Raw genomic sequence first — 144,179 nt, forward strand, 5'->3', positions numbered from 1 at the left:
CCACAAATTTCTAGTGAGAGTTTTGCATCAGGAAACGTTGAAGATTTCCACATGGGTGCTAAACAAATGTGTGGGATGGCCGATGTGACCGAACTACAGGTCAAAGATGGCCCAATAGGTTCTGTGATTGTGAGTAGCGAAGTGTAAGGTAAGTATGCAATGGCATACAGCAAATGTAAGTATGCAGTGGCATACTGTGAAGTGGGCCAAGATGACTGTTAAATGTGTAAAACCCTTTCCCAAGGTTGGTAGTTTTGATCCAGAGGTATTGAGTACATTTAGAGAAAAAAATGTTTCTGAAAACTGAGAATTAAACTGACTGTTTAAAACTGTGGCAACAGAAGGGGAGCATGTGGCAGGATAGTGCGTGCGCAGCGGAGAGCAGCATTGCGAAGCAAAAAGAAGCAAGCGCAAAGCGTGGCCCTGCTGCCATGCGGGCAGGGGGGGAGAGCATAAACCGAATTAAAAATTTATAAAAATAACAAATGTAATGATATAGTCTGTATTAAGTGTGTATCTGGACTCCTGGCCACATCCTACGGGCCTACTTCGTCCATGGACGAGTTAGGGCCATAGCTTCCAGAGCGTATCTTCCAGGACTAGCTGAGGCAGCACATGGTCTGACTCATCTGGGTAGAGAAGGTATATGCAAGCTGGTAAATGCATACTGGTGTGCACCAGACTTTTCTTCTCAAACTAGTAGGTAGGCAATGTCCTGTCTTACTTGATTAAGGAGAAATGTTGGAAAGACAATACCAATAAAGCCATCCCATACCCCTCCTACAGATGGACTTTTTCCAGGTAAAACAAATCCACTTCATCCAATTGCCAACTCGCAGAATTTTCAAGTATATACTGGTGTACTGATGTAATTTATATCTGAGTAAAGGTTCATTCAAATGTTTCTAATATTGCTGTGTCATACTCAGGATTCTTGTTAGTAGATGTGGTATCCCTAGAGTTATAGAAAGTGATAGGGGTATTCATTTTCCTGGTAATAACTTTTAGATAATGAGTACAGTGTGAAAATAGAGTAAATGCTACTATCTAGAATGAATTGAATAGAGGGATAGTTGAAACTAGATTGGAGTAGCCGGAAGCTTTTGCCACTAGTCCTCCCCGCTATCAGAACCACTCCTAAACCGCCTCTTAACCTGTCACCTTTTGAAATATTTTTGACAAGCAACCTCACTTGATGTTAGATTCCCGCAATGAGTTTATAATAGAGAGACTGTTGAAAATCTGACATCATAATGAAGAAACTGTTCACAATCTTGTAAAGAAAAGCAAATAGTAATACAGCAACAAAGGACATTCAAAACACTGTCTCCTGATATGTTACACTAACTGTCATGATGTTGGACTGGGAGAATATGTTATGGACTGTTATTTCCTATGCTCAAGTTGTTTGACAGACTGCTACCAAGTGTTGACAACCAGCACCACTTCCCTAGGAGTAGCAGACAGAGACACTTGGACCCATTCCACCCACTGCAGAGGAGTCAACAGCCCAGAGAAGTTTCAAATTACAGCCGAGAATGACACTCGTGAATTTGTGCCGGGAGACCCAAGATCGCAGTTAATAACACCTAAGCAAAGAACTTTGCAAAGACTGCTAGTCTATAATGGAGCAGTGGATTTCCTGTTTTTCCCTTTCCAGTGTTTTTCTTATCCTTATTCACTTTCCAGGACAGTTACTTTTTTCATTGGTGATCAGGTGATGAAGAATGGTTCAGGTAGTGAAACTGAGGATGTGGGGTTTGAAGGAGAAGTTAGTAGCACAATCAATCCAGCCAATTACACTATTCAATGTGGGGGTAAAGAAAGTTTTGCTAACCTTGGAGCTCAGAGACAGTGTGAGGGAAACTATTTCTCTGACACATGGTTGTGCTTCAGCAGCTGTTCAATGCTAATATAGTTGATGAGGTTGAAAAAAAAGACACCAGTCCACCAAGTTCAACCTATTTGGATCTCCTGCAATCCCTCTCTTACATTTAATTGTAATCCAGATAAAGCACTCGCCAATTTGTTTCAATTGGGAAAAATCCCTTCTGACCCAATATTGCCTTCCTATTTCTCCCGGGATCCACTACTGTCTTTCATTTTAAGTAATGGTCCTAGCCCTGGATACTCTTTTCAGCTAAAACATTTGTCTAACCCTTTCTTAAACATATGAATTGAAGCTGCCATCACAACCTTCCCTGGGAGTGAATTCCATATCTTGACTGCCCTTACTGTAAATAACCCCTTCCTTTGCTGGTTGTGAAGCTTCCTCTCTGCTAAACTTAGGAGGTGGCCGCGTATCCTAAGTACAGTCCTTGGCGTAAAAAGTTCTCAAGAAAGTTCTCTGTGTTGGCCCTTTATTTCTTTGTACATAGTAATCATGCCCCCTCTTTGAAGCCTTTTTTCTAAAGTAAACATAAATTAATTGGCTAACCTTTTTTCATAACTTAATGACTTCATGCTCTTTATCAATTTTGTTGCTCTTCTCTGAACCCTTTCTAGTTCCAAAATGTTTTTTTTATGAAGTGGTGCCCAGAACTGTATTCAAGATGAGGTCTTACCAATGATTTATATAGTAGCAAAATTACACTGTCTTCTCTTGCATCTATGCCCCTTTTTATGCATGCCAATACTTTATTGGCCCTTGCAGCTGCTGCTTGACATTGGACACTATTGCTAAGTCTACTGTCTATGAGCACTCCCAAATCCTTTTCCATTTTAGATACCCCTTAACGTGTCCAATTTAATTTACAGATTGCGTGGTGGTTTTTGATCCCTTAGTTGTTACGAGCCGTGGCAGTGCCCAGCCGCTGCGACTCTCCTACCTCCGTCCTGGCCGTCGCTATGGCGACCGGGACGTCACTTCCGGGGGCTCGCCGACTGTTACCGTAGCAACTGCCAGACGCTCTTCTGTCCAGCGCCGCGTCCCGGCACTACAAGACAGCCAGGCGCGTGCGCAACAGCGGGGCAAGCCTGCAGGCTAATTGGGACAGCCTGTGTGCAATTGGAGAGCTGGGCTCTCATTAGTCTGCTTCAGTATTTAAGGCAATGAGGTCTGCTGCCTCATTGCCGGTTATAGCTTCTGTTAGCCAGTCTTCTGACCTGCTCTGTGCCTTGTTCCTGTCTGTTGGAAATTCTACTGATTACCCGTGTATGACCCCTTGCCTGGATTTGGACACTGCCTGTGTTTCTCGTGACCTTGACCTCTGGCTTGAATACCGACCTCCCTGTCTGCTCGTGACCCCTGACCTCGGCTTGTTTATCAGATCTGCTATCTGCTGCCGGCCCTTGACCTCTGCTTGGACTCCACTCCGCTTGCCTAGGTTCTCCCCAGCTGGTACACACTTCACGACCCTCTGTCAGTCTGCAGCCCAGCCTGTCCCCACCATCAGGGGCTCCAGTGAACACCTGACTGGCAGAGTAGACCCCGGGTTGTGTTGTGCCGGCTGGAGGGGTTTCTAACATTAGTGCCTTACATTTATCTATGTTAAACTTAATTTTCCATCTGTCTGCCTAATTTATTTAAGTCCATCTGCAGAGAAACTACTACTGTTCATTAGCAAGGGTTAGTATCTCATTATGGGGGTCACTGTGGAAAATAACTTTTTACTCTTCATATCAGGAATTAGCCAGACAGGGGTGGGTCAGAGAGTTCCATGCAGAATGTGCTCAAATGCAAAAATTAGATTTTGTTTGGCCAAACAAGATATTCTAATGAACTTAAAGGAGTGTAAACAATGCAATCCTGGATTAGCGGGTCCTGCTGGGCACTTTAGTTGATTTGGGCTTACTTACGAGGTGCTGAGGACTGGGTGCTGGTCAATGCTTTCAACTGAAAGCCTTTTGCACCATCTATGCAGGGCTATCTTAACAGCATTATAGGCCCCCGGGGTAAGCAGGTTTATTATTTGGTTTAGGTTAACCCTAAAACAAATAACTCTATTAGTATGTAGGGTGAAGCAAAAACATCAGGTTTTTAAAGCAAACAGGATTCTGCATTTTGATAAATCCCATTATAATCAGCCAGGTATGTTTAAAAAAAACAAGTGGTATTGGAGAAGGAACATATAAAATAAAATGCAATATAAATGGAGGTTTGTTTTTTTGTTGCAGTTTATTTTTCTTATTTAACATTTATTATTTATAAAGTATTGGTGGATTAAGCAACACTAAAATAGGCTCTTTATATTGATAGATATATATTGTACCGATAAACACCCTTTAAGGATGGGCTGTTACTTATGGACTAGTGCTATGTGCTTGCCCCCAGGGCTAATATCTGGCAACCAACCCGAGTGTTTAGTACCAGTGGTGGAGCTACTGCCACCGCAGGGGGTACGGAAGCTATGGGGACCTTCGGTTAGGGCAGAGTGGAGGCCTCACCAGGGTTGACCAGCATCTGAGGTCTCTCCTGTACATTTTGCTATGGGACCCAGCTAAGTCTCATGGTTAACACATAATAAAGAAATTATTTGGACTTAAGTATAACAGCCGCTATTCACAACGCATTACTTTGAGGGCAGGTTTTTCAGCAGTGAAAGGTTACCCATAACATTTCCAAATTATGATGTGAACCAATATTTGTTTAGCTGCTTTTAGGTCACATCCGACTGCTCCCAGGTAGTGCTGCTGTATTTACATACACAGTATAAGGTATGCGCGATGTGACTAGGGAGCGTCAGTCTAGCTGCTGTTAGGTCACATCCGACTGCTCACAGGTAATACTGCTGTATTTACATACGCAGTAGAAGGTATGCGCGATGTGACTGGGAAGTGTCGGTCTAGCTTCTGTTAGGTCACATCCGACTGCTCACAGGTAATGCTGCTGTATTTACATACGCAGTATAAGGTATGCGCGATGTGACTGGGAAGCGTCGGTCTAGCTTCTGTTAGGTCACATCCGACTGCTCACAGGTAATGCTGCTGTATTTACATACACAGTATAAGGTATGCGCGATGTGACTGGGGAGCATCGGTCTAGCTGCTGTTAGGTCACATCCGACTGCTCACAGGTAATGCTGCTGTATTTACATACACAGTATAAGGTGTGCGCGATGTGATTGGGGAGCGTCGGTCTAGCTGCTGAGCAGGTCTTATTCCTTCCCAGTTATGGAGACAGCGAACCTATCCTCTGTCAGTGACCCCCAATAGGAAGCGAGCGAGACGTCACGTGTATTATTAATGACTGAGCGAGGGGAACCTCCTTTGTTATGATGATCATGGAGATGTGATATAAACCGTGGGTTACGGGGGCGGGGCTCCGTGTATGATGGGCGGGACAGTGCAGCTTGTAGGTTGGCGCTGACACACTAGCTCCGCCCAATCTACAGTTCACCCTGCTCTGCATGCATGTTATTATACTCTCCCTCCACCCTCCAGTCACAACATGGCGGCTCTTCCGGAGGCGGCCGGAGGGTAGGGGTGGGTCAGACTGCAAAGCTACCGGAGGCCGCGGATATACGGGGCCAGGCAGGGTCCTGATCTATGGGCGAGGGCTTCTTCATGTAGTTATAATGCTGTGCGGATAAACGAGTAGCCCGGCCGGAGATAACCATGATCCCAAAGGTAAGATGCGAACCTGGGGGCAGAAGCACCTGGAGGGGAAGCTTGGCAGGGAGCCATGCTGGGGTCTCGCAAAAACAAAAACCTGTAGACTCGAGAGATAGGTGACGGGCAGCAATAAGTGGAGGAAGACGGCAGCTGACTGGACAGTGACAGCAGTATGTGGTGATAGGTGACAGCAATATGAGGCGCAGACAATAGGAGGACAGAGCCAGCTGCAGCTTAATGAAGTAACTGCATAATGGGCTATGGAGTGATAATTGACAGCAGTATGTGGGACAGACAGCTGCAGACTGGATGGGGACAAGTGACAGCACTATGTGACAGACGGGACAAGTGACAGCACAATGTGACAGCTGCTGACTGGATGGGGACAAGTGACAGCACTATGTAACAGACAGCTGCTGACTGGATGGGGACAAGTGACAGCAGTATATGTGACAGACAGCTGCTGACTGGACAGAGGCAAGTGACAGCACTATGTGGGACAGACATCAGAAGACTGGGAAGGAGACAAGTGACAGCAGTATGTTGGACATACATCAGCAGACTGGACAAGTGACAGACTGCTGCAGACTGGATGGGGACAAGTGACAACACTATGTGACAAACAGCAGCAGACTGGACATGAGACAAGTGACAGAACTATGTGACAGACAGCTGCTGACTGGATGGGGACAAGTGACAGCACAATGTGGGACAGACAGTTGCAGACTGGATGGGGACAAGTGACAGCACAATGTGGGACAGACAGTTGCAGACTGGATGGGGACAAGTGACAGCACTATGTGGGACAGACAGTTGGTGACTGGATGGGGACAAGTGACAGCACTATGTGGGACAGACAGTTGCTGACTGGATAGGGACAAGTGACAGCACTATGTGGGACAGACAGTTGCAGACTGGATGGGGACAAGTGACAGCACTATGTGGGACAGACAGTTGCAGACTGGATGGGGACAAGTGACAGCACTATGTGGGACAGACAGTTGCTGACTGGATGGGGACAAGTGACAGCACTATGTGGGACAGACAGTTGCAGATTGGACGGGAACAAGTGACAGCACTATGTGGGACAGACATCTGAAGACTAGGCAGAAGACCGTAGTCTATGGGCCTCTTGTTATAAGTTACAGTAATGTGGGGGACAGATAGTAATAAGAGGTGGGAGACAGTAGCAATCTTGCCAGGTAACCTCAGTATGTGGTCATATTACAGCAGTATAGGGGGCATAAAGTAATAAGGCTGTGAGACAGCAATATATGAAACAGTCCGTAGTAAGGTGGGGAGACAGGAGCACACAGGATAGGTGAACGCAGTGTGGTGTACTGGGGTTGACAGATGACTAGACATTTCTAAGCAGAGAGACAGCAGCAGACTGGACAAGTGACAGCAGTATATGTGTGTGGGAGTTGGGTGAAGTAGTAGATGACATCGGTTTTGGAGTGGATTGTATTCGAGTCATAGGTGAATAAATCTAGTAACGATTTGTAATAATGGAAGGGTAATAGAGGCAGATTGGACCGGTGACACAACAGCACTCTGGAGGGTGACAGCGGACTGCAGTATTGGGGATTTATTGTAATAAGAAGGTAGATAGCAACAGACTGAACACATGACAGGAGTGTGGCTCTACAAACACAGCAAGGTAGATGGCTATGTAAAAGGGATGCAGTCTACAAAAATAGTGGTAGTCACCATAAATCTACAAACATGATAGGAATGATGAGAACTGTAGAGACTGCAAGTGGTGACACGCAACAGGTGGCATATAATAGTGAGACTTTTAACTGTACATCTAACATTGAATTGTGCAGAAAGACGGACATTAGCCAAGACTATCTGAGTTTAAATGCAGAACTTGTGAGTATCCATTTTTACATGGGATGTGGTGTAGTAATTTAGCTTAAGTAGTAAAAATATACAGAAGTTCACCTTTCATCTACTTGTGCATCTGTTGACCTGTTTTGACCGTTTCATTTAAGTGCTGTCTGTTGTATTCTTGGTTATGAACTGAAATATTGGTACAGAATAAAAAGTGTGCAGTGGATACTTTTTTCCTTTTTAACAATCTGCCTTCTATTGTGACTCAGGCGTATATTTACTAAACTGCAGGTTTGAAAAAGTGGTGATGTTGCCTATAGCAACCAATCAGATTCAAGCTATTTGTAGAATGTACTAAATAAATGATAACTAGAATCTGATTGGTTGCTATAGGCAACACCTTCACTTTTTCAAACCCGAAATTTAGTAAATATACCCTTCAATGTTTCATTGGCTGTATAATTATCTATTTTTATGTATTTGTAGAAGCACGATCATTTTTACAAACGGTTGTCTGTCTGTACTAAGAATGTATCTTTGCTTCTGAATAACAGACATGCTTGTATTAGATTTGTATGGCAGCCGATCAATATCCATGGTGGAATTCATTTTACATTATCGGGCAGCTTTATTTGTCTGGTCTGTCATGAGTTTGCTGTATAAAATGCCTTTTAATTTGATTGAAAAAAAGATACGCGGAAATGGTATCTATGCTTTTACACTGACTATGCACATTTAATATTTGTCCATATGTTGTTGCTGTAGACTCCATTACAAGAACATAAGACATTTTTTTCATGCATTTCTAAGATGTATTTATATTTTAGAAAGTTAGAATCTTTTAGAAATTGCACTTAGATGTGTGAAACTTAACCACACAGTTTTCAGTGTTTGGTTAGTCATTTGATAGTGCTGTGATCACTATGATTTGTAGAAGGATGTTGCTACCAGAATCATGTCTGATTGAACAGCATTGTGTTGTAAAATAAGCTCAGATAGTCCCTCGGGAGATCAGTGTTTCTGTTTGTTGTTATTTCTGTGATCAATACAGCCAGACAGCAATACAGACCCTCCAAGCCTGATTGAAAGGCAGGCACAGCAATATTGCCTGCTTGGACAGTCAGTCTAATAACCTTAATGAAGAGCGGAAAACTGCTTTTGTTCAACAAAGAGTCTTTCTACTGATGGTAAAAAATGAACACAGTCACCTTAATTTGGTAGGTATATTCTTGCTACTGACTGTCTTGGGTATAGTTTTATGCAACAATTCCATGGACCAGAAAACTAGAACACCTTAGAATTGTAGAGAAATCTCAAAGTTAGAAAATAATACCCATATGTATTTGGCAGTTACATGTTTTTAGTAGTGTGTTGATTTTTATTTTTTATTACGCTAGTAGAATCATGTAATACGTTGGTGTGCAGGAACAACTTTTTTTTTTAATCATCATTTATTTATGAAACTTAGTTTACCATGTTGATATTGTTTAAAGTTATACTCAGAGGTAAGCATCAGCTTAATCAAATAATTTTACTATATAGGATCCTCTTAAAATAAATGGAGTGGAGATTGGGACAGCTGTGATGGTGTATTAGTGTGAATAGTATTTTCATCGGGGATAAGGGAAGCTCTAATAAAAGAGATGGGTTTTCGGAGAGTGTATAAAGAGATTTGAAGGCTGTGGGAAAGCCTGATTTTTGCTGCTGTGCTGTGAAAAACGTGATACTCAAAAGACAACATTCACGTACCAAACTGAGATATATCACAAACATGTCAGTAAGGAGATAAATCCAGAAGTAATTTAAAGTGGACTGGTAGTTACCACATAGCATAATACCCACACTGGTATCTAATAGTGTGTATATTATATTTTGAGATTGTATAGATATAGGAGAAGTCTTGTAGGCAGGAGTGCGAGGTGGTTACCAGAGATGAGACAAGGCACACGTCAGAGGTAGAAATAAGAGGGCGGGAGGGAGAGTATTTTGATATGAGTTTTGAGATGTATGAAGGGAATTCTTTAGGGATTCAGTATAGGAATTTACAAAATGCTGCAGCAGATGTAGATTTGTGAGAGAGGAAGATCAGTATATCGGCAGCATTTAGGATGGCTTGAAGAGGGATCATTGTTCCCTATGCATCTTCCCTATGCATCTTCTATGTATCTTCATCATAATCATCATCATCCGCAGCTATTTTTTATAGTGCCACTAATTCTGCTGCGCTGTACAGAAAACTCCCTTACTTCAGTCCCTGCCCCATTTGAGCTTACAGTCTAAATCCCCCCCCCCCCCATCCCCACACACACACTCATTAGTCAGCTTTGTAGACATTTTTTTTTCTATAGATATAACGGATATAAGTTGTTTCCTAGCGTAGACAATTGGTTAGAGACACTAATCTGAATCTTGCTGTAATTCATGTGTTCTCTTCATAGGATATACATAGTGAGCAGACATACATACATGTCTACCTCCACATCGCCATTGTGATGCCTGCAGGTTTGAATTCCACAAAATCAACCTGATCTGTTACACTTATTCCCTGTTAAAGTCCAACACAACAGGGAAGCTTCATGCAGACATGTAAAGGATGAATATAGGCTGTAACAAATAAGGAGGGTATCTTTAGTGTAACCGCCTGTAGTCTTAAGTGAATACACTCAAGTTATATAGATGGACTGCATGTCCCCATCTTTATAATACCACTCTTGCTATAATGCCTATGTTCTAAGCTGTGGTATAAAGAGTGAGCAGCGTGCGTTCGATAATAATTCCCAGTTTTCCTGCTTGTGTGTGTGTGTGTGTGTGTGTGTATATATATATATATATATATATATATATATATATATATATATATATATATATATATATATATATATATATATATATATATATATATATATATATCTCGCTCTCTCTTCCCCCCTTCTAAGGTAAAATATTTGATTCTAAAAAAAAACATAATTAGGTGTCCCTGTGAGACTAAAACACTTGCATTTTTGTCATTCGAGATAGTTGCATATGGCTGAAAATATTTCTTAACAAAATGTAAACCGGTTACTATATTAGAAAGTGTGAACTTGTGAGGATGAGTAAAATCTCTTGTCTGGTGTAGTTTTCAGTGTATGGATTTGTATCTTGTGTTTAAATATTTTTTTCAGCATTTAGGACTGTGTAACCATAGCGATGTTTGTTGCAGAGAACCCCCATGCAGTTACAGTATATGTTGTTGTTACACCTTGTTAAAGTAACCTGCTCATACCAGTAAATAATTAGTAAAGAGGTCATGTAGTAATAGTTTTCTCTAACTTCTAAATAGTACAGTTGTGAGCAGAAATCATTTTAATAATAACTTAAATTTGCTGTCACAAGCTTTACAAGTAATAATGGATTGTGAGTTTTAAAAAAAAAAAAAACTTTTATAACTGCAACTAATATTTGGCTATGGCAGCAGCACAGTCCTCACCACAGTGATGTAGCCTTACTTAGCAATTGACTGTAAGAGTTTATTTTACTGATGTATCAGCTAAGCACTGGATGCAAGAATTAATTTGATCGGTCTATCAACATGTAACCCGAAGCTGAACAAATCCCACATAGCCAATGTGCCTTAAAAAGAACTGATGACTCCTAACTTTTTTTTTATTAATTTCAGTTAATATAGTGCACACTAACTTAACATGCCCTCCACTTAGCCCTTGGGTGGGATGGGGTGTATGGAAGCGGTTGATATCGGCTTGTGATTTATCCTCACACATTCCCTGTATTATCACATGCAGCCGTCTTCCCTGAGAGTCTGGCTAGTCAGAAGGACCAGTTTGTAGCCATTTTGGTGTCAGAGATTTGGGGAAGCCTAAGGTAACAAGCCATTTTACAAGCTATACTGATATAAACTGGTGACATGCATACCTGACTAGAAGTAGATCTCTAAGGAAACGCTTGCTGGAAATTGACATATGCAACAAAAAATAAACTATTGTCCATGTTCAGAGTATGGCAAAAGTAGCCACCAAAAGTCTTTGACCATCCAAATCATATAGATTTGAAACTACGCACCCTAGAAAATTCAGAAGTGATTTTAGGGTTAATGCTGTCATTTTGTTGGGAAAAGCTGTAATTTTGAGAATATCTACAGAAACATTATTTGTGTGGGAATAACTCACACAAACACTATATACCAAATGTTAAACACAAAATAAAAAAAAATTACAGAACTCCTGTATCCCACATATTTGTGTCTCTGATGTAAAAAAAAGGAACTAATGTATGATACTGAATAGAATATAGTGAAACAACCTTGGAGTTCTGTGGTCTGTTTATGGCTACACAGGTTACATTGGCACTCAATTATTTGGCTGCAAGTGTAAGATTCTTTAACATGAGACGGAAACAATCGTAGCATGTTTCTGACTGTCACGGGATAGTGTGACACATGTGTAGCAAGTACCATGTTCGGCCTGATGTTACACATTTCATGGCAGTGGGAATGTGCTTTTAACATGTGAGTGTGTGCTGAATTTGACATGTGATGACACAAAGTCCCCATAGGCTTGATGTACTTGGCCTGCATGTTCAGGTCTTTTATATGGTCACATGACTCCACTGTGACTTTTAATATCCTTGTAATTTGCCATACCATTGATATTATAGATGCAATGCTTATTAATAAAGGATTCTATAGTTATATTGCACAAGTGAATGTAATATGCATACATGTCTGTATTGGACACATTTAACACAATATCCTTGTAATTAATTCTAGCAAGTAGCTCATATTTATCTAAATATGTTAAATAATTAAACTGTTTTGGTGTACAACCCCTTTAAGCATGGATGTCTGCTAAATTGAAAGCTCAAGAGACCTTGAGAAATAATATCCTGTTTTGAACTTTCTTTACCGCTTACAACAACTTTTTTTTTTTTTCCAGCAGCTACTGAGACAGAATGTGCTCTATTGTGGCCAGTCTGAATAGTTTGAATGAGTAATCAGGCTTGACGATATGTGTGTATCAGTTTTACGGCACATAGTATCCTTGATTCACTTAGGCTTGTATGCACTGGTGAAAAACTTAGAAAACCTTGTAGGTTGTCCTTGTAGCCTCCCTGCAGCATTGTGTACTATTACCTTAATAAGTTCTACTATAGAACTCCATTATTTTGTATTGTGGGTGACACTGCTAGCACTGTTAAAGCTATGAAAAGCCAAGCAAACGCTTGTCAGTGAGTCTTAAGTAAAAGTCAATTTGCTTATATTTTTTTGACCATCGGCTTTAAAGCCCCTTTGCTAGGTTTTAAAACACACGTCGAATGTGGAATATTAACCCTGTGTGCACAAGCCCTTTTAGAGAGACTTCGTAACAACATAATTCTAGACTAAGGGCTAGATTTACTAAGCTGCGGGTTTGAAAAAGTGGGGATGTTGCCTATAGCAACCAATCCGATTCTAGCTGTCATTTATTTAGTACTTTCTGCAAAATGACAGCTAGAATATGGTTGCTATAGGCAACATCCCCACTTTTTCAAACTCGCAGCTTAGTAAATCTAGCCCCAAGTCTCTATAAAAGCGCTCCATGGGTGCCTCAATTTTTGTTGTACCGGTTACTGATCCTTGGCATGGCTAGATTACCAAAGATTATAGTTTGTTACCTTCAGTTTCTCCCCCTAAAATAGATGCATTAGCGGTTTCTTGTGCATATAGTCCCTCTGCAAGCTTCCAATTTTCTGTCTGTTTGCAAAGCAAGGTACTTGACTTGTTAAACTAAAAATATTTGTAGTCTCATCTATTGTGTAGTTTGGCTCGGATCACCCAAAATGTGTTTTATGCAAAAGTGCAGACTTATTAGTGCTAGACTACACGTAACAGTTTTGTGGCATGGCAAATTGAGTCAAACAAGTGGCATGACCTGTAAGCAATGGATGGTTTTGGACCAGCTGCTCTTACAATTGTTGATCCTACAGTCTGACACAGTTGCAATATGCTACAGCTTTATTAAGTTGCACCTACTGCATACACAACATTGTATCAAGTCACCTGTTGTCTTGTTGCACGTTATTGAGTGAGAAATTTTCGACTGAAGGCGGAAGAATGTAAAAAAAAAAAAAAGCTGCAAGTGATGCAAGAAATTTTATGTGAGGAAAGTGCTAGTGTGGCAATATAAATTAACTTATAGTGCTATGTTGTGTTCTTCACTGGTCACATTTACTGTGTCAAAGCCTCTTTCAGAACCCCTTTCTTTCAGAATTGTATTCTGCACATTAATGAAAGAAATTTATTAGTTGATATCAATTTGTCAATGATTACAAAAATCCTTTGGGAGAGAATAAAAATAGTACATGAGAGACCAAAGTTATCCATTAACACTGTAAGAGCAATACAGCAACGCCAGTAATAAATGTAAGACTCTGCCATGCCATTTACTTGTATTAGCATACACTTGGATTCCAGGTCATATATTGAATCAATCAGCCATTTCCATCTTTATTTGCTTACATAACTTGGTTATTTATATATATATATATATATAATATATATAATTATGAGAGAGACCAACCGACCGTGCTTTGTAGTGGCAGCCATACTTCTCTGTCCTGCACACAGGTTTTGCAAAGGGAATACTGAGCTGTAGCAGGACATTCTTACTTTTTGTGTTTAAGCAGCATGTGTGATTCCAACTTCAGATTAACAAGGTATTCAAAATTAGCTTCTTCTTTAAAATAACCTACAGACCTTGTTAACAATATTAAGTTTCCTTAATTAACAAATAAAAAAATGATAGTGTTTAGCTTTGAAAAAATACATGAGTACAGGTATAGGTAAATAGTCTTACCCATAAATAGATTATTTTAGTCTCTTAATCTTTTGGCAGAAACGAACCACATGTTTTATTGTTTTCAATATTAATTGTACACTTAGCCAGAAAAGTAGATACAATGTATGTCGTAAGACCTTTGTTCATTGACCCCTCATATGTATGCCTCTCTTCACATATTTTGTAATATCACGACCCCTGAAATAGGCCCTGTCAGCTCCTAGCATTTCTTCAGATCTGTGTCGCGCATCAGCTCATAGAATTAAGAGATTCTTACTTTATCTTTAGCAAACTTCTACAGTGCGGAAAGTCTACCTACATCTTGGTAATCAATCATACATGATTTAATATAATCCCATAGTTTCTTAATCTAGTAAAACATTTTCTTGGTATTCTGATTTTCTGGAAGTCTAATTATATCAGCAAGTGACTTGAAACCCAAATCCCACCAATAGGGAGAAAAAAAACCCTGAAAGTGTGGATTACCTTTCATAACAGGTTAATTTTACTGTTACATTGAAACGTATGGGCCAAGAAGCAATGTTATAATAAAGAGTTTTTTAAATTTGTTTTATCCTGCACCCAGTGCCACATTCTGCACAGTAGGTCTGTGTCTAGGCGTAGCAAGGCTGAAGGATGGCTCTTTTCCTTCACAGTGTAGTGTGTTTGTTACATTTGAACTGAGGGGATAGTGCCATTATATCCGCTCTATGCAGGGCCGCCAAGAGGAATTTTGTACAGCAACTTTGTGGGCCCCCCCTATAGGTGACTGGTATGTAAACTCATGCACAGCCACTGAAGGTGTGACCATACCATTGGGGGCGTGTCTGTGCATCACTTGGGGCATGTCTATCTTTGCTCACACGCGCCCCCCCTCTGCCTAGCAGCTTTGCTCACAGTTCTTTAAGCACACATGACCCCCCCTCTACCCACATTCTTTAAGCACACGTGCCTCCCCCCCTCTACCCACATTCTTTAAGCACACGTGCCTCCCCCCCTCTACCCACCTTCTTTAAGCACACGTGCCTCCCCCCCTCTACCCACCTTCTTTAAGCACACGTGCCTCCCCCCCTCTACCCACCTTCTTTAAGCACACGTGCCTCCCCCCCTCTACCCACCTTCTTTAAGCACACGTGCCTCCCCCCTCTACCCACCTTTTTTAAGCACAGGTGTCCCCCCCCCCCCCCCGCCCCTCCCCCTCTTCCCACATTCTTTAAGTACATGTGCCCCCCCCCCCCCCTCGGTCCGCATTCTTTAAGCACACATGCCACCTCCCCAAAACGTCACCCTTTCTTCTTACCTTTTTCTCCACTGCACAAGAACAGTAAGGTTTCCAGCAGCCTCCAAGACTGCGTACCAGGTGACTGCTGCAGCCACATGACCTGGTGATGTCACAGGATGAACGGGATATAGCCACAACAGAGATGCCATGCAATCTATGCGGTCTGTGCATAGGCAGCTACATCCCATACTACTCATTGCAGGGGTATTTATTCTTAAACTATTGTACTACAAGCTGTAGTACAATATTCTATGAATGAATGATGAGGCTGCAGTGAGTGGTATGGGATGTGGCCGCATAGGCTGCACGGCATTCCCACTGGACCACCAGACGACCAATTACCGGCCCAACAACCCTTCCCCCTTGCAGGGAAACAAAAAAAAAAAATATAACAAAAAATGTAAAAAGAATAAAAAAAAAGAATTGATGGTCTACAGTGCGGGCCTGGCATGTCCGGGCCCTGATAATTAGTATCCCTCCCCCACTCTCCCCACCACCTTCACTCGGCAACGCTGGCTCTATGATTGGATTTCAGAAGATAGAGAATGTTTCGTGTAAAAGTGTATGGGACAGGGCTACAGGCTATAAAGATGTTAAGACCTCAGTCCATTTATGGGGTGCTGTACTGTACCATTACAAATTTGGTGCTGCCAAGCTCACACTACCTGTCTTCAAACACAATACTGATCTCAAATTGTATTTTGTGTTTTTTCTTCTTCACACCATGAATGCGTCTCTCAGGTGGATTATGGAATCCTTCAGATATGTTTAATTACTGGTCTATTTGTGATAAGAGATGAACAACCTTTAAAAACCTTTAATACAGGATTTTGTGCCTTTAGATTTTCACCACTATGCAGTAAACTATACCAAAGTCAGATGTGAGCAGAATTCAAGGGTTTTGCAGGAAACCTGACCTTGGACAGCCTAGAACTTCTGTTATATAACATTTACAACACCCTTTTCTACAAGAAATTTAGTGAATTTGGAGTTTCCTCCAATCGTTTCAACCACCTCCCATTAAGCTGTGGCCTTGCCCCCAGTTCTATAAGCCATGCACCTTCGGCCACTGCAAACTTTAGTGTGTTTGTTGGATATGTTATCCCTTTATTACATACAGGTTATGTCAGCCTCTTGAATATGGTGCATATACCATATCTGCAGGAGGTTAGTATAGTTACATGTAAGTTTCCATGATTTGTCTTTTCAATTATTATATCCAGGACTTTTGTTACCTTTTATATTGATTTGCTGCTAATCGAAGTAGAGATGAAGTTATAGACATACTTATTGTACCACTGGCACGATCTATAACCTGCTACTTTGCCCAGATGCCTATTTAATATATTATTTCTTTTTATAATCTGCATAATGTCGAGTAAACAACTTCTATGTTAATTACACTTGAAGACTCAGACAAAGCATATTGCTATTTGAAAACCACATTAATGTTTATATTCTTATCAAAAGCACTTAAAGGACAACTAATTCCCCAATTAAAATTTTCATAATAAACAATAAAGGCATAATACATTTTTTAATGTTAACCTGACATTCCACTATAGCTGTGTTAGAAAATAAAGTATTCTCTTCCCACTCCATTAGACCACTGCAATGCCTCCCACATTTTTAGCACATTGTACGGATGGAATGTTATACAGGTGAAAAATAGCTAAAATTGAGTTACTCTGTTATCACTTGCTTTGTCTCAGTGTATGAATCAACCAATCCGCAATGTACATATCTCCAAATTAAGTCTACCTAGATGTCAGCCACTCCTAGTTTTGTTAGGGAAGCACCTACATCTTAACATAGCAACCTGCTGTAGAGTAGTGACGGAGCATAGTGGATATATTTAGATAAGTATAAACACATCAGGCGACTCATGTATATTCAACTTGCAATACACAGCCGTTTTCAGAACTTCATTTAGTGCATAAAAATAGATAGAGAACCCGATAAATCAATTAACAAACAGAAGAATATAATTTTTCATTCATTTATTTGTCAAACTGGTTCAACATTACATTTCTTTGCTGGATAGTTAGTAAGGAGTGTTAATCAATTGGATGGAAATCCAGATTTTGGGTGGCCCTGTCCTATTTAAAAAAACTTAAACCTGCGTGTTCTATACCAAAGACTTCACAGCACAGTCTTCACCACACAGGTTTGTGTACGCATGCCATGCTACAATCAAAGAAGATTTCAGAGGACCTCAGAAAAAAGTGTTGTCGATACTCATCGGGCTGGGAAAAGTTACAAAAACTATTACTAAAGACTTTGGACTTCATCAATCCATGTTTAATAGAGGCACAGAGTCTAACAAATCTTCTGGTATTCACTAGAGACCCAACGTCCCTTTGATCTAATCGAACCCCTTGGTGTGACGAGCTGGCCATTTTTTAAGAGAAAGAGGGTTATTCGATTGTCACTGGTAATTGGAAGTTATCATGAATGGGCCCAATACTCCCAGATCTTGAAGACTGATTTTGCCAATTTATTTATTATGTCATATATTCCATACGGTATGTTCCAGATTCTTTGAATAACAACAACATAAGAGGGGAGGAGGAGGGGATATCCAATTCCAATATGCCATGGTTTGGAAGTTTGGTTTCCAATGAGTTGTGTGCGTTTATTCACACAAACCAATGCTAAGTGACAGCAGTAATCAACTATATGACTCTGATCTTATTGCATTTAGGGCTCACACTAGCTTGTATTTTTGATGCATTTCATTTAATGTACAAGAAAAATAACCTTTCATGTTTTGACCCAACTGGGCTGAATACCGTAAGTGGATGCATTTCCCCCACCACAAAATGTAGAAATCAAATGCATGAAATTTGGGTGAAAAGTCAGTGGTGGTGAGTGAATTCCCTTGAATGGGTTTTGCTTTCACTTGTACAATTTACTAAATTAAATCACCACTATGATCATGAGATATCGTAACGAGAAAAAAGCAAAACTGCAACAGTAACTGTCGGGGAGTAACCACAAATATATAAAATAAAGAGATGACTGTAAATAAATGATTTCCCCTTTGATAAATTGCTTTAGACTGTGGTAGTAATCCCAAGGGCGAAGGTACTTCGGAGGGCACACATGGTATCAAGAAGCCAGTTTAGCACATGTCGTAGACCAGGCAGAGTTACCAAGTCTGTGATTTCTGAAAACCCAATTTCATTCCTGCCATAAATTTAGGATAACTATATAAATCAAGGTTCTTGTAAAGATGGGGGCATATTTTTGTTTAAAGTTGTTAGTCTTGTCAATTAGCAAGGTAGTGTGGGGAGTAGGGCTCTTGGAGCTTAAAAGAAAAGATGTGTAAGCTTTGGTTAGCTTAGGAAATGACGTCCTCTCTGTGAAATCACAGAATGTGGATTTTAAAAACCCTTGTAAAACTATCCTGGATGTCCCGTCTTTTGGGGTTCAGTCTAATTGAAAGCTATTTTACTTCTGCTGTTCCCCTGGCATACAGAATATACAATCCTATGTAACACTTCTATTTTCTGTAACTTTTATCCCTTTTTATTTTTCCGAACGGTTGTTGCATTTATTTTGTATGTCGTTTGATATGTTTTTATTGTATCCAAAGCCCTGTGTCTTTATTTTATATTAAATCTAAAATGTAATAAGTTTATCCTTACTCTAACGAATCCATAAGCTTTTTAAGAACAGAAATATTGCTTGGTGTGTTAACTCCTTTTAAATGCTAGTGTTAACCAGAGAGGGTAGCGTGTACCAGCATGTACATTTATTTAACAAACATTTGGGGTCTTATTGCACTAATATAATTGGTTTAAGTGGTGCATGGATGCAAAAGAACTGTTTTCTGGTGCGATTCAGCTGGATTTGTAATCTGTTTGATAGACGTGTTCAAGATTGAGTTCTAGAACCCTATCTAGCTCCTTAAAGTAATGTTCAAGTTATGGCTGCACTCTTTGCCTTTGTGACAGCGATTCTGACCAGGGGCCTATCTGTGAGTAGTTTGTATGTTCTCCCCTGGTTTGCGTGGGTTTCCTCTGGGTGCTCTGGTTCCCTCCTACAATCCAAAGATGCACGTTTAGGTTAATTGGCTTTTGACAAATTAAACCTATTATTGTGTGTCTCCATGTGGTGAGGTACATTGATTCATGGATTGTAAACTCTACTGGGGACATGGGTTGATTTGAATGACTAAATATTCTCTGTAAAGCACTGTGTAATATGTAAGCACTATATAACAATTGTTAATAAATTAATTCAGAAAATTTCTGCACAGAAAATGTATTGTTTTTTTGTTGGCTTTTAATTATACTCTTATTAATTTAGCAATTGATCTGAAAATTATTTAACAAGTACTTGGGTACACTTGTAGTAGGTACAGTAATCACTAAATAAGAAGACACTCCTTAGCTGCTGATATGGGCATATCCTATAGGATCTGATTTATCAATCCACATTTGGTCACACACAATAACTATGATAAAATATAATCTAACTTTTATTATGTATCTTTAATAAAGGATTTCATTCCTTGAAAGCGAAATATTTCAATGAGGTGAGCAAATGGGAGATATTCAATATGTAGTATGTGGCTTTCCCCCTGTAATTAATGATTGGGGTATCATATATCGAGCTTTGAACGACCAGAATCCGTCCGACTTATTAGTATAGATGTCAATTATATTGAACTCCACAAGCCTGATAATAAGTGGACTGAGAGATTCTCGATGCAGAGTAATACTGTTTTAGTCACAATTATTTTCCACATGGCTTATTCTGTTCCTTTGTTTAGTTCAACTAGGTGTGTAAATTCATGTTGGTACAATGCAGTATTATTCGCTAGTTAAATCTATGTGAATAAAACAGTTACTCTGAGTTTAGACAATGATTAAGCATGTTTACTACTCTCCCGGAATGTCCGAGATGAATTTCAGGGAGTCCTCCTAGAGTTCCGGAAGAGCAGCCACCCTCCGGGATCCCAGGGTAGGCTTGGCTTCATGATGAGATTTGCATCATCAGGCCTCGCCACCTCTGTGCAGTGCCGTCAGTCTGGCAATACATAGCAATGGTTGGGGCCGTGGTAATGCGATCACATCACCACACCCCTCCTGCTCTTGCCGCCTGAGGTAATAAACGTTGGCAAGTATGCTATTGAGCATTTGATTAATATATATACTATTGCATAATTGTCCATTTCCCCACCTATCCTTCCATCCTGTTGTAGTATCTTGGTATAGAGGTGGGTTTGGGGCCTGCGCTTCCTTTGGGTATGTGGAGGTGATAGGCTGCCTCGAGAGGATTGAGTGGTAGGCTTCCACCCTCTAAGTAACGTATTGGGATATGCTGAAGATTCTCGTGGCGCCAAAAATAACAAATAGAGTATAGGTGTAGCAAACCACTTTATTAGTACAAGTGGGTTGGAAAGTCCAGTGCCACAAATAGCAGACAGTGTTATAAATATAAAAGCAATCGGGTACTGCTATTCAGCTGGATGGCGATAGTAATCTTATACCAATGATATGACAGATAAGTACATAAATAAACTCTGATAGTAGAAAGAGTTCAATTGCCACAAAGTATCACTGAAGTCAAAATAAACAACGATGAATGCAAAGTGCATGTGAGTGGTCAATAGCAAGATAACAGACTGTAATTCAGTATGCAAAGTAAACAGGGTGCAAATATATACCTGTTGACTGGCATAGATCAGACGTTAATGCTGGTGCCAATAGATATAGATCAGTATGCGGTCTCTAATAGTAAAGAGTTCAATCGTCACATATGATAAAAATATGATGTATTTTGGACATCAATCTGTATAAAGATATGAGGTCCCAATAGGGAGGAGTCGATGTTCACAGTTTATTGGATCGGTAAGTATTATTCCATATGGGCCTTGTGTCTATGCACAGTGTAGTCCCTGGTAGGTATAGATATTGCTGTGATCGACAAACTTGTCCAAACTGTAGTTGAATGCAAAGTATAAATGATCTTATATTGAAGTACTGTACAGGCAGTAATGTCAGTGTAAACAGTGAGGCAATCTTACATCTGTTTTAAAATTCACTGCGTGTGGTAACCATAGGTACATCCTGCATAGACTGACCCAAATGTTATTAGCGAGGACATGGTGTACTGCACTGATGCAGTTGTCGTTAGACTCCAAATGGAATAGTTTTCCACTTCCAATGAATGCCGGATGAGAGGGGACTTACCCGATCCCGGGTGAAGTGATGGACTCTCTCCTGTCTTGAATGTCCCGCGGTGATGAGATACTCCCGGTGAGGCGATCGTGTGTCGGCGGAAGTGATGTCAAGCCGCGGCCGCAGCTGGGTAAACTTCCAATGTCAATCCGCGCATGCGGCTAAATGAAGAGAGTGTACTCTCCGCTCTGATGTGACAGCCTATAAAGTCAAGAATATGACTGTGCTGGTATCCGTGACAGCATGTGAAGTCAAAAGTATGACTGTGCTGGTATCCTACGCGTTTCGCCAATAATGGCTTCCTCAGGGATAGTTAGATCGCCTATGGGGAAGTATCCCTATATAGCAGTCAGTGGGCGTGTATGTCAAACGTGATTGGTCCCATAGCGGTGGGCTGGAATCTATCCACCAATCGTAGCTAAGGATAGTTAAAATTATAATTATCCTGTATTCAATATCATCGCTAATACACCTTTCTAATCAAGTGCCTTATACTAACACACATGGCACAACAACAGTTTTAACTATCCTTAGCTACGTACTTATCTGTCATATCATTGGTATAAGATTACTATCGCCATCCAGCTGAATAGCAGTACCCGATTGCTTTTATATTTATAACACTGCTATTTGTGGCACTGGACTTTCCAACCCACTTGTACTAATAAAGTGGTTTGCTACACCTATACTCTGTTGTAATATCTCCCTAACCATTTTTGCTTTCTGTACCCTAAAACGCTTGAAAATGTAAATTATCACTATTGATGGCAAAATAATAACAAGTTTATCAAGAAGCATGCAAGTATTGGATATACTTACATTTCCTTGGTGTCGGAAAAGGTTAAATAATTGCTTACTTGTCAAGTCTTCCTTTTAATCTACACTTTGACACCTCTATAACATTTTGACCAGTAAGCACATTGTAAGTGTGAAAAGATATTTCTGGAAGGTGGTTTGTCACTTGATTTATCAAGTCATACTGTATGCATTTAGAAAGTACAACTTATATAATTGCTTCCACTGACACAGACAAGAAAGTGCCAGCAAGCTGTTTTATCTGGTGTTGATGTTCAGTTCCTCTTTCTTTCCTTTCCATCATGAAAAAAATAAATACATTTTGCATACTGTGCTGTTTGGCGTGTATATATCAGACTATAACTCGCTCTCCCCCATGATGGCCCCACCGCAATTCCACCCCCTACCCCCTTCTGTCTAGTTCATGCCCCGGCTTTGTTTTACATCAAGTTAAAACAAGAGTTGGTTATTACAAGTGAGATGGCTCAAACCACATGCAGTTTGAGCTATCCTGCCTGATAGAATGTAAAAAATAAATAAACAAAATAAAAAAGGGAAAACAAATGATTGGGCTCCACACCTAGGGCTGCCCGACCCAATGTTGAATATTACTGGGTCCCTCCGGGTACCTCTGGCTGGTGGGTTCTGGGGTAATAGTAATCAAATCAATAGTGGTCCCACTCCAAATAAGTAGTGTCCCAATTCCTAAATTAAAATAAATAGTGCCCCCTTAATTAGTTAAATAATTAGGTCCCTATAAAAAAAATGAAAAGAAAGCACCCATAATAAATACCTTTTATCTTCTGTTGAACCAACGTTATCTATTGGGAAAGGGAAAAAAACAGATGAGACTGATGCAAACTGAATTAACTAAGCAGCAGCCTGATGTTAATAGCTGGGCAGCCAATCGGGACCAGCCCCTTCCCCTAGAGGACTGACACGATGCGGAGTAGCTCGAAGCTTTTATAGATGGAGGGGTGAAATTAGATGCTTTTCATCTGGTTTGGCCTGAACCGCATGTGATTTAGGGGTTTTGAAACGGCACACTTTGCCAGTGGTTTGGGTTTTCACCCTACAAACTGCAGGATAGTAAATCCTGCGGTTTGGAATTGAAAAGCGCCGCAAAATAACTGAATCATTAGTAATTTTTTTTGTCCTTTGTGCCAATTAGGTATACATGGGTCTGAAAATCCCCAGCCAGCACCAGAGCCTAACTTGCTGCACATTGGTCCACAAGTATCCATAACATTTAAGCATGTGCACAAATGTGCTGGTAACCTAACTTTCTGGACTGTATAAAGCTTTTTTTAACCTTTTATGTTCAAATCGCACCTAAAGTGCAGTGGCATAGGAACAAGGTACTGATAAATTTTTTATTTATTTTCATCTACCGGTACTCTGTTTCAAAGAGGCAAGGTGGCATCCAATTGCTATCTGTCTTGCTCATGCAGCCACCCCATTGTTGTCCTCTTTTATGACTTCTCTCATCCAGGGAAACAATTCTAGTGGTCATTTGATGCCGTATTTACTAAAAGCAGCCCTAGCTAGACTAGGGAAGTTCAGCATTACTTTAGAGCGCGTCCTAAACTCCTAACTCCTAACTCTCACTCTTGACAATAGTATCCAGCATTTCCATAAATTCTCTCACAACCAAGCCCAATGCGTTGAATCATGATTGCACTTTCGATATCTTTGTTTGTTACTTTACTTTGGGCAGCACAGTGGCCTAGTGGTTAGCACTTCTGCCTCACAGCGCTGGGGTCATGAGTCTGATTCCCGACCATGGCATTATCTGTGTGGAGTTTGTATGTTCTCCCCGTGTTTTCGTGGGTTTCCTCCGGGTGCTCCGGTTTCCTCCCACAATCCAAAAACATACTGGTAGGTTAATTGGCTGATATTAAATTGACCTTAGTCCCTCTCTGTCTGTCTCCTTCTCTGCCTGTCTGTCTGTGAGCGTGTGTCTATATTAGGGAATTTAGACTGTAAGCTCCAATGGGGCAGGGACTGATGTAAGTGAGTACAGCGCTGCGGAATTAGTGGCGCTATATAAATGATGATGATGCGTTTTGTATTTTTGTGATGTATTGTTTTTCCTCGGTTCTATCTAACACAATTGATTTTCATTTTCACCGTGTACCATTTGAAAAGTTATGTGAGTGAGTGAGTCCTGGTTGGAATTATATTTGTGTGATATCTTTGATAGCCTTCATATTATTTTTCATTTATTTATTTATTTATTTTATTTTATTTTTTGCCTATTTTACTTCTCTTTCAGTTTGACTAATATGTGTATTTACTGGGGTTCTGCAAAAAATAAAACCCTTATGAATTGAATTGTGAGACATTTTAGGGTCACATTTAAAGTGTCAATGAGGTTCTGATGTTCATCTATAAGCTAAACTTACATAGAATAACACTTTTCATCAAATAGAGGTTTCATCTAAAGCAAACAATGTAATGCTAACACCAGGCACAATACATTGGAGCCAACCATAATTTTATTGGCTGCTATGCCTTTGATCTACATGAAAAGCACATGATTAGCACAGTTGTTAGACAGCCTATGACAAAAATACCCCAAGCATATAATAAATCTATTAATGGTATCTAGGAGGGAAGTGTTTTTGTTAGCTTGACACACCTAATGTTATAATGAAATTGTTGTAGCGTATTGGGTGTGATCATTTTAGAAATAACCGCCCACTGTCACACAGGTTGACGTTAAGATCTTTCTATTGTTTTATTGTGCAGCACACATTGTGTATTGCTCAGAGCTCATAGGAATAGTTAGTAACCATGGGAACTTACAGAATGTAAATCTAATGTAGTATGATGATACTTCAACTGAGAAATAGTCATTTGTGTTTATGAACATGTTGGACATAATTGTTTCGAACTTTGCTATATTTTTCAGTAGGATAAGTTCAAGTTATTTTGAATTACATTTTGGTTTGTTTTACATACCGGAGTTCGCCTTTCTAGCCTTTTGAGATGGAGAGCAAAGCATGTTCCTCCTATCAGCTGGTCTAAGTGGGAAATCATATAGTCAGGACTTCTAGACCTGAGTTTTCCTCTTAAGCCAGTACAGGAGGGTTGTACATTCCTCAAAGAAAAAGTTGGGGTTTTCTTTTTGTTTTCTTTAAAAAAATATATGGTATTTTTTCAGACTCTCCCTTTTTCTGAAGTATGTTTTTTATTAATGGAAATAGTTTGTTTGTAAATTATTATACAATTAAAAGTAAATCAAGCACATTGTTTTTCACTTTCTAAGTTCAGTTTATTACTCTGTATATGTGTATATATATATATATATATATATATATATATATATATATATATATATATATATATATATATATATATATATATATATATATATAGGTATACTAATGTGTATGTTTATTTAATGTCTTAACTGTTTTATAGGTTAAATATGCTCTTTTTCCTATTGATCTTGGTTTTGTTGACTTTAGTCTTCACTGATTCCCCCTCCCCCCCCCCCCCTCCCCCTCAGTTTTACACACAACTGTACATAGATTTTATTTTTTTCAGTCTGTTTCCTTGCCCATTGAAGCTTACCGTGTGTTCTTAGTGCTTAGGATATAGGTCAGTCACGTGACCTATGTTTAGGAATATGTAATACAATGACCATTTTTAGTACATGCAGTGGCAGAACTATTGTGGGTGCACAGGGTGTGGCTGCTGCAAATCCCAGATGTGAGTTGGAAATACGGGTTCCTCCCCCTCCGGGGCCCCCATATTACACTTCAAGGCTATCAACTATACTTTGAAAAAAGCAGAGTCCTCCACTCAGCACGTCCCTGCTAAGCATGCTCAGAAGAGGCCCAGGGAGTTACAAGTGCATCACTGAGCCCTTATCAAAATTTGCCCTGGGTCAGGCAATGCAGAGATCCATCCCTGAGAACAAACATGATTTGTTTAGGTAGAATCTATGGGCATGAGTGGCCGTGTTTCCTGCCTTGTGTCTATACTTGGTTCTTAACGTTCTCTGCTCTCCACTCTTGATCTCCTCCCCAGATTATTCTCTCACACTCGCCTTTTACACTCACTTTATACTTTCATACATACCAGTCATATATACTTCACATACAAACATCAGTTACCACTTTTCACATTAGCAACAGGCAGCTTCCCAGGTTATAATTTTTTTATACCATGCAGGTGTACGAGGACACCCCAGCAATCAGGGGAGGGCTGACATATTTTAGCCCGGTGTCAAGACTCAACTCGGCAGCCTATTTTAAAGAGAAAAAAATGCAGGTTTCCCAGTGATCCAGCCCAAGGACTGGCATGGGGGGCTCCCCCTGCCCCCAGCCTGCCTCTGCCAGCAATGTATAATTCTGCAAAAAAATCTTGGTCCCTATGGTTTCAGTGATTTTCTAGAGCTCGTCTCATCCGATCCCAGATGTTGGATGTTTACTCACTTCAGGGTATATTCTGATGATCATTGATTTGAGTCAACACGGAAGGACTAAAATTGAAAGGGACATTACCCAGAAATGTTATTCTAAACAAAACGTACTTTTGTAGCATACTTCTCATTACAGTGCTTCCTTGTCTGAGAGCAGTTTAAAATCGCAATCATTTTACAATATTCAAATTATTTTACAGATTAGTGAAGAACTCGCCTGAGTTGATGAAATCTTGCAACATGGTTTGTTAATAACGGCAAATATGAATATTTATACTAAATGGTTTATGCTCATGTACATTACCAGAGTGCTATGGAAAAATAAGGTGAAATAAACCCTTTTTATACAGAAGATATATACATTTCCCTTTAAAGTCACACATGGTCAGTTCTTTACATTAGGTAGACTGACTGGGACTGATTAATATGGATTCACGTGTTACGATATACATGGTTTTAAAAGCTAACGTGAGTTTCCCACACTGTTTTGTAGATAACATTGACCTTGTACTCTTGCTGGGCTATTTGTATTGATTTAACTAGCTGTAATATTTAAAAAGTGTTTTGATTCTTTTCTGCAAGGTATACAAGTTGTCTTTTATGGCCAAAAGTTCCATAGTTTTTAAAGCAACCTAGCCTGCTTTACTTTCCATGCATGCATCCAAGGTTCACATGTAAAAATGATGACATTAAAGCAGCAATCTCATGATTTATTTATTTTTTGTAGATTTTCTTTTAACATAAATCACTGTGGAAGGCTGTAAGAAGCATTATGGTATTTACCATGTTTTCTCAACCTGCTATTAATGATTTATAACTCTGCACAGTGTAATGGACTACCATACCAACCACTGTCACATGATGTTGAGTGCAGAGAGGCTTTGGAATGTGCCTCTGAGCTCTGTCTACTCTGTGTACAGTAAAACGCTCACCATTCAAAGACTGTGAGCTTCTGCTTGAAAATTCTTTATTCTGAAAGCTCTTAGCTGGAGTTAGGGGGAAACATAAAGGGCAGCTGCTATGAAATCTTAATGACTGTGATTTGTTTGTGAATGATTTACAGTCCTCTGTATTTCTGCATTTGTGTGACCTACATATGATTAGAGCTTTATGTAATACCGGACACTAAATGAAGATAATCTTATTAAAGAGCACCTTTTGGCCTATAGAAAGACTGACGTGCACTTTGTGTGAACCAGTATATGTAAGATTCTAGCATAGCACAATAGGAAACAGTGCCTTGTTAATACTAGTCATATTTTATGAACATTGCTTATGAAGTGACTCGGTCATGTTTCCTTTATTTCATTTATGTGACTGAGCTCCTCCAGCCTTGCTAGTTATTATCTGAGGTTCACTTTCTTTGGTCAGTAAAGTGGCTTTGATTTTGCTAAGACTGTATGACATTTTTACAGACTTAGAAAACCTACAAGTCCATTCTGATTGTTGTTGTGCTACATGACCCACATTCAGTGAACTCTGGAGTTTCTGCTGTGCAGTTCTCTCCTAGAATTCTTTCCTAAATGACACTCAGTTCCTGGGGCGTTTTCTTTCTGGAAGGGATGATTGTGGATTTAGACTCGTCTTGCACACCTCTGGCGACTTATCAGCGACTGCGAGGTTGTCCTGTAAGAGAACCATGACCTCAGAAACGTTGACAGAAGTTTGCAAGCATGACACCGTTCCATGCCAATGCATTTAGAAGAAAAACAAATACCGGTACTTGTGGATGAGGAGGTTGTATGATCTAGAAAAACAAGTTGGGAGGATTTTCGCTAAAACATTTTTAATAATGAATCTTTTCAGAAAGACAAACAGAAAGGTAAATCATTTTTTGACATTGTCAGCTTTTTAGTGCCAGAGTTTTTTTAAAATATTTTCTAACGAATACATTTTCTAGGTTTGGATATACTTTAGTATAGTATAGATATACAGAAGAACAATGTGTCTGCACAGCAGCTGTGGCGCACAGTTAGAGCATTAAATGTATGAAACAAAACAGGCTCCTAACAGACTTTTATTCTTTACCAACAAATAATGTGTTGCTCATACGGTGCATAGTATTTGTTTCAGTCCGACTTTAGGACCTTTGTCAAGACATAAAGTCCTTTATGTCTCAGAACCTCTTAAATACCCTCCCTCCGAGTGTGAGTGGGATGCTAAAGACAGCTGTTACCTGTATCAACAGTGGGCAGAGCCAAGGTGAAATGCAAGTCCATATAATGTGCACATAATTAGTAAACTAAAGTGTATTGAAAATCCTGGACAAACCTGTAAAATAGGAGGCAAACCCGGAATTATATCACTGACCAAACTTACCGGTGTGGTGTATTATAAAGTATGCAGTGCAAATCAATATACAAATAGATTATAGTTTTAGGAGAAGTTCCGCTTTCCTTTCGTTTGTATAGAAATGTCGCTTTTGATGGGGAAATTTGTTCCAGTGTGACCCACCCATCTCCTGGCCGCGACTGGCGGCTGCCACCTTGTACAGCTGTAGGCCCCATGATACAAATCATCTGTATTGTTAAAGGAAATCGCGGTGATGCTACCATGTGACGCCATTAGGTATTTTGTCCTGGTGACCGGGCATCTGAATTGCTGAATCATCTATCCAATGCATGACATTACTATAAGATCCATACTGACGGGGATATTGTATAGTAACTGCTCCTAGATGTGGTGCTTTGGAAAAGTAATGAAAGCCAATGTAATGAAAGGTATAAATGAGCTCTAAACTATATATGACTTTAGACACTAGTATGAAAAGAGCTCTGAGAATTTTGGTTGGTTGGTGGCCAGCGCAAGGCACATATAATTGGATGATCTGCTAGTTTGATTGGTCAAGATGGAGGAACAACAGGAATGTCACCAATACAGATAAGATACCTTCTAGTTGAACCTAAATTAAAAAGTCCTTCTGTGACAGTGCCCTCCCAGATGAAACATGAACTGACCTAGCTGAAGCCCCTCATTAATATTAAATGTTGTGTGAGGCTGTTTATTCATTAATACATATAGAATTTTATGTAGCAGATCTTGTATACCTGTAAAAAATAATGTTACATTACAAGCTGCACAGACAGTTGCGTGCTATGCATGTAGTCCCATGCAGACCCTGCACCCGGGTCTCTGGGGAGGGAGGGGAGGTTTAGGGGGGTGGCTGTCTGTAGGGTTGGCAGAGTCCCTGCACCTGTGTTTCAGGGGGGAGGTGTGTAGGGTTGGGAGAATCCCTGCACCTGTGTTTCAGGGGGGAGGTGTGTAGGGTTGGCAGAGTCCCTGCACCTGTGTTTCAGGGGGGAGGTGTGTAGGGTTGGCAGAGTCCCTGCACCTGTGTTTCAGGGGGGAGGTGTGTAGGGTTGGCAGAGTCCCTGCACCTGTGTTTCAGGGGGGAGGTGTGTAGGGTTGGCAGAGTCCCTGCACCTGTGTTTCAGGGGGGAGGTGTGTAGGGTTGGCAGAGTCCCTGCACCTGTGTTTCAGGGGGGAGGTGTGTAGGGTTGGCAGAGTCCCTGCACCTGTGTTTCAGGGGGGAGGTGTGTAGGGTTGGCAGAGTCCCTGCACCTGTGTTTCAGGGGGGAGGTGTGTAGGGTTGGCAGAGTCCCTGCACCTGTGTTTCAGGGGGGAGGTGTGTAGGGTTGGCAGAGTCCCTGCACCTGTGTTTCAGGGGAGGTGTGTAGGGTTGGGAGAGTGCCTGCACCTGTGTTTCAGGGGAGGTGTGTAGGGTTGGGAGAGTGCCTGCACCTGTGTTTCAGGGGGGAGGAGAATTCCTGGGTAGGTGAATTCTCGGGAAGGTGTAGGGAGGGGGCGGGGGTGGAGAGCACCTGCACCTGGGTCTCGGGTGGGGACTGTGCAAATTATAGAGGAAATATGAATGAGACACACGGCTAAATGTTTCTAAAAACTGGTACAGAGGTACCTGTCCACTCTATTTACTTATTTTTATTGTAAGTGAATGTACAGGGGTCAGAGTGTTCTCCATAATACTCTGTCTGTGCAGCCTGCAACACTTCTTCTCTCCACATGTCAAGCAATCATGGCATTTAATGGGACGCCAGTGGATGAGCATCTTAAATGAATAGATGTGTATTTTTTTTTTATACAAGAGAGAAAAGTTTAGTCTAATTATCTAGTTCAGTTATGTTATTCTCCAATAAAACCTTCTGCAACTGACTAGTAATAAAAAAATGTTAACTTTAACGTGCAATAACTTATGTATAAGATTTTTAAAAGCATATTGATTTTTATTACATCTTTTACTGTAGCTGATGTGTATTACTGTTTCATAATGTTTTAAACATCCAGGCATATAAATGAATAACCATTAAAAAGGTTGAGGCACACCTGTATATGCGTATACAGTTTTATTTAGCTTCGCACAACAGTGTCCGGATACATTTGGTTGTCCACAGAAAGGAAGTTTTGATCCAGCTTTTGTATCAGTTCCTTTAACTCATGACTGTCACTGTTTAATTTGCACATAACATTCAGAGAGATTCAGTGACAGTGTACTGATGCTAAAAGCTGAATTGTGATTACGCATTTGTTGTACTTGGTAAAATACGTTGCATAAAGGGCTTTTAAAAATAGATAATCGCTTTTTCATTTCTTCATTTTCTGTGCAAAAATAGCTATTCTATTTCTATGAGATCTTGTGTAACTAAAGTTTTTAAATATAGCGCATTCAGATATTCTTCGCTCTTGTAACAAAATGGGATTTTGTTAAGCTATTAGGCAGCCTAATGTTCTTTTTAAATTAGCATTCTTGAATTCTAATGGAATACGTCTAATGAGTTTGGTTTAGCAACAAAAGGCTTTAACATTCGTAATTGGTATGATCTTTGTGCAGACCTAATTGAAAGGACATGTAAAACTATGATTTTGCAACTGATTTCTCTCTAAATGTTTCAATATAGCAAGGGGGTAAATTCTGAAGCACACTAGCTGCATTACATCATTCCCTCATATGTTCTCAGTTTCAAAACACTGATCACAAATAAGCTATATTAAAAATACAAGCATTTGTGCTGTGTATGTGTGTGTATGTATAAGTATATACGTATGTGTGTGTGTATGTATATGTATATATATATATATATATATATATATATATATATATATATATATATATATATATATATATATATATATAATTTTGGGGCAGCACGGTGGCTAAGTGGTTAGCACTTCTGCCTTACAGCACTGGGGTCATGAGTTTAATTCCTGACCATGGCCTTATCTGTGAGGAGTTTGTATGTTCTCCCTGTGTTTGCGTGGGTTTCCTCCGGGTGCTCCGGTTTCCTCCCACACTCCGAAAACATACTGGTAGGTTAATTGGCTGCTAACAAAGTGACCCTAGTCTGTGTGTGTCTGTGTGTGTGTGTGCATGTGTTAGGGAATTTAGACTGTAAACCCCAATGGGGCAGGGACTGATGTGAGTGAGCTCTATGTACAGCGCTGCGGAATTAGTGGCGCTATGTAAATTGATGATGATGAGAAAATAAAATAATATATATATATTTTATTATTATTATTATTATTAATAATATTCCTTTGATTCCTTTGTTGAGCCTCTAATGTGACCCCCTTGTAAATAATCAATGATGAAATCCATGTGGCAGAGTTCAGAAGGAATCCCTGTGATGCCATCACCAGGACCTTCCTGCAAATAGCTCTATGCGTTCAAAAATAAGCTTAGATGTCACACTACATTTAAGCTTATTGTAGGCCTTGCTAGTATGTAGTCGTTTCATTTATTTTTTTTAATTTTTTATTAAACACACACACACATTGAAGACCGAACCATTGATGTAGTACATGGTATATGTAAATTGGTACCTTTTTTATAAAAGCCAAATAGATTTAGTAGAATATATTCATGCGAGATCAAATCCTTTTGAGATAAACTTGGCTAACCTTATTTTATTATATTTTTATAATTTATTTTTTATATACATTTTTTTTATAGATTTATTTTTATATAATTGGTAATCTTCTTCTTGTATAATTTTTGCTTCCCACAGCGCTGTTTACTCTGTGTATGGTCTAACAAGAGGGAAGGCTCCAACTGCAGCATTCTAAACCGCTGCAGTTGGAGGTAGCAATTTTATGTGTTATCCATTTATTTTTATTGTATATAATTTTTTATCAAGTCTGTGTATTGGTGCAAGAGATATTTTCCTTTTTAGAAAGGTTTTTTGCGGGTGCCTATAAACATCAAATGTATAGTCTATTCAAAATTGTTGCCAAAAGAAAGATGTTTTTCCCATAAAACAATATGTAATTCACTAGGATTGACTTCCCACTGAAGCTACTAGTACTTAGTGCACTATTGTCATAACCCTGTCACAAAGCGGTTAATGCTATCTATAAATGCCATTAACTCATTGTCTCGTCTCACTGTGTAGATAGCTGAGATTATTCTGTTGAAGATATTTATTAAGCAGAACCACTGTTCACATTTATTAAACTTATTATATAATTTATTTCTTAATAATGTATGGCTAATTATGTGTATTCTTTCTCTCCAGGCCAGCCGTTCCATATGGGGATGGGGAAGTCTTGTCGGCGTGCTCTTCCTGATAACATTTGGACCTTTTGCTATAATTTATTTAGCCTTTTACATCCTCTGCTTTGTGGGTGGGTAAGTACTCTAACCTGCATGTGCGTGCGGATAATGCTGAACATTACTGCTAATGCCTGTCTATGGGAGACTGTAGGAACAGTGACTAGTGGTATGCAAATACAGGTTTACATAGATTTGTCCTTGGAAAGCGCATCATGTTTATTTGTGTGGAGTGAATAAAATGAGAATCACATTCTAAAAGGGTATCTGCATCCAAACCTCCTTTTATTTTAGAATTGATATCCCCAGTTGATAAGAGGATTTGCATATTTTGTGTTGCTGGATGTGGTACATACAGCACTTACAAAGGCAAATGTAACATTCTTGCTGTCGTTAGCCGTGAAGTTTAAAGTTATTCCAGTCTAACAAGTTATTGGCGCTTGCACTTTATTATTTATTTTTTGTGTACATAGAATGTAACATTTATACAACACGTCAATAAACAGTGCAGTCTGCATTATACATTCATGCATTTAACCTGCAGTGTTATTATGTTTCTTATAATGCACTTTAATATGAATATGATTAAAGTTATCACCACATTATGTTTATAAAGAAATGATGCATTTGACAGTCTTATCTTTCTGATGGGCTGTATGTCTTATAATTTTAAATTCTCAAGTATAGATTGTAGTCAAGTGTAATACGCAGGTTGTTCTTATTAACTGGCAAAAATCTTGTTTAACTTTTCAACAGTATCCATAGCAATGGATGACCATTGTCATTAAATAAACTGTTTAGTAATGCTTTGATATGTCTTTGTATGCCATTGTGGTGCTACATGTAGATTGTTAATGTGGCTGTCTCTTCAGTTGGCAGTAATCAAGCTATGGTACTTATCACAAAATCTAATTGACAGTAATGGAAAAGTATATTTTCTCTCATCTTTGGACCTCTCCACCTTTCCGTTCTTTAAAATGCACTTAAAATAAAAGTCTATAGAGTCCAGTATGCTACAGAAAGATAATTGCTATACCTCTCTAGCAGTCCCCAATAGATGATAATGCCCATACGCGCAAATTTGTATTTGCTGCAAGATTAAATTCAATAAAATGTTCTAGTTACTACTTGTGGCTCCCAAACAAAGAAAAAAAAATAGGAGATCTAATCCAAAGTATTGGTCAGAAATGTGATCATCTAAGTTTGACAATTTTACTTGCAAATAGATTATATATTTATCGGGTGTGTTCAAACTGTTATTGCTCATGGGTTCCCAGCTGTTGGAAAATGTACTTACTGCCAAAGTCATATTTGACCAGTCTGTAAAAACCAGATCAACTCCTGATTGTATATCACTTTTGTGTGTGCACAAATTGTTCAGTGAAAAGATTTCAGTATTTTAGTTTCTTGTGTTACAATTCATAATTATTTTTTTTTGTGTCGTCAGTTTCGGATGGTTTGCGACTAGAGATGCTCAGGCTCGGTTCCTCGAGAACTGAACACACCCGAACTTAGGGGATCCGAGTAACGAGTTGAGTCGGCTCGGTACTGTCACGCGCCCTCGAAATTGCAAACGAGGCAAAACATCATTGTGACGTTGTCTGATCTCGCGAGTTTTGAATTCCTTTTTATGATCCAACATAGCGAGGGGTGGGAGGGAGAGCGGACCCCCATTTTTTTTTTCTGCCAGTGCTGTGTGCCAATGTGTCCTAGATGTGCTATGAACTGCCGTGTGTTTGTGTCATTGCTCTGTCATTTACCATCCAGCCAGGTCGCTTCAGTATTTGTCCGAAAGTGTATGAAAATAATATTGGGATCTGTAGAGTGGTCTAAATTGACTGCAAATGATTTGAAATTAGTGTTATTGAGGTTAATAATAATGTAGGAACAAAAAAAAGCAAAATTATGTGATTTTAGGATTTTTTCTAAAAAATCCAAAACAGACGAGGGTGGTTTTGCCAAAACCAAAACACGAAGCTAATCCAGATCTAAAACCACTTCACGTGGGTCAGTGATCATCTCTATATGCGACTAATCTTTATTTTTTGTTTTCTTGCTTCCTTCAAGAGGACATAAAACACAAGAAAGCTATTTTAACACCTCTACCAGACTGTAGAAGAATCCAGCCTACTTTTCTTTTTCTTTATGTAGTAAATTTGAAAACACAGTAATGGAGCTGTCACAAACTCTCCCACCAACCCACCCGCTTCCCTAGATCTGACTCATGGATTGCAGCAGATCTTTGTGGCCCTTATTACACTGTGGCACTTCTGGGAAAACTCTGCTTGTGTGTTGTCTTTCTCCATAAGGCAGCAGAAACATTCCTACCAATGTCCTCTCTCTACAACCTCTCCCTCACTACTGCCCTTGATGCTGTTGCCCCGGCCTCCTCTATCCCTCAACGCCGCCTCATTCCCCAACCCTGGCACTCCAACCTCACCCGCTTCCTCCAAAAATGCTCTCGCACTGCTGAACGCCTCTGGAGGAAATCTCGTTCCCTGGCTGACTTCCTTCACTTTAAATTTATCCTCACCTCATTCTGCTCCGCCCTCTCCCTTGCCAAACAATCCTTCTTTAAGTCCCTCATTTCTTCTCAGTCCTCCAATCCCCGCCGCCTCTTTGCCACCTTCAACTCCCTCCTCTCTCCACCCTACCTCCCATCCCACCTTCCCTTTCCGCCTCTGACTTCGCCACCTTTTTCTCTTCCAAAATTGAGGCCATCAGACTTAACATCTTCTCCTCCCTTCCCTCTCTTTCCCCCCTTTTCCCTTCACCTCCCCCCACCAACCAACTCTGGTGCTCCTTCTGCCCCACCTCGGGTGATGAAGTTCGCTCACTTATTCTATCCTCTCCACCCTCCACCTGTCCTCTCGATCCTATCCCCTCTCGCTTCCTTCGCTCTCTCTCCTCCACGGCCTGCTCTTACCTCGCTCACCTCTTTAACCTCTCACTCTCCTCTGGCATGGTCCCCTCTTCTTTTAAACACGCTCTTATCTCTCCCATCCTCAAGAAACCTAATCTTGACCCTACCTCTCCTGCTAACTATCGCCCTATCTCTCTTCTCCCCTATGCTTCCAAATTACTTGAGAGGATTGTCTACAACCGCCTCACCAGACACCTCTCGGACTACTCCCTCCTTGACCCTCTCCAATCGGGCTTCCGCCCCCTCCACTCCACCGAAACTGCCCTGGCCAAAGTTACCAATGACCTCCTACTAGCCAAATACAAGGGTCACTTCTCCCTACTCATCCTACTCGACCCCTCTGCGGCCTTTGATACCGTTGATCACCCCCTCCTGCTACAAACTCTTCTCTCTCTTGGCCTATCGGGTTCTGTCCTCGCCTGGTTCACCTCTTGCCTCGCTAACCGCTCCTTCTCGGTATCCACCTCTGGCTCTTCCTCAACCCCCTCCCCTCTCCCTGTTGGAGTCCCTCAAGGCTTTGTTCTTGGCCCTCTACTCGTTTCACTCTATACCTCCTCCCTTGGCGCTCTCATCTCCTCCTTCGGTCTTCAGTATCACCTCTACGCTGACGACATTCAACTCTACATCTCCTCGCCTGACCTCTCCCCCACCCTTCTCTCTCGTGTATCCGACTGCCTCTCTGCCATCTCCTGGATGTCCTTGCGATTTCTCAAGATCAACATCTCCAAAATGGAGCTCATTGTCTTTCCTCCCCCCAGGCTCCCCTCCCACCATGACCTCTCTATCATGGTTAATAGCACCTCCATCTCTTCTGTCGCCCAACTTCGCTGCCTAGGCATTACCTTCGACTCTTCTCTCTCCTTCACCCCCCACATTCAATCCCTTGCCCAAGGCTGTCGCTTCCAACTTCGCAACATTGCCCGCATCCGACCTTTCCTCTCTCAGGATGCCACCAAAACTATCATCCATGCACTCATTATCTCCCGCCTGGACTACTGCAACCTCCTCCTCTCTGGCCTCCCCCTCTCCCATCTCGCCCCCCTCCGCTCTATTCTTAACGCGGCTGCTAGACTCATCTTCCTATCTCGCCGCTCCTCCTCCGCATCCCCTCTCTGCCTTGCCCTACACTGGCTCCCCATACCCTACAGAATCCTTTTCAACTCCTGACCACAACGTACAAGGCGCTCTCCCGGTCCACTGCCCCCTATATCACTGACCTCCTCTCCATTCACACTCCTGCTTGCTCCCTGCGCTCGGCCAATGACCGTCGCCTCTCCTCCACTCTGATTGCCTCTTCCCACTCCAGAATCCAAGACTTCTCCCGCGCTGCCCCCCTTCACTGGAATGACCTGCCTCGCTCCATCCGTCTCTCTCCCACTCTTAGCTCCTTCAAACAGGCACTAAAAACCCACCTGTTCCTTAAAGCCTACCCACCTTCCACCTAAACTCTCCTCCCCTCCTTTATATGCCAACTCACTCCCTCTGTACCTGAGTTTTGTTCACCCTCCCTTAGGATGTAAGCTCATTGAGCAGGGCGCTGCTCCCTCTTGTGTCCTTACCAGCTCTACTGCTCCATCTCTACTGCATTAGCCTGCTTGGAGCTCCTGAAGTGTCAGTATTTTTTTGTTTACTGTTCAGTAATGTAATACCCTGTACTGTCTACTGTTTGTGCATTGTACGGCGCTGCGGAACTCTTGTGGCGCCTAACAAATAAATGATAATAATAATAATGATTCCTGAATTCTCTTTTTCATTTGGGGTTTGGAAGTGAAAAATGGGTGACTGCCCCCTTTTAAATTGGAAATTAAACCGCTCTGTCCATGTAGGATTGTATGGAAATTAAACCATTCCTTACAAAAGCGCTTATTTCAGCCTGTTTTATATTTGGAGCTTTTAGTTCTTAAAATATATAGTTAAAAAGGAAAAGTAGAAATGAATGGCCTCAAAGCCATTACACGCTGCTTAGTGTTTAGCAAGGCTAATTGTTTAGATAGGAACAGGATTGTGTGAGCAGTTTTCACAGTGGCCATTTCTATTATGCTGCTTACCCTAATTAAGAGGCATAGCTGTGTCTTCAGCCTATATAACTGTAGACAATAAAGCTTCATTTATGTAGCACTGGAGTCTAATGACTGACTAATCTCATGTTGTCTTTTTCTTCTGGGTGTAATGCCATTTGAAAATATAATTATATACCGTTCTATTAAATTAAACTTTTGTTTGCTGCATTTTCACTTTCCTGTTTAATTAAGTAAAACCTATTTACCCATTATTTGGCAAAAATAACTAGTACCTTCCTGTAGACTGCAGCAGATCATACAGGACATTGTCCAGATGTGTTGTCCAGTTTTATCAAAGAGTAAAAGTTACACTGCAGCAAAATGCGTTTTGGCCAGCGGTCAGTTTCTAGTTTTCCCATCTTAACAATGTTACGGATACAGTACAGCAGTTGTAGCTATACGAATATGCGCTGCGGAAACCTTGTGGCGCCTAACAAATAAATGATAATAATAATAATTATTCCATATTCCCACTTGACGGCTAATTATTTTGCGTCCCCCAGCGTGGTTTTAACAAGCCAATTGTGTCCAATTGCATGGAGGTAACTTGGGAGCTTTCCAGACCTGGAGGTGGTTAAGATATTTCATCTCTTCATCAGCAGTTTTAGTCCACTTACTCTTAGATGGTTTTTTGAATTTCCCTCCACGACACCAATTCGGATTGTAGTGCTATTCGGTTCGTTGTGGGGTAGGCATTTGCTGCAATGCTCTTGTTCCAAATTATGAAAGGTGTAGGTGGTATTACTCTCCTTCAGTAGCTGGGTCACCGTCCTAATTATATTCAATGTCCATTTGCTTTGTCCCTTGTGTTTCTATAGTATCTAACAGAAGTGTACTAGGGGATAGCTACATTATTAAACCAAATGTATTATTTATATTCTTTAAAATCGATTTCCGTTTGGCAAACAATTTAAAGGTAAGAAAAATATTTTATAATATAGATAAGTGATTTAAAATATGGTCGAGTAACACGCTGTTTGCATTATACTTTTATTGTACTCCTATATTTTATTATAAAGTTTACATAGTTGCCCTATTAAGTGCTCAAACTTCTAATCAATAAAGTGAATAATACTGTGCTTCTTCAGTGTGTTTGTTATTCCATAATATAACGCTCTCTTTCATATTGTCCTAAGGGAGTATGATAAATGTACTTTTTTTTTTTTTTTCTCTCTAATAAATTCCAAAGTAAGCTGTATTGGGCTGATACAAAGTGAGTGCTGCACCAGCGTATATTGCTTGAAATCGCTCTGGACATACCCAGAAAAGTGGACACCTGCATATGTGCCTATGCTGTCACAGATCTTTTAATATGACACAATGGTAACAGTGGTCAGTCTGTGTTAATAACACACAATCCTCACTTGGAAAACCCTTAATCTTGAATTATTAGTGAATTATTCACTTATTAGTGATTATATGATCGAAAACCTTATTTGATTAGGTCATTCATTGATATATTGAAATTAATCAGGTCTTCATTTATTTTGCTCTCCCTTCTGCCATTGTTACAAAGTGAGAAACTTGGTTTTAGGAAATTACTAAAATTAAATATTCAATATTTCACTATTGTCATGCATTCCTGTTCCCTCATTATCTGTATTAAGCTGTTAGTAATAGTCACTATCTCTGCTAGCTCTAGTTCCCCCGACTGACAACAGCTATTTTTTATCTGTTCTGTCCCAAATAGCTGGATTTGCTGTTTGCTCCTTCTCTGTTACTTGTAGTTACTATCTCTGCTAGCTCGTGTTTCTCCATCTGACAGCGTCTGTTTTAGTCTTTTCTGTCCATTAGTTGGATTCACTATCTCTGTCAACTCCTATTACCACATCTCATGGCATCTGTCTAGTCTGCTTCTAAGCTGTTACTTCTTTATTGACTTTCTAGTGATGGTAGATTAAATGTATAGATCATTCATGTAATTAGAAGTGTATAGAGCGCCTGAACTAATATAGGTCTAACGCACGTTTCGTTTAACTCTGTCTCAAGGTAAATTGGCAGGTTAAAACCGGGAAATATAAAGAAGGGATTCAAACACATAATTTAATTTCAATTGTGCTCTTAACCAACCCTCTAAGGGGGGGGGGGGGGAGTATATGCTAATCTAGAGTCAATATCTTGAAAAGTGTTGGCTTCTACTATGAATGGAAGATTGAACCACCAATCTCTTAGCTCTTTATCAGTGGCTTAATGTCTCATAGAAAATAATTTGGAGAGTATGATAGAAAGTATAATAAGCTATACTATTTGATCTCCTAATAAACTAAGAGAATAATTCCTCAATGAGATGAGCATGGAAGTTAATTAATACCACTCTTTATTTGAAGATTGTTTCTAATACATTTATATTGACTTGAATTAAATTCTATATTATATTCCTTTAGTCCATTATGTTTGGTGGACTGCTTTGGGTCTTTCTCCAGCTCTTCAATATCTGATTTCCTATCACTTGTTCTAGGTCCTTATGTGCGTAGGACATCCCAATGTATTTGTAAAACACTGCATATTTGGGACCATTCTTCATAGAGGGTGTCTATGAAATTGAATTTATTGTTTGATACCTTGGGTTTATTAGGTGGAAAAATTAGGGATTGCTAATTTGCCGTCCTATGAGCTTGTTTTACGATTCTGTGGCTATATAGCTCAGTGAATCTTTAGCAAAGTTCAATTGAAGTCTGTTGAAAATATGTCTCATCAGAGCAGTTCTGTTTTATTTGATCATTAATCATTGGGGCCTACATGGGCCCATTGTCGTTCCTCTTATTTGGGGAAAAAATTCTTGTAAAAGAAAAAAAAATTGTTTTGACACATTCCAGTGCCACTTTACTTGGTAACCTGTGTTTTTGAAGGAGCATTTTGCAGAACACCTTGTGAAATGTGAGTGATTGTGTGCCAGTGATCACACTTCTGCTAATTGTTACCTTGTTTGTTCTCTTGGTGCAGATCCTTTCTGGCTCTCGCTAGACTCTACCAGAATTCCTTCCTTTTGCATGTGATTCCCACTTGGTATTTTTTTTCTTTGTACATCTGAAGTTTTCTCTGTGTATTTATTGGGTAAATAATTTACACAGAAAAGGTTTCATGATTGCTTCACCCCAATAGGGCATTTGCCTACGTGCAAAAGCATGCTTCACCCACTTACACAGAGTATTTTTTTTCTTCTCTGCTATGCCATTCTGTTCTGGGCTGTGTGGTATTTTAGTCTGGATGACTTGTCTTGCCAGTTGTGTATTCAGTCTCATCAAGTGCACAAAATATTTTTGTTTCTTGTGTAAGATACTGTTTAAGTTTCTCTAATAGTTTGTCCTTGCTGTGAAGCCAGGAGGCTATTGTGTATCTTGATGGATCAGTGATGATAATTCTTCTTCTCTCTTGGGGTGTGGACTAATGCTCATTGGTCCTCACATGTCTGCATGTGTCCAGTCCAGTGACTGTTCCATACTGCTGTCTTTTAGAACATTTCCATGTCCTCTTCCCTTCCAAGCACCTATTGTGTATTCTCATCTGACTGCGCTGATCAGTTTTGAAACATATGTTCAGTCCATTATTACTGGTATCTTTCTGGTGAGTGTACGGGATATTGGACAATGAAGGTAATTAAGATAATTAACTAAAGTAACACTGTCTCTACTTGTGAGGTGAGAAAATAACTTTTTTATCGTTAGTGATATGACTCGTTACTCTGGAGTCTGCAGTATACAGTGTATATTTTGACACATCCACACACTGGTGTTGAATGCAGTTTTAATACCTTCAGAAGGGTTGTCATCCTTTATTATTATTATTTTTATTTTATTTTTTTTAAAGCACCCTTTTTGGTCATTATCTTGCTTCTTCAGCTAAATTAATTCCCAAACTCAGCAAGTGACCTTTAAGTGACCAGTTTTCTTGCATACAAAACTTTCAGGTGTTTCATGTTGCTGACTATAGTTCTGTATCCTAATCTTGTGTTTTTAATGCTGATTGTGCTCTGGGCACATTGTCATTGCTTTCGCTATGTTTTCAGGTTGTTTTCATCCACAATTTTGCCTTTGACACATTGTAACGTGAGCTTGTTAGCTGTTTGAGCATTGAGTGCAGTGAGGAGCCTGTCACAGATGTTTGGGAAACCAGTGAGCAGCAACCCCACTTCATGGAAGCCTTTTATTCTCAGATATTAGATATGAACTATACAGTTTCCTATCTATACAATTGCCTATCCGTGCTTTAAACAAATAAATAAATGTGAATGTTAACAGACGCATACAGTACAATAGTTGTCACAGTGTGTGTGTGATTTATGTAAGTATTTTTACAGGTTTGATTGTTGAATGACCAGATATGTAACTGGTTTTCCCACATGCATTGCGGCCATATCAGCCATACACTTTGTGGTTCATTGATTGAGCAAAACAGCCAGATCTCACAAGGCACAATGGAATCTTTGTACCAGTTGCCTGATGATATCATATATGTGAATATCTACCAAACTGATTCTCCATACCATCCAAACAATTCTGTACATGTTTTTTTATTTATTTGTTTTCTTATGTTGTTTTTTTTAAAAAAGAATCTTTTTTTATCTGGTAGTCGTCTGATTAGATATTCATGCTCTGATGTCCCCCCTAATTTAGTTGACCTTGCCCTTGACCAACATTGTTGTGTGACAGGATCATTTAGCTTATGAGTCACTTTTACCTTTGCAGTCTGGCTGGGCCGACTGCAAATGTAGACTTAACCTCATGTGTCAAACTCCCATTGTCCAATAGATTGTAAGCTTGCGAGCAGGGCCTTCTCACCTCTTTGTCTGTTTTACCCAGTTTGTTTATTAGTTTACTATGTTTGTCCCCAATTGTAAAGCGCTACGGAATATGTTGGTGCTATATAAATAAATGATGGTGATATGTATCTATCTATGTGTGTGTGTGTGTCTGTGTGTATGTATGGCCAACTTTTATAACACATGTTTGCCTTGTATGTATAGGCATCCAGAGTTCTTGTGAAACTTTTGTTGACTGTGTTCTTATTAACATTTACAAATATAACAAATATATGGGCTGGGCCATGATGCTGTAGTATGGAAAGGGTTATAGTGTTACTATTGAAATGTCTGGGTAGTTTGAAACTCCGCACCTAAATTTAAATGTACCACTAGGACTAGTATAGTTGTAGCTGTCCGAATACTTAAGACCTTTATAGAACAGTGCATTTCATACTATGCCCCCTAATTTATAATCTCCTTGGGAACCACTGCCAATATTTTAGTATAGTTTATATTACTGTTAAGAAATCATAAAGTTGTTATCATAAAACTTCTTGTGGACAAACAAGTTGTCCTTGTTCTTTCCTGGAACTATTTACACTTGATAATGTTGTTGGCCTTCACTTTTATCGGTAGAGGTCCTATGTGTTTATCTCTTTATCCAGTTTCTCCTCTATATTTGTACATACAGAAACTTTCTGTTCTGTGAATCAAAATATTAACACCATAAAAAAAAATATATTCACAAAGACCATTGAGTTCCCATTTTCTTGTTTCTATATATGCACACATATTACGGTTGTAAGCAAAATTATGCAAACGGTGCCCAAACAATTCTAATATTTTCTCTATCTCTTATATGTGTATGTATGTATGCATGCATATTTGGCTATACATGTACATAAACACATGTGATCAAATCTTAAAGTTGACCATTCAGCGGTCAGACAGTACATAACTTTGTACAGCTGGGCACTGACTGCATACATGGTAAAATGCAGTCGTTGCCTGACCAAATATACTGTCCTTCTCTACTGATATCTGATGGCTTCTCATCATATGACGATCATGATCAGTGGTCATTTTGGACCCGTACATACTCTGATTTGTGGCACATTAGGTCTAAAGCTGGACATCAAGCCACTGCAGATCTGTCAGATTTGACTCTACACGTACACAGACATATGTGCCCAAATCTGAAAGCTACTGTAGTTCAGCTTGTGCACAGTATTTTTGGGCCCGCACACAACGCACTCTGCATTTTGTGGCCAGTTAAGTCTAACATGGCCCTATTGTCTGTCAGCATTGCTGCATTTACAGACACCTTTTAGTCACACTTAGTTTGTTGCTTTTCTTTTTTCTCTCTCCTTCAAGATACGTTGAAGCTCTTTTGCCAACAGGGCTTTTTTGAGCAAGTTTTTTTTTGTTGTTTGTTTTGTTTTGCTAGTGCAGAGTACACTTCTATTGGCTGATCCAGAGCCAAACCTCTATTTTGATTTGGTTTCATTGTTTAATGGTCCTGTTTAAGCAGATTATATTGCCCTGTAGCCCAGGCATGACTGGAGATAGAGATATATAAATTTAGTTATATCTATCTAGGGTGTTTTCTGTATGTTTTTTTTTTGTATTTGTTTGTTTTACCAGTAATGAGTAACTTTTTTTTTTTTCCCCTCAGGGGTTTTGTAGTCACACTTCTGTTTGGAAAGTTAAACTCTGAAAAGTACCTTGAGAGGTGTGAACACTCCTTTCTTCCTTCAACTTCTGCTGGAATCCCAAGGGTAAGTTGGTGAAATAAAAGATATGCTCAGTTTGCACACAGATAGCACAAGCACATGGCGACTTGTTTTATTTTACTGTGATAGAAACACAGAATCCCCCAACACACTGCTATTAGACAGTGAATCTCCCATCTACTTATAAATAAAAGCTGAAGTTGCTCACAGAAACCCCGAGTAGTGGCGGATGACTAATCATACATTTGTGTATAACAAAGACATTTGCATCTTGTGTATAAATAGGAGACCATTTTAATTAGTCTCTCTTACTGTCTGGCAGCAATGCTAACCACGGTGCAGCCCATAATTTATAGCTTAATTTTCAAACCACAAACTTGCTGGAGTAAGTATAGACTGCAATAATTACATTATTTTGAGAAATAAAATACATATTAATATCAATTTATTGAAAAATAAATAAATACATTTTTATGCACAAGGTAATTTGATGGGTGTGCATTATATTATGAAGCACCAGTTCATCTGGGTAGACTGCGGAATAGCATAGACCTGAGTAGTACTATGAGCAGCTGGCAGAATTCTGGGCTCATTCCAATGTAATCAAATTCAGTGACTGAAGAGTACACACTGAAAGAGACTGCAGTTGTGATAACACATACCTTTTAAATAGCGATGTTTTAGTTGGTGACGAGAGATCATCCGGTCTTCTAAAATAACCTATCAAGCAAAATCGAGATAAAAGATAAGTGTTATACAAAAGCTTGCAAATTTTGGGCAGCATGGTGACTCAGTGGCTAGCACTTCTGCCTTACAGCACTGGGGTCGTGAGTTCAGTTCCCGACCATGGCCTTATCTGTAAGGAGTTTGTATGTTCTCCCCGTGTTTGCTTGTGTTTGCTCCGGGTGCTCCGGTTTCTTCCCACACTCCAAAAAACATACTGGTAGGTTAATTGGCTGCTATCAAATTGACCCTAGTCTGTGTGTGTGTGTGTTAGGGAATTTAGACTGTAATCTCCAATGGGGCAGGGACTGATGTGAGTGAGTTCTCTGTACAGCGCTGCAGAATTAGTGGTGCTATATAAATAAATGGTGATTATGATCATTAGGTTAGCATACTTATTACATAATATACAGACAACTTATATTTAGAATTGCACAGTAAGGGAAACAAACTGTACAATTTAGGAACTTGTACATTGAAATATAAGCTGTATCGTTGTCTCACCTTCTGTCTAGGTGGAGGTATGTGGATTGCTAGAGAATGTAAAAGTGCTTATTTAAGAGCATTACAATTATGTCAGCGCCTGCATTCCATTAATGTTGGTGATGTCAAAATCTTTCAACTGTACATATGCAGGGACCCTATAAATTACATATGTTGAGCAGCTGAGTGCATCAGAAATGTATCAGATGAGTATGTTTGCTTTTAATGCAAGTTTGATAAATGCAGCAGGGCTACACTCATTTAAATGCGTATATGCATTTGATGCACTGAGCTGGTTTTGTTGAATTGAAAATTCCTGCAAATGGTGACCTCCACTTCCCTTAAATATGAAACAAAGGTCATGGCATCCATCTATCACCCACCTCTCCAACCATTCCCTGCCCCACTCTGCTCTGAGACTTCTAGCTCTGGTGGCCAAATAATATAGCGTCAACTACACCACCTTAGTCTCTTGCAGTGGGCCAGAGGTTTCTTTCCCATCATTAACAAAACAAATTCCTATCATTTGTAATTGGAAGGGCCACGACTAGTAGGTAAGATGCATCTTTATTTAGTTCTGGTGCTGCTTTCTTTATATTGAATGTACTGCTTTTAAATTAGTTACAGCTACCTATTGATAGTTGTAGCTAACAAAATGAAGAAAGTTAGAAATACAAGTCTTGCAAAAGTACTATTTAACAGTAACCCAGTACATCAGAGACGGAGTTATGCTTTAAACCTTCAGTGTTAGGCTGCTACCAAAGATTTCTTGTTTTGGCTGTTGTAGTTCAGAAAGGTGTGTTGACAAATTCAATTGTGGATTGTAATATTTCATCATCAAATTGCATTATAGTTGTTGACGTACTACGTGCCGAATAGCTACTACTTGTCCTATACAATAGCAATATTGTGTAGCCCATGCTTCTAAAAACACCATACATATTAAATAATATGGGCTGTTACAGCACTGACTGGTACAGTATACTTCGTCCCTGGGATAGTCACTATACAGCACACAACTTCTGTTTTTGTGTTGATTCACTTAATCTATTCCTGCTGTCTTAGAGGCATGCCTTCAAAGTATGATTCCTTACTGTACAGTGTTCAACTATTAATTTGTTTATATAGCAATACACTTCTTTGTTTGCATCACTTCACTAAAACTCAAAACAGTGTTATTTCTTATAACTTTCCTCCATAATCCATAACTTTGTACATTGTAAACACTGAGTGAGGAGACGTTTGTGACAGTACAGTTGTATAAAGTGGTCGAAGGGGAAATTTAGAAGTGGTGGTATTGAAAATGTAAGTGAATTGAATTCAGTATTTTTACAATGAAGGCAGTAGGAGACGTGATGGTATAATAATAATAATAATAATACCAGCCCACTTCTACCACTGATTGTAGCGGTAAGAGAGCAATGTGTACAGACTCTATTTACAGTGTAATGGTGACCACACATAAGCTCTAATACTGAGCAATAGGGTCTCTGTCCAATTTGACAACATATGTAGTTTGATTAGATGGTCAAGTTCTGACAGTGGCATGCAGGTGTCACTAGGTCCTTTTGGAAGATAAGCCCATATACAGACCGATAAAAGTCCTCTTCTGACAGCATTTATAAACGTTCCCTAATAATCTGATTGCTTTCAGTTGGATGGTTATCAGACTCTTCTTGGGGCCACTAATTGTGCAATGTTGGGCTAATTGCCTGATATTGCAGTGTGTGTGTGTCCAGCTTTAGTAAAACAGTGAATCTGTACAGCAGAATAAATTCTTCTACAAATCATAGAAAAATGTCTGTAGTTTTTGTTGTTTCAGAAGAGCAAGTCAAATTAAGTTTTGTAATTTTTTTTCCATCAATACTCCATTGTCTTATTACCTTGGGTAGCAAATAGTAGCGTCCCACTCCTCCTTCCCCAACCTTTTACCTGGTGCTAAGAGGTGCGGATCACACTAATGAAAGCTGATCTAGTTTACGTAACATGCGATCTTAGTCTGTCCAGCCCAATTCAATAAATCAAGGTAGAACCCTTCTTTCCCATGGGATATTATGTTTGGATTGGATGAATTGAGTCCTCGTTTGCTGTGAACTGCGGGCACTGCCCTTAAGTCTGTCTTTAGGTAATGACGGGGTCTCACATTTGCTGTTTACCTATATGAGTCAGAACCCAGCCACACACCATGTTGTTGTATTGTGAAAGGATTATTGCATGTAAATATTTATAGGAAAATATGGTGATTCACAAGCTAACCCTGCTCTGGTGATTTACCCCCACCCCCTTTTGTGAGTATAATAGTTTTGTCATGAATATCTTGCTATCCATGATGCTAGGACTTTTCACTGACCTTACTTACTGTAAATCCCCTTCCAAACTTCCTATAAAGAGTTCTCTGTGTCTGTAATAATCTACTTTCTTTTTCCTGGTTTATTAACAGCTTTATGCTATAAAACTATTTTAGTCAATTGCTTTTCCTTGCATATAGATTTATCAGATGAGTGTTGATCAAATGTAAAGCTGTTCACACACAATAATGTTTTTTTGTTTATTTGGTTTATTAGACTGCTCAGTCCTTCTAAACTGGCACTTATATATTGTGTGATCCCACCCTGGACAATCAAGAGATGGGATTTCATTTGATCTAGGATGGCTGTAATATGGGCAGCACAGTGGCCTAGTGGTTAGCACTTCTGCCTCACAGCACTGGGGACATGAGTTTGATTCCCGACCATGGCCTTATCTGTGTGGAGTATGTATGTACTCCCCGCTATATAAATAAATGATGATGATACAGACTAATGGCCTCCTCAGCACGTGTGTCGTTGGCTGACCTATACATGATATGGCAACAGGTGCATCCTCTTTCCTTAGCATTCCAGTCTTATTTAGTAATTGGACAGTTTTTACCTTCCAAATGCGGCCTAAATGCTCATAGATCCAACTAACTGGATCATTATAATTTGTTTGGTTGGTATAAGTAGATTCCTCTGTCCCCGCTGCCAATCATTCACAGACCAGAGTTGCACCCATTAACAGCTCTCCCAACTCCAAGCCAAAAGATCTGGATGCTGGCAACAATCTTACACATCGCTGGGAAATTTCAGTTTATTTCTATAAAGTAACATGCATGGCAATGATCAGTGTTATTTGTCTCATATTGTTTCTAATTTTTATTTTATTGTATCAGGTCTTGGAGGAAGTGAAACGTGAAGCAAGACCCATCAAAATTGACAGAAGAGTGACAGGTGCCAATATGATTGATGAGCCCTTACAGCAAGTAAGTTGTTTTTCTTGTTCTTGTTTTTGTTTTAAATCTATTAATGGTAATCATTATAAATTGGTCTGCTTTTATTAGTGCATATTTATTAGAACTGTCTAAAATTAGCAAGAGTGTAAACTGACAGACAGTTTGGAGTTGAGGGAGATTTGTACCAGGAGAGAGGAAACAGGCTGCTTGTACATTGGGTTAGTCTTCTGCAATTGTTTATCCAGGTTTCCCCTCTACATGGCTCAACCATTTTTGAAAGTTTTGGTGTGCATCTGTTTTTTTGTTCTATTTATTAAACAACAACAAAAAGAGGTGCAAGCCTATTCGTTTACATAACAATGTAATCTTATGCAATGATACCAAATATGTATATATTTGTATAGGATTTTTTAAGACCTATTCATTTCTCCTATAGATTATCCTACTGCCATTAACAATTGGCAGATACCATGTTCTGGAAGACCTTTTAAAATGGCACTACAGGGTGTAACTGCCACCGATCCACCGTATTAAGTTAGTGGGAAGTGATTAAAGAAATAATCCCATCCAAAAAATTGTATCCCTGCAATAAAGCCCCCATCTCTCCAACTAGCAAACCCTTGGTGGTTCCATGAGCACTTACTCAGTGTGCTGTCCCTTGTTGTTCCAGGACAACCTGGAGATTGAATCTAAGTTGTTGTCGGTACAGCTGTTTTGTTTTGTTATTTATTTTTTTTGTTGTTTTTTTTTTTTTATTATTATTATTATTATTATTATTATTATTATCATCTCTAACTAGGGAGATAGATTTATTCCAGAAATTAAAAGGCTGATGTTATATAATGAAGCACACTTAAGTTCAATTTTGTATCTACTTGAAAAAGGCTGAAGTTTGGTCAAAGTGGATATTTGTATCTTTAAGGTTCATTTTCTTCTCTACACAGTAGAGCTTTTGTTTATAAACAAAGTGTAGACAGCAGCAGGGAGCATTCACAAGTCTAGTGTTTGAGGGTACAATGGCTAGATAAGAAAAGATCCAGCTATTATTTTAAAAGATAAATATGTAAAATTTCAAACAATCTTATATGGAATAAGTTAGTCTTTTTTTGGACTTTAGTACTTTAGCTTGTTCAAGCCTCTGTACAATAAACCTGCTCGCCTGATGTCTTTGTTAATGAAATGGAAGGAAAAGACTATTCCACAGATAATTAAAAGAAGGAACTGTAATAGGTCTACTGAGGGCACAGAAATATGACTATCCGTTTTGTCAACAGGCAGCAACTAAACTGCTCTGACTTCTTAATATTTTCACCTTTATTATACATGTTGTCCTATATAAAACAGCTAGAAATATATATGTACAAATTTCTGGTGCTAAGCAGAACTGAAATCAGGTCAGGTACAACTTAGATTGTGAAGGAAAGTGTATATTCCTTTGCACAGCAGAATTTCTATTTTTAGGAGTACCCATGGTCACATACAGTGGGACTCTCTAATATGGCTGAGAAGCAAAGTACCTTGCACTCTGCTGTTAAGCAGCGGTGTGTATATAAGGCCAATGATGATTTCAGTCTAGTAGCTCGTAATGGGGCATTTTTTTTTTTTGTCTCTGTGATGCTACGTTCTCCTATTGAATTGAATGGTTCGTTCTTTCAATATTAAAATAACTTTTAGTTTTTTAAAGTCGCTTTTCTGCTTTTCCAGTGTAGTACAGGGACATTCTGGCAGCAAATTGGAGTGAAGGCCATTCTTTCTAGATTTTCATGCACACCTGAACTCCCAGATGAATGGCTGGGTTTCACTGCAGCTGCGGGACTGGACTTCCACAGCCACAGTGAGACCCGATGCAATACTAGACAGATACAGGGTGGGGACCCTACTAATACTGTAGCACTTCTGTCCTTGGTCTCCCTGTATTTGTCCCGATTCCTGTGGGCTGCTAAAAAAAAAAAAAAAAAAAACCAAAAAAACCAAAAGGCCTTGTTGTGTACCAGTGATCTAGATTATGAACTTGTTAATGGTTGCATTACATTTTATGGCATTTGTGTTTGCATTTGTTTTTTTACCAAAGTCATATAGAAATGTTTTTTGTATGGATTTTAGGTAATACAGTTTTCCTTGAGGGACTATGTCCAATATTGGTATTACACGCTAAGCGAGGATGAATCATTTCTTCTTCAAATCAGGCAGACACTTCAAAATGCACTTGTTCAGTTTTCCACTCGGTAAGTAAATATACTCTTATGTCACTTATGCCCTATTCATGAACGTATCCTAACTAGTGATAGTCCTGCCACAAAATCACTTTCCTAACGACCTCACTATCTTAATCACTTCATTATCTGGAGGTTGTGAACCAATTCTTAACCTGACCCAATTCCATTTTTTTGTGATTCTTCTGATTTTACCAAGAATACCTTTTGTTTATTAACATTACTGTTTCCTTCCAAATTATGTATAGATAAATAAAATGTACTATATACAGAGTGAAATAGGCCCAGCTCCGGCCTCTGTGAACTCTGCCTTTGCAAGTTTAATTAATGATATGGGTCTATTTGACATATGATGTATCGTACATCTTGGGAGCACAGATTTGTCTTGCCACTCTGACACATGTTTCTCCATTGCCGTGATCAGTGGACATTTTCATATATTGAAGTGAAAGTTTCTGAAGGTTAAACCTATTTTGGTTTGCGCAACTAGAGCAATGGATCTGACCTTATTGTACAATGGGAATGTTACTTTTTGTTTTCTTTTTTATCAGTGCAAAGACTGTAAGACCCCATTTAATGTCGGATGGCTTTTTAAAGCAAAAAATAAAACCAAATAAAAACTTTTAAAGACACAGAGTTGGAAATAAAATATATCTTGACTTCCACAGAGGAGACTTATCTCATCAAATGGATAATGCTTTCTTGTAGGCATGCTCATGGTAGCAGGGTGGGCAGATTTTTTTACTTTTTTCCAGTCTAAGACGAGATGGCAAACACAAATATTCCAACTGTGCTAGATGATGATGGTAGTCAATGCCATATCCCCAGGGCTATTGTATCAGTCTTCCATAAATATTATCAAGTCCTCTATACATCCAAGGTCGATTATTCGGTAGTTCAACTTAATTCTTATTTTATTAACATCTGTTTGCCAACCCTGTACCTGATGATCACTATCTAGACTCCACCATTATTTTGGTGATGGTGGAAACAGTTATGGCAATTGCCTCCTAGCCCTAATATCAAGCTCCTTTCCTTGATGACATACCTATTGAGCTATATAAGCAGCATAGGTCATTTTTTGATTTGGCACAGATGGTGAGATCTCTGCTCCCTGTCATTTGGAGAGAGGAACTCTGCAGGCCAGCCTTGTAATCTCCAGCATCGTTTTGTGTGGATCATAGAACCCTTAACCTGCTCGATAAAAGCAGAAACTTTTTTTACGGGACTTACGATGGTAGAGCTGAATTTCAAACTTGCGTCATACGCAGATAATATTTCTGGTGGATGATCAGTGCTGCTGGTGGAGGGTTTTAAATAATTTGCTGGCCTTTGGATAAACTGGGATGTCAAATATATATTTCCTATTAACTGAGTTTATTCCCCTAGAGTGATCAAGCACAACATCCCTTACTATGAACAGATGAGTTGAAATATCTTTGCATTTGGGGTCTTTCTAGCAATTAAAATGGGACGAATTTTGTAAAGCATATTGACTGGCTCCGAAGAGAGCAAATTCTCAGGATCTAAACATAGCAGCCTAGAAATATGCTTCCATTGATCTTATTGAGTAATACATGGAACTTTTCCATGTAATTAATACGGAATTGCCTGTGAGTTCAGAAATATTTGCTAGATGTAATAGAACTATTTAAACCCAAGGTCTACAAGTTTGGCTTGTCATTAAATAAAGACTTGGATTGTTCTGTAAATGTTATTAATCTGCTAGGATTGGCCAAGGTAGTTGTTGCAAGGCCATGGCTGTCCTCACACTGCTCCTGTACTGCAAGAATAACCTGGTACACAATAATGTTTGTGTGGTTTGCACATAGCCGTAGGATCTGCCTAGTTATATTTAAGCAAATGTGGTCAAGGTGTGTTGAACCTAAATGTGCTTTTTGGGATTAAAACTGGTTCTGAGAGACACTAATTTTACATTTTTTTTATCATCTTAAAATTATGTATTTGATGGTTTTGCAAACTGATAAATATGTATCCTACAATATGCTTTGGATATGACACAAACTAATATGTACTAATGTTTTTTTCTTATTAAAAGGATAATAAAATGCATTATTACTATTTTATTTCCTTTTGTTATTTTACACAAACCTGTACTTTGAAGTTGTGTTCCTAATGAAACATCTCATTCCTTTTACAAGGTCGAAAGAAGTCGACTGGCAGCCTTATTTTACCACCCGGTTAGTAGATGATTTTGCCACTCACCTCCGAGCGTTTAGGAAAGCGCAGCAGAGAATGGCAGAGAAGGAAGATCAAAAGAAAGGTAACAATTGGAAGGGAACTGATGTGAGACACTACAGTTTTGTGCTAAATCAAAGGAGGGGTTTTGCCTTTCTCACAACACAAAGGGATATCTTTACTTTAAGAAAGCAATACTAAGTCCTTAGCCCATGTATCCCCATCCCCTAGGAGTCAGAGGCCCCAGAGAGGGAAAAAAAAGGAGATCTTTAGGCCCTTCTTCGACGAAGATAGAAAGGGCCCCTTTACATTCCTGACCTCTGGAGACAAAGAGCCCCTTAGTTGGCAAGGGTCTTCAGGACCACCTCCGCCACAAGGCTCGGGTGGTCCCCTTTACTCCAAGGTTGGCCGAAGCTTCCCCTAGGGGACTGGTTCTTTACTTCCCCCCACCCAGAAGGAGGGAGCCTCGGATGACTTGGAGAGAGGGTTGCACATAAGGGTCTTTACCCAAACCCCTACAAAAACGTGACAAAACAGAGACTTCAATCAAAAGGTGAAAAAGTGCTTGGTGCTAAGTATTATTAAATAAATAAGTACCAGAAGGCTAAGGCAAAGGAAAAATGTGGCTGCCTGAAAATTAAAGATGCATAGTGCAAAGTGCCTTACTCTGTGCACTGGTGCCTTCTCACCATGCATTTTCAGGAACCGCCAGCTCAGACAGCATTGGGTTCAGGTAGCACCTCAGGCTTCAGGCAGCCGTCCTCTTGGCCAGAGGACCAGGTGATGGCCGATCACCTACAGGGACCGCCTTTGAGCCCCACTGCGAACATGGGTGTATGGGCATAAACCTGATCTTAGCCAAAAGGCTGAGAAGCAATAGATATTCATATACCCTGCCCAGCAGATAATTCAGAATGGTGCTGTTCACATCCAAACACCAGGCAACCATGGTACTGGCTAACTATTTATGTAAGGGCTATCGATGTACTGGTAAGCGTTGAAGGATCAGCTTAAAATTCAGTGACAAACCCTCTTTAAGACATCTTTCAAGCAGGCTATATTGCTTATAAAACTCCATTGCTATCTGTAGTTTATATCCTGCATAAGGAACATATAATGCCAGCAATTAATGTTGCGTTTGTAGCAATTTAATGAAAACGGATGAGGTCATTTACAAACCAGAAAATGGATATGGACAAGGTGTCGTGCAAAATCTCCATTGGTGGCACCACTGTGCACCTCAATTTGTAGTGTACCTTAATGTAAGCCAAAGCTCATGGGATTGCAGAAAAGATGGCTGAATTTGAGGAGAAGTGGAAGGTTGCACCAGCAGATGTGAGTAGGTGGACTTGAAGTTGTTTCTTGCCAAGGTCCCCCGGCATACCTAGGTTTGCAGAGTGGTGTAAAAACCAGGTTTCCTTTGTTAAGTATGATTGTTGAAATGAGATGAATGGGTGGAGAGGGTGCGTTTTAGAAGAGTTCCTTGCTGAGAGAAGGGCACCCAGCCATTTCCACTCAGAAGTTCTTGAATTATGGATCTGCTCAGATCTGGTGAAGATTGGTTCACCTTTTAGTTGTGCTTTCGTGGAGAAGTACATTTCTAAGCTCACTTTGCCCAATGTTAAAGCAATATGGGAAAAAAGCATCAAATACACAAAAGTGCCATATATAATAAAGATAGATGTGATGTATTTAAACCATACATGAGGTTAGAACCTCACTCTTAAAGTTCTGCTATGCTTAAAGTGACTGGAAGTTCGACTGCCACACCTTGGAGTACTTCTTATATGTGGGTGTCTCTGCAAAACCAAAGTGTTTTGCAGTGTGTATCCAGTGCACTGTGACCAATGAGATTTATGTGTGCACTGTTGACCTATTCTTTTTGGATGTAAACAGACTTTCTGTCACCACTTTTCCCTTAATAGAGGTACTACTATCCCCTTGATAGAGGCACTACAGGACAAAGCATCGCTAAAGAGTGTTTCATCACAACATTCTTTCAAAGTGTCTTGGAATTGATATACTATGTATTCTGGTTTACTATAGTGCTGCATGGCAGATGTTTTATTGATTAGATTTCCATTTACTTTGTCATATTTTCATCATACACATTCATTTGTTTTGCTTTTAGATTTATATTTACAGACTATTTTGTTTTTGAGTGTGAGAAAAAGTTGTTATAGGTCAGCATGAACATTATTTAGGACATAAAATAGATTATATCACTTTTTACCTCTGCCCTAGTCAGTCTGATAAATACTTCTGTTTTTCTTCCCTTTTTTTATGTGTAGCCACAGCAGAAGATTTTGTAGATACTTTTTTTGAGGTTGAAGTTGAAATGGAGAAAATTGTCTGCCGGGACCTCGTCTGCACTTCTTCCAAAGATGAGGAAGGTTGGTTGTTGAATTGCAAAATAACAATATTTCTCAAGTATAGCAAAATATATCTTAAGGTGCATCAATGGTAAATCATTAGATTGCCGTTCTAGTGCTCTTAAACGTCACTTGCATGTCTTAGTTTAAAGCTCTAAATGTGGATTAAAGTTCATTTACTATGTAAAGTAATGTGTGGTTGTGCCTTTACATCATCTAATGTACTTGATGAAATGTCCCGGGTCTATGTGGAGAAGGTATTTTACTTATTGTCTGCGTAGATAGTGGAAGAAAATATTAGGTGTTTGGCTCATTTCTGTCTGCCCACATTAGACCTCTGTGGAGGTACACTGTGACGTCACATGGGATTTTATTACATTCTGTGCGCTCAATGATGGTCTGTGACCTGTCAATTATTATACAAAGACTTACCAGCGCAAGCACCAAAACTGCAAGAAGCATAGATTTATTTAGATTAGATATTTTGGATTAAAACATAGACACACACACAGACTTCCATAACGTATTACAGTTTGTATTAAAACCGCAGTGCTCATAAGGGGGCAACAAAGAACCGCATCCCCTTCAAGCAGCCAAGTCCCTCTTGCATCTCTCTCAGATGCAGGACACAGAGTGACATCACAGGTGGGATTGCTGTAGTCTTATGCTTATGTGTATTGTCCAATCCAAACCTTTTTCTTGAGCACCTGATCATTGATACTTGTAGAATTTAGTAGCAATTCATACATTTCAATACCAATACCAATTAATAAAAATACCAATAAAATATAGCCCAAAGCATAATGGTCTTATTTAGCATCCAATATATTGACACTAAGCAGAAATTGTTACACAGTATTATAACCAAAAATATAATCTACACACTAAACATCCTGTATGTTTACGGCAACCAGTTATATAATTCAAAACATTGGTGTTAATTCTCAGTCTATAGTATGCGTCTATATACAGTTAGTGTTTAGAATATTCATTCACCATATTTGTGACTGCAATAAATAAACATAAACCTGTCAAAAATTACAATGACCCCCTCGGATTGCTTTGTATCTAGGAAACCACCCCGACGTTATTCGATTACAGCATGAGTCACGTCCTCAACTGGGTACATTGGCTGAAAGGATCTGGTGACCTAGATTGATATCACCAAAATTCCTTCAATATTAGATGACGTGCCACAAATAATGGCTCCCTTGATAGAGAAAAAACATTCCACAAAGTGTAGAACTGCATATTGCTGTCTCCATTGGAGACAAGATTACGTGCATTATTTCTTTATGGTCTTTCTCTAATACCAATAGAATTAAGATGCATGTAAAATGCTAGCAAAAGAAAATGATTAAAATAATAAACCAGTTATTCCTAGTTAAATTATGAAAAATTAAAAAAATGGATTTGTCATGAATGAAATGAATGCATCCTGCTACCCACTGGATAGGTTTATCAGACCATCTGATACACTAAGAGCAGTACTGAGTTTGATTTTGGTTAACTTCTGTGAGTGCATTAATCTGACTCTAGAGACCTCTCCCTGCTATCTTTATCAGCAGACTACTTCTTGTCTAATGTGTTTTTTTTAATAAAAATAACTATGGTGCATCATTTCTCTGTATCCCCTTTGTGTAAACCTATGGTTGTCTACCCTGTTCTCCGAGCACAGCCACACAATATATTTATTGTGTTTTCTCTAAGGTGAATATGGTTGTTGATCACTGATCTATTTTTTCATACAGTGACCTGTGTTTGTGAGCAGTCACAGGTGATGTAACTTGGGGACAAGGCTGAGAGCATTGGTCTAAGCCGTGCTTGTTAATGCCATCCTTATGAGTATTTGTTAGTGACACTTATCAGTTATGAGGAATAACGTTGCCCTGCTGTAGGCTACCTTGCAGTTTTGTGGCCATATAAAGACATGTTACAGGTTGTTAATAATTTGTAGCTTACTTGAAGGTCTTCATTATAGCATGACTTGCTCTCGCCTATAGATAATAAATATATTTGATGTAGACTCTGTTCTGTGCCCTGCAGAAAACCAGGCCAGAGTGCTTTTCCTTATTGGATTGTCTTTTGATATCATTATTTTAAATATATATATATATATATAAATAAAAAGGCATGATGGTGACACAGTGGTTAGTATTGCTAGACAGCACTGGGACCATGATCTTATCTGCGTGATTAGGGACTGATGTGAATGAGAAATATTCTTTGTACAGCGCTACGTAATATAGTAGCACTATTTAAATAAATGGTGATAATACATCTAAATCTAATGTAGTCAAAAGTTGTTTGATAGAGGAGATAGTCATGGGAAATGTTAATGCATTTTAAAGCCCAACTTACTGTACAAAGTAGTAATTCAGCTTGGCTTTGCCTATTGCATAGATGTGTAATATTTCTTAGATCATACTTGCTTTTGCGTCATTAAGCACCGCGCCCCCACCCGCTATGCAGTGGCAATAATTTGGACATCACCTAGCATGGGGGCGGGGCCTCATGTCACCACGCCCCCTAATACACCTGTAAAACGACTGTGTGTTAAGTAATGGTGCAGTACATTTTATTTTTGGCAGTACTGAACAGTGCCCGCCAAAGCTGGTGGTATAAAGAATGTGATGATATAAAGTGAAACGGATATCTCCTGCAGTTTACACTTTTCACCGGTGAAGATGCACTGTATTTTTATATTCCTTGCAGTAACAGTAATTGCTTGATCTGTGTGTGTGTTTTTAGGGTTCCTGAAGGATTTATGTGAAGTTTTACTGTATTTATTGCTACCTCCTGGAGACTTCCAGAATAAGATCATGCGATACTTTGTGAGGGTAAGAGTATATGATTATCTATGTAACATCATTCTAATGACATTGCAGAATGAGTGACACAACTGTTTGTAGCTATATGTGCTGCTGTGCTTTGATGCTTTTCTATTTTCTTCCCTTAGGAAATCCTTTCACGAGGAATTCTTCTTCCTTTAATAAACCAGCTCAGTGATCCTGATTATATTAATCAATATATCATTTGGATGGTAAGTTCAAAAAGAAATGTTTCTTTATGTTTTATTAATCCTTTTTGTAGGTTTGTTTTTGGGAGGGAGCAGGGTTATAGATGGGCAACACGCTATATTTAGTAAACTATATTCTGCAGCTCGGATGTAAATAAAAGAATTCTTCAATGTATTTTACACGTAAGAAAATGTGTTTCCATATTTGGCTTCATAACATCGTTGTTGCATTTAGTAGTTCTTGGGACAAACAGACGGGATGTTCATGGATTTGATTTTGTGTTTTGGGGGTTTTGTTTATTAGTCTGAGACTGATGTGAGTTGAAGGGACTTCTTAGGGTATCAGGACACAGCAGTGTAGTACATTAGAGATGTTTTGCCTTGGCAAATGACACCTAGAAAATACATTGATTTGTGCAGTTGGCTGGTTGATGATAATCAGTAACATGATGAACCAAAGGCCTTCTCTCTGTGGCTTTCAGCTTAAGTGCTTAGATGTCAGCAGCCATCCTGACTGCAAATCCTCTTGTGCCCTCCCAGCTGTAATGTATGCTGGTAATAGACATTGTAACTTTGGCAGAATAATTGCCCTGATTACTTTTTCTTTTTTTTTTTTCTGTTTCAGATTCGTGATTCCAATTGCAATTATGAGGCCTTCATGAATGTAATTAAGTTAAGTGACAATATTGGAGAGCTGGAAGCTGTGAGGGACGAAGCTGCAGAAGAGTTACAGTATCTCCGTTCATTAGATACCGTGGGAGATGGTATGTAGCATGGTAATGATTTCTTCAATGTGTGACTTTTAGAGCAGAGATTTTCTACTGTACTGTTTGGGCTGAAGTGACATTGTCAGATGAAATTTTCCAGCCCATCCCTTTTGTCTGGGAGCTTCTAGATCACAAGTTATTACTGATATTCTCATTTAGTAGATGCTCATTAACAAAGGGTTTACATAGGAAACTAAGGGAACAGTTTTACCAGCTGGCCACTCGCCTTCTTATTTTTGGGACATCAAACACTATGACCTGCGTAGCTATTGACCTTAGTGCTTGAATCCCCCCAGTGCTGTATGGGAATAATCATGTTTACTCATCCTTAGCTGGAAACTGTTATTAATCAGTGCTGATAGAGCAACACTTTAGTTTACCATCTCTCGTCACCAGGGTTTATATATCCTTTATAAGCTACATGTTTTTAAGGTAACACCCATTATCTGACATGTTGTAATAACCAGTGTGAATGTTCTTTTCACATCTCAGCAACACGCTGTTTGCTGTGCTCACATTTCTCGTGACTTCATTCCAAGTCAGTTTATTGCAACCTGGAAATAATAAATAGCTATATCGCTCTCCATAATACATGGGCCTTATACATAATTTAAACTAAGGATATTTAATATTTTAAAGTTAATCTTAAATGTGTATGATAAAGACAGCTAACTTTACACCCATAATTCATATATGCTTATTGGATTCAAATCGCTGTCTTGTTGATGGTTGGAATGTTCAGGGTGCAGTTTCATTCATATAATTCAATAGGTTCTATAGTCTGCGACAGTACGTGTGTTCTTGCTTTTTGTCTTTTTTACTAGATATCAACAATATAAAAAGCCAGATTAACAGTTTACTGTTTGTAAAGAAAGTATGTGAAACAAGAATACAGAGGTTGCAGTCTGGAAAAGTAAGTTAGTAATAATTGTTTTATGACAAAAAGATTAACGTATGAATAATTTGCGGCTTTATAATGGGTATGCTAAATAAAAGTAAAGTGGAATTTGTTTTAATTGTAGCACATTTTTGGCATTATACAGTTATGCAGAGTATTTTTTATTTACCCTACCTATATCACCTCTGACCTCACAGTTCAGTGCACAGTGGTTTTGATAAACTAATTTGCACAATTCATTGCAAAGGGTCATCCAATAGCAGTAGAGAAAAAACACCTGTTTCTAACTTGACATCACCAAACCTCCCGATAGCTTTTAGCTGGTGTGGAAACCTGCATAGAGAAAAGAGCTGCAGACAAGGTAACACAGAATGGAGTTTGAAGTGGGAAGGAACAGCTTTAACCGTCCCAAAGCTGCATAGCTGTATCTGTTGCACAGAGTAACTAAACCAAATAATTTAACTCTACACTAGTCCAGGTATTCCTTTATAGTCCAGTAAAACTTAGTTAATTAGCTTATATTGGGCCTGATATATTTAATGGAAGACACTTGTTTAAAAGTGGAATTATCCCTTAACTTGAGATGTTGTAGGGATGTGCTGTGTGACTTTCTCAAGTTTTTACATGTTACATACTGATTGCTAATGTAAACCTGCTCCTCCTGCCTGTGGGTGGGAATTGGAATTCAGCAATGACAGGTGAATAGACTACCAGATAGAAGCTATTTAGATCCCTGAGACAAGTTATAGGTACCTTTTCAGGAGCTGTAATTTAGAAACAAAGCACTGTATACAGCTGCTGGATTTGGGGAAAATGTTACTGACAAAAGTTTAGTACAAAAAAAGTTGTTGTAGGGGAAGTTATCTTTAATCTAGCTGGTAAGACGTATTCCTATATTATTGAGATCACTGATTTGGAACATATAAGCCATCTCTGCTTCTACACCTGCTTTAAATCGATGGTGGACAGTTTAGTGTTAAAAAATCTTGGTAGTATGTGTAACGCTGAACTAATGTGAAGAAAAAATCCCTGAACATTTCAGTTTTACATGTAAAATGCACAAATTTCCAGGAACTGCCTCTATTTTGAAACCTTCGATAGATTTTGTCCCTAGAAATGTTTATTTTATACTTTGAAATGGCACAGTAGTAATTAATTTATACAGTCTTGTGCATATTAGGGTATCTGTTTTCCTTATTCTCTTTATATAAGTTTGTTTTCTTATAATATACCAAATTAAACTTTAGTTCCTCTAGCCCAGGAGTTCTTTAAATGTGGGCCGAACTCAAAACACGCATCGCTAAGCCGCGTGTGGCCAATCTCTGTGATGCTCTTTTGTAAACCTCTGGTATTCTGCCAGCCAATAAACTGCTTCATTAACCATGTTTTGATATTTTCACTTAAAAGACGAAAAAACATAGTCTCAAAGCTTATTCACATACATAACCTCAGTCCTAATAAAACCGTAAAGAACTTCTGATCTAGTACTATCTGTACTTATGTAGTAATTTTCAGACCTCAAAATAAGTTCTAGAAACATGATCCCACTTTGCACATCTCCTGCAGGAAATTGATACTGTGAAGTTGGCTGCAAACTTTGGAAAACTTTGCACAGTCCCCCTGGACAAAATTCTTGTACACAATGTTGCACTACAGTTTTTTATGGGTGAGTAAATATCAACAAAATTATTCAAATAGTGTAATTTGTATGTTACATGATCAGTGAATATATTACATTGTCTTCATTATACAGCAGTGATAGGCAACCTGATACATATCAGGGGCCACGTGGACGACCTTTTAAACTACACAAGGGCCGCACGTTACCCCCTCAATAAAAAGTTAAACCATTACATTTAATCAAATAAGGAGACTCCTCTGTAATAACATCAGCAGGCATATTAAACAAGTGTTACAAGCTTCAACAGACACATTTGACAATAAACAGGAAGGATCTGGGGGCCACACGTGGAGGCTCGAGGGCCACATGCAGCCCCTACAGCTGCTTGTTGCCCATTACTGCTTTACATTATCAGCAACATTATTTATTTTAGTTTCATTTACACAGCTGCTGTCTGGGGAAAAAATACTGCTAAAGAACTTTGATGTATCGCCTTAAAAAGCGATTAAACTATTATTCCTCTCGTATATTTGCTAGCTGAGGAACGGCATCATTTTCAGTATCAGTAAGTTGTTGTTGTATAATGTGTGTCTAATGAAACTATAGAGAAAATAATAAGCAGAATAAGCAAATTACAGAGATATTATTTGGAAATCTAAATTGTATAGAACTAAACCAAATATACCCTGCTGCAATTTCTTGTAGATATGTGCTATGTATATTGTGGGGCATTTCTGTATGGTGAAATGTCCTTGACAACACTTTGCACAAGTAATTGGAAGCTTGGCCATTGTTAGCAATGTACAATTTGCTTTACTGCAGGTAGTATGCACACCTATGGGTTCTTGTTGCTAGTACATGGGAAAACTTGGATTTGTTTAACATTCATTAGACATTAAACCCTCTGACACAGTGTACATGGCAGCTGATGCTCAAGGGTGTGTTGTCAAGTTCAGTTACATTTGGACAGCACTCCTCTTACATTTTGGATGTGTAGGGCTATTACTGTGAACAATACAAAAACTTTCTTGAACTCACATTTAAAATTTAAAGTTCATTTCTACTTGTAATCCGCATAGATTATTGTTTTGGTAAACTCTTGAAAATGCTTGTGCTGAAAACTGTCATTAGATTAGTATGCTTTATAAAGCAATTTTTTTTATTCGTTTTCTAATTGTACTTTTTTTAGTATGTATATTTTAGTTAAATGTCTGGTTTAGTACTTGGGCTGTGTAGCGTCCAAACCTGTTAAATGACATTACCCTCTCTGTATCAGTACCTTACAGACCAAAATTAGCAATATAGGGAAGGTGCTCTTACAAAGCTATGACCTTTTGAAATTAATTTTATTATACTTTTGTGTAGAGCGGATGGCCTTATAAAATAGGAGGCTATAAAGAATACTATATATAAAAAAAAAAGGTTACAAAATAACGGTATACTGCTACTGTAAACTAACTAAACCGTTGACCATGTGGTCTTGCGTGTTAAAGGCCATTGTACTATGATCATTGTTGTAAAGTTATCATAGTGCTTCAGGACATACTTAGTATGTCTGTCTCGCTAGCACAATATCACCATGAGACAATGCACTTGAATTAGTCAAACAGTTTGAAAATGTTCCATATATCGAAAACTCCAATGAACTTTTCCTCCTCCTATTTGTAAGTGTCCTCTTGTTTGTTGCAGAGTTCCAAACAACTTTTTAAGAAATGCCAATGTTGGGGGAGGGTGTAGGTTGTCATGCAATACTAATTATTCAAGCTTTTAATGCAACTGCAAACGCAAAAGCAGATAATTACTCCAATATGTTTCATGAGCTTTTGTTCTGTACCTTTCACATTTTTTTGCTAATTATAACTTTGAGCAAACCGCTCTAATATATCAGAAGAATTGTTAAAAAAATTAAATTTTTGCTACTGTAATAAATAAATGTTAGTAATCAGTTTTATAAAATGCTCATTTGATAATAAGCCCAACAATACGGTCAAGGCTGCTTTCTTGTCCTCCTTTCCACCAGCCCTATGAGCTGACATTCTCCTGCTTTTCCTATTGAAGAATGACACTTCGGATTGTATATTGTTTCTGATTAGCACCTGAACTAGGTGGGTGCATGTGTCTTAGACTTTTTGGTCAGGATCTCTAGAATAACATATAGAATAAACCAGGACGTCATGAATGCATGGCGGGTAGCCAACGAGACTGAAGAGGGTAAATTAATGCAAACAGAAATAATTGTCCTAATATAGCCATTTTATTTACATACTATCCTTATACAACTACATTGTCTTATTGAATTTTTAAATTACCAGATGTGGATAAAAAAAACTTTTTTCTATTTTGTCATTTAACTTTGCCAATGTGAGCAAACCTAAAATAAATAAATATATATAATGTGTTCATTGGTTGTGTCATACAGTGATACATTATATGGTACTGTTTTGCTTTATACTATTTATGCTTTTGTGTTCCTGTCTGCTTGTGTGACTGGGTCGTGTCTTATATGAATCTCCTTATTTAGATTTTATGCAGCAGACTGGAGGGCAGGCACACCTCTTCTTCTGGCTTACGGTGGAGGGATACCGGGTGACAGCACAGCAGCAACTCCAGGTGTTACATAGCCGGCAAAGGGATGGGAAGCACCAAACCAATCAAACCTTGGATCTTTTAAGAGCAGCTGCAGTTGGAGTATTTGATCAGTACTTATCAGAAAAGGTAAGAATATAGCAATTTTGAAAAAGTAATGATAATAAATCGACTCCCAATTGTGGAATCAGCTGGTTTGATATTGTCGGTTTCTTCACCAGTTGTGGATATTTCTAGGTTCTCTCTTTGCTGCGAAAATGACAGCACTTTTTACATAAGAACCTGAGAGCCTTCACTGTTGGTGGGGGGAGTAAGGAGTCTTGTCCAAATCTGTGAATAAGTATAGGTTTTTTTTGGTATTGTTAGTACATATTGAGAGTACATATATCAATGTCGTGTTCAGTTATATTTTTTTTCTATATCTGACACTATGTTTAATTCCAGGATTGGTCTAGTGACCAAGCGGGTAATAAATGTCCAGCGAAGAGGCGAACGCTTGGTTCTTCCAATGTGTGCAACATTTGAAGGCATCCAACTAGCTGCTATTTCTTCTTCCCTTTTTCCTTTGAATCAGAGTTTTGCGTTTTCTGGGCATCACTCTTGTGTCACCACTTTAGTCTTGTGGCATTTACAGAGACCAAATGCCGCTTAGCTTGCAGCAGGTGTTTGTGCAGTGGTCGCCAAAATAGAATTTGGGATTTTTGGCTCTTAGGGTCCTGCGGCAGCTGTTTCCCTCCATGCAGTTCTCTTTCTATTGCATGTAAAGTTTATCCCAACAGAAATCCGGCGCAAAGAGTCCAGGAAAAAGAGGAATATACAGTGTTCAGAATATTGTCTACTATGTTGGAAAGAAACTAACTTAAAAAGATTTGAAAACACCTTATTTAAGTGTATTTATCTTTCTTGGAAACTTCCGAGGATATATCCATTCAGTGTAATAAATAAAGGAAGAAGAAAATAGTGTACACTGATAGAGAGATAAATAGATAGATATAGATCTGTGTGTGTATATGTATGTGTGTGTATATGTGTGTGTGTGTATATATATATATATATATGTGTGTGTATATGTGTGTGTGTGTGTGTGTGTGTGTGTATATATATATATATATATATATATATATATATATATATATATATATATATATATATATATGTTAACCCGTGCATGATACTCATGCATTCTAGTCAAATCAAGCTACTTAAGGTCTTAAAAAGGTTCTTGTCATGCATTTGGGCCTAGCCCAGGCCTCCTCAGGGGAAGAGCGTTACTTCCCGACGCAAGTGCCCTTTTTAATGTGTGTTCATGAGGTAAAATTACCTCACGAAAATGAGTTTGACTTCTCAACTCGTAAATTTAGCCTTTACTACCCCTCCCACAGGGGGAAGGGGGGATGATGGAAGTTAACTGACTTCACTATTCTAATTTTTTTGTCAAATAATGTCAGTATACCAAATTTAAGGTCAATTGGATGAGCCCTTTCTGAGAAAATAGTTTTTTTCCATATATATATATATATATATATATTCACAGCTTGAAAAACTTGATCCAATAATTTGTGTTTTCATCCACTCTGGTTCCCTTATATTGTGATAATGGTAAATTGCATTATTTAAGTCCCTGATTTGTTGCTGTTTAAATTTGGAAATGCACAATTTATTTTGTCACCTAACTTGCAGGGTTACACATGCATTGTAATACTTATTAGCACAAGGGAAAGGTTTTTTTATTCAAAAGTAATTGCTTGGTAAAGAGGAGCTGTATCCTACAAGTATGAATGTGAGACAAGACCGCTTCGGGTGCCTTTTCCATGCTTGCTAATTGAAAACCAAATGTATAATTTACCATTTATAAATGCTTAAGAAGATGTACTGCACAACCTTATAGTCTATTAAATTCCATTTCACTGTAACTTATTTTAAGCAAAGGAAGCACCGTTGTTTAACGGGTTGTTCACCTTTTGATTACTTTATTTTATTTGCTAGTACGTGCTCATCTGCAACTTTTCCAAAACCCTATTTCATCCATCTGGCTACCTTCTGTGCTTTTTACCCAATATAACGAGACAGACTTGTTTCATTTGTGTTTATGACGGAGCTCTGTTGTGCTCTTTGCATTGGAAGCTATTGTATCCAAAAGCAGCTTTGTGTCCTATCCAGTGGCAAAGAAAATAAAATGAATCTCCGCTTGATATAAATACAATTATGGGAAAGGCAGATTGAAAGCCAGAAAATAAAGCCATGTACATGTAGTAAAAGTTGCAGGGGGCGCATACAAGGTAATAAATTGGCCATCTGATGGTAGAAATCCCACAACTCATTTTTGTGTCTGTGTGCGGTTTAGTATTGGTTCTATTTAAGAGGGAAAGGTGAATCCTTGGTTATATCTATGTACCCAATAAACATGAGATTCTCTAGATGGAACAGAATGAAACAACCAGCTGTGTGTCCCTTTCAGTAAATGAGCATTGAATATATATTAATCTTTGTTGCAGGCATCACCTAGAGTTCAAATTGATGACAATTTGTTAGCAAAATTAGACAATGTGGTGACCAACGAAGAGCCAACACCAGAGATCTTTGATGACGTCCAGAGAAAAGTAAGTGTCTCCGTTCGTTTGTTACATTCTCGCTATCAAGGTTTTCTTTCTAACATTATGCTAGAATTCAAGTTGTAGAATGTAAATGGCCACTGTAGCTATCGTTTGATCCATAAAGAGCATTGATAATTATCGGCACAACAAACCTCAGAGATATTTGACTTTGTATCCTTTTGTTAACAGAGCCGCCGCCTTTATGTATCCCACTGCTGTACTAGTGCTTCCATTTGTTCTAATGGAACCAAAGGCGTTACCATATGTTGTACAGTGGTGCAGCCATGTGTATACCTAAAGTGTGCAGTAACCCAGAGGTTTTCACTGTCTGACTGCACACCCGGCATATGTTAGTAAAAAGTCTAAAAATATCTCCTAGGAATAATGTGCTGTGCGGACTTGGCACCACATATACTTTTCTTGTGATCATATATAGCCGTCGCTTTGGATAAACCGAACTATACACAATTTTGTTTACTCATTCTGTGCATAACATACCAATGTCCTACTGTATTTAATCTCTTATGAGCTCTTCTATTCAGTATTTGAACGAAAGAATATCTATTAAAATTGATTTATTGCATTTCAGCATGGATAGTTAGACATATTTTGTTTTTGTGTGATAAGGTTTATGACATTATGCTGCGGGATGAACGGTTTTATCCCTCTTTTCACCTCAATACTCTCTATGTGCGGATGCTTGCCGAGCTGGACATGTTGAAAGAGCCCAGCTTTAAAGGATCGGACGATGGAGATGGAGGTAATGCGATAGAGCTTATCATGTGACGGTGGTCACCCTGTTTATATATTTCATTTAAATAGTTTCTATAAGTTTTTTTTTTATATATATATTTTTAGATAATAAAACACTGCTTTAAACTTTACTCTTAAATGATTAATATAGTATATATTATTCATATCTATCTCCGTTAATGTTGTTGTATTGATCTCCACGCATAATTCTTACAGTAACAGATGTTATTATTATCACTGGTCCAGACTGCTGTCCTAAATGTATGCTTATCTAGACCACCCACTGTCTTCTGAATACCTGGCCAGACTTACACCTGTATCTCTTCTGCCATTCCCTGTGGAACACTAAGCTGAATGAATGGAAGCATGTAACTTTTTTAAAAATATTTTAAATTAGTGGGTTGAGTCCACACCCCCAGTTCACTGATCTCCAACTTCTATAATATCCATAATAATCATATATACAGTGTGTGTATATAATATATATATATTTATAGTGTGTGTGTGTGTGTGTGTGTGTATATCTGTAGATATATATATATATATATATATATATATATATATATATATATATATATATATATATATATATATATATACACACACTCATATGTGTGTGTATATATGTATGTGTATATATGTATGTGTGTTTGTGTGTGTGTATATATACATATATATATGTATATGTGTGTGTATATATATATATATATATATATATATATATATATATATATATATATGTGTATATATATATGTGTGTGTATATATATATGTGTGTATATATATATATATATATATGTGTATATATATATATATATATGTATATGTGTATATATATATATATATATATATATATATATATATATATATATATATATATATATATATATATGTGTATATATATATGTGTATATATATATATATATATACATAATTTGTATTTCTACACAGGATCAAATCATGCAAAGTTTCTAATGGACCTCGAGGCTGTTTTTTTTACTTGTTTGATATGCACATTTCTTTTTTGAATACGTATAAGTGTGTCTGTCCTCTCTCTATATAAAAGTTAGCTTGCAGTGAATTTAGTGATGTTCTTTTGTATTTAACTATGGTAACAATTGGTGAACAACATCTGCTATGTTGCAAGAACACCAAAGTACAGCAAAATATCACTAATATCTGGAGTTTCTGATTGGATCTTCTGTGTAATGTTGCGGCCTTTCCAATCTGAAAAATCATCCTCCTGCAGCAGTTTACTTGTAAAATTCATAAGTCGCTGTGGCCTAAAGAACGAAATGAGCAGAAGAGAAGGGAGGGATCTAGAGAAAAATGTCTTTGATGACTGGAAGTCTTAATTTGTAACTGTTTACATCAGAACTTGTCTACCATTTTTTACTTTTTATTGAGTTGTCATTTTTATTATATTATTAGTTGTCTAGTGCCCTGTTCTTGTTTTGACTTCTGTTACGGTCTATTTCTCTCATCTATTCCCCAACCATTAAACCTTTTGCTTACTCTATCCAACACATTTTGCTGACAGCTTAGAAATTAATAATGGAGAACATGGTTGTGGATATGTTAATTACATTTCCTTTCGTGTAAGTCGCAAAAATAGCCGCAAATAAAATCATTGTAACATGGCTTTTGAGCTTAAAGCATTATGGCTTAAGCTTTAGAGAATAAATTCAGGCACGCATTATTATACACTTAGTAAGTGTCAAATATGTGACTATATTCCTGCACATACAAAACGTCAAACAGTGTGTGAAATTAACTTGTGTTATAGTGCCCTCTAGTGGTTTCCTTTTCCTTGTTTTAAAAAAGTTTATTAAAATAAACAAAAAACCTATGTCCTGCTCTAGCAGCCCATTAAACTGAAATGTTCGGTTTCTGACATTATATCCTTTAACACAGGGTTTCCCAAACCCAGTCCTCAGGGCTCCCCAACAGTGCAGGTTTTCTGGATCACATGTGACATAATTAGGACCAGCTGTGGATTTGTTACAATGTATCAGTCAGTGATGAATACACCTGTGCTCCAGCAAGGAGATTTGGAAAACCTGCACTGTTGGGGAGCCCTGAGGACTGGTTTTGGGAAACCGTGCTTTAACACATGGCACACATGCTAGTGTGGGTCCTCCATGACTTTCTTCTAGTAAACCAATGGTGCTGATTTCTATTATTGACATTGTAGAACTCATTTAGAAGAGCACATATAAAGAATGTTATATGTTGTTTTGTATGGCACAAGACACAATAAACGTACTCTGAAAGTACTGCATTCAATAATTTCTGTGCTGTCATACACATGTAACCTGCAGGTATCCGCAAAATGTTAGCATAATCATCATCACCACCATTTATTTATATAGCGTCACTGATTCCGCAGCACTGTAGAGAGAACTCATTCTCCATTCCCATTGGAGCTTACAGTCTAAATTCCCTAACGTACACAGACAGAGAGAGACAGACTAGGGTCATTTTTGATAGCAGCCAATTAACCTACCAGTATGTTTTTGAAGTTTGGGAGGACACCGGAGGACACTCACGCAAACACGGGGAGAACATACAAACTCCACACAGATAAGGCCATGGTCAGGAATTGAACTCATGACCCCAGTGCTGTGAGGCAGGAGTGTTATCCACTTAGCCACCGTGCTGCACCTGTAGCAACCCCCCATTCACAGCTTAAAAAACAATGTTTTAGGGTTAACAACCCCTGTCATTTAGAACTTGCACCATTGGTCACAATCTTGATTTTCAGGCAGTCTGAGACCCAGCTAAAATACGATTCCTTAAGGTAAAGCATTTTCTTTGTGCTCATTCACATATATGACAACGAATGCTCGATTTAGCGTTCTCTATAAGCTTTACATGCATTGCTCTTTTGCCAGTACACACGACTGTACTGGTCACGTGTTAAAGCATGAGAAAAATGTTCTGATATTTTAAACACGATGTTAAAACTTTTAAAAAACAATGGTGAGTACAAGCCCACAAGAGACCCTTCATCCCATTATTATGCAGTTTCTGTTTCCATAACTATAGTGCATCAACGGCCGATAGGTGTGAACGAGCCCTTAATTTCTAGATAATGCAATAAGCAAACATTCTTTTTATTTTTTTAATAAACTGATAAAAACACAGAAAACTAATGAACGATGATTGTTACATAATAAAATATCCAATTGTGACAGGTTTCAAATTTGCCTTCTTGCTTTCTCTGCTTGTTGCAGGTGCACACACTTTTTCATTTGTGATGTTTTGGTTGGAGACCTTTGGGATTTAAAGATTCTGATGTTGGGTGTGTGCCATAAGTTGTTCTTTTTCTTGTTATTTTGTGGTGTTTTTAACTGACGTGATTTTATTCCTAGTGAGTGAGTCTTGGTTACAGTTACTATTTAGGAAGTCATTTTTTCCCCTTTTGTCCACAGAATCTTTTAATGGATCGCCAACGGGCAGCTTAAATTTGGTATGTTCCTCTAAAACTCAATTTCTTAGACATTCATTCATTAATGGTATAGTAGAATTAGAGTGTTTGTATTATATTTGTTTTTTGTAAAAAAATAAAATAAAATTATCTGAGCTTTTTGGACTTTGTGGGTGGTAATTCATTGTATTTATTGAATTGATCACAAATCTGTATGTAAAAGTTTCAATTAAGTGGTCTCAAATAGCTGCTCAGACAGAGATCATTATCTCTGTGATTGTGCTATTTCTGAGAAGGGAAACTTACAAGTTATTAATAAATGTCAAAGAAAGCAGATATACATTGTGTCCCTCAAATCATTATCATTTTATTAAACTGCCTTATTGGCAGTATACAGCGTTAATACTTGCCAGTTTCTTTGCAGCTATAAGACACTTTTCAGAGCAACAATGTTTCAGCAAAGCAATCAACATATTCCATAATGCTGTACAAATGGCACAATAAAAATAGGGGCATATATACACAAACTAATTCACATTGAAAAGGTATCGCAAGTACTTAGAGCTCACTATGTAAAGCATAAACAAAACGTTCTAAGACAAAAGCTGTGATTGGGGTAGGTATTGTATGAGAACAGAGACTACACTGATGAGGATTTATGGATGGGGAATAAGCGTTTCTAAAGAACTTGGTATTACGGGAGCAATTGATGGATGAAAGGGTGGGAGAGTCTGGGGCAAGACAGAAAGTAAGAAGTGCTCTTTAAAAAATGGGCAGCAAGTGTGGTGTGGTCCTACTTATATAGTCTCTGACACATTCGTATGAATGGCAGGCCATACTTCAACCAGTGATCATCTATCTTCTATCAGGCAGATAAGTCCTATAGTATTTAAACTGGCAGGTTTTGGGAGATTTCTGTATTAGGTGCTATTTTATACTCTCAAACCTCTATTTTTAGCTCACTGATTGATCTCACAGGCTCTTGTCGTTCCCTGACCTTTCTAGTAAAGTCCGGTTGTCCCAGTGAATGGCATTCTTGTGTTATTGATGTTGAAAGGCGCATTTCTCTGAGTGAGGAGGAAACATTGGTGTTGGTATGAGGTCTGGGAAACAATAATGTGTATATGAAGGAATCTTTTACTTTCCCCTCAGTTTGTAATGTTTAGTGCTATTCTGGGACTGCCGTGCTTTTGCAGGTGTTTGAACACTAGCAGATTAGTTGTTTCTGGCCTGGCTCCATGTCTGGAGTAAATGCCTACTCAAATAATACAGCTCCCCTGTGTCACTCAGTTACAATAAACAGAACAGGCAATGAATTGGGGGGAAAGGTCGTTCTTAAGGTCATTGAGTTGCAGTATTTTTTAATTGTTTAAAGGGAAAGTAGCACAAAATTAAGGGAATGTCTTAATTAAATGTCTACAACTAATCTTTTTGAATAATCTTAGTCTCACTGTTGGAGCCTTTTGGGTTTCTTTTCAAAATGTAGTTTTTGATTTGTTTAACTGGTTAAACAAGAATGGGAATGGTTTGCTGTCCGACAAGAAGTTATCCAGTAACTAATATCATAACTTTTATTATTTGCTTCTTTTTTTTTCAGTCTCTTGACGACCTGTCAAATGTCAGCACTGATGAGTTGGTACAAATTCATGCTTATATTTCTGACACTGGTGAGAGCTTTTACTGTATCTTTTTTTGTTTATTTTCTCTCTTCACAAAAACTGCTTCTCCCACATTTGATGCATTTTCCATTTCATGTTTGTTCATATCCATCACTCTCTCAAAACTTCATTCATTCAAAGCTAGAGACAGCTGGTTAACGTTGTGACAGAGTTCTGATCTCACTGTGTAATAAGAGCCACTATCTTGCAAGTAGTCATGTGGTCTTTCATTTCATTGCAGTCATGTTCAATGCTATATAACTATTTGTTGAACGTCTTAGAAGTTGCAGTGAGACAACCTGGAATTGGTGTAAAATACGAACCTGTCATATGCAGGTTTTCTATTGTGACACCTTACATATATGCCCTAATGTTGTTGATTTGTAAGGCGCTACAGTGGGGGAAAACCAGACATGCATAAAACAGACATGCAAGGTAGACCAAATAAATGCAGACCTGAAAAAAAAGTGTGTGCCTGTAGCATACTACAGAAGAAGCGTTTTCTGCGAAAGTGGACCTGACACTGGTAATTAATTTTTTTAATGTAATGGATGCTGGGAGTCTGCCTGCATCTCATGCTTACTCATCCTCCTATTGGTCTGCTTTTCCATTACCGTTGAATGTAAATTAGCGGATACAGGTTGTTTAGGAGACATTATAGTAGATATAGATTAAAAGAGTTCCTGAAGTGTGTACATTTTGTACCTATTATTGCTGCATGATCTGCATTCATATACCTATTTTCTATATGAATATATATATATATATATATATATATATATATATATATATATATATATATATATATATGAGATGGGGATCAACAATCCCATTATTGTTTTGTTTCTTTCAATTCTCTATTGTTGGCGATATTCTACGATGATGTTGTAGAGCAGTTATGGGCAACTTGGTATAGCTAGAAGGCCGCACAGAGGAAGGAAGGAGAGCAGACTGCACGCCTTCCTCCTCCAGGTGTACCGCGTAGTCTTCCTGCACTGTGCAGAGGTCAGGCGCCACAGAAGTCCACTCCACCCCATGCTGCCTCCCTTTCTGCTTACTGCAGAGAATAAGATCAGGTGACTTCCACTTGTGTCTAGTTACCATAATAAAATACGTAGTGACCTGGACAAAGCAGTCTGTGTAAATATACTGTGTGGTTGTCATTTTATACAGAAGATTCTGACATTTATATATGTTTGGTCCTGGGAAGTTGTGTGCAGCAGAAACAATGACTAGCCTTTGAGGATCTGACATGCCCTACCTTTTATGTACTGTATATATTGGTAACGGTGTTAAAAATATATATTTACACATACTCTTAACACATACATGCACCTATATAATGCAGTCTATTCACACAGTATATTTCAGGATTATCTCTCAGTATAGCTATAAGGTTCCTGCTGGGCAATATCAAATATACACATCCTGCTAGTTGAAGTACACAGTGATTTCTTGACAGTGTTAAATGTTTCCTTGAACCATAAATCACTTAATAGGCGTGTCAAATACCATATGAAAGATGAAACCAGCAGCCTTGACATGAAATATGTGTTCACTGTCTGAGCGGGTGAAAAGGCAACACATTCTTGAGGTTCAGTTAAACATCAGTATTGTTTAATATTATTTAGTAGAGCAATATCTGATACAGAAATGAATCATTTCCAATCCCACCCTGATAGTAAATTTACTAGTAATCTGTTCTGATTTTGTATATAGGACAAAATTGCAAGAGCACACTAGAGACATTATGGGCTAGATTTATTGAACTGCGGGTTTGAAAAAGTAGGGATGTTGCCTATAGCAACCAATCAGATTCTAGCTGTCATTTAGTGCATTCTACAAAATGACAGCTAGAATCTGATTGGTTGCTATAGGCAACATCTCCACTTTTTCAAACTCGCAATTTAGTAAATATACCCCTATATCTGTTATCACTTTGGGGGGGGCCGCATGTGTGGCCCTTTAATCTAACAGGGCCAAACACCACCCTTAATCTCAGTAATAAGTTAAAACAATACATTTAGTCAACAAAAGAGACACCCCTCCGTAATAATATGTCAGAAGGCGTTTTAAATAAATGTTACAAACTATTGAAAACAAATCTGACACCAAAGCAGGAAGGAGCTGGGGGCCAAGGGTGGTACTTGGAGGGCCACATGTGGCCCACTACTGCACTATAAACATGACCACAATAAGAAACATTTATCTTAGACTTTATAATATTAATATACAATATAATATCTAAAATAAACATGAGATACTTTTGATTTACCACGTCAAGGTGACATCATTCAGATGGTTACCTACACTAACAATTTACAGGGTACATACCTCAATCTGTTATATCTGCATACAGGTTATAATGCGACCCTAATGGAAATCGCATATGAATACATAGGTGGAATGTTGGGCCTGAAAGAAGTCACAACCTTCAAAGTGCTAAACAAAAAAGAAGGGTGTTATTTGTCATTTGTATTGAAAGGTGCATATTAGTGGATAATGCAATTAGCTAGATCATGTTGACATTATTTAGGTACAATTTAAATTAGGATCTTACTGATATTTTGTGCGGTTTCCAAAATAAATGCAGCATAAACCACAATATTATTTTTATTTTATTTTATGGAGTCATGTTAGACTCTAAGGGGGTATATTTACTAAACTGTGGGTTTGGAAAGTGGAGATATTGCCTATAGCAACCAATCAGATTCTAGTTATCATTTATTTAATACATTCTACAAAATGACAGATAGAATCTGATTGGTTACTATAAACATTCCCACTTTTTAAACCCGCAGTTTAGTAAATCTAGCCCTAAGTTTCTTTAAATATACAGAACAAAACACTAATCGGGGCATACAGGGTTAATACTCACCATATTTTGATGCCAGCACTGGTGGTTGTTACAGATGACCTGGGGTAAAAGTGCTCTCAGAATATTTCACTATTTCCTGGCTAATTTCAGTTGTCCGTATAGTGTTGACAATATCACATTCCCTGACTTACCCAAGATCTGAACACGATCTACATTTTTAAGATTCTGACTCCTATACATTGTAAGATTGTCACTGAAACATAAATGTCCCCAATGCAGAGCAGTAAAATATGAATCATGTAATGTGTAGACAACAAGGTAAAGCAGGCATGTCATGCCCTAAACCCCAATTGGGCCAAATAATCAAAGTCTAAGATTGTGTGGGCCACAAGAAAAAGAAAGTCTCATATGCAATTTTGTAATGTTTATTAAGAAAAAACAAAATAAAGTTTGTTTTCTTTCCGATGCTTGACATTGTGCCCTCCATGCTGCTTCTGCTGCCCTTCACCTGTCTCCCCTTTTTACAGTGTGCCCTCCATGCTGCTTCTTCTCCCCTTCACCTGTCTCCCCTGCTTTACATTGTGCCCTCCATGCTGCTTTTGCTCCCCTTCACCTGTCTCCCGTTTTACATTGTGCCCTCCATGCTGCTTCTGCTCCCCTTCACCTGTCTCCCCTGATTTACATTGTGCCCTCCATGCTGCTTCTGCTCCCCTTCACCTGTCTCCCCTGATTTACATTGTGCCCTCCATGCTGCTTCTGCTCCCCTTCACCTGCCTCCCCTGATTTACATTGTGCCCTCCATTCTGCTTCTGCTCCCCTTCACCTGTCTCCCCTGCTTTACATTGTGCCCTCCATTCTGCTTCTGCTCCCCTTCACCTGTCTCCCCTGCTTTACATTGTGCCCTCCATGCTGCTTCTGCTCCCCTTCACCTGCATCCCCTGATTTACATTGTGCCCTCCATCCTGCTTCTGCTCCCCTGTTTCACACTGCACCCTTCAAGCTGCTTTTGTTCCCCTTCACTTACCTTTCTATTGTTTTCTTCTATTCTTCTCGTGGCTCCTCTGTGAGTTTCGCACTGGAAATGTCGGGTGTGATGACATCACGCCCAACATTCAGTACGAAGGGAGGAGGGTGCTGGCATGTCGGATAAGTAGTTTTGTTTTTGTTTTGTTTTATTATGTTTTTCTGGGCCCTGACGGGGCCGCTAAAACTATGCGTTTGGGCCGCCAGTTTCACACGTCTGAGGTAGAGTAATAGAGATGTGAACAAAATGAAGATGCATTTTACTAGAAGTTTATATGTACCAGGGAGGAGATATACACAAAAAATGTATAGACGCAGCCTAAAACATCACACACTAATGTACAATGCTACACATGATTTGGCCAGCCTTTCAAATATCAAGGAAATACCGTGGGGTAAACATCTAAAACTGTGATTCTGGCAAGTCACTGATTTAGATTTAAACGGCAATTTAATTAAATGCAATAGACCCCTTTAATTAAATTTCCTTTTTAAATCTAGCCACCAATTTTCCAGAATCGCAGCTTGATACATTTACACCTTAGTGATCTTCTTAACTGCTGCATTTGTTTAACAAATATTTGAATACACACTGACCTGTCCAGGTCCTTCGTATACAGGTTTGTAGTAAAAGTTAAATAAACATTTTCCCGAGATCTTGCCAGTCATTTCCTTCCATGCATCCTTTATGACCTGAGGTCAAATGTAAGTTTTATATACTATAAAAATGACATTAAATATGTATTCATCCTTCAAAGAATAAAATGTGCATAGCATTGAGTTAGAGGAGGCAGGCATTTTGTGACCTGAACCAATGTTAATGGGAAGGCATCCTATCTGTGAACTAGTAAATCAATGAGGCACTGTGCCTCCAGTGAATGGCTGCCCTCACTGTACGTAAGTGACAGGTAAATGTTAACTGTTAGAATATATAGGGACATAACATTGTCTAGTTTTTAATTTCACTCACTGCTCATTCCACCTGCCATTTCATGCCTTCTGCTTCTATCCCTTTGGTTTATTTTTTTGTGTTTGTACTTGGTCCTGTACATTGTACTAAAACTACCAGTTCATGTTGACTGTGACCCATATGCTGTGGCAGGAGTTTGTAATGAACATGGCAAAACCTATGCACTGTATGCTATCACGGTCCAGCGGCGAGGCTTGGAAGGCATTGAAGAAACATGGAAGACCTATCGCCGGTACAGTGACTTCCATGACTTCCACATGAGGATCACTGAACAGGTATGGGGCAAGCACTGGGCCCTGACACAAGATTTGTAAATATCCACTGGGAAAGTTACACTTCATAATGAGAAACTGAAAGTTACAATTTGGGAGAAGGCTAGGGGGGTAGCCCTAGAGATTGAGGGCCTGATTCATTAAGGATCTTAACTTAAGAAACTTCTTATTTCAGTCTCCTGGACAAAACCATGTTGCATTGTAATTTGTAAGGGGTGCAAATTAGTATTTATGTTTTGCACATAAGTTAAATACTGACTGTTTTTTCATGTAGCACACATACTTGATAGCTTTTTTGTACACTGAAATTTAAAGTTGATATTTGTGTGCTACATGAAAAAACAGTCAGTATTTAACTTATGTGCAAAACAGAATACTAGTTTGCACCCCTTGCAATGTAACATGGTTGTGTCCAGGAGACTTAAATAAGAAACTTCTTAATTTAAGATCCTTAATGAATCAGGCCCTGCATGCTTAAAGTGCACCTGTCCACTGCATACAGTGGTGGTAGCCATTTGGTGGACTGAACCAGTATTCATAAGAATGCAACCTATCAATTCACCAAGAGCTAGGAACATCACTGACAAATGTGGTACAAACACTCGCTGTGCCTTAGTGTTGTTGCTGATTCCTAGTGTATTGTATTGGTGTATGGTATTAAAGTGGCTGCCCACACTTTGTGTAGTATCTATCAATCTAATCTGTCTTATCTATCTATATCCTTTTTCATGCTCTTTACTATTTTCATTCAATAGTAGCATTGTGCTTATAACTGTATAATGTACAGATTTCTGGATTTCATTTAATTTCTGTTTGCATCTATCATGCTTGTGGAATATCGCTTATGGGGTTTGGCAATAGCGTATTACATAGCTCTGTAGTGAAGGGAAATCCTATTTATCTTGTAACAGAACTCTGGCTCATTTCTGGACAAATGTTGAGAATTGCAGCAGAATGGGTGTGGAACAGTGGCTCAGATCATTTGTTGTATTGGTCACAGGGCTTAGTGAGGAAAAACTGAGCTTGGGAATTGAACATCTAGGCTTTAGGTGAAAGCTTATGGATCTGTGAGGTCTGAGCTGGAGACAGCTGGAGACGTTTGTATGTGCCACCAGAAATATTTTTATTGGTTTGCATTATACTGTTATATAAAGTTCTTGTAAAATGAAAACTAAATTCCCAGATGGTGTAAGGGATTGCCCTGTTTTGTAATATCGGGACCATGTTTTTCTGTGTATAAAAACAAAAGTTAAACATGATCATTGATAACTCTTGTGTTGGAGGTCTATTAACTGCGTTGGTGGACAGTGGCTTAATTTCTGCTTGAAATGTCATGTAGCCATTAAAGGTGTTTTTGCACAGTGTGAGGAAATATATTTTATTGTTAAGTGTCTATTTAGTTTCACCCTTTATAATTGTCACTTAAATATCAAGTCTTAGACATATTTTGAACCTAAATTGACCTCTCCAGAGCCATTGTTAAAGTAGATGAGGCAATGTGAATATATATCCCACTTCCAGCTGTCCATAAACTCCTGATCCCGAGGCTTAACACTCGTTCCCACCCACTGAATTCAGTAATTGTTCTAAAACAAAACAAGAAAAAAAAACCTCAGCGTAACACTTCTATCCAGCGACTTGTACCCTAGCACAGCAGACTTTACCTGTCATCTGGTTCATGATTGTGAATAAATGGATGCAGATATAAACTAGGTGCGCTATTCTCATCGATTTGTGGGTGAAATTATATAATTTACCAGCAGTTGTTTGTATCTGAACAATGACTTTAAATGTTTCATTGTGTTTAGATATTACAGAACAACGGTTGTTTGGATATATTTAACCATATTAATGATAAGTCATGAAGATAGCAACTGCTTTCCTTTTTCTTTGGGGAAGGAGGGGGGACATTAGAGATCGGTGAACTAGGATCCTGATCTAAAATCTGTGTCAGGACAAGTCTGCTCTATATAGATGGCTTTCATCTAACTATCACCCATCTTATCAGGTGACCTGTCTGTATATACTGTTCCGGTGTCTTATCCAAGTATCTCTGTGTGAGCTTCCTCCCAACTTTTTTCCACATTCTAAAGACTAGGCTTTAAACAACCTCTTTGTGCACATAGCCTTACTATAATTCTACAATACGTTTCTGGTGTGTGTATTTCTATGGTCACCATAGTGCATATAACAACACACTACATAGTTTCCAGATATGCATGTCTTTGCACTTGTAGCCAATCGTCTGCTCTTTATGTTCATTCACAATTTTTTGCTTTACCTGTTTCAGTTTGAAAATCTTGCCAGTGTCCTGAAACTGCCAGGAAAAAAGACTTTCAACAACATGGATAAAGAATTTTTAGAAAAGAGAAAAACTGATTTGAATGCTTATTTACAGGTATTTGTCTTCCTTGCTGTACCTACAAAATGTCATTTGGCTCACGTCACCTGTGAGCGGAGCAGAATTTACAGATGTGTAGCGTGTAAAAGAATATTGTATTATTTTGACAAGCGTTAAGAGATGCATGTTTGTGTTCTTTTTAGCTGTTATTAACTTCTGAGTTGCTGAAGGCCTGTCCATCTCTTTCCCATTGTGTAATGGACTTCCTTGAGAACAAAGCCTACAATAAAGGGAAGGGGGACTTTGCACGTAAGGTATGGCGTACATCTCTTAGTGTCTAGTCTTACCATTACAATTTTGTGAAAATGAGGAAAGCTGATTTATTGCTCCATGGAGCACATATATCTTAATGACCTTGGGGGTATTTTTTCTCCATACATAACACATTAAGTTGCTCCAGTACATCATCATCAGTTATTTCTATAGCCCCATTTCCGCAGCGCTGTACAGAGAACTCACTCATATCAGTCCCTGCCCCATTGGAGCTTACAGTCTAAATTCACTAACACACAGACACACACGTCAATTTAGATAGCAGCCAAGTAACCTACTAGTATGTTTTTGGAGTACCATATTCTGCAGCTTCTTCACCCTGACCGAGGTTTAGGAACTGTGATAAGGCAGCACGTGAGCAAATCGGATTCCACCTTTCCTTGTTGGTGTAACTGTGACAGATACCTGGAAAAACCTATGTGGAAACTGAATCTTGCCAATAAGCCCTGTTGATTTGCTTTGTCTAAACTTCTAAGTTAAAGCAGTTTTATTATATTTACTCCTCATTTCCATTACAGCATCACACTCTAATTATATATATATATATATATATATATATATATATATATATATATATATATATATATATATATATATAATCTATATATATCTTTGTAAAGGGGAGATAAATTATGATTGCAGCCTGCAACAAACCATTAACCTCCCACTACATCTCCCTGCTTTATTTAGACTCACAATATTCTTGTTTAGCCCAATATCATGAGGGTAAATGATGCTGTAGAATGAGCTGCATACTATTGTAATGTGATTTATAATGAGATCATATTGCAAAGAGAGCTACGTGTTTCTCACGGATAAGATTTTTTTTTTTTTTGCAAGATTTAAAATAACGTTTTAATCACCAACATTATGGAAAGGTCTCCAGGCTAGACACCATTTATGAAGTCTCCTTGATTTAACATAAGGCGAGAATACAGGTCATGCTGTACCTGTGTCTATTTCACCAGTTTTATGTCTCATCATTTATAATTCTTTTAGGCAGGTTTTAAATCTGTTTGTCCTTGGAAATGCTCTCCGTTTACTGGCTGGTAGCCTGTGAAAGACTTCTTGAGTTAAAATGGTTCTTGGGGTATGTGCAGTGAAGGGTTTTTCTTACCCTTTGATGCAAAATATCAAACAATAGCCTTGTGTAATTATTCATTTTATTATTGAAATATTATTTTACCCCTCTAAAATACAAAGACACTGGCTTTTTAAAGAACACGTTTCCGACACACAGTGAAAGCAGCCATTTTGTGGGCTAGACAAATATTAGAGACAATACCGCCCATGAAGAACCTTATGGTTCCTATTGAATTGAGTTCGGAGAGTTCACCACTCTGTGTAGACAACGTGCAGTTTAATACATGATACTATATTACAGGGTTGTTGATTACTTGCCCCCTTCTGTAGACTAGTTCAAAAAGAAAACATGAGATTTCTTTAATACAATTGGTTGTAGACTTCTATATTTTTAAAATTAGACAGTGATTTGTGGAGATGCCTAATCACATCAGAGATGAACAATTGTCACATGTAAGATAGGTTTATTCAGAAGTGTCAATCATAGTATAATGTTACCCTCACCATAACGCTTAGCCCCTTTTTTTATATTGGCCCTATAAGGAGAAACAGTACACCAATGCCACATGGAGACCTTATTGCATGTATTTGTTAGCAATGCTGCATTGCTTTTTTATATGTATGTTGTTGTCATTTTCCTTTGCTGTATTTTGCAGATGGATACATTTGTAAATCCACTGCGCAATTCAATGAGGAATGTTTCCAATGCTGTGAAATCCATACCGGATAGCTTGGCGGAAGGGATGAATAACGTGGGCAAAATGTCAGAAAGAATAGGACAAGATCTTAAGCAGTCCTTGTTTAAGGTTTGTTCCTTCTTGGATGTACATACAACCTTTTGTATGCATACTGCAGATATGTTTTCAGGACAAATATCAGGTGCCAGGTATCCAGAATCCAGAAAGTAACTACTGACACCTAACTTTTGGGAGATCTATTTCTGACATGTTGCTTTAAAATGTTTGTCTTTTTCCGTGAAATAAGAAGAAAAGCCAGAAAATGACAAATTCAAGAAAGTGTTGTTTGTTTCTGAATTTAGATAAAATTAGTCATAGAAAGAAAAACGTTTGTGAATCTCTGTGTGAGTAAGAAAATGTATTTCCAACTTACTTACCAACGTATTCACTTCTAGTTCCATGAATGGCTACATACATTTAAATTCCTGGGACAACTGGGTTTCCTTTCACTCTGCTGAGTAAGACTTCCTTCAGCTCACTTCAGTAGCCTGTGTGAGTGAGCCTTGCAGTTATGTTGTGTTCATTCCAACCCAAGTCTGGACAATCATTCCACTGCCCTTCATCAGGCAAATGGATTACAAGTGAGACATAGTGGACAGTGCCCACCTTTCAAGGGAGGAGCTCCGTGTATTTTGGTTTTGATGAATACTTGTGCAGCATGTTTTATAAAGCTCCATTCTAAATTATATGTGCTGCAATTTCAGCCTATGGACCTAATTGTAAACGTTTGCGGGTTGATGTTGGTTTTAGTTGGGTGTATAATATAGAACACATGGTGTGAGGTGTAATAATTCTGTCTCTGTGTATTTTATTTTTATTATATTTTTCTTTTGTTAAGGCTCCAATTCTTGTACCAAAAACTGGTTCGGATCTTGAACACTGCCGAGTGTCTGCACAATTGGATGATAATGTGAGTACTCCAGGGTGTGGCTATGATGAGGTCTTATAGGCGGACAAAACCCAGCACCATTTCTAATCCGCTGTACCTGGGGGCTGTGGGTGATGTGAAACTGGGGAGGGAAGACATGGGCTTGACGTCTGTCTGTCAGGATAGAGCTGTAGAATTTAATAGGTGGATGAACTCTGTGTAAATTAGTGCTGAGGATCACAAAGGAGAAACTTACATTCGTGGGCCATCTGGACAGTGATGTAGAAAACTATTGTGAAGTTGAAACTGAAATACTCTGAGCTTCATTTTGGAGGTGTCAGCGTCAAAATATGTCATTGTATGCTAAAATAAATTCACTTCAAGCGTGTACATTCACGTCTGTATTTTAGATTGTACGATATTTTTCCCCACATTTATGAATTTGTACAACCCACTTACCATCCACAATGTGCATTATAATTGTTGTGTTATCTCGGGAAATAATTCTGAAGAACAATTGTTACAACAAAGGCAGTGTTTCGCCAGGCTTCGTAGACTCGGAGGCCCTTCTTTATAGCAAGTGTTACCATATCCCTTTCATTATGGTAATTACCTGAAATGAAACCTTGTCTGCTACTTCCTGCACCAGCAAAATAAAAAGCTAAGCATGCAGCCACCTGCGCACCCCCTCTCCCCCGATCTTACTAGAACAGGGGCAGACGACTTCCGTGTCACGTTCCTTTGAAGGCTGGAGCGGCCCTGCAGCTACTTCATGTTGCCCTCACTGAACCCCCCAGTCTCACTGAGCCAAGTAATACATAAATTATTCAGCAAGTTATGAGTCAAACAGTTATTTTATTGGAATATATAATATTTTACAGTAATCTCAATAGCCGTTTCCTTGGACAAATAAAGTTATCAGTACATGGCTAGTTTGTTATTCATTTTCTATAGCATTTTCAGTGGAGTTATGTTCCTGATTGGTTCATGTCTTCAAGGGGGCTTTTTCACCTTCAAATGACTGTACATTATTGGCTTGTACACACACATTTACATCTTGTATTAAATACATTGGGGAACATTTATAAAAGCTGGTGTATAGAGAAAAAGTAGTGATGTCCAAAGCAACAAATCTGATACTTTTAGCTTTCTAAACTAAACAAAAAAAAAAAAAAGACATTTAGGGGGAATACAATTAGGAGTGAGGTGTCATTGTCTTGAGAATTATGTTTACGTGATAAGATATGCTTAATTGGCTCGTTTTTGATCGTATCTACTAGAAGTGTGAGCAAAAATTTGCTTATTTGAGCAACTATGGAACCATCGCTCCTAATTGTATCACCCCTTAGACTCTTAAAGGTTACTATGGATAATATTTCCTATTCTATTATTTGTATTCATAAATGTCTGTTCTTTATAAATGTCTCACATCTTATCTTTTCTAGTTTCCTGCTGTGCTTTTCAGCTGCATCTTTGTATCATCAGGCAGGGCTGTTTATTTTCATTTCCATCGTGCATGATACAAAGCTGCTCTTGGCATACAAATGTATTCAATGCACTGGTCAAAGGCCACCAAACTAAACTGTATCTGATGATATAAATGCATGGCTGGAAAACCCAGAACAATAGTGCAGTGTACTAGTATCTCTCAGGGGGTCTTCTACAAGACAGTAATTGCCATGTGAAGGTCGATATCCCCGTTAAGAGCACTTTCACAGTTTTATGTAAAGGAACATCTATTTTCAAGTATTTAAGCTCTTCAGGCTATAGACCAGTGATGGGCAAGAGACAGCTCTAGGGCTGCATGTAGACCCCATGCCTTCACCTGCAACCCCCAGATCTTTCCTTCTTTTTGCCCCATCTCTCCTTTTCTGAGTTTTACGCTCCATGGGCCTGATTCATTAAGGAACTTAAATTAAGAAGTTTCTTATTTAAGTCTCCTGGACAAAACCATGTTACAATACAAGGGGTGAAAATTAGTTTTCTGTTTTGCACATAAGTTAAATACTGACTGTTTTTTCATGTAGCACACAAATATCAACATTAAATTTCAGTGTACAAATAAGCTATCAAGTATTTGTGTGCTACATGAAAATACAGTCAGTATTTAACTTATGTGCAAAACAGAAAACTAATTTTCACCCCTTGTATTGTAACATGGTTTTGTCCAGGAGACTTAAATAAGAAGTTTCTTAAATTAAGATCCATAATGAATCAGGCCCCATGACATGAACTTATTAGATTTGTTTGTTATAGCTTGTAACACTTGTTTGTCTCGCATGCCGATGCCTGGTGATCTGTCATTACAGGGTGGAGTCTAGTTATTTGACTAAATGCATTGTTTTAGCTTTTAAGTGAGATTCAGGGTAATGTGCTGCCCTTTTGAAGACCAGCCGCCTATGTGGCCCCTGAAATGCAGCATGTTACCCATCACATAGACCGTCTACATTTTGTCTTTAGAAACCTAATGGTTTTAAAATATTAGGCTCATGACCTTTTTGAAGTCCCTCTAGGTTAATGCACCTGGTGGTTTGGCTCCTGAATGAAACATGATTCATAATTTACAGATAAACTTTATTACAAGAAAGAAATGTCAAAATTGTTGAAAATGCCTAATGGAAGAAAAATATAGCACTAAAACTTGCAAAAATATATTTAATTTTAGGGCAAATAATTATGGTGCTGCTGAAGGTGGTGTTTATAGGCAGCTGGAAAAGCGTATAATGAAAGCTGAAAGACGATGCCAGCAATACAGTGTAGAAAGATAAACAGCAACATTTTATTATTTCCAAAGAGCCTTCGCCTACCAACTCATAATAATAAATTAAAGTAATTTAACTTACTGTAGTCTGTTTTCTCAATATTTAATTGGTTATTGAGTAGTAATGTTGATTACTGCTTGCTATATACCAAACAGCATACATTGTATATACAAATATGGGCATATAGACGTTCACATTCTCTTGACATGTTTGGTAATGGAATTTACCAAAGCAGTCACTTTAAATTGGGTGGGTAATAAATGCATTTTTTACACCTGTTAATAAACAGAATTTATGTCCTGTAACGGCGGTGAAGCTGCTCTTGATGATTACAAAATATGCGGTATTTGTCCCAGTATTTGGAAAAAATCCCTTCATAGTTCACAGAATGGAAGTGAAATTCTTTTATGTTTTAGCTGAAACATTATTGGTGATTATATGGATATTGGTCATCGTCATAAATCTGCACCTGTCCTTCACTCTGCATTTTTATATGTCACATCAAAGCATTCCATATTGTCTTTCTGGACATCCCCACTTTACCGTCACTTTGATAAATGCCTTTGTATGAAAGTACTCTGCGTTGTTCGTCATGGCTGTAAAATGATCAGGTGCTTTGTTCAGAATTTCTCATCTTGTCTTTAAATCTGACATCTTCTGAAAAGTTTGATCAATGGTAATGTGGGCTGTACAGTGATATCTGCATAAGTGGTTAACAACATAAGAAAATTCTACCTATTTTGTTTTTTTGTTATTTTGATTTTATCTGAAGGAACGATCTTCTGCTTTTAGCAGAGGAGTTGTGTTTGTTCTCTTATGACATATGTATGTATGTATGTATGTATGTCCTTCAGTCCTGCTACTGTTCCTGCAGTGACACAGTGTTTACAGGTCTGTGTATAACAAATCCACACAGGCAAGAGGGTGAATATTGCTACATCCCCTGTCAGATTATCAACACCTACATGATTATTTCTTCCACTGGCTTCCGATTTAAATGGAACAAGCTCAGACCCCAGCAACAAAAGGGTGTTTCAGTTTACCGCTTCACCACACACATGACATTAAAAATCAAATTTGGGTGGAGAGCCCCTTTAATACACATGGCAAAGAGCGATGTCATGTTTCATTCTAAATGTATTAAAAAAAAAAAAAAAAAAAACTTGCATTTCTATCTCACATGGTAAATGTGTATAAAGCATGGTGATTGAGTGAAGCATTTACAGTTTACTATTTAACATCTCAACAGAGACGTCCTATAAATCTTGTTTTGTTAGGTTGATGACAATATTCCCCTACGAGTGATGCTTCTGCTCATGGATGAAGTCTTTGACCTGAAGGAAAGAAATCAATGGTTAAGAAGACAAATTACCAGCCTGCTTCAACAGCTCATTAGAGCAACATATGGAGACACAATTAATAGGTGAAAATGCTTTGGTGGAGTTTAATGTTAAGTATACTGTATGGCAGTGCATTGTACACAGATCACTAGACCAGAATGTGGTCTACTAAAAGTGAGTTCACCTATAAGTTGATATAGTTTTTGGGTTTTATATTTAAAGTGTCATTTTCTTGTATTTGTGACAGAAAAATTGTTGATCATGTGGAGTCCATGACATCGCCTGACCAAGTAGCTGACTATGTAAAACATTTCAGGTAAGCTACTTCTATAACAAAAATATAAGTGCATGTAAATATATAGGTTTTGGGTCTCTTCTCCGGAATGCTTGGGGTCTCCTGATAAAGGTTGTTCCATAATGCCTAAAATCTTAAATACATTGATAGAAGACTTCTCTGTATTACATTATTTAGCAGAACTCCTCATTGTAAAACTTTGGTCATGTCTGGGTGGGTTTATAATGAAGAGATCCCATACTTGTAATTGATGTATAAAATATTGCTGATCAATGTGTAGACCATGATGACCTCGTGAGCAGCGCATAGGGTGACATTTTGAATCGTAGGGTCTCATTCGGATCATCTGGAAAGTGCTATAGTATAACTAAATGTAACAGAACGGCTTACCAATTAAAAATATCTTAAAACTTTCTTTTTAAATTGAGCCTCATACTATAAATCATGGGATGTATGAAGCTCATTTCATATAGAGGTTCCTTTAACAACACGCTTTTTGCATATCAGTTTGGCAGATGACTCGTCACTACCTTGGTGTTATTAATTTTAAAATGCTCTAATTGGCTAGATGTTTGCCTAATCCCACCAACTGGAAACTTGACTGCACATGGGCATGCAGATGGTGGCTGGCTGCACATGGGCATGCATATGGTGGCTGACTGCACATGGGCATGCATATGGTGGCTGACTGCACATGGGCATGCATATGGTGGCTGACTGCACATGGGCATGCATATGGTGGCTGACTGCACATGGGCATGCAGATGGTGGCTGGCTGCACATGGGCATGCAGATGGTGGCTGACTGCACATGGGCATGCAGATGGTGGCTGACTGCACATGGGCATGCAGATGGTGGCTGACTGCACATGGGCATGCAGATGGTGGCTGACTGCACATGGGCATGCAGATGGTGGCTGTTAATTCTGATAATTGACAAAGTGAGAAAACTGAAGATGGTAAAAATAAACCAATCTTTTATATATACGCTACAGGCACAGTGTATAATCCAGGCATTCATTTACCAATGGTGGGCAACAGGCGGCAGGGAGAGATACCACCTGCGGCCACAACTCTGTGCCCCACTCTGATTTATTATCTGCTTTCTCGTAAAGCGGAGAATAAGATTGAATGGAAACGTTCTGCTTCTGCCACACAAGACCTACTCTGCTCAGTACAGTCGGAAGAGAGTACTCTCCCTTTTTCCTCTCCGGGCTTGGGCTGTACAGATGAGTAGATTTACATTGGAAATTAGTCAGTTAGTGGGGGCATGTCTGTAGATCTGAGCCATGTGAGGAGGTCTGAGTGGCATGTGGGGGGAACTTGAGGGTATGTGGAGGGTATTTTATGGCAAGTGGGGGGTCAGAGCATGTGGTGGAATTTTGGAACAAGTGAGGGGTATGTGTGAGAATTTGGGGATGAGTTATGTGGGGGTGCAGTGATCGTTTTGGGACTTTTTCTTTTTCAATTCTTTAAATGGAGGTCAGTGTGTGGTCATTTTGTAGATTGGGGGCCACACGCAGCCCTTGAAGTATGTCAGGTTCCCATCCCTGCTAGATACCGCATACAACATTTAAATAGATATTTCCTATGCACATTCAGGCTATTATATTACCTTTGTATTTACTGTATTGTCCTATGATATACTGAGGAGCCAAGCAGCACACTCCCAAACCTAGGTGCCTGTCATTTTAAAACCACCGTTTTGTGTAAGTAAAATAAAGTCTAAACCAGTCCCAGCCTTAATGTATAAAAATAAATGCAAACCCTAATGACATAATGACCTAATTTATTAAATTAAAAGTGACAGTTTTATCAAATGAGAAGCAGCAATGCCTTGGAGTGTGCTGTCTATCTCCTAAGTATGACACAAGGTCATAACCTCGCTTATCAGTAACTGATTGTTACTTACTATACTTAACTGCTGTCATCTGGATTTTAAACTTTGCCTGTAAATAAATAATATAATATAACATAACATGTTGTACAAAGCTAACTGGATCGGAACAATTTCTTTTCAGATGTAGGGGTATCATGAAGTTGTTTGCATATGTCCTGTCCCAATTGCAGTGTCAGCTGCCTTGTATCAGCTATTTTGAAATCTCCAATGTAAATAACCTTTTGTTTAAATAAAGACATTTTTAGTTGTTTGTAAATGTTGAACAATATTTTGCAGTTTGAAAGCCATTTCTTTTTGGCTGTCACATTGGTTTTAAGTGTACCACAAATGTTGGTAGAGCCTGCACTGCATATGGTACATACATTAATAAATATGTAAACAAATTGATTGCAGAGATTCATTTTGGCCAAATGGGATATTGGCAGAGACCGCTCCCCGCAGAGACCGCAGTATGCGAATGCGAACAAGAGTGGCAGCAAAAACAAAGCTGCTGGAAGTTATGCCAGGTAATGTAACACCGTTTCCCCATTTACCTGCGGCATTAGAAGGATCAATTGTTCAAAATAATTGCATAAAAGTTGTCCTTTATCCATTCAGATGAAGCCTGTGTCTTTTAGACTGAGCTCTGAAATAAACCAATTGTCTCCATTCTTTTCTAATTGTGGCAGGGGAACACATGCCTCTGAAACAGAATTCTTTAAAATAGTATATTGGTGTTAACTGCCTTCTTTTTAAACATTTGCTGTACAAGGTTGCTTTGAATAGTTAATTTGGCTTTACTCTGTCTTCTAAATAATAATATTCCCCTTTGTTTCCATAGATGAACTGAAGCACATCATTGGGGCAGAAACCACTCGGAAGGGCATCCTTCGAGTCTTTGAAATGTTTCAGCAGTCCCAGCTGAACAGGAGACTGGTGTATGTTTTTTTAGAGGGCTTTCTGGAAACATTATTTTCACAATGTAAGTTCCACGAGCTTTTTAATAAACTGCATTCCAAGTCGGAACGAATGCGGAAATATAAACAGAGACCGCAACCTTCTCAAGCACCTGCCTTACAGAAAAGGTGACACTCCAACCCGTCTAGTTGTTGCCCTACAGACGCTGCAGTGTTTTTCTCCAGGAATTGCTGAACACCGGTTTGGGCGTCCCTTCTGGGGCTAGAAAACACTTGCTGGTGTTTCTGCACCCGTCACATTGTGTCATATAGAAAAACAATGCATTCATAGGCTGTGTGGCCCTATTCATTCTACCTATTGTACAACCATTAATTGATTGGGATCGTATATGTCTTAACTTGGTGCATCCTCAACACCTAAAACAAAAACAAAAACCGCAGAACCAGAGTGGATACCTTCTGGATTCCATTGGAGAAGAGAATGATGAGAGCAAATGGTTCCAAGAGTTGAAGTGACAGATTGTATTTTTCTACTTAAAGTTCAAGCACAAATACTTTGCTATGCTGGAGAATCAAGAAAGATTGTTGATGCTGGAAGATTGTGCAATAATATGATTGCGATGTGAATAAAGGCCGGATAGATTGGGATAAATATTCCCGTGTAGCAGATGGCAAATAGGGGTGAAATTCCAGTGGTTAATAAAGGAAAAAATATCTGGGAACTCATTGGTTCACCAGGCCTTTGCCTGTTCGTTATTGCAGAACTCAGAAATGATCCGTGTAGTGTGATTATTTTATTGCATAGACTCATTAAGCTCATTAATCAGGTATTTTCATTTTGTGTTGGGGTTGTTTTTTTTTTGTTTTTTTGAGATATCATTTTTTTTAGTTTTTTTATTCACAATCTGATGTTGAGAATGTCTGTCTGACCCTATAATGCCAGTTTGACTCTTTAAGTGACCATCTACTGAAGTCATTTGTCTGTTTTGAAATCATTGCACAGTATCAAAGTCCTACACACAGGTCATTTTTTTTTTTTATTTTTTTTTTTAACGTTTAATGAGTTTACAACATGAGGATTTGTACCCAGAGTACATCACCTGCATGTGTAGTAATCCAGAATATTGACGTATACACTTTCCCAACAGATCAGCATAATAGAGGAGAAGTGGTATATGGTAGCTGTGTGAGCACAATGGCAATGCCAGTCAGATTTGCACTTACCTTATTATTTTTAAAATGTATTCTTCTATGTTGGAAAATGAGACGAAAAGTAACACTTTTCACTTTTAAAGGTAGTTGAAAGATTTATAGATGATCATTGTTTATCGGATTGGAAATTCCTGTCTTCTCTATTTACACCAAAAGGAAAATGATTGTTAATCAGACAGTGTGTGCTTATATGATCTGACACTGATAGAATCATTGGCACTTAAAATTGGGACAATTCATATGTGTTGCAGAGCTTGTATTCATTGAAGCTACTGCTAATCATAATTACATTATAGATGGCTATTAACTGTTTTAGTACTGGGCTGTCATAACAATGTGCTGCCTATAAGTAGCACATTGAGCTTTGAGGCCTGTAAGGACCTTTTTGATCACTATATAAAAGATATTCACAAACCACAAAAATGAGACCCATTAGATCAGACCTGTCCAACCTGCGGCCCTCCAGATGTTTGTGAAACTACAAGTCCCAGCATGCTTTGCCGGTACACAAACAGTTGATAGCTGGAAGGGCATGCTGGGACTTGTAGTTTCACAACACCTGGAGGGCCGCAGGTTGGACAGGCCTGCATTAGATGGTGCCACAGAAATACCCATCAACTAAAACACTTCTAGTTTGCATAAAAACTTTAGAAACACATATTTTAGTTCTCACCAGCAGAAAGTGTGATGCATATTTTTAAGTAATATTTTTCCTTCCCAATGCATCTTAGATTTTTCAAATTTTTTTCTTAGGACCTCTTTTGTTCCTTTTGCATTAACTAAAGCATTTTATGCATAATATGTAGCTGTCTCTTACCCCAGCAGCACTTTTGGTATACGTTAGGAGTTTCTGTCTGCCTAACTTGGCTGCCTATAAGGCTGTTATGGTGGGTATCTAGACTTTGGAATATTTTGGGTATTTCATTTCAGTTCACTCCATCCACTGATTTTAATAGACATATTATCTATCAGACTCCATTCATAGATATACCATTCTGACTTTTTTGTGTATGTGAAATAGCCATTGCACATTAATAGTGGCATTCAATGTTATAGACGTGGAAGAAGTTCTGTAAGAATTTTAAGTAAACATATATTTTTTTATCTTTAACTAGGTTTTTGATTATTTTGCGAATCTGCAGAGAGCTGCTCAATATCTGCTGTATCAGACTGTGAAGTAATTCATAATCTAAATCTGCAACTATTCCATCGTTTCCGCATTCAATCCTGCAAATTGATTGTACAATATGGTATATAAAGGCAGGACTTGTATGTCTGCATAGTACCATTCAGCATACGGGTGCATCGATTAGTTGCTGGAAATTTATTGTGCCATTGTCCAAAACAAATGCACTTGTTTTTAGCCTTAATAGTTTTAGGGGTTTTTTTGTTTTTGTGTTTGTTTTTTTTTAACACAAATTAACTTGCAATACTTTGATTACTTTTCGTTTGACTCCTTTCCTAGTGGACGGTGTTAGATAATACTTAACATTTATGATGCTATAAGAATGTGTGTCATTTACAGTCTTTTTTTTTTGTTTTTGTTTTCAATTGTGCAATATTTTCATTCATATTGGTTTCACTTGCCCTGCAGCTTTTTGTTCAATATTTTAGGAAATATGGATTTTGAGAACTAGGAATGATAAAAGCTATTTAAATAGTTCATAATCCGGGATCTTGCTAACCGATAAAGAAAGCAAAACATACTATTGAACACTCCAGCACTCTTCTATGATCCCTGTTCTAAAGTGCCTCACAGCGCCCAAAAGGGATCCAAATATTGGGAAATTCGGTCAAACCTCTAAATCAAGCTTGGAAAAATCCCTTCAATATTTGCTGCTGGTGGCTAACTATATTATTTATTATCTATAAAACTTTATTTCATCCCTATTGGAAACCGCAGCTGTTCAAGTTAACACACCGATGATGACTTCTTTATACACAAAGTAAAGGGAGCCTGCAAAGTGCTTATAAATTTGTACTATTGAATGATATTGTACCAGTCATTTGTTGAATTCTAAATCCTTAGGATGTACTCTGTCTCCACAGGAAGGTGTCCTAAAACTTTTTTGTCTTCAAGAAAAATTGCTGCTTTGACGCATGAAATGACTGCAAAATGTATTCATATTTTAGGGTGGAAATAGAGATTAGGTTATGTTGTTAAATACATTCCTTTTGTTGTTCTATCTGTTTAAGGTGTACCCTTCACCTACAGATAGTGTAGACAGCCACTTTGTGGATTGAACCAATATTCAGCCTGTTCACTTCACAGCGATGTCAATAGGAAATTGAATATTGGTTTAGCCCACACAATGTGTATGTAGGTGATGGGTGCACTTTAAGGACTTGTTTTATAAGTCCTATTCTTCACAAAGTTCTCTTGCAAAGTGGTTTTACTGTTCCTTGCAAATATGTATAGAACATATGTTATGAACTGTTGGAATATGAATTGTGCATATCATTGTACAGTAAAATGTAGCTATACACCTACTTGTTTTATGAATGCTATTTCCACTCTTTCTTTTGTTTGTTTTTCTTCTTTTGAGCAGAGAGCAAAATAGCCATTTTTATTGAGTCGAAAGGAACATTTTTATTCCATTTTCATTATGTTTTGTCCAACTGACAAGCTGAAATACTGATAACACTAATAAAGTATTAACAGAAACCGTGTGTCCTTTGCACAGATCTATAGCTTTTCTAGTGCTTATGTGCCGATAGAGTGGGGGGTGCCGTGTTAGCCGGTGCAATATATGCATTTTCTCCAAATCATACAACTTGGTAGAAGCAGAACACACAACTTTTGCTTACATAAGCCTTGCCTGAAGAGGTCTGTGTGTACCTGCTATGGGATTAATTGTCCATTAAATTGTATCATTTATCTCAGGGATGGACAACAGGTGGCTGAGGGGTGCTTGTGAACCTCAGCTTATCTACCTCATCCCCCACTGTGCTTCACCTGAGACTCCAGCTCTTATTGAATAAGTGAGTGGGAAGGTCGAGGGATGTTTTAGGTCAAGTGAAATGTATGAGGAGCATTTTGTGGTGAGTGAGCATTGTGAGGGGTCAGAGGGTAATTTTTGTGGAGTGAAGTGCGGGGTAATCTGAAAGGTGTTTTGGAGTGCATGTGGGATCCAGTTCCCTGATTAAATGCATTATTTTACCAACTTCCTGAGAGTAAGAGTACAGAGCATCCCTTTTGAAGGTTAGCGGGCTTAACATGCGACCATTGAAGTGTACCAGGCTGTCCATCACTGATCTATATACAACTTTGGTTGTTTTTGATCCTGAATCTGGTAATTTAGCAAAATAGTTGTACTTTAGCGAACTTTGTCACAGTAGTAAACGAGGGGGCTCATCATAAGACTTACAGTAAGGACATAAAAGGACCACTAAACTGAAAAAGAAATCTGAAAGACCTACTGATAGCATTCTCAAATGTATATGTTACATTTTTTCACACCCTGGAAAATAGCTGAATAAAAAGTGTGTCATTTATTTAAAAATGTTCACAAATAACGCTATAGTGCCTTTAATAGCAGTAAAGAAGTCACACTGTAAAAACTATAATGTACACATTGCCTTAAATAGACCAGTATTTGCGACATTCTGTTTCCCCAATTACTGGGATATCCTCCTTGTCTGACGGGACCCGGCTTTGCTTATTCTTACTGTTGACCATGTAGTGGTTTGCTCAAGTGTCACCCCAATGTGGTGGGTACACACTGTTACACGCAGTGATAGGGTGTGAGGAAAAAGAATATAAATGCAGTCCTAAATTGTCTCTGATCTTTGACAGCCCAGCATGAGTTGTTATCCCTAGCAAGCCCTGCCGTTTCCTTCAGTTTCCTCAAGTCTCCCTCTGGGCATGCTCTTTATCCTCATTCTGGTTTTCTATTGTAGGGTGCAGAGAGGGAGCTATAACTTCTGGCTACCCAGTTGGCACGCTTGTGTGGTGGAGGTCTGTAGCTAGGGCTGTGCCAGAGGGGCGACTGCTAAAAGGGGCGAAGTTTATGAATGGTTTAGGTTAATTTGGTTAAAATTCAGAGCTAGGGAGGTGGCAGTTTTCCTTAGTGCCCCAGATGATGATAAGTTCTGGGGGCCTGTGTCCCTGCTACTGGCTTTCTCCTGGACCTTCTGCTGATCGTGGCTCTGCAAGGTCTGCTGATAACAACATGCACACACAATAAATCTCAACAAAGGGGCACAACCAGTGGAGATGAATACAGCATGGTATTCTCCTGGAGTTAACACTTTGCAGTCTTTTTGAAAGATCCAGAGCTCTGGACTCACCAACACTTATGGTTCATGTAAGCAGGCCATCTGGGTGTATGGTCCTGAGACTTACAATCCACCACAGAATAACTGATAAAAATATATGATCTTTATTTTAAAATAAATAATGAAACATAGTGTATTGCCTTCTTAAAACTAAAATGAACAAGTTGGTATTGCATTCACATATAACAAATGCTAACAGGAGCCATATGGAGGATTTCATCCACAATAATTTACTTTTGATACAAGACACTAATCTGCGATACCAATTCTATGCATTCCTAGAGAGAACAACTCACTTCAGGAAAAGTGGTATAAGTGACCAGTGTCCAATCCTATATACTGAGATACATTTTCAGTGGGGGATTTGATTATAGCAGAAGTTCTTTAAAACCCTATTCATTTCAGATGAACTTTGTCAATATCTCTTTAATTAGGAAATGGTAAGAGTCTTTTGAAAGTTCCAAGCCAAGCTTCATTAGCAAAGGCAGCAGGTGCTTGTAAACATGCTTATATTCAGAATAAACCATTTGCTCTGATCGGCAGTAAAACTATTTATAACTAATACAAATATTCACAAAAGTATTATATACATATTGTTAAACGCTTAATCATAAATTAGATAAGTAATATAAAAGAAATGAAAAAATAAAGTACATTATACAGAGACTGGTTGATCAGACAGTTGTCATTCCATGTTCAAACCAAGCCATTTTATATTTGGCTACTAATTGCACTTTAAACTGATTAATCATTCATACTAATGTATGTAATAATTTATATGTCTGTTATACAAAGGGAAGGGTAATAACTGAATCTAGAATTTACAACTTTTTCTTCTTCAATCCTCCATGGCAGCTTTTACTAAGGGTTAGCTTCCATTTTGTTTAGCTAGCCAGGTCAAACAAAAATGCCCTATATATAAGCCAGCTCCTCCTCTTCCTTCATGTCTCGTTTCTGTCTTTAGCTAGACAGGTCAGCAAGGATGTTAATTTTGTGTTTTAAATGTTAGTTGGTTTCTCTTCCAACAACAGTGTACATGTGCGGTAAGCTGAAAGCAGGTTGGCAGCCTGGGGTACTTACATGCTGCTAATATAGAACAAGCATTGATGCAAAATAAAGTATTTTTTTTAAAACATTATGCCTTGGCAGTGCTGGACCAGGTCCGCGCAGATGTGTGTACTGTGCCATCACTGGACCCCAGAAAGGGACTCTGAACTGCTATATAGTGTTAGCAGTCCACCGCCGCGACTCTCACCTCCTTCCTGCAGGAGTCCCGGCCGTCGCTATGACGACCGGGACGTCATTTCCGGGATCTACCCGACCGTGCAACGGTCGGACGCCAACAGCAGTAGCGCCGCGTCCGGGTGGCTTGGGACAGCCGGGCGCGTGCGCGAGAATAAGCAAGCCTGTTGGCTAATTGAGTAATTAATTAGTATCAGAACCCCTGTCCATGTGATCTAGTGCCAGGCTCTGATTGGCTGGTACTGGTATTTAAGGCAGTGAGGTCTGCAGCCTCACTGCCGGTTATAGCTTCTGCTACCCATTCTGCTGACCTGCTTTGTTCCTGTTCCTGTCTATTGAACTTCTACTGATCTCCCGTGTATGACCTTTGGCTTGGATTTGGACTTTGCTTGTGTATTCCGTGACCCTGACCGTTGGCCTGTTTACCGTTTCTCCTGTTTGTCTGTGACCCTTGACCCCAGCCTGTTATCTGGACTTGCTGCCGGCCCTTGACCTCTGCGTGGACCACACTCCGCTTGCCTGGGTTCTCCCCAGCCGGTACACACTTCACGACCCTCTGTCAGTCTGCAGCCCAGCCTGTCCCCACCATCAGGTGCTCCAGTGAACACCTGATTGGCAGAGTAGACTCCGGGTTGTGTTGTGCCGGCTGGAGGGGTTCCTAACATACAGGGGGTCCCCTGTCTAAATCTTTGCATGCGTGTGGCTACTAAAATCTTAATTAGCCTTGTGTCAAGCAACAAAATGGAGCATGAGCCCAATCCCAAATCGCTCCAGGTAAGCCCCTAAATTAGATGTCTTCAAAATATGCATACTAGGTATTTAAAAATGAATACACTATTACTAACTAATCTAAACAGTATGCCTATAGAGCCTGGAGAAAATAAAAAACTCAAGACACAGGGTTTGTGAACTTCCCAAAATCAGGGCAGAATACAGCCTCCTGAACAATGTGAAGAATATATTGCATGGATAAAGGAATCTTTTGTAACTATAAGGAAAATTTGCATGCTTCACAAAGAGCTAAAATAACCAGATGTATGAGAGATACTCTATAAAGAATAGACCAAGATGGAGAAAAATCAGTCTATTTCTTAAGAGATTGGAAAGGATGTATCCATTCAGGGATGAGGAAGCTCAAAAGTAAAGCTTAATCCCAAGAGCTGATGCAGTAGTAGCTAATTTGTCTACCAGAGCAATCGTTCCTTTTAAAAAAATTGAGGATCCTTTAAGGGATCCTATGGACAGAAAGGCAAAAAGCTTTTTGAAAAAGATTCACACTGTATCTGGAGTCACATTAAAATCAGGATGAGGTATGGAATCAGAAGCCAGATGATTAACATTATGGGGAGAAAACCTCAATACAGACATCCAAGGAAAAGTAAACAGACAAAGTTTAATAAGTGTCAAAATTATGCAAAAAGATAGATTTTCTCTGCAAAGCATCTTTTGGATACTATTTTGGTTTTTTTCTGCAAGAGCTACAGTATGTCATCAGCAGCAGTTGCAAGGAGGGCCCTGGGGTTACAGTGGACACCCAGTTTAACAATACTCTGACCAACCTGCCATTTGAAGGACTTTTCAGTTTCGTGAAAAATTAGATCCTATGATACATAGGTTGTCTGGTGGAAAATTAAATAGCAGGACTCATTTTCTCCTCAACAGTTTCAGGGGCTATAAGCCGGGAAGGCGATATTCCAGACAAAATTTCTATACTGCACCTAGACAGTCCTTTCAACAATTTGGACCTAAAGATGGGAGAACAAATCGGTGGTCACAACGACGACTATGGTCAGGAGCCTCAATGACATCTAAAGGGGCAGCATTTCACAGTTTTTCGTAGTTTCGATCCAATCCATCTCAGATCAGTGGGTATTGGACATTATAAGATGGGGATACAGAATAGAATTCAGTCATTACCCCTAAGGAAACTTCTTTGTCAAGTCATAAATTCCATCAAGCAAAATTGAGCTGAAAGTGTTATCCAAAAGCTTGCAATGTTTGGCAGCACGGTGGCTAACTGGTTAGCACATCTGCCTCGGAGCACTGGGATCTTGAGTTCAATTCTTGACCATGGCCTTATCTGTGTGGAGTTTGTATGTTCTCCCCATGTTTGCGTGGGTTTCCTCTGGCTGCTCTGGTTTCCTTCCACACTCCAAAAACATACTGGTAGGTTAATTGACTGCTAACAAATTGACCCTAGTCTCTGTGTGTGTGTGTATGATTGGGAATTTAGACTGTAAGCTCCTCGCAGGGCAGGGACTGATATGAGCGAGTTCTCTGTACAGTGCTGTGGAATTAGTGGTGTATATAAATAAATGGTGATGATGATGAATGTCTATTGAAGATCAATGCAATTTCCTAGGCTTCCCCAGAATAAGCAAGGGATTTTATTCCAGACTGTTGCTGGTCAAAAAAGCTTAGGGAGCCTTTCGCACGGTTCCAGATTTGAGAAGACTACAACTTGCATGTACATGTCAGACATTTTAGGATGGAATCAATCTGTGAACTCTATTTTAAGGACTTTATGACATCCATAGAACTTCAGAATTCTTACTTTGAAGTCCCTGTAACAATACTGCACAGAAAATTCCTCCGGTTCCCGATATTGGAGTGTCATTTTGCTATATTTCTACTATATTGTGTTGTGGGAGAGTCAGAAAAAATAGTCTCAGAACAGCCCAAGTACTAAGGTTTTTTTTACAACAACATGGATAGTTAACAAGAAAAAGAGTCATCTGATACCTACACAACAGATGAAATTTCTGGGAGTCCAAATAGACACTGTAGAGAACAGAATGTCGTGGTCACAAGAAAGATGTTTCAAAATTCTACATCTGGCAAGGCAAGTACAGATCCATCAAATGACAATAGGAAAGGACTGCAGCGACTGGGAATGTGTTGAATTCCTCAGTGTTGAAGTTTAATAATTGGACGAAGGTGGTAATTAATAATTTCTGTACACTTAAATCCGTTGCGATACAAAGAATACGCAGCATAATTGTCATAACATTTAAATATGTTTCACATATTTTCTAACTTTTAATATAAAAATATAAAGTGGCGAAGAAGCTAATTAATGTTTCCAAAATCTAAATTGCATTGAGTTTGGTATCATTTTGTTTGTAATGGCATGAGCCACAGTGGTTCATACTCACAGCAGACTCCATTGGGACCGGATGGGGAGCCCATCTGTAAGAAACAATAGTGCAAACTGTCACAGAAAGAGAAGAAATTGCACATAAATCCCTTGGCAACAAGAGCCGCCTGGAAAGCAATCCAACTTTTCCAGTATCAATCACAGGGAAAACATCTAAGAATATACTCAAGAATATAACAAGAATTATACTTTTGGCAGAAAAGAATGTAAGAGCGCTGTAGCAGGCAAACCGAACGTACTAACCGACTGTGTCAGCGGTACAGAAATCCACCCAGGGAAGTGGCGTTTAAATGGCAACAAACCACAATGCCACAGTACCCGGATACTTGTCTCCACACTTGGTTCCAGGAACAGAAGGAATTGATGATCTAGCACTTCCATGGAGGTTCCAGCTGGGATACATCTTCCCTCATTAAGTTGTGAGGAAAATCCAAAAGGAATAAGCAGAAGTAATAGCTTCCTTTTGTCTGATATGACTGCTGTGGTTCCAAAGTGCAAAAGATTTATTAGCAAAGAATAACAAGGCACATTTTGGTATGCATAAGCACGTGCCTGCTAGCACTAACAGAAGCTTCTATCAGAACGCTCTGGGGTCCAAAGCCAGGGTTCAACAATTTATACACTGCACAGTTGTAAAAAGCAGTGACATCACACAGATGCACAGTTACAGAATTAAGGTCTTCATTTATAGGTTGAAAGGTTATGACCTCCCAGGAACTCGATGTGGCATTGGTAGATTCCATTGGTCACTATTCTTGAAACTGCCATCTGTCCTTCATCAGTTTCTCACCTGTATAAACTGTTTCGTATGATCCCTGTGAGCTGGCTATTTAGTGTATGAAAAAGTGATATTATTTATAACTTTCTCATGCGATTGTGAACAGAATGATAATTTGTATGTTGTAAACATTATTTAGCCTCTTCACCACTTTATATTTTATATTAACTGAAATAAATAGATTAAACTTATTGCATGTGGTTATTTGCAATAATAAATAATTTGATTGCATACTAAACTCATCACAACTTATTCTAGTGTGCAGAAAATATTGATGACCACTTTCATCCATTTATTTAACGTTAACACCTTGGTTTCCAATAGCATGAGAAATGCTCAGAGAAAAGTCATGGCTTCTACCTCTTCGGACGGATTTATTAAATCAGGGTCCAGTAAAACAACTAGCTTTGATGGCTTGGAGATTGAACGGGAGGTGCTCAGAAATAAAGGGGTCTCAGACTCTTTGCTCAGTAGACCCCAACAAGGAAGGAAAAATAATTCTTCCATTATCTACCATAGAATATGTGAAAAATGTATTAAGGACCCAGCTTTAGTCACACTGAAAGTACAAGTGTCAGCACAAAGTGTCTTGCTAGATACAAAATTAGTTTTGGAAGAACTAATTATACATATTTTCCAAACCGTAAAAAGGATCCGTCCTTCAGTCAGACCATTTGCGGCTACATGGGGCCTAAATTTTGTCCTCAATATGCTAATGCCTTTGAATCGCTACAAGAAGTAGCGATGACATTTCTAGGGACAGTGACATCTAGTGCAAAGAGCCTTTTCTGAATATATATGCAGATAACCAATCCTGCCTTTCTACCAAAGTATTATCTACATTCAACATCAATCAAGAAGTAGTGCTACCTTTGATGGAGTTGTGCAAAGCAGTAGGATGGACATTTTACCATACTTTGATGTTATATCATCGGAAAATTCACAGTTAGGCCGACCTTTACTTCAGTCAGCCACTAAATAAATTCTTTATGCAGTATATATTTGATTATTGATTACGCATGAACCTTCCCCCCCCCCCCCCACCCCCTCCATGTATTGCTTCAGAACATCCCATAGTAAAGACTTCTATGGGGGAGTGAAGAAAAATGTGAATTATCTTAATTTCTCTTATTTGAGCTACTCTATGGCAGCCTAGAAAATTCCCACCCAGGTTGTGTGATATATTTTATATGTTTCAGAATACAGCATTGGAATTACTCAAAAGACATGTATGAAGAGAAGGAGCTGGCTTATTTACTCTCTCTTAGGGAGGCATTTTTGTTTGACCCGTCTCTAGCTAAACAAAATGGAAGCCAACTCATAGCAAAGGCTGTCATAGAGTACCTCTAAGAAAAGGAACTAAGATAATCTTTTCTTTCTTCTTTTTTTAATGGCACTACTAATTAGTGAATGGTTGTTTATAGTTACAACTAATTACGAACTTTTGCAAGTTTATAGAGCAGACCAAATATTTATATATAAAATGTATTTGTACCTCGCTATTAACGGTGTCACTGCACATATCAAATTCTTACATCTCAAAGTGAGTGATTAATGAATGTAGATTTTTTTTTTTACTAAGGGTTAACGTGACCATAGAATACAAATCTGATATAAAAAATTGGATGAAGATAGTGAAAGGACATTTTGTCGCAAACTGCACTCGTTTTAATGTTGAAATGCTCTAAGGTAGTTAGTATTTTTACGGATAATAGTGGATCTTACCGTATATAGAAATAATTTTGTTAAACATTATCTTTTATTGAAATAAAAATGAAAAATAACAATAAATGGAAAATACTTGCTGCTAAATGATATGTCTAAGTTAAGTACCTAGAAAAAATTATAGCATGATACTAATCTGTTGTCAATTAATCTTGAAAAAGGAAGTCCCTTTCTATATTTACCTGTCTAACAATGATATATATTTGAGTTCATGGATGTCCGACAAGCCATGGCAAAAGTTAATGTATATCTATTTAGTGAATAACTAAAAATGACCGAAAGGTTGATGGTCAAATGGCGCTTCCAAATTATAATACTAAATTGTTTTGAAAATAATTACTGTAATAATGAATCTTACAGTACTGATTTCTTGATGTAATAGCTCTTAAATGTTGTGCCTTTTCCTCAGTCATTCATTTGTAAACTTGCCTGATGAAGGGGCCTCTGTGCTCTGAAAGCTAGCAAATATAATCATTTTTTTTGGTTAACCAATAAAGGTATCACTCCTATAATACTTTTGTCTGTTTTGACACATAGATTTTTCTGGCTAACACGGTACTACAATAATAAATATAAAAAAGTCAAAGCTAGAAATCCTAGTGCAGCTCTGCATGAATCCCTACCCTTAAAATGATTTCATCAAAAGAGGTATTTTATTGACAGATGTGCTAATACATTGCTGAATACTTTATGGTATGTGAATGTATGGCAAGCATTCACCAATCCACTGTATGAATTGAGGACATTCAACAACATAGTTACTCTCTCCAGGAGTGGTCATCCAACAAAAATAACTTCAAGAGAAAGGTGTATATATTAACCCTGACTTCAAAGCAAAGTTTTCCTTTTGTAAGCATAGGTAAATGCAATAATAAATTAAGTGGGGAAGAAAAACAAAACATCTATAATGTTGGGAGTATTTGGACAGTAATGTCCACTATACACTGTGATCTGGACTGGCGCTGGAATATCCCCTTGAGAGGAGAAGAAGAGGATTGGCCGACTTGCTTGAGCTGGTACATCATGGTCACCCTGCATAGTGCCAAACTGAAGATTGAATGGAACATCGTGACAAGCCAGTTCAGCAACACAATCGGAATAAGGTCAAAGAATATGTCAGGTGCCGTCCCTGTGTCTTTCCTTCCACACAGGGACAGACGTCTTCTCTGCCCCCGGAAGTCGGTTATGGTTGTTCGGCAGCCAGAAGCGTGAAGCCTGGCCGCCTAGTCGGTCCCACAGTGAATGCATGTCCCATTGCTAGGCAACAGGATGCTATTCTGAGCTCCAGCGGCGGCAGGTGACGTCACCACTGCCGGTAAAGTTCCTGCAGCCCACACTATTTAAAGGGTCTCTGGCACCATTAGGGTGCCAGAGTATTAGGTCCCCTATTCTCCAGGCGTTCTATGTGCATGCAGCAATCTTGGCCTGACTTCCCGGTTCCTGACTTGGCTGTTTCTGACTCATCTTGTGGATAATCCTTTTGGCTTGGTGACTTCCTCCAAGTGTTTGACTTTGGCTTGCCTGACTACTCTTTAGGATCTCCCTTTGGTACTGCGCTGACCGCACAGCTAGACCTCGGCTTTCCTGACTATCGGAATCGTCCTACCTCGTGAAGACCACGGGCAGGTTAGACTCCGCGCCTCCAGATTGGGTAGTGCTAAAATCGGTAGGTATCCCTTGGCGTGTGACAGAATGTTCCAGGTCAGTGACACTCAGGGGAAGTCAGGCAAATTTTAGCTGGAGGGGTGAGACTCAGCTCAACAGACTATTAGGAACTTTTTAAAGGGGAAAAAATGCAGGTAGCCCACTATGGGACCGGCCCAGGGAGCAGATGCCACCCTGCTCCCCAGCCCAGCCAGTCTTTGGAAGCACTGAACTAACCACAGGAACGCTGGACTGCAGGTATGTAGCCTTATACTCTGACACAGCACTGTGCACAGAACAGGTTTAAATAGATTAGACACTTTTAAATCGTCACATTACAGCAAGGTTAAATTTTACCCAATGCTATACAGAATGGGGCAGAGATGGAAAAATGGAAGACACAGAAGTTGGCACAGAGAAGAGCAGAACACGCTGGACACTCAATCCAGTAACATCTGTAGTGGGGGGGGGGAGATTGGAAACACTAATATAAAGTCATTTATTAGGGTGTTGGCCATCATATGAGGCCTGTATGCATTGTAGTATTGATTCTACCAGTATCTAGAATTGTGCAGGAGGATTGCAGCCAATTCTTCAGCAGTTGCTCACGTTTTGCCTTGTACAATGAATTGATACATGAATACCATTATCCTTGAATATGTGCTTCTGCTTAGTGTTGCTCTTTGCTGATAATGTTTTCCATTGGAGTTCCATGCTGACATTACCTTAGATACAGTTGCTAGTGGAACATTAGCAATGTTTAGCATTTATTGAAGCTCCCATAAAATACACCCCAACAATAACTTATTTTTCAAAGTCACTAACATCTTTCCTTAAGATTGATAGGCGCTCATAGACTAAAAATGTTGAATAGGATCTCTTAATATCATCATCAACATTTATTTATATAGCGCCACCAAATTCCGTAGCGCTTTACAATTGGGAACAAACATTATTGTGCGTGGGAGGGAATTCCACAACGTGGGTGCAGCCCGGAAAAATCCTGTAACCGAGAATGGGAGGATGTGATGAGAGTGGAGGAGAGACGTAGATCTTGTGCAGAACGGAGGTGTCGAGTAGGGAGATATTTCGAGACAAGTGAGGAAATGTATGTCGGTGCAATTTTGTTGATGGCCTTGTATGTTAGTAGAAGAATTTTATATTGGATTCGTTGAAATACAGGCAGCCAATGTAGAGACTGACAGAGTGGCTCAGCAGAGGAATAACGGTTTGTAAGGAAAATCAGTCTAGCCGCTGCATGCAAAATAGATTGTAGGGGGTCAAGTCTGACTTTTGGAAGACCAGTAAGGAGGGAATTGCAATAGTCGATGCGGGAGATGAGTGCATGAATTAATGTTTTTGCGGTGTCTTGTGTCAGATATGTGCGTATTCTGGAAATGTTCTTTAGGTGTATGTAACATGATTTAGATATAGAGTTGATGTGGGGAATAAACGACAGTGGTGAATCAAGGATTACACCTAGGCAACGAGCTTGCAGGGTGGGATTTATGGTCATGTTATCAACAGAAATAGAAATGTCAGGCAGGAAGCTTCTGTTCTTGGGTGGGAATATTATTAATTCAGTTTTTGAAAGATTGAGTTTGAGTTGGCGAGAAGACATCCAAGATGAAATGGCAGAAAGACAGTCCGTAACGCGAGACAACACAGATGGTGAAAGATCAGGAGAGGATAGATTAATATAGGTCTGATTGACCAATAGGTATTTGTTTCTCTAAGAATGAGTGCCAATCTAACAGTTAACGTATTTTATTAAACTTGTTTACCTTACACATAAAACAACACTTTTAAAATCCTGACAATATCTAAATGACAATGTCTCATATATCATAAAACATTCTTGCAAAGTCCATTGATAAATAAGTTATGTAACATAAAATAACTTAAAATACATTAATTTCATAAATTAAATTGTGCATAGGTAATGGTCACATTCCATTTCGAACCATATATAAATGAGAAAAAGTCCAACCAAGTATCCTGCCAATAGAAAAATTAATAAATTGTCTACTATGTGTTCCCCGATATATAACAGTCCACTGTGGGTGGTCCAATATGATAATTGCTGTGTATGGTTGATTGATTTGTTAAGAGGAGGAAGGAATTAGAAGGATACACTATGTGGATCTGACCTGTGTTCCGCAGAGTTCCTACCCCACGGTAAGTCATTCACATAATGCAGTACTTGCTGTGATCTATTGATAGTTGGGTACCCAACGACTCCTGGATCAGAGATACTCGGCGACGAGGCAAGTTCAGCGTGCAGAGCTCGGAAGACGCTTGCATACTGTAGAACGCAGATGTCCCTTCTGATTCCCGTGTGTAGTGAATGGAGTGACAGAGGCTTGACTCAACGCGTTTCGTCTGAGAATGACTTTATCAAGGGGAATTCAATGTCTTTCCTTGCAGCCTTGCTAGCCATAAATATAGGCGACCAGGGGAATTCAGCAATTTAGCACATGACCCTGATAATGATGAAATGTTATATTGTAATTAGCATATGAGCCACACGTGTTGCCTTAAATATGCTTGGTATCCTTAATTTTTGTGTCCACTACCTGCAATATATATATCTATATCTATCTATCTATCTATCTACATATATATATATATATATATATATATATATATATATATATACATATATATATGTATGTATGTATGTATGTATTACAGACACACTGCTTAATATATATGCACTCATGACCAGGACAGACTTCAAATTGTTTGCGTGGTGACATCATCTCAGCAGCATCACACAGACCAGTATTTCAGGGCTCCTGTGAGGGGAGCAGTGAGTAGGGTCATTTTTTTTTATTTTGTTCACCCTCCCTGAGAATACAAATTTAATAAAAATCCTTGTTCCTTTTTAAAGGTTTTTTTTGTTGTTGTTGTTTTTAGCATGAAAGTGGTTACACAGAACCCTTTCTTTATGTATGATCACCAAGCAGCATGTTCACAAAGATAGAGAAATCATTTACTAATCTTATATATAAAAATCATTGGTCTGCATATCTGTCCTGTTATGCATTTAGACACCCAGGCACCGATTTGGATGAAACCAATGTGAGGTGGTCCAATTGGATCCTGGCTAGGTTTTAGGGGGGTTATGGTCCCGGTTGGACCTCCCGCTGGTGTACACTGGCCAAAACTGTGACCTGGGGAGCCTGTTCTGAGCCTTACCTTAGGTCCTGGTACCAAAAATTTTAGGCCTGACGAGCTCTCCAGATCCTTCGACCCTCTGATTTGGGTTCTCCTCTGTCTACTAAACCCATTATCACTCCTGCTAAGATTTTGGCTTTGACAAGATCCACCACCAGGACCCCTCCCACTGGTCGATCTTTTGTTGACACTTACTTACGCAACAAAGTATTGAAATGGGCTCTAAACTTTCTGGACATGCCGGCATCAAGAAGACGGTTGCTTTCCTTTCTTGTCTTTATTGGTGGCTCTCACTGGTCTCTGACATTCGAAAATACATCCAGACCTGCGAGATCTGTGGCCGACATAAGTCCCTCAAACAGCCTCCAGCCGGTTTTCTCATGCCTCTTCTGATTCCGAAGTCTTTGTGGTCCAGTATTAGCATGGATTTTATTACAGATCTTCCCAATAGTCATGGATTCTCTTGCATTTAAGTGGTAGTTGACTGATTTTTTAAGTTCACTGACTTTTTTGCTCTCAAGGGTCTACCTTCTGCTTCTGAACTGGCATCTTTATTTATCTAAAACATCTTCCACATCCACGGTTGCACTCAAGAAATCTTCTCCGACCGCAGAATGCAATTTGTTTCCAGGTTCTGGAGGGTCTTTTGCAAACAGCTTGGGATCGATCCAAAGTTCTCATCTGGTTACCACCCACAGACGAATGGTCAGACCGAGCAGATCAACCAGGTTTAAAAGTCTTACCTTTGATGCTTCTATTCTAAACAACAGTCTTCCTGGAGCGACGTTCTTCCTTGAGCCAAATTCTCCCACAACATTCACCAACATGAATCCACTGATACTTTGCCCTTCTTTATCATTTTTGGAAGACATCCTGTTTTATCTACCTTTTCAGACTTACCCGACTCTACCGTATCTGCAGCGCAGAATTTAATCAATAATTTTTCCCAGATCTGGACCCAAGTTCAACCTAAGTTACAACAGTCCTTGAACCGTTATAAACATTTTACAGACCGCCATCAGAGAAATCATCTTGTGTTTCGTGTAGGCGACAAAGTCTGGCTTTCCTTTCCCCATCTCTCATGTTATTAATGCTGTCACTTACTAACTTAAATTACCTCCATCCCTCCGGGTACACATTTCATTTCACATTTCCTTGTTGAAGCCACTTATATTCAATGAATTCTCTAATAGTTCTTCTCATACTCCGCCTGTCAAGACTGCCCTAGGCAAGGAATTTGAGGTGGAACGAATCCTAAAGAGCCAAATTCTTTGGGGCAAATCTCAATTCCTCATGCACTGGAAGGGCTATGGTCCTGAGGAGAGAGCATGGGTCAACAAGGAAGATCTTCATGCACCTCGCCTGTTGGCTAAATTTGTTAAAGATCAGTCTGCCCGGTCTATGAAAGAGGGGGGAAGTACTGTCAGGCGCTATCCTCACAGTTCTCTTAGGTGCCGGGGACAGACACCTGTCTTCTCTCACTGCCCGCATCCCATTGCCTCGCAACAGGATGCTCTTCTTGATTTCAGGCGGCCACACGGTCCGCGCATGTGCAATGATATCCACTTCCCATTGCCTAGCAACGAAATGCCTTTCACTTTCTCTGTCGGCGTTTCAGCTGCAGCTGATCGCCTAATCATAATCTCCTATCAGGAGTCATTTCCTTTTATTTAAAGCACATCTTGTCAGTAATCTGGTGCCAGAGTATTGGCTCAACAGCTCCAGGGTTTCTGTTCCTGCATTTGTGTTTTGGCTTCTGCGCCTTGGCTTGATTCCCAGACATGTTATCCCTGGTACCTCTTTAGTCAATTCTGGTTTAACCTCTGGCTTCCCTCTGACTATTCTTTGGATCATCCTCGTATATTTCGCTGTTTGGCTTTTGATCTGGACTGTTTAACCATTCCTGCTCACCACGCTACTGCACTGGTAACTAACTTGGGGAATGGCTACCTGTGCACCACACTCAGCCAAGTCCATCCTTCGTTGCGGGGGGTCCTTGGTGAATACCGGGGGTGCATTAGACTCCACGCCTCCTTGCTTAGCTGTGTCAATACCAGTCAATGGTAATTCCAGAAGTTCTAAATTGATGGCTCTGCACCGATTGGGATGAAACCAATGCAAGGTGGTCCATTTGGTTCCTGGCCAAGTTTTAGGGGGTTGGGATCCTGGTCGAGACCTCCTATTGGCGTATTTTGGGCAGAACTTTGACGCAGGAAGCCTGTTCAGAGCCTTCTACTGGATGGATTTGGACGAAAAATTCACATACTGGTAACTTTGGATCTGTCACACTCCGCTCCCTGGGTATCTCCACCCGAGCCTCAAACACTGACTATCACATTAAATCTCTCTTCTTAGTACAGGCTGTCAGCTACAGTTGCACCTGTGATTAGTTCACCTGTGTTTTAGTCAGTTCTGCCATTGGTCAGCCTCCCTTTATAAGTCCAATTCTTTCACTTCTTCCTTGCTGGTTCTTCAAGTCATTCTGACCTGATTCTATGCCTGCTGACTATTGCTATCCTGTTCCACAATCCGTGGTAAAGCTGCTATTCATCGCTGCTGTCAGTTCATCGCGGCTGTATGTTGGATTTCCTCGATCTCTGCATACCTGTTCCACTGTTTGTGGTAAATGCTATGATCCACACTTGTTACCTACTCGGCCTGTATTGCTGACTACTGCTAACCTGTTCCACAGTTCGTGGTAAGCTGCTATTCATCACTGCTGAGTTCATCGCTGCTGTATGTTTGGATTTCCTCGATTTCTGCATATTCGTTCTACTGTCTGTGATGAACGCTATGATCTACATCTGTTGCCTACTCGACCTGCATTGCTGATTACTGCTCACCTGTTCCACAATCAGTGACAAGCAGTGTTTCATCGTGACTGTAAATGTTTGGACTTTGCTGATTTCTGTGCCTCAATTCTACCACTTGTGATATTGCTGTGATCATCGCTCGCTATGTATGTTATTGTATTGTGCTCCACTGCCGGCGAGTATTACATCTTAGTGGTGAGCTGAGGTCATCTTCTGCATATCAAGATTCTGTAGATCTGTTCACCTTCAGTGATCTCCATTGAACTGTGCACTGCGTTCCACCCGTTGCTGGTATTTGTTGGACTTTGATTATTGCATGTGCAGTCTGTATTTATGAACGTTGCAGACAATTACTACTCTTGCATATCTTCGTGATCATCAGTTGCAATTATTCAAGTCTTCATTGAATTCTTGTATTAAAGTTTTATAATAAATGGTAATCTTTGTTACCACCATTTGATGTCCGAATTGAATCATTCTTCTGCTGTGTAACTCGTTCTCTATCTGTCACACTGGGAGCTTTCCTGGAGGACCGCGACATGCAATGTGGAAGCCACAGAAGTCCAAATTCCCTTGCGGGACTCCCTGGTGAACACCTTCCACCTTGTTAGACTCCGCGCCTCCAGGGAAGTTTAGTCAATACCCAGTGAGACAGCAGGATCTCACTCAATTATTCGTGAGCTAACCTGACAAGATCCCAGAAGACATATTAGGGGGTTAAGGTCCCGGTCGGACCTCCCGTTAGTGTACGCTGGCCAGAACACAGGGAGCCAGTTCTGTGCCTTCCACTGGATGGTTTTGGATGACAGCTGCTAATTATTTTTAAAATGTTGACAGTTACAACTCTTTGATAACTGAATAACTTGAAGATTTACATCCAGGCAACATCGGGTACTTTAGCTAGTAAATTATAAATATGGAAAAACTTATAATAAATCAGACATTTGCTTTCCTTTTCTAAAGTGCACAATTAATTATAGGGATACTTACCTGCTTGTTCCAGCATGCAGACTGTAATTAAATTTAGATGGTTGTATCTGCTGGCTCGTTCCCCGTTCTGTCCTATTTTCAAACCTTTCCTGGCATGACCATGACCTCAGTGACATCATACTGCATGCCCAATGACGTCACACGTACCACTTGCTATTACCACACCTTAGATGGACAGGTGAGCTATGGAAGGGCATAAAGGGATTATGGGAAGGATAATGCAAATAATTAAACTATACTAAATGGTCATGGCTGCCAGCAAATTTATCATCATGATCATCATCATCACATATATATGATGTAGTCCTATAACAAGAAAAATGTATACAGTCATCTTTTAATGTTTACATTAGACAAATACAAAGGGAACATAAAAATACAGCATTAGAGTTGATTTAATATGTTAGTATGACAGATGAAACTAATGTTTCTTTGCTTGCTTTGAAGTACGTTGTCTGGCGTGTATATAATCAACATCACACAATTTGTTTGTCCTTTGTTTGGATAAATAGGTTGCAGATTTGATTGATCAGATTTTTTTAGCCAGTACATGTCTTGTATTGCAGTAAGTGTACTTTATCTACTTTAATATGTTTTATTTCAGTGGCAATTTTTATCACACTAATAAAATCTGCTTTTATATTATTATGTAGGTGTGATGTGTATGTATCCAGAGTACTTCCTTCTTATTACACATAAATGTTCCTGGTGGTAATCTTGGACTCCTATGCGGACACGTTTTAGCTATTCTCTTATATAGTGCAAGTTATTGCTTACTGGCAGGTGTGAGGCATGTACTCCTAGGTTTACCCTTTGTACTTTAATTATTAACAAACCTAACACATTTTCTAGAAACACTGATGTTGAAAATTCCCTGTGGAGAATTTTTTTTAAAATCTTTTATTCCCTACAAATAATCCCTCTTACTTGTAGTCATTGCACCTGCATTAAATAAATGAACAATAGGAGCATGTTTTGCAGTTCCTTCTTGAATTGCTATTGTCACCTTTAGTCCCCAGATCAGAACATTACTTTCTTTTGTGTCATTTCCAAAGATTTGTTGTCATAACAGCTGTGTCTATGAGAAATGTAGATTTTACATCTGTTTACTACATAGTTTAATAGACACTGAAATTGGTTTGTTTTTTATTTTCCAGAAAACATTCCTTGCATCAGTATTTAACAGATTTCTTATTCTTATGACAATACTTGGAAAGTGATCATTCATAGTTATTATGTTTTATTGTAGTACAGGCACCGCGGCGTAAATAGTGTGAAATTATATAAGCATTGATGATACACAAAGACTATTTTGTCTGAAAGAGAAAATACACCAACCAATAGTGAAAGGGCACCGCAGAATAAGAATGAATAAAGAACAAAATCATTATAAAGGAACCTTAAGGTTGAAAGAAAACAATCCTAATAGATTGCAGTATTCTTACAGGTATGTATAACTTTTATTGAGGGTAAACATAGGTGGGATGTTCTACACTAGAGGCTTTGACAGTATATTAGACTGTTATCAGTAATTTACAGCAACTCAGTGGGGTACACAATATATATGATCTCCCTATTGGGTGCTTTATGTTTTACAATTTGATCTCTGCTGTATCTGCAGAATTGGTACAGATAAGAATATTACTGGTCCCTCTTAAATTGTCAGGAAATATTAAAAAATATAAAGTTTTGAAGACTAAATTAACTCTTTAATTCAAAATCTCCTATGTTATGCATATAAATGTACTAAGCCCATCTGCTGGGAAAAAGCTCTGCTACTTCCAAGTGCTTTGAGAATATCTGTCCTCGCATATCATGGTTGAAAATGCTTGCCAGTGATGTGTGTGAAGCTATACCAAATATTTCCGCCATTATATTGCAAATCCCATCTTAATACATTATATATATATATATATACATATATATATTTTTTTTTATTTTTTTTTAAGTGGGTGATTGCCCTGCCCTCTCCCGCAAAGCCTGTGCTCTAAAAATGTAATATAACCGTAAACAATACAGAGAGTGGAGACCATTGCAACGCTGTATTCGGTATTTGTTGAAGATCTGTCGCCCAGAGGTGTCCAAGAAGCTGAAGAAGCATGAATCAGGAGCCAGATAGCAGGTTAGTAATTTTCTACAGTGGCTACTGAGTACGAACGCTATATATTTGGGGTTGAGGGGGGAGTACTAACGTTATATACTATATTTGGGGGAGAGTACTTACACTATATACTATATTTGGGGAGGTACCAAACAAGTGTGTAAGAGGTTTAAGGTGCTAACTTTCTCCTTTTAATCTGTGTTAGAGTGTGTTCAAAGGAGGTTCAGGATGTGACATAAAGATAAAACAACACTTATAGTCAATCAGTTAATCCAGTGCTCTTCATGATCCAAAACATGAAAAACAAAATTTATAAAATAATAGTGCAATATTGTCTAAATCAAACAATATTCAAATACAAAATCTAAGTATTTCCAATAATCCAGTTCATCAATCCAAATTGTGTGTGTCCTCTTGTGAGTAAATTTACAAACGGCAAGCTTGCAAAGCACTAATTGGATTACTGCTTGGATTGGATTATTGGAAACACTTACATTTTGTATCTAAAACTAGGAGTGGTACAAAACTTTCACACAGGAAACATACATTTTAGGGGAAAGCAACTCCAGAAAGCGAACAGCAACAAAAGAAGTGGTAAACATTGTGCAAAAATGTTTTATACAATTGTACTAAAACAGTAAAATGCTCTTAAGATATATTTTTGAGGCAACATTAGTTCATTTGTTACAGGCTAGTAATACCGTTTACCTCTCAGTGAATGCAATGAAGTTTATCATGGTGAGGCTTGAGTCTCGTCGGTAATGAGAGCGGGGAATAGTGTTTGTGAACCACTGCCTACAGGTGTAAAGTTCACTTAAGTGCCAGTTGTCCCACACAGGGAAGTTTGTGTATGTCTCACTATGCAGAGTGCCTTAGGTAGCAATTGTAGCAGAGTATATTTATGAAACACTCTTTGTCCATGTGACTCATTATAATAAATATATATGAAGTGTTAAAAGGCCCACCAGCCGTTGAAATCATAAACACTACATAGAAGACCATAGTGCAGGATCTTTAAGTATAACCTGTGACAGAATACACTAACTTTTTTTTCTTTGTGAAATATAAATTTTATGGTTACAGCAGATATTCTAAGAATTGTTTGAAGTGTTTTAATTTGAAACCACTGCTCATAAACCTTTCTGTATAATTTATGGCCGGTAATTTTTCCTCCAGTGTTGAAATTAAAACACCTTGTTAAGTGTTTTGTAGGTATTGGCACAAATAAATAACTTAATATTTAAGATTAATTAAAAAAGTAAGCAAAGCTGTTAGCAGATTACATGATTTTATATGTACACTGTTATGTATTAAATATTTTTCCTACCCATATAGGAATATGAACTTAGTAGCCTCTATTGGCTAGTAGCCACTATTGCCTGACTCACCACATGAATATTAGGCATATTTTGTTCACTTAATCCAGGTATATATTATTATATATGATATTATATATGATATATATACATCTTTCTAGAGAACAGCAACACGAAGAGTGATGTATATACCCCAAGTGCAGTTATTATCTAATAATGTTGATGTCAATTAATTATCAAACACATCTCATCATAATCATCATCATTAACATTTATTTATATAGCGCCAGCAGATTCTGTAGCGCTTTACAATTGGGAACAAACAGTAATTAAACGATACTGGATAATACATACAAAGAGGTAAGAGGGCCCAGCTCGCAAGCTTACAATCTACAGGAAGAAAGCAATTTGGGCTGTGCTGTGGGAGACCTGCGACACCTGTAGTTAAATCAATATAACTGGAGTCTCTCTTTAGAACCAGAAGAGAATCGATAAAAGCATAAATGATCTAAAAAGATACAATGTTTATTCACCAGACAAAAGCAGTCATGAAAATCGATACAAAATAAGATACAGATGTAAAAACATCACCGGCTGGCAATTAAACCATCAATTGAATCATGTATGGTATAAAAAAACTTCAGTACTGAGGTAGTGAGTTGGATTAATTATAGTAACTGTATTTCTTCAAACCAGTGTAAAACAGCTATTTCCATAGTTCAGAAGTGGGTATATCTTCTAAGGGGCTTATAACAGCAGCTTAGGCCACCTTATAAGTTGTCAATAATATTCAAACTTAATCTTCTGTAACCACAACTATATTCCTTCCTATTGTAAGTCAAGTTGGTATGTTGAAAAAGTCATCCGGCTCCCTTTAAACTAGCCGGGATCGTGTCTGTCTTGATAGAACTCAGACAAATAATAACACACTGCTTACCCGTGTCGTCTTCACCCCTCGGGAGGGAATTGTTGTGTAACAACACAGACTTTACATGGGACTGTTTGTTTTATGTACAATCTATGGGACAATGGTTTGATACACAAGGGTAAGTGCTATATCATATTGAATATTTGTCCAGCTAGAATGCAAAGGTTAAAAAATACTTAGTGGGCTGTATGCTCAGTCACACAACTATGTCAGAGGGTTGTTGTCTTGTGTGAGCTGTGTAGATGGTGGTAATAGGGTAACCTAGGGAGATGAAGAGGGTGGTTGAGGAATACTATAATCTCCATGTGTGTGTAATATATATATATATATATATATATATATATATAAATATATATATATATATACATATATATATATATTACAATTTTATTAAGGATCAGAAAATATGAAGTTTAATTACACTGAAAAACAAATTGGTGTTGCAAATTAAGCCTTAAAGTAGCATCTTTGACACCAGTCAACTGCATGTAAACGGCCCTGACAAATGAAATCAATGTCTTTAATGTCACCAAACCCATTAACATTACATTTTTGTTACGTTTGTTGGAATGCATTTTGTTCTATCCATATGTGTTTATGCAGTCAAAACAGGAAACAATGCAATATATTTCTTTAACAAAATAAATGTTTTTTGGGGAGTTTTCTTGCAGCAAGAAATAGTTAAAGCAACGCATTTTTGTGACAGTTTGTTGGTTGTACAAGACTCCCATCTACTGGTCAATATTATATTGACACAGGCGTTTAACACATTGAACCTACAAGAAGATTTCTTTGTTTTTACATGTACAGTACTATCGTCTTGAAAAGTTGTAGATTGTACAGGATTATATGAAGCAAATGAAAAGGTATTTAATGTAGGATTATATGAAAATGTGTGTGTACTTAAAGACCCCAAAATAGATTTAAGGGATATATATATATATATATATATATATATATATATATATATATATATGTATATATATATGTATATAATATAGAGATGATTAGATAGAAACACAAATGTGTTATGCAGGGAAAATATACTCCATACATAAAAAAATTGTGTGTGTGTTTCCCATACGACAGCTAATTTAATTCACTTTGTAAGTCATAAATATTTGGCAGACATAAATAGAGTTGCAACACTTTTTTTAAAATGAAAGTGATTACCCATTTGACATGATGTTTGCACAGTCCCCTTACTTACTTCTGTGTGGCAAATGGAATAAAATGAGAACCTATTAATAATAATACCATTAATCTAGATTCAACCAGTGCCTGACATCAAGCAAAGCAAATGGGAAAAATCAGGACTGTCCTGTAGCACTATGACTTCTCATACTGTCATTGACGGGGTTATGTTTTTTTATACTCTCATTTAATTGCTAATTTACATTGTCAGATTGTACTAAACAAACTATAGTCTGTTTGTTTAGCTATCAACCTGCAGAAAAAGACAGGTTTATATGTGTAAGCCTGAGCATACCCGTGTGTCCTAAATTCCTAAATTGATTTATGGTCCTTGGAAGACAACTCTTTGATAGTACTCTTTGGCAGCTATCGGTCTTCAGCATAAATCCACACAAGCGAGGTAATCATGTCCCTTTGGGAAACAGTTTCACTGCAGGTGTTTTATCTTTCTTCCCCTACAAAGCTTCAGAGAGGTCACAGAAGCATGAAATTTGTCCTAATACGCCCTAACTACTAATCACATATAGGATGGAAAGAAAGTGTGACCAAGTATTCAGCAAAGTCAACTGGCACCTGTTTTCACCATCTCAATTTGTTTTTCTTCTCAGTGCATTTTACACCTTTTAATTTAATTTGTCGCTGGACCTCTCTTCCCCCAGCTGTCTACATCCAGAGAGCATACATTCCAGCTGGTGTTATCAATGGCTTAGTCTTGCTGGGGTCCTGAGCCAAAAGTATTAGTGAGGTCCTGTAGATTGCTGGAGTCCCAGTGCTATCACTGGTTATCTCACTCTGCTGCAGTAACCTGATTCCATAGTCCAGAACAACTTGAGCATTTTAGTATTACTGCCAGAAAGTCTTGCCTATCCTCTAATGATGTTGTTTTTGGATTAGAAAAGATTTTTTATCCAAGGAAGGGATTCACTTAAAAGCTCTGTGCAGAACAGAATGTAAACACATTTTATTTTACACTTGGCCTTCCATGTACAGAATGCCATTGTATGTGGAATATGCTAATGCAATACACAAGGACTTCTTTCTGTTCACATCCTTTTATTTAAACGTATTTATCCGCAAAATGTATTTAGTAAAATATGTAGCATTTTTTAAATAAAATGTGTTGGCGGCACTATGCATACATACCCAGTGGTCTTTTACTTGCCTATTTAACGCTACAAAATATGAATCAAATGCAAAAGTCTTACAGTCACTGTAAGCTTCTTAACACATTTAAATGTAGTAAAGGCAAAAAATGGAACAACCAGCACTTTGAAAACTGATACTGCAACTGAATGCAACACAAGTTAAAACAGCAATGGGTAAGTTTACTCTACAAACAATGGTTTCTAGTGACAGACTCATTTACAAGCATTTTACAAATGTTAAAAACTCATGTAAATTGCATTTGAAAACACTAGTGGGCAGTGCAGCGATCAGGGGATACAGGGAGCACAGCTGTGAGGGGCCCAGACAGAGTAGGGGGCACCCTCAGTCTGCCGGGTACCTTAGTCTACCTGCTGTGAACTGCCTGCCTCATTGAATTACCTTTTTTATTTTTCTTTAGGAATGTAGTGACTCCTTGTCACTGATTGACTGGAAGTATGCTGTGCGGTGAACTCCTCACTGCGTGGTGCACTCTCAGTCTATCAGTGGCTGGGACCCGCCACATAATGTCAAGAACAACAAGGTAAGTGTATTGGGGGGATGTATGATGAAGGGGGGGAATGTGATTAACTGGAACAAAGAGGGGGATGTATAGTGAAGAAGCACAATAAGGTAGATTTGTGTTGAAGAGGGAGAGGGAGGCATGTGTGTGATGAAGAGGCACAGGGAGGGGCAGTGTGTGGTGAAGAGGCACAGGGAGGGGCAGTGTGTGGTGAAGAGGCACAGGGAGGGGTAGTGTGTGGTGATAAGGCACAGGGAGGGGCAGTGTGAGGTGAAGAGGCACAGGGAGGGGCGGTGTGAGGTGAAGAGGCACAGGGAGGGGTAGTGTGTGGTGAAGAGGCACAGGGAGGGACGGTGTGAGCTGAAGAGGCACAGGGAGGGGCGGTGTGAGGTGAAGAGGCACATGGAGGGGCGGTGTGAGGTGAAGAGACACAGGGAGGGGGGTGGTAAAAAGACACAGGGAGAGGGGTTATAGTAAAAAGGCACAGGTAGAGGGATGTGTGTGGCTCACAGCTATCCACTGGAGTGGTTTCTTTGGAAATGTAGATTAGAAATTACAAAATGGAGTGCCAAAGACTCTGCTAAAATATATGTGGGTGAGTTTAATAGTACATGTTTGAGTCTCAGGGCAAGTGTGACTATTTTGGAGCATTTTCTCAAAATTAGGGGTAATGTGCGGCCCTTTTGAATGTTGGATATATCTATTATGATCTGTATTGTATACTGCATTCACTTATTGCTTTCCTTTCCATATTTCATGAACCTATACATTTTTTAAACAGGCCCCAACATTCCAGGATCAAGATAAGAAAACAACAGTCTCGTCCTTTTGCCCTCATAATTTTGTTTCCTAACCTCTCTTGCTCTCTCTCTTTTGCTTCTTTTCTCTTTCGCTCCCTTGCTGTCCTCTATTTCTCATCTTCCACAATGTCCTGTGCATTCACCATCTTACTCACCTCCTCCCTTCTCCCTGTCACCTTCACTCATCCTCTCCAATCTTATCCTGTCTCCACAGACTTTCAAGACAGTGAAAATCAGCTTGAGGCACAAGGAGCAGAGACCAACCATTAATCTTCACGTAGGTGAAAATGTTATTTTCTTGCAGCTGATTTTTTCAGAGAACAACCATTATTTTATTTTTTTCACTTCAAATTTTCCCCACATGCTGGCCCCTCCCCCGGCTCACTTCAGTACTGGGGAAGGGTGCCATTGCATAAACTTGCTCCATAAGTCCACCGGGCCAAGGAGGGCGTGGCCCTGTCAGTTTAATTTTTACTGTGTCCCAGAGTTTCTGATGACAGTTCTTTAGTGGGTATGGGGTCTTTGTTTTCCTTTCTGAACACACACATCTCGGCCCTCCTCACCTTCAGACCCTGTAGCAGCATCCCCTGCACCCCCTGTAGTTCCTCCTGAGCCTCACAGCAGCCAATTGAACTAATGTGAACAATTCATACATTTTATTGATGCATGTAAGATGGTAGACATAAACATAAAAGTAATTACAATGAAAAATAATAAAACAGATATCGAAATGTAACCAAAAGTATGTAGGAGATATATGCAATATTTGTTGACCTGTACCAAACATTTGGAAACACTCCTAAAACAAGTAGGAATGTATATTTTTCAGATGGTGTTTTTAGTTTGTGTAATTAAGTGTCACTGCAAAATAGATAATATTATACTGCTCTCAATGGGTCAGAGGTAACTATGTGTTTCAATCATGCTTATAAGTAAGTTTGGAATTCTAAAAACTAGGAATAGCTTCATAAGCAATGTATTCACATATACTCTGCTTGGCCACTTTATTTGGTACACTGCCCTTTTCATGTAATTGACTAATCAATCTAGGCATCATATATGCAGAAGAAATAATACTCTTCCTGCACAGACCCCTATCTGAGACTGGTGCCTCATACCTCTAACTGCAACTTCAATTATGAAGCTTTGTGCTTTGTATAAATATAGTGCTGGTTTATCTGTATACACTATATATACAAAAGTATTTGGCCACACCTGTTTATTATTGAATTGAGGTGTTTCAATAAGACCCGTTGCTAGAGGTGTATAAAACCAAGCACCTAGCTATGCAGTCTCCATTTGCAAACACTTGTGATACAAAATGGGTTGTTCTGAAGAGCTCAGTGTCTTCAAGCATGGTACTGTGATAGGATGCCACCTTTGCAGTAAGACGGTTCGTGAAATTTCATCCCTGCTGGATATTCCACTGTCAACTGTAATTGACATTATTAGAAATTGGCAGCGTTTAGGAACAACAGCAAATCAGCCAGTAAGCGGAAGACTGTGTAAAATTACAGAGCCGGGTCAATGACTGCTAAGGCGCATGGTGCGTAAAAGTCGCCAACGTTCTGCTGATTCCATAGCTGAAGAGTTCTAAACTTCCACTGGCATTAATATAAGCACAAAAACTGTGCGGCGAGAGCTTAATGGAATGGGTTTCCATGGCCGAGCAGTTGCATGCAAGCCTTACATCACCAGGACAAATGCTAAGCGTTGCATGGAGTGGTGTAAAGCACACCTACACTGGACTGTGGAGCAGTGGAAAAAATGTTCTTTTGGAGGGACGAATCACGCTTCTCTGTTTGGCAGTCAGATGGGTGAGTCTAGGTTTGGTGGTTGCCGGAAGAACGTTAAATATCTGACTGCATAATGCTAACTGTGAAGTTTGGTGGAGGAGGGATAATGGCATTGGGCTGTTTTTCAGGATTTGGGTTAGGCCCATTATCATCAGTGAATAGCAATCTTAATGCTTCAGCATACCAAGTCATTTTGGACTATGCTATGCTTGTGTCACGAATCACATTAGAGGATAGGGTCTCTAGGGCTTGTCAGTCTGGTATCGCTCAGCGAGCAGGTATCCAGAAAGGAGCTGCAGTGATAAAACAATACAGAAACAGGTGGTTAAACTCTGTGAGCTGAAGTCCTGAGAGGAGTAACGCTGAATAGCGGTGAGGTAATACAGGAACAGGTAGCCAGGAGCAAAGAGCCACGTCCACACGCAGTCAGGATGGACAAACAAAGAACAGGCAACTTGAGTATCAGCACAGGTGTCTTAAATAGTGAGCAGATTGAAGGACTGGCAAATGGAAGCAGAGAAGAGATGTCAAATAGCAGGATAAGTCTGTGCATGCGCAGACCCGAAACCAAGATGGCCATGGTCACCGGAGAGACTCGGCGAACGGCCCAGAGATGTGATAGCTTCCGACTTTGTGGCAACAGTTTGGGGAAGGTCTTTTTCAATTCCAACATGACTGTGTCCCAGTGCACAAAGCAAGGACTACAAAGACATGGTTTGATGAGTTCGGTGTGGAAGAACTTGAGTGGCCTGCACAGAGCCCTGATCTACACCCCATCAAACTCCTTTTGGATGAACTGGAATGGAGATTGTGAGCCAGGCCTTCTCATCCACCATCGGTGCCTGACCCTATAAATGCTCTGCAGAATGAATGGGCACAAATTCCCACAGAAAGACTCCAACATCTTGTGGAAAGCCTTCCAAGAAGAGTGGAAACTGTTATCGCTGCAAAAGGAGGACCAACTCCATATTAAACTATATGTATTGGAATACAATTTCATTACAGTCAGTGTAATGGTCAAGCATCCGAATACCTTTGTTCAAATAGTGTATTTTGTCATATGTGTAGACTATGCTATTTAAAGCAGTTAGGCAGGTACCAAATGGTTTTGTGGGTCTATGTAATTTATAGAGATAATGAGCAAGATATAAGATTTAAAGGATAATTCCACCCAAAACTAAAAATTCCCTGCAGCTTACGTATCTAGTGTCTAGTGTTGCTATGTGCTGGTTCCCCCGCATCTTCCATATGTCTACTGCTGCTTTGGTTAATTATACATCATGCTGCCATCCTATTTTTTATTTGCAGATGGAAGTAGAGCAGCAATGGGCAAGCTCAGACTGTCAGAGGACGAAATCCAGAGCTCAGAAAAGGAAGCTTCAAGGACCAGGATTCATTTGACCTTGAATAACCTTAAATATGGGTACCTGACATGGTACTATGAATTTATCAGGAACAATTCTGCTGAGGGGTTTTCATGCACAACATTATCACAATTTTACAAATGAACCACAAATAAAAAACAGACAATAGCTGAAAACAAACTATTGAGGAGAAAGGCCAACAGAGATGGACTCATTTTACGTTGAGCAACAATCGGGCCAAACCAAGTCAGCTGAGTTCAACAGACATGCAAGAAGGAGGCATCAGTACACACAACTTGCTGCACCTTGTCATGGATGGATAATTGCAATCTACAGGTTTGTTAACCTTGTGCTATGGTACACCAGCATTGGACTTTGAAGCAGAGAAAAAAAAATATATTGCCTTATTTAAAGAATTGGTGGATTTGGGGAAATAATTTTTATTAATATATGAGAAAATGTACTCCTTGTTGGCAAAATATTCTAGCTGCAGGACCAGTAACAAAGAAAAACAAAAACAAATTGTAACTTTAACAAAATGCAGACACTTGCGCAATCAACTCGCTTTTTAATTTCTGTCCTTATCCTTGTAGTCCTACACAAGCTGGTGGCCTAATAGGATGGAAAACATAATTATTCCTTCTACTATCAATGAAATGATGAACTGCACCTGAAAACAGAAGACAGCTGGACTGCACAAATATACAACTGTCCCCTATAGTAAAATCATTATTTGCAAGGTTAACTCTTCAATGCTGGTGGCATACTACATTAATCTGTGCAGAATTTTTCTTTTTTCTCTTTAAACTTCCACTTGGCAATAATGTAATCATCCCACACAGTTCATGATCAGGGATCACACCACAACTTGGGAGTACATCATAAGAATGAGCTAAGTGTTATAACCATTATGGTCCACAGCTGCTCTGCCCGTTCTTTGTCACTTGACTTCCATTTCACTCTGTCACCCTCCACTTTTTAGTTCACAGAACAATTCCTTGTTAAAGTAGACCGCACCATGGAAGGTATCCTTTGAACTTCAGTTCAAGTACGCAACAAAAAGTGCAGCTACATAAATTAAAGCAAGCAAATGTTTTAGCACCTTAAGGAAAACCTCAAGACGTAGACAGACTCTTGGACTTCTGCTAATAGTTCTATTTCTTATAGACTTGCATTTTTTCCCTTAGTGTAACTATTTATCTGCATCCTGTTGCTGTAGCTTTGTTGTATCCAATTTTCTTTACCTGTACTTGGAACTACTGTGAAATACTTGTCTGTGTTTAGAGCCAGTTTGAATTTGAAAGTAAAACATATTAACTAAAACACGTTTTAAAAATGACGCATTGTGGCATGAGGGGTCCACCAGGGAAATACATACAATGGTAGGGGTCCATGAAATCACATGTGCATTGCGATTGCTGAAGGGGTGTGGCCATCCATCTGAGAGGTGTGGTCAGTCACTAGACGGGGCGCCATTTAGGCAAAGGGCAGTTAATTAGGCCACTGATGGCAAATTAGTAAATACAAGGAAAGGGACAGCTCTAAATGACAGAAAAGTTTCTAAACCTTTAAAAAATTGCATCCATGGATTTAACTATTCTTAAAGGGGGGAATTCAATTCAGCTGCAGCTAGCGCAGCGTTTAAGCTAATACCGTTAATACAGTAATTTGAAGCCTGCTTTCTGTGAGCCGCGAGCAAAAAGCCAGCGTTGACACTACCGCATTAACGGTAATTACCCGCACTATTACCGTAACGTCGTTAATAGTGTGCAGTAACATGGCCAACTGAATTCCCCCTAAAATGTTGTATTTAATATTCACCATAAAAATAAAAAAACATTACAAATATCACAAATCAGAACATATGTATCAGTGCTGACACAGGACTAACAGCTTGATCTCAATACAATGCTGAAGCATGTAGAAAGCAGAGCTACCATATTCTAACCATAATCATAAAATCAAGATGGAATAAAAAAAGTCCCCAAAAAACTATATTCCCATAAGTGTATATGTCATGGAAATGTTACAACCCGTTCTCTATAGTCTCTGACAGCACCTAGAGACCAACAACAATGAGGTCTCTCTTAGTATATTTGGTGCCTGTTTATGAACTTGGTGCTCACTGATCCTAAAGTATTTTCACAATCCTTATGCAACAATAGTCCGAAAAAGATAAATAAATCCTTATTAGGGCAAATCTCTTAACAATCGTATATTTCTGGCAGAGGGTTAGCAGCCTGATATTCACAATGTGCGCTATATAGATGCAGAAATTAAGCAACGGTCACATCCAGAGTAAAGGTGAAATAGTAAACAATGTGTACTTGTAAATTGAGGTATTGCTTGATAGTCAACCTGATAATTTTCAAGGGCCACAAGTGCAGCTCTCCAATCTCCAAAAGGTCCGCTCATAACCCTTTACTTTAAAGATAAAAACGACCTCCCCACATGCCACTCACCCTTCCTCCACAGGCCACTCACACTTCCCCCACATGCCTAAAAACACTTACATGCACAGCTGGAGTCTGTAAAGTAAGGAAGGACAGGGCCGGAGCTAGCATGTCTGGCGACCCCCTGCAAAAAATGAATTTGCACCCTCCTCTTTTTTAAATTATTTGTTTATTCAATACTGTTTTCTTTTTTAAACCAAATCATATAATAAACTTTAATAAAAAGAGTAATACAAATAAATACATTAAACCGCAAACATTAATTGCTATATGAATAATATAAATGAAGAATATGTATTCTTTGTAATACGATTTTATATTTTTGGCAAATTAGTTTAGTTATGCCCCCTCCTTCATCACACGTTTTGTCCCCTCCATCACACCATGCCCTCTCAATCACACTGGACCCCCCTTACCATCAAACTATGCCCGTTCAACATCACACTGTGCCCCTTCAACATCACACCCTATACCATTATCACACTCATCACACTGTGCCCCTTCACCAACACACTGTGTCTTCTTTAATGTCACACTGTGCCCCTTCAATGTCACACTGTGCCATGGTGACATCTTTGTCACACTGCCCCTTCATCATCACACTGTGCACCCTTATCACACTGTGCCTCTTCAACATCACTGTCCCCCTCCTTCCTCAACCCACTGTGCTCCCATCTCATGCCACTGTACCCTGTGCCCCCTCCTCATCACACTGTGCCCTCTCCATCATCATTGTCCCCCTACCCCTTTATCACATTGTGCGCCCTTCATTGCTGTCCCGTGCATCACATTGCTATCACCTGCATCACGATTGTCCCTCCCCTCCTTCATCACATTGTGCGCCCTACATAGCTGTCCCCTGCATCACATTGCTATCACCTTCATCACCACTGTCCCCCCTCCTTCATCACATTGTGTGCCCTCCACTTCTGTCCCCTGCATCACATTGCTATCACCTTCATCATCACTATCCCCCTCCTTCATCACATTGTGCACCCTCCATTGCTGTCCCCTGCATCACATGGCTGCCCCCTCTGTTCTTTATTTACCTATCTATGATCTTCTTTTCTTCTCTTTCTCTTCTTCTGTGTTCTCCTCTTTAGTCTTTTCTTCTTCTCTTCTTGGTCTATCAGTGTGCGGCTCCTCTCTGCACCGTTCAACACTGACAGTGTTGGGACATGATGATGTCATGCCTGACATGGTCAGTGAAAAGGGAGCAGAGGGGAGAGGGAGGAGGGTGCCGGGCGCCGCCAGGTTTTTTTTTTTTTTTTTGTACCGGTCAACAAGCGTACCCCCCCTCCTTGCTTACCCCACTTACCGCATTCCGCCGGCCAAAAGGAAGGACAGCAGAATGCACTGCACTCTCTTCTCCTATTCTGATTGGTTGTGCTGCATAACCTCCCTGCACTGTGCAGAAGAGGTCACACAAAATGGAAACCTCTCCTTCCATTCAGTATTATTTGAAAATGTCCGGGAGACTCCCAATTCCAGGTAGATCTCCCGGGAGAGCAGGCCATTCTCCTGCATCTGCCCACTTGGATGGGAACCTCCAAGAAACATTTCTTGGTGATTTTGGCCCCAACCCCACAACAAAATGACACTTCATTTTCATTGCCAGACCAAAATAATGTGATAAGCTGCCCCCCTCCCCCTCCATCCTCACACCCCACCTGCCCTTCGAGATCTTGTAGAGGGTAACATTAATAAGTTGCCAAGTATGTTGTATGTATTATTCTCTTCTTTAGAACAAAGCAGTGAATAAATAGAGATTAAATCAGAACTGTGAAGCAATTACCACTATAGTACACGGTCTGGGCCCAAGCCCCCTAAACGGCTGCCACTTACTAAGGACAGGTGTTTCCGTATTGAAATGGTTAGGTCTTCCCTGGTGTCCATCTGAGTAGGAATTTAGACGTAACAAATTTACTTTATAATCAGAAAGTCCCAACTCATAAACACTTGAATAATAACCTCAACCCTACTGCAGATAATGGGATGACAGGAGCTAGAACTTGTTATTTACTATTAATTTACCAGTAGAGATAAGTGAAGTCATTCAGAAAGTTTTATAACTACTCAGATCTCATCTGGTTCAGGACTCTTAATTTGCATAGTGAAATGCCAGAGGTTCAACCGAAGGAATTATCAACAAACATATGACATCTTACTGACACTACTGTTAGCTATAAAAAAAATAAAAAAAATAAAAAATAATTAACAATTTGCAAATCCCATCCTAAAAATTGGAGCACATTTTTTTGAGGAAAACAGAGCTGGGTCAATGACTCGAGACTGCCCATTTATAGTTGCCAGTAGAGAGAATCATTGGACAATGAGACATGACCATGTGCAGTATACAATTACTCTATGAGGACATTTGCTTTAAAAATGACCCAGGGCACAGCACACACTAAACTCATCGGGCCGGGCCGGTCCCATAGTGGGCTACCTTGGACTGGGGTCAGTGGGCCATCTGCATTTCTTCTTCCTTTAAAGTGTTCTAATAGGCTGCTGAATTGAGTCTTGCCCCCGGGCTAAAATTTGCCAGCCCTACCATGGTATACTTTATAATTCTTATGACGCAAGTGACTGTCTAGCTTTATCAAATCACACATTAAGACATTTTGGCTGGCTGTCGGCTAGCTTTCCAGAATCATGTCAGCCACAAATTAATGATGCCTTTGTAAAGTACAAACTTTGCTGTTTGTGCTTAATCTGCAGGAAAGTGTTGAAAGTAAGATTTAAGTGTTAGCAACAGAAAAAATGAAAAAGAAAATGTAGTACAGGGCTGAAAAATCCTCCTCTGTGGAAGGGTCAGTGCCGGAATTATCAGAAGAACAGAAAAGAAGATTTTTTTCCCTATAAAATTATTTTAATAAAAAGTACATGTTACAGACTGTCATCTGTGATAACATTTAATGTTTTACTTATAGTTTTATTGCAGGATGTAGGGGAGTTTTAGATGGTGCTGTTTTCCTGTACTGTCCTTAATATGAGGGTAGCCAGAGTTGATACACCGCTATCAAACTTTATTACCAGTTTTGTTTGTAACACACTTCACATTTGATAATCACATGAGCACGCTTCTCCTGGTTAAAACCACAGGAAAGATAAAAGCCATCTGCTATTTATATTTAAAATATGAGACATGAGAACTTTTTATGCAAAATACCAGTGATTGTAAAGTGGTAGGTGCTACACAATGAACCCGTATTGGAAAGGAAGCTATACCGTATAAATCCTACTGCTAGTAAAATGAACTGTAGAGAAAAAAGACATTGATGAAATAGGTATTGGCAAGTTATTTTGTACATCTAAAGATATACATTATTGTTAATGAAGTCGTGGTGAAATAAGACCAAATTCAATGTTTCAGATAAGAAAATAATACCGAAGATGATAAAAATTAAATTTTTCGATGCTCATATAGTATAAGTACAGATTGCCCCTGATGGACAAAAGGGTCTTCAGGTCCACCGCTAGCACAAGGCTTGGGTGGGCCCCTTTTGTGCACAAGGTTGGCGGAAGCCTCCCTCAGGTAACTGAGTCTTCAGCTCCCCCCAGAAGCCTCTGACAACTTGGGGAGATTGTTGCCCATAAGGATCACTCCTAACCCATGGAAAAATAATGTGACAAGCACAGCAAAAATCATAAAAAAGTGCAAAAGTGGTAATTGCTTCTTGCCAATGAATAAACAATAAAAAAGTGCCTGTAGGCCCCAGCCTTACAACCATAGGGTGTAAACATGTCCAGCCATAAGGCTTAGGGCAAAGAAATAACAAGTGTCGCAGGGAGGATCGAGTGCATAATGCTCATGTGCTATTACTCATGTCCGGTGTAGGTTCCCAGTCACTCCACTGTGCATTTTCAGGCCATCCTCGGGCCCTGTCAATCAGGCACCTTGGACTCCAAGAAACCGGCCTTTTGGCATTAGACTGAGGCAGCTTCTCCCATCAGAGAGTATCTGTCACGGTCGTCTGAATTTCTTGATCCGATTCGGGACCCTTGGGACTAGCTGGAGCAGGAGTGAAACAGAACTTAGCAGCCTGGATGAACTTCTTGCTCATGTTCTTGCTGATTGTAGAATATAGCAGTCTGGAAATGTAGACAGGAACAGTGCACTAGTAATGGAGACAGGAACACTGCACTTTTAATGCAGTCAGGATTACTGCACTTGTAATGCAGTCAGGATTACTGCACTTGTAATGCAGTCAGGATTACTGCACTTGTAATGCAGACAGGAACACTGGAGCCAAGAACTATCCTCTGGAGAGAAGTGTGTTGTTCTGGCAATGAACAGATCACAGAAGCAGGTTTAAATAGGGTGTCCCAAACAACTATTGGCTGATCAGTTCATGTGATCACAGCTGCAGAATCTGGTTGGTCTGGAATGATCACCTGACTGCATCCAAGATGGCCGCGCCCATGCAGCAGAACAAACAGTATGTGTTTGTTTACAAATGGAGGTGTGGATGATGGGAATGTTGCAGACGGCCAGAAGGGACCCAGGTAGCCGTGATATGACAGCGGCGGATGTGGTAAGTGCGGCTAAGATCCCGATTTGTGACAGTACCCCCTCCCTTACGAGTGGCCACTGGACACTTAGATTGGGGTTTAGTTGGAAACTTGCGGTGAAATTTTCTGATGAGAGATGGAGCATGGACATCAGAAGCTTTGATCCAGGCTCTCTCTTCTGGACCATAGCCCTTCCAGTCGACTAGATATTGTAAGGTCTTATGTCGAAACCGAGAGTCCAAGATCTCTTTATTTTCATATTCATCACCATGTTCAGTCTGCACTTCAGGAGAAACCAGTTTGGGTGTATAAAACCTATTTAGCACCAATGGTTTTAAGAGAGAAATATGGAAGGAGTTGGGTACCTTGAGGTAAGATGGTAAATGTAATTTGTAGGACACTGGATTGATGACCCGGGAGATGTTAAACGGTCCAATAAAGCGGGGAGCGAATTTCATAGATGGAACTCTGAGGCGTAGATTGCGAGTTGACAGCCATACTCTGTCTCCCGGTTTCAAGCTTGGAATGGCTCGTCGCTTTTTGTCGGCCTGAATTTTGTAGCGTTGGGACGCTTTAAGTAGAGATTCCCGTACTTGGCGCCAGTGGCCTGCAAAATTCTTTAGAAAAACTTCAGAGGCAGGTACTGAGGCTGTAGGAAGTGGAGTAAACAAGGGTACCCTGGGGTGTAGGCCATAGACCGTATGAAATGGAGTGGAAGCAGAAGATTCGTGATAATGATTATTATGAGCAAATTCTGCCCAAGGAAGCAGATCTACCCAGTCGTCTTGTGAAGAAGATATGTACAAACGGAGAAATGTTTCTAGGTCCTGATTGACTCTTTCCGTTTGCCCGTTGGACTGTGGATGATAGGCCGAAGAGAAGTTTAGTTTGATCTGTAGTGCTTGGCATAAGGATCTCCAGAATTTCGCCACAAACTGAACTCCTCTATCTGAGACGATTTCTTCAGGACACCCATGCAAACGGAAGATCTCCTTTATAAATTGCTGAGCCAGTATAGGTGCTGATGGGAGGCCACGGAGAGGAACAAAATGCGCCATTTTAGAGAATCGGTCAACAATGACCCAGATGGTATTGAAATTATTAGAATTTGGCAAATCAGAAACAAAGTCCATAGAAATATGGGTCCAGGGTTTGGTGGGAATAGGCAGAGGCAAAAGTTGACCAGCTGAAGATTGTCTTGAACTTTTATGTTGGGCACAGCTGCCACATGCGGAAACAAATTGCTGAACATCCTGATGAAGAGTAGGCCACCAGTAGCTTCTCGATATGAAAGATTGAGTTTTGCGGATGCCCGCATGACCGGCAAATCTAGAACAATGTGCCCATTGGAGCAATTTTTTACGCAGATTCTCAGAAACAAAAGTTTTTCCCTGGGGAGGTGTATTGTCGGGTCTACTGACTGCGATGCTGAGTGGGTTGATAATAGGCCGTGGATCCACAGTGATGGAATCTTCCTCTTTCACCATAGAACGTGACAGAGCATCGGCCTTGCGATTTTTGGAACCGGGACGGAAGGTGACATGGATATCAAATCGAGAAAAGAATAGTGCCCATCGGGCCTGTCGTGGATTCATGCACTGTGCAGTTTTAAGGTAGAGCAGATTCTTGTGATCCGTGTATATTGTGACAGGATAACGAGCTCCCTCAAGTAAATGCCTCCACTCTTCAAGCGCCAATTTGATGGCAAGCAGTTCTTTGTCCCCTATGGCATAATTTCGTTCAGCTGGTAAAAATTTCCTGGAGAAGAACCCGCAGGGATGCCATTGCTCATCAGCTGGTTTTTGGGAAAGAACTGCCCCTACTCCGACAGATGAGGCATCAACTTCCAAGTAGAATGGACAGGTTAAATCTGGTTGTCTGAGTATGGGAGCAGAAATAAATGCTTGTTTCAGAAGTTGAAAAGCTGTTTGGGCTTCTTCAGACCACTTGGCAGGATTAGCTCCTTTTCTGGTGAGAGCGGTGAGTGGTGCTACTACAGTAGAGTAGCCACGAATAAATTTCCGATAATAGTTCGCGACTCCCAGAAATCGCTGTACTGCCTTTAGTGTAGATGGTTGAGGCCAGTTAAGAATAGCTTGCACCTTCTCTGGGTCCATACGGAGACCAGTACCTGAGATGAAGTACCCCAAGAATGGGATGGATTCAACTTCGAAGGTGCATTTTTCAAGCTTGCAATACAGTTTATTCCTTCTGAGACGGCTGAGGACCTCTTTAACATGTCTGCGATGGGACTGGATATCAGAGGAGAAAACGAGGATATCGTCCAAATATACCACAATAGTATGGTACAGTAAGTCCCGAAAGATTTCATTTACGAAATTCTGAAAAACTGCTGGGGCATTGCTCAGACCGAATGGCATGACTAGATATTCGTAGTGCCCATCCCTGGTGTTAAAGGCGGTTTTCCATTCGTCGCCACGCCTAATGCGAATCAAATTGTAGGCCCCGCGGAGATCCAACTTTGTGAATATTTGGGCACCTTTGACTCTGTCAAATAACTCTGTGATTAGGGGCAGAGGATACCGGTTCTTGATGGTAATGTCATTGAGACCTCTGTAATCGATGCAGGGACGTAATCCACCATCCTTTTTCTTTACAAAAAAGAACCCGGCTCCTGCTGGTGAAGAGGATGGACGAATGAAACCCCTTTTCAAGTTCTCTTTTATATATTCAGACATAGAGTTTGTCTCAGGGATAGAAAGAGGGTAGACTCTGCCACGTGGTGCGGTTTTACCTGGAACTAGATCAATGGGACAGTCCCAATCCCGATGAGGTGGTAGAGTTTCAGCAGCCTGCTTACTGAAAACGTCTGTGAACTCTTGGTAGGCAGAAGGAACTGTCAAAACTTCTTTATCAGAGGTGGCGCAATGTGGAAGAACACGTTGTAAACAGGACTCGAAACAAGTTGGAGCCCACGCCAAGATTTGTGGAGTCGACCAGTCGATATGGGGGTTATGCAATTGAAGCCATGGAAACCCGAGAACCACAGGACTAGTGGCTTCTGGGATGACCAAAAAGGTAAGGGATTCAGAATGCAGAACTCCTATTTGGAGAGTCACTGGAGAAGTCTGATGCGTAATGGTACCCCCTGGAATACGGCTACCATCAACCGCAGAGAGAAAGATGGTCACTGGAATTTTCACTAGTGGAATGGCTAGTTCAGCAGCTAATTTGGCAGACATGAAATTCCCTGCTGCTCCTGAATCCAGCAGGGCTGAAATGTATTGGGAGTCTTGAGCGTGTTTCAGGGTGACTGGGATAATACAGTCCTTGCCTTGTGGGGAGCGAAGGGCCACTCCTAGGCTCACCTCCTCATAGTCAGCTAGGAGGGTATGTTTACCCGGTTTGCGAGGACAATAATGTAGCAGATGGCAATCAATTGGTCTAGCGTTGTAGGTAAATCCTGAGATGCTAATACATCTTTAATGTGGTCAGACAGGCCCTGCCAGAAGACCGCAACAAGAGCATCGTTATTCCAAGACAGCTCAGAGGAAAGTGTTTGAAATTGAACGGCATACTGGCCCACGGTCTGCTGTCCTTGCCGAAGCCGCAGAATATCTAAAGCGGCTGACGCTGTTCTTCCAGGCTCGTCGAATATTCTGCGGAAGGTAGACAGGAAGCTATCAATATCAGATAAAATTGGGTCAGATTTTTCCCAGAGCGGTGATGCCCATGCCAGAGCTTGCCCTGATAGTAGCGAAACAATATAAGCAGTTTTGGTACGTGCAGTAGGGAAATTCCCGGGTTGTAATTCAAAGTGTATACTACACTGGTTGAGAAACCCGCGGCAATTCTTCGGATCGCCATTGTATTTAGCTGGCGTGGGAAGATGGAGTCCGGATGAAGTGGGTAGTGAGGCAGGTATTACTGGCTCAGGCGGAGTATGGGATGGTTGACTGCGGAATAACTGCAAGGTATCCATACGTGTAGAAACATCCTGCAGCAATCTCAAAATTTGCCCCTGGTTAGTTTCTTGTCTCTCAATGCGTCCAGCTAATATTTGGACAGAGTCCTCCCTCGGGGTATGTTCCCCTGGCGGATCCATTGGGCCAGAACAAACTGTCACGGTCGTCTGAATTTCTTGATCCGATTCGGGACCCTTGGGACTAGCTGGAGCAGGAGTGAAACAGAACTTAGCAGCCTGGATGAACTTCTTGCTCATGTTCTTGCTGATTGTAGAATATAGCAGTCTGGAAATGTAGACAGGAACAGTGCACTAGTAATGGAGACAGGAACACTGCACTTTTAATGCAGTCAGGATTACTGCACTTGTAATGCAGTCAGGATTACTGCACTTGTAATGCAGTCAGGATTACTGCACTTGTAATGCAGACAGGAACACTGGAGCCAAGAACTATCCTCTGGAGAGAAGTGTGTTGTTCTGGCAATGAACAGATCACAGAAGCAGGTTTAAATAGGGTGTCCCAAACAACTATTGGCTGATCAGTTCATGTGATCACAGCTGCAGAATCTGGTTGGTCTGGAATGATCACCTGACTGCATCCAAGATGGCCGCGCCCATGCAGCAGAACAAACAGTATGTGTTTGTTTACAAATGGAGGTGTGGATGATGGGAATGTTGCAGACGGCCAGAAGGGACCCAGGTAGCCGTGATATGACAGCGGCGGATGTGGTAAGTGCGGCTAAGATCCCGATTTGTGACAGTATCGTCTCCCTCCTGCTAGGGCTGTGCTACACTTGATCTTGGCCAAAAGGCAGAGAAGAAAGACAGTCCCCAAATAGTATAGAGCAGAATCCTATTTACAGAATGTAAAGCTGGGAAGCATGAAATGAAATGAGAGAAGGCAAGATACTGGTTTTATATCCTGTTTTCTGATTATACTGCATGATAAGACAGTGAGATAAGATACAGCAAAATCAGGACCACAGTGGAAAACACTGGCTCAGTGGATAATTTTCTGCTGACTCACAGTTGTTTGCCAGAGTGATATCTGCATGAGCCGATATGTTCTCCCATATGGGTTCCCTCCTGTTGTTCTGGTTTTCTCCCATTGTCCAAACACATATTGGTAGGTTAATTGGCTTGTAAGGAAACTTGGTATGTGTGTATAGTTTTATTCTTGTTGCAGGAAAAGCATGCTAAGTTCTCTATACTGTGCTGAGTACTATGTTGGCACTAAAAGGAAAGAGAGAGAGAATGGACGGTTCTGGAGTCCTGATAGCAGTATAGAGAGGGTGATGGAACAGGAAGCGGAGAAAGAGATCCTCTCCTAGAAAAATTAACATTTACGTATTAGCAAAAGTCATTATTCTTCTTTTGTAGCTCTCACGAATTAATTTCTTACTTTAAATATGAAATTTAGCTTTGACCTGGTTCACTATAGGTCATTTACCAAGTTCAAAGATTGTGCTCCACAGTGAAAAAGCTGCTTGGACTTGGCGTGCTCCTCACTTTACACAAGTGCAGCTAGACTTCTGCCGGGCCACATAGGTTTATATAGAGAGATGACTGCAGAGGTGAACATGCAGAGGGGAGGCGGTGGGCCCAATATCGGACTGAGGCATGAAGGGCCCACTGGGGAACTGCAACTCTAGGGGCCCACCAGAGGGGGTGTGGTCAGCCATCATAGAGGTAAAACCAGACACTAGAGGGGGAGTGGTCACCGTAGTGTAGTATATAAAGAATGCAGCATGTATATAAAAAGTACACAGTCTTGACCTGCTCCTTAGATTGGGCAGAACAGTCACCAAAAATCGGGATTGTCCCACTAGACCAGGCTTGGCTAACCTGTAGAACTCCAGGTGTTGTGAAACTACAAGCCCCATCATGCTTTGCCAATATATAGCAGCTTATTGCTGGAAGGGTATGCTGGGACTTGCAGTTTCACAACACCTGGAGTGCCACAGGTTAGCCAAGCCTGCACAAGACTCAGAATAATTGACAGACTTCTACCTGTTCTTGTCACTTTTACCACCTATGACTTCTGGTTTCTTTAGTTGCGGCTTGTCTGGATCCTGGAATGTTGGGGGGCCTTTTTTGAAAAAATAATGGGTACATTTAGAAAATTCCAACTAGCCCTGGCGTTAAGTCAATATGACCCACAATTAATACTTAGGCCTTTCTCCAGCCCCAACATTAAAGTAATAGTTAAACCTATTTCCCTCCCTCCAGACAGCCCCTGCAATAAATTGATCGAATTTACGTATAATAAATATACCTATTTCCCGCAACCGTCACTACCATTAAATAATTTATATCCACATTTAATAAATAGACCTCATGCTCCTCAAACTCAGCCCCACATTCAATTAATAGACACCAAACCACCCCATTTTAAATTAATAGTCCCCACTACAAAATGAAATTGCCCCACCTTCACCCTACAAACAAAATAGCACCCATTATTTAGCCACCACCTACCACACATACATTACTATGCCCCTTCATCACCATGCTGTACCTCCTTATGAACACACTGCACCCTCCATGCTGCTTCCATTCCCCTTCTCCTGGCCTCCCTTCATCACTCTGTGCCATGCTGCTTTTGCTCTCCATCACCCTCTGCCATGCTGCTTTGGCTCCCCTTCACCCTGTGCCATGCTGCTCTGGCCCCCCTTCACTCTCTGCCATGCTGTCTTTGCCCCTTTATACTCTCTGCCATGCTCCCCCTTCACTCTCTGCCATGCAGTCTTTTCCCTTTTTCACTCTGTCATGCTGTCTTTGCCCCTTTTCGCTCTCTGCCATGTTGTCTTTGCCCATTTTCACTCTCTGCCATGCTCATCTTTCACTCTGCGCCATGCTCCCCCCTCACTCTGCGCCATGCTCCCCCTTCCCTCTGCCGTGCTCCCCCTTCATTCTGCTCCCCCCTTGCTTCCGTTCCTTCACTTACCTTTTCTATCGGGTTCTTTCTTCTCTTTTTTCTTCTCCTATTCTGTCTTCTCTCTTCTTGCCGACTCCTGTCTGCGGCGCTCCTCACTGAACGTCGGGCGTGATGAAGTCACGCCCGACCTTCAGAGAGAACGGAGCTGAGAGGAGTCGGGGAGCGCTGCAGTCACGTGAGTATTCTTTTTTTTTTCCCGCTCCCCCCACCAACGAAGAGGTGAGCGATCAGGGTCAGGGCCTACTGAGGGATAGCCCGGTCCCCCGGCTGGCCAGTCCAACCCTGGGTGGGCCGAGTAAAGGCTTACCTAGTGAAGTACAAAGTAGATACATTGGTGGGCCTCGTTTTATAAAGCAGATCAGCCTCTACCAAAGTTTGTATCAGCTCAGAGCTGGCAGAGATCATCCTACACTTGTAATAGGAGCAGTTTTGTACCTCCATGCTGCACTATGAAGGAGAAATGCATTTCCGGACGCCCCAACCAATGTAAAAAAGTATTTCACACTCACAAATGTATCACCTCAGTGCCTCATAGTCAGTACAAGCCATTTATGAGGCTAGGCAGAGCACTATTTTAGGAGTAAAAAGGGCTTTCATGTGTAGTTTACACTTTTAAATAGTACACTTCTTTTTTCTGCGTCTCCGCACATGTAGTAGTGGCTTCTGAAACTGGGTGTAGACATGCACTTTGAAATGAGCTGGGTGGACCATCGAGGATCACTAAAACCAAAGAGTTAATGGGGATGTATGTTTATTTTATTTTTAGTCCCATCAAATAATATGCTTATGTAAGGAATGAGGACACTTTTACCAAAAATTCAAAACATTTGAATAAATTACAGAGTAGTGGTTAAAAAGAGTGAAAGCAACTTCTTGATAAGCTTAACAATGAATTCGTAATGCATGTGGTGTTACTGCCATCTGTTGGTGAAAAATGTGATCTTGTACAGTTTCTTCTGAACATGTAAGCTGGAAAGAAAACTTTAAATGAGTGTTTTTCAACTTGTAGCTCACATACATTGCTACTAGAAATTTAATTATGTTGCTGTAGAATTTCACGAATCTAATTTTGCAGTGTAATAAGTGACACAACCTTCAACTTTTGCATTGGCTTTAACATTTCATTTCATTTCACTGAGTTTATACATAAAGCTGAGAGAGCAATGGTGTCATTTCATCAGACATTCATTTTTTTATCTTTTAAGCCTGAGGTGTGTGCTACAAATCTCAGCACAGTGCAAAAGGACACCATTCCTCCCCATCCACTGGAGACAAAAGGCCTCTTAAGGGAATAAGGGTCTTCAGGTCCCTCTTTGGTAAGGGGACCTCTTGACATCCCCGACTCCCAGAGCCTAATGGGTCTTATGGGGCAAGGGTCTTTAGGCCCACCTCCGCCACAAGGCTCCAGGGGGCTCCATTCTCCTTAAGGATGGCCAAGGCTTCCCCCAGGATGGTCTTACCCAGACCCCTCAGTAGGTGACTAATAACAGACAAACACAAAACTTTCTAAAAAGTGCATAGTGCTAGGGGCGATGTGTTAATAAATAGTGCCCAAAAGCCACGGCTCTACAGCCAGCATAAATAAATAAAAAAGTGGTATCTAGGTCAGGAAGTGCAGAAGAGCAGAAAGTGTATGTGTGGCTCGCTCCCTTCACTGACTGGCGCCAAGACCGTCTCCTTGACGACCGGGACGTCACTTCCGGTTCCGGCCCGACCATTGCTAGGGCAATGGCCGGACGCCAAGCCTCTCAGCGCTGTGTCCCGGTACTACAGGGCAGCAGGGCGCGTGTGCAGTAAATTGAAACAGCCTGTGGGTTAATGAACTTCTGTATTAATTTATTAGGCAGTGCCTGGGGCTGGTTTCAGGGCAAGGCCCTGATTGGCTACATTCAGTATTTAAGGCAGGGATTAATATCACACAGGTATATGTTTAATCACAAACAATATGGTAATGGATCGCGCTCGTCCAGTGAGGATTTAGTTGAAGTAATATCAAAACAAATTGTAAATTATTGCAACATTATCTCCGTGTTAGTAAGATGAAATCGCAGACCTCAATCGCTAGCGATTGAGGTCTACGATTTCATCTTACTAACACGGAGATAATGTTCCTATCATAGTCGGCTACAGTTTGATCTACTTTGGATCGTGGATATACTGGTGCAATAATTTGCAATTTGTTTTGATATTACTTCAACTAAATCCTCACTGGACGAGCGCGATTTAGCGCAAGAGAAAGAGTTTTTATATTGCAACCTGATCCATTACCGCTGACGAGCGGGCAACACTTGAACCCTGTCTAGGGTGTGCCGACTATAAGAACTATCAACTAGTGATTATAGTAAGTTTGAAATCCCTGTATTTCCATTGACTATAAATCCCTCCGGAGGGTTGAAGACGCCGAATGGTAAGGACAATACTGCTAAATTTAAATTGCGGTTTTACCAAAGAATTTAATACTTGTTGCCGATAAGGTGCTGATTATCTTGGCCGGATTTGAAATGCTCCTTATTATAATAAGTATTAACTACGGAGTACGTCCTGATTGTGTCTATACAGCTGATCGTTATATATTGGAAATTAATATGCACAACTTGAAGTGAAAGAGAATCTCGTGATTATCATCGATTTATTTGGGACATTGAATATACACGAGCTCCTTCTCTAAGAGCTCTTGATCAATATTTATCATCTGTGAGAAGTACGGTCACTACATTGGACTTTCACTTAGGTGTTTTATTTACTATTTCTTTAGGGTACCCCTTAATATATGCTGGCCAGCTATACAGTTTTTTAAATTGTGTCATGTAATACTTATGACTTATTTATTATATTATATTGTTTGTGATTAAATATATACCTGTGTGAAATTAATCAATATATTCCTTATTGCTTTGGGAGGATCCTCAAGATTGAATTATTGAGTTATACCAACATATATTCTCCGCAGCGCAATCTGTCTTGTCTGTTCTGTTGTGCCATAAACCACGACAGTGCAGCAGCGGAGATTGGTATTATCCCTTTTCTGTACATATATTTCTATAGATAAGAATCTACCTCTAAAGAGATTTCATAAACACTTAATCTGTGGTATTCCTCCGCCTACATAGTGTGCGCCATTAACCCTTTACGGGATTATCTCAGCTGTCAGCAGGATGGGGACTTTTCTCCCTCGTTTACCTTGCATTTCAATGCGAGTGAAGTGGCGGTAGAGGTTCCTCTCAACCTCGGAAAGCGCTAGGGACACATGTTTTTGCAGATCAGAGGTATCTCTTGAGAAGGTAGTAAGCAACATTTTTGAAACTTCCCCTTCCCTTCTTCAATTGAACAAGATCACCTGTGCCAGGGTGACTTTTGCAAGTAGTGCCCAGTGGTTAACCGTAGGCTCCGTGGATAGCCCACTTTGGTAGGCTTGCTGCTTCTCATCAAGGTACAAGTGCATCTTTTTCACATCTTCCGTGAATGGTAAAAGCTGAGGCATGTTCCACTTGGACTCCTTAAGAGTTTTTAAGGTAGCTGATGAGATCAACTTGTTCCATCTAGCCTCATATATCTTCCTGAAATTTCATGTGTTTTCAACTGCAGCAGTGCAGCCCTCCATCATGGCTCTGCACTCCACAATGCCCGCTATCTTTTGCAGGCCGTGCCCTGATCTTGAGTGCCAGTGAGGGCATCTTAAATGTACCTGTCTCCTTGTCATAGCCAGCTACCAGCTTCACAGCGTCTACTAATTGCAGAAAGTTTGATGGGACTGTAAATTCTTCCATCCTCTCCAAAGGGGTAGCTCTTCTGGCCTGTTGCCCCTATTGCGAAGATGAGCCATTTGCATGCCCCTTTCTTTTGAGTGCTTGGGAAATTTCAGGGCCCAGGCTCCTTCACTCTCATTGTGGTGAACATGCTCCATGTGCTGGGCAATTTTTAAGAGGGGCTTCTCACAGTACAGGCAGTACTTATACACCCTGGAGCCATCACTATTTCTGGATAGCGTTTGGACAATCACAGCGTCGTCTCTCCGATCCTCTGTGCTTAAATCATGACTAGCAGAAGGTCGATAAGGGTCGTACATAGAACTCATCCCTGGGTGCCTGCATTCTGCTGTGCTGGTGGCCAACGGGGCATCACCGCTGGTGTCTGAACCACTCTCCTCTGAAGTGTCAGGGACATACTCATCTCCACTGCTCTCTGGGTTATAGAACTACTGGTGGGCTCTGTCATGCCTCCCTGTCCCCGTTTACCTTCAGCAGCAGACGGACTTGACTGTGTCTTTAACCGCTTGGTGTACAAAGTGCCAGCAGGATGCAGTTATTTCATTTAGCTGCTCCTATTATACATTTGGACGGAATACTGGTCTCTAGCAGTGGGATTTAAATACACTTTCTCCCCTCCACATTGGACACACGCACACTTTTATTCGGACAAATGTGACTCGCGGGGACATACCAGATTTTTATGCTGAGCATGTCAGCAAGGTCCCCTGCAATGATTAGCCTTGAGAAGCTTGGTGGGGACATCAATTTTTGTCTCCACTACGACTCAAGTCCCCACAGTGTTGGTGTGTAAACAGGTCAATGTCCTTCTAAGCATATTAATAGAAGTACACACACACACGTCAAAGTTTACTGGTTTAGAGCGGTATACCATATTGTCACTTCTACTGCAGAAGCCTTACTGGACATGTTCTTTGGGCAATACAAACATAGTATGCCATCACATCCTGTGGTTAGCTGCAGATTCAGCACTATCATGGAGTGACATTGCTGCCAACTAGGTTGGCACTTTCATAATTGTGGGGACAAAGACCAGCACTAAGCTTTGCCAGTCTGGGCTTGTCGCATATAGCACCCAGAGGTGGTTCTCTATTTGCTTCCCAAATTTTAGCTCAAAAGCTCTCACAAAATTATCATGGCAGAATGTGATTTATTAAGAGTCAACCTTAATCTAAGGGCACGACTGTGCCCTTTTTATATATAAATCTATATAAGAAGCTTCTTAACACAGATGAGGCCAGCGCACAACGAATGAAGTTAAAAGAGAGTACTTTAATCAAAACAAGTCCATAACTGGCAGATAGATACCATCCTGGATGCTAGATATAGACGTTTTGTGATTAATGGACTCTCTGTTTTTCTTCATTCTCTGTCCTGCACCAAAAAGTCCCCAGGACTAAAGTAATTGAGTGCTGATTATATATATATATATGTGTATATATATATATATATATATATATATATATATATATATATAAAGTGCCAAAACGAGTTTGATAACACTGTAACCATCCTATCATGTACCTTTTATAGCCCTTGCCTGTCCTTGCCTTTGTTCCCCAGCTGAACAGAGTACAGCTACAGTATCTAATTACATGTAGATAAGTGGACATTGTGGCCATGCCTAAACAACAGACTTCTTCATTCCATGTTACCCATTGTAAAAACGTGTGGTTAATTCAGTGATGGTTATAGGTAAAGATCAGGTGATGTCCAGGATACAGGTGAGGGGGCTGGAGCTGCATTCATTCTCTCCCCCTCATTTAAGGAGGCGTGGGGTCCACAATGTATTTTAACTATGGTTTTCAATTATAGAGGCAGCGACTCCTTAAATGATCCCTTTAAGCCCACAAATAATGCTGTCGGTTTTAAAACTTACTTCATTTACAGCTGCCCGACAGGCGCCCTCTCCGCACCTCCCATGGGTGCCGGAGACGGACGCCTTCTGATCGCAGGCAATGGGACACCCTTCCCCCCATGTGACCACTGCGGCGCGCGCATGCACATTCACTGCCTTGTCCCCATAGCAACGGGACGCCTGCCCGGCGATCAGCTGAGTCTGATAGCCAGAAAACCCTCTCTCCCTCATTTCCTCTTCCACGCTATTTAAACCTCACTCTGGCACCATTAGGATGCCAAAGTATTGGTTCATACTTACTCCAGCTTCCCTGCATTTCTAGTTGTCTCCTGTGTTATATTTGGCTTTCTTGACTACCCTTCCGGATCTCCCTTTGTACTTCGCTGCCCGTTCTGGTATTGACCCTTGGACCGATCCTGACTACTCTTTTGCCTATTCTCCGTGGTACTGCACTTCCCTGGTTCCGACTCAGTTTGTCTGACTACGTTTCATCCATTGCACTGGTGACTATCTGGGAGAACCGCCACCTGCGCACTTTACACAGCGAAGTCCATACCTCCTTGCGGGGATCCCTGATGAACACCGGAGGTGCGTTAGACTCCGCGCCTCCCAGCTTAGTAGCGCCAACACCAGTAAGTGGTAATTCCAGTGAAATATTTGACACTGCTGCTCTGTTATCTGATCGCAATTCTTCCAAATCAGTATAATAAACATTCGGCTTCACAGTGATGTAAGAAAAGTGCTGGTCGGGTAATCCCTGTTGGGGTAAACAGTATCGGACTGGTGGTAGTTGGTGAAATGACTACCACCGGATCATTTTTCTAATCCACCCCTACCAAAATAAAGCAAAGTGCTATGTACATTTTAAAATAAAATTTACTTGTAGAAACTGTAAAAAAAATTACAAATTATACAATATTATATGAAACTAAAATATTATTATGACACATTAATGTTAGTAGGAGGTTTTAAAGATTTATAACTCACAAAAAATATGCTTAATTTGAAGATTGTGGATTATTTACCAAAAAATCCTGCAAAGTATGATTTGCCTTTTTTGCTACACATACATGTTGTTTTTCAAGAAGAGGGTGAGGACAAGGACATCCAAGAGGAGCGTGAGGACAAGGATATCCAAGAGGAGCGTGAGGGCCAGGACGTCCAAGAGGAGCGTGAGGCAAGGACATCCAAGAGGAGGGTGAAGGCCAGGACGTCCAAGAGGAGCGTGAGGCAAGGACATCCAAGAGGAGGGTGAAGGCCAGGACGTCCAAGAGGAGCGTGAGGGCCAGAACGTTCAAGAGGAGAGTGAGGCAAGGACATCCAAGAGGAGGGTGAAGGCCAGGACGTCCAAGAGGAGCGTGAGGGCCAGGACATCCAAGAGGAGGGTGAGGGCCAGGAGGCCCAAGAGGAAAGTAA

At 39.5% G+C, this 144,179-nt stretch overlaps 1 protein-coding gene across 2 annotated transcripts; it reads left to right on the forward strand.

Annotated features, from left to right (window-relative positions):
* The first annotated feature begins 5,374 nt into the window (after positions 1 to 5,374).
* On the forward strand, positions 5,375 to 95,000 carry SNX13 (sorting nexin 13). Of its 2 annotated transcripts, none has more exons than XM_075212213.1 (26): positions 5,375 to 5,568; positions 33,429 to 33,541; positions 44,863 to 44,965; positions 49,317 to 49,406; positions 51,480 to 51,601; positions 53,752 to 53,873; positions 56,080 to 56,181; positions 58,912 to 59,000; positions 59,120 to 59,203; positions 59,805 to 59,943; positions 60,771 to 60,859; positions 62,411 to 62,510; positions 64,987 to 65,180; positions 67,547 to 67,651; positions 68,273 to 68,405; positions 71,833 to 71,870; positions 73,426 to 73,495; positions 78,397 to 78,572; positions 80,860 to 80,967; positions 81,114 to 81,224; positions 82,983 to 83,132; positions 83,902 to 83,973; positions 87,971 to 88,116; positions 88,281 to 88,349; positions 90,621 to 90,733; positions 91,048 to 95,000. In XM_075212213.1, exons 1-26 carry the CDS (start codon positions 5,557 to 5,559, stop codon positions 91,293 to 91,295), a joined length of 2,898 nt encoding a protein of 965 aa, XP_075068314.1. In that variant the 5' UTR covers positions 5,375 to 5,556; the 3' UTR covers positions 91,296 to 95,000. The 2 variants fall into 2 exon arrangements, with proteins under 2 accessions (XP_075068314.1, XP_075068315.1); XM_075212214.1 differs by having other exon boundaries at positions 78,430 to 78,572.
* Positions 95,001 to 144,179: the final 49,179 nt, after the last annotated feature.

This window comes from Mixophyes fleayi, chromosome 5 (genome assembly GCF_038048845.1).
Source record: "Mixophyes fleayi isolate aMixFle1 chromosome 5, aMixFle1.hap1, whole genome shotgun sequence".
In the NCBI taxonomy this organism is placed as follows: Eukaryota; Metazoa; Chordata; class Amphibia; order Anura; family Limnodynastidae; genus Mixophyes; species Mixophyes fleayi.

Bases quoted from the DNA above. Each gene is read 5' to 3' on its own strand.
- SNX13 (XM_075212213.1), top strand. The intron at 68,406-71,832 runs GTAATGCGATAG...TTTTGTCCACAG, and splicing joins ATCGGACGATGGAGATGGAG to AATCTTTTAATGGATCGCCA. The intron at 83,133-83,901 runs GTTTGTTCCTTC...TCTTTTGTTAAG, and splicing joins TTAAGCAGTCCTTGTTTAAG to GCTCCAATTCTTGTACCAAA.